The sequence below is a fragment of the Ptychodera flava genome, chromosome 8 (genome assembly GCF_041260155.1).
Source record: "Ptychodera flava strain L36383 chromosome 8, AS_Pfla_20210202, whole genome shotgun sequence".
Taxonomy (NCBI): Eukaryota; Metazoa; Hemichordata; class Enteropneusta; family Ptychoderidae; genus Ptychodera; species Ptychodera flava.
In genome coordinates, this window is record NC_091935.1 from 25,528,646 (window position 1) to 25,650,541 (window position 121,896).

At 39.5% G+C, this 121,896-nt stretch overlaps 6 protein-coding genes and 1 pseudogene across 7 annotated transcripts; 4 read left to right on the top strand and 3 right to left on the bottom strand.

Annotated features, from left to right (window-relative positions):
* The first annotated feature begins 2,578 nt into the window (after positions 1-2,578).
* On the top strand, positions 2,579-3,208 carry LOC139138038 (dynein light chain Tctex-type 5 pseudogene; annotated as a pseudogene).
* A 22,366-nt stretch (positions 3,209-25,574) lies between these two features.
* Positions 25,575-26,297, top strand: LOC139138039 (dynein light chain Tctex-type 5-like). Its single transcript, XM_070706260.1, has one exon. The coding sequence runs from the start codon at positions 25,575-25,577 to the stop codon at positions 26,295-26,297; it is 723 nt and encodes a 240-aa protein (XP_070562361.1).
* A 10,778-nt stretch (positions 26,298-37,075) lies between these two features.
* LOC139138040 (beta-4C adrenergic receptor-like) lies at positions 37,076-38,053 on the top strand. The gene has a single exon (XM_070706261.1). The coding sequence runs from the start codon at positions 37,076-37,078 to the stop codon at positions 38,051-38,053; it is 978 nt and encodes a 325-aa protein (XP_070562362.1).
* A 1,634-nt stretch (positions 38,054-39,687) lies between these two features.
* Positions 39,688-52,348, bottom strand: LOC139138876 (uncharacterized). Its single transcript, XM_070707451.1, has 6 exons — positions 51,550-52,348; positions 46,199-47,867; positions 43,425-43,722; positions 42,811-42,904; positions 42,306-42,398; positions 39,688-41,724 (listed from the first exon to the last, which is right to left on the bottom strand). Exons 1-6 carry the CDS (start codon positions 52,208-52,210, stop codon positions 41,606-41,608), a joined length of 2,934 nt encoding a protein of 977 aa, XP_070563552.1. The 5' UTR covers positions 52,211-52,348; the 3' UTR covers positions 39,688-41,605.
* A 2,250-nt stretch (positions 52,349-54,598) lies between these two features.
* On the top strand, positions 54,599-62,307 carry LOC139138878 (plasminogen receptor (KT)-like). Of its 2 annotated transcripts, none has more exons than XM_070707452.1 (5): positions 54,599-54,723; positions 57,726-57,868; positions 59,240-59,370; positions 59,671-59,780; positions 60,192-62,307. In XM_070707452.1, exons 2-5 carry the CDS (start codon positions 57,788-57,790, stop codon positions 60,299-60,301), a joined length of 432 nt encoding a protein of 143 aa, XP_070563553.1. In that variant the 5' UTR covers positions 54,599-54,723; positions 57,726-57,787; the 3' UTR covers positions 60,302-62,307. The 2 variants fall into 2 exon arrangements, with proteins under 2 accessions (XP_070563553.1, XP_070563554.1); XM_070707453.1 differs by having other exon boundaries at positions 54,637-54,723; positions 57,735-57,868.
* An 821-nt stretch (positions 62,308-63,128) lies between these two features.
* LOC139138879 (uncharacterized) lies at positions 63,129-94,511 on the bottom strand. Its single transcript, XM_070707454.1, has 5 exons — positions 94,441-94,511; positions 88,838-88,945; positions 86,258-86,393; positions 66,985-67,284; positions 63,129-64,829 (listed from the first exon to the last, which is right to left on the bottom strand). The coding sequence occupies exons 2-5, from the start codon at positions 88,872-88,874 to the stop codon at positions 64,598-64,600; spliced, it is 705 nt and encodes a 234-aa protein (XP_070563555.1). The 5' UTR covers positions 88,875-88,945; positions 94,441-94,511; the 3' UTR covers positions 63,129-64,597.
* Positions 94,512-106,596: 12,085 nt separating this feature from the next.
* On the bottom strand, positions 106,597-117,649 carry LOC139138880 (uncharacterized). Its single transcript, XM_070707456.1, has 7 exons — positions 117,520-117,649; positions 115,640-115,745; positions 113,037-113,214; positions 110,800-111,132; positions 109,818-110,413; positions 108,483-109,039; positions 106,597-107,154 (listed from the first exon to the last, which is right to left on the bottom strand). Exons 2-5 carry the CDS (start codon positions 115,674-115,676, stop codon positions 110,188-110,190), a joined length of 774 nt encoding a protein of 257 aa, XP_070563557.1. The 5' UTR covers positions 115,677-115,745; positions 117,520-117,649; the 3' UTR covers positions 106,597-107,154; positions 108,483-109,039; positions 109,818-110,187.
* Between the last annotated feature and the right edge of the window lie 4,247 nt (positions 117,650-121,896).

Below are 121,896 nucleotides of genomic sequence, written 5' to 3' on the forward strand. Positions count from 1 at the left end.
TCCAGCACAGGTTTCTTCTCGCTATTGTTTATTTTATTACGTTTCACTATGACATGTATGGACAATAAAGATTTATATTGCCAACCTTTGGTGTCTTGGTCTCATTCCAGCACTGGTTTTGCAAAGATTTCTTTTTCTCCTCTACTGTGTCATATATTTGTCCTTTAACAGTCTTACGCGAAGCTTTGTCACTGTGTTGCGTCTATTATCTGATGCGTTTGATTGCCTAATGCGCCAAAGCAAGCAAGGGTTAGTTACTAATCTGTGGACGCTGTAGATTATCACCGGATCATTAACTTTGACGAAGTCAACAACGAAAGGAGAAGCAAGGGTATCCTGTGTTATACCCTTGCTGGTGCGTTCGTTGTTGTCAAAATATGACAAATATGTATAGCAGAGCAATTGATGAGGCTATACCCGCGTGTGTGATCACCTTGCTGCAAAATGATCCTCAGAGACAGTACGATCATTCTCAAGCAAAGTGATTACATTCTTTGATTTGAAGTCTCATACAGTTCTTCAAATTCAATCTGGGTCATTCAGTGGTGTCAGTTATTTGTCTCAATTAATTTTGATCATTAATACCGAAAGTGATGTTTTCTACCCCAAATATGTACCCATTACATAATCCTTTAGATTCTCTGCTTTTAGAAACCGTTTATTTCACAAAATTTGACCCAGCCAGATCAGAGTGAAGTTATTTTTTAAATGTTGAACACGGGAGATAAAAGAAGCCAGGAAATCGGACGATTTGCATAAATTTACATAAATTCACACTTCTTTTACACCGACTGCTTGTCATAGTGCATGTCATGCTAGAAGATGAGCTCAACCAATATTTCAATCTCGGGGGAACAAATTCGTTAAAAATTAATGAATTTTTGCCAAAAAGGGAGTTTGAGCAAAGACGCTGTGTTATGTGCAATGCCGCCTTAACATGTCTTAAACAATATTCAAACTGCATATTTTAAAGATTATGTGAACTAAATTCACTTATTCTCTCTTTATCTATTTGATGCACATCTGCCTTACCTGATGTCTGTCTGTCTGTACTTATCCGTGTGCGTGCGCTTATTTTCAAACGAAATTTGTAGATTTTTATGTTCTCATTTTGTATTTCTATCGTTGTCATGTGACTATACAACGACACAAAGGAAATTGTGTTATTAATTTTCATTAATTCGACGCCAGTAAAATTGGTCAAGATATGTTTTTCTGAACTTAGTGACGTAATGAAATGGGGTAGATAAAACATACACCGGAGGCACTCTCATAAATTTCTTCACTCGTTCAGTAAAGAAACCCAATACTTGAGATTTGTTAAGACGGGGTATGATGCTACTTCAGGGATACCTTAAGCTAGCTTTACACGTAAAAAAATCGGGTTGCTACGTGCTGAACGACAAGCACGAGAGAGACACTTCAACGTACTAGGGCAATGAATTATTATCGTACTTAATGCGGGTGTGTTTTGAATAGAAAACTGTACACAATGAGAATCATCGGGTGGCTATGGTCTCTTTGAGTAGAGCTTTTCGAAGGTCAGAGATTACTTCGCCCCCGTTAGGTGACAACCAAAGGATCTCCTTTAACTACAATTTGCCGAATACCTTCTTTTGAAGTCGCACTACAGGGCGATTTTTCGGTGGTTGCTGTTATGAACAAACAAACGCCGCGTTTCACACTCTACCTGCAGAGGGACCCTTAGCCTGGCGGGTAAAAATAACTTTAAGTTTTGGCGCACGAGCGCTGAGAAACAGCGTGATGCGGTTTCTCGACACACGGCTGGACGGCGACTTGCATGTTGACTGCGGAGTATATGAGCCGCTCATATAGAAACACAGATTTTCCTTTTTGGAAGTGCATCGCTTTGTCGACTGGTAGTGTTTTGACAACACATAATACAAAGACGAAAGACTTTACAGCAGCAACCAAGCCGCAAGAAATTATCTAATTACAAAATAATGACCGCCTTATGACAGGTTAATCAGCCGAATCGCAACAACAGCATAGCATGTACATATTGTTCTACGCAGGTATGTCAAAAATTATGGCCATCTGAAGTTTTCAAAATGACAGGTTTTATCAACGTCTTGGAAACAGAGTTCAGAGATCACTCAAGCTATTTTTGCGCCCGACGTTTGTAGATATAAACAAATTGTTGTCGACTTAGGGGGTCTATAATAAAAATAGAAGCTCGATAACGTGTAAGCGATGTGGTTTTGTTCATATACCATTGCACTGTCGTGTAATTACAAGCCTACTTAGTACTTCACGCCAATCTGTTAGGTGTACAGACTCAACGGGATATTTACCGTCGCTGCAGAGAATCGACGCGACGCGTACGACATACAAGCACTTGGGCTGATTTTGTGACCGCGAGCGACTTTCGTTGTAGGCCGTTGAGTGTTTCGCTGTTGTGATGTGTTAGCCGGTGTCGGCAGGTACGCACTTTTGTCATCTCCACGCATGTAACGAGACGCTTAGGATACGTAACAGAAACACACGCGAAGTCAACCAGACTGCCTTAACAATCGGACACTGCAGTGACTTGTTTTCGGGAAAATTTCCGAAAAACATGGATTCGAAAGACCACTCTGTTACTGAAAGCCAACCGCCTGCCCGAAGAACTTCTATTTCGACGCACTCGAGCGGAGAAGTGATGGGCGGGGCTGCAGAAGGGCTCTCGACCAGCGGACCAAGTCGGCGGATTTCTCGACTTCAACGACGGCAGTCGTCAATCATGGCCCCCGGTATCGGTCCCCGCTACTCCCTGGTACCGGGAGCTTTCCGATCGCACGCGATGGCCCTGGCCATCCTCCGGGAGAGACACGCGCAGAAGGACCAGAAGAGAGCCAACACCTACAAGCTAGACCCGGACAACGATCAGCGCTTCCAACAACACACGGTACAACAGGTGATCAAAGAAGTACTCGACACGCACTGCGAGGACGAGCGCTACGAAGCGTCCTCGGCCGGAATGTTGACAAGGACTCTGACAGACATCATCAAGTCACGAGTAAAGGATCTCAACTACAGCAGGCACAAGATTATAGTCCATGTTGTACTAGGATCTATCAATTCCCAGGGGTTCGAAATGGCCAGCCGATGCCTGTGGAACACACAGCACGACACATTTGCCTCGGCCACCTACCAGAACAATTCACTGTTTGCCATAGCAACGGTATATGGATGCTACTTTGAATGAACACGTAGAGTTTTTATGTCGATTTTTGACTCGTTTTCTGTCAGCATACTGTTCATATTCATTGACTTTTCAGACATTACTTATTTAACTAAATATTATTTCTTTTTTTTTACCGTGAGAGATCGACAATTATCTCACAGCACATTACGGCACCTTATGGTTGAAATATCCAAATAGTGATAAGTCTTCTCATACAGGCATTTTATTATAAGAGAAAAGAGCTAGCGTTTCCTAATACCGAACATCGTACTGGTTCAGCGGAAGCAGGAAATCAGTCGGTGCTTCGGTGTTTCCAAGGTTACCGGACAATATTGTGGACCAAAATATTCCAACGCTTCAGCCATTTAGGTTAATTAAAGATCTTATATTATATATTTATGAATCAAGTATTTTTGGTGTTACCATGACAAACGTCGCCTCAAACGACGGGCAGCGAAAGTCTTGTAATTGACGGGTCTTGAAGTAACGGTGATTTTGATCTAGAAGTAGTACCAATAGTTTGGTGAAATTTTGGGATTAAAATAGCACAGAGAATAAAATATTACCGTCTACCCACCGATCTCACAAAACAGTACTTATTTGTCTATAGAACTTTACTTTGCAATTTTCCACAAAAGACCGCAGTTAGCTAGCAGGACAACTTCTGTAACTATGATAACAGCTCAAAAGACGTGTATATTTTCTTGTTGCCCTCGTCAACACATCAATTCTGTGCAACAGGCAATTGTTGAAGTATGAACTCTAAGTCAAGGCCATTTACATGTAATATTCAGTAGTCAACAATAGCGCCGGGCATTCCACACATCGGCAATGGTGACAGGCTGAATATTAGGTATTCAGTCATCACGTCGGGATTAGGACAAGAAACTATTTTAAAGGGATACAGTCGTCAGAACTGCGCTCAAAGGTCGCATGGGACTCATACGACCAATGCAAACACTGTATCCAAGGTACGATGGTGATTGATGAAAGTTAAAACATGTCTGTCATAATCTACATCATATCATTTTAAAAAATTGCAGCTATGATGATGAGGTGCATCTAGATATCGTGCACGCAATACATTGTTTGTAAAAAAGAAACTCGCACAGGTGCAGTTCCGACGACCGTTTCCCTTTAAAGACTGAACGAAAATGCTGGAAAATGCATCACAAATTGAAACTGATGGGTTTAATGTTACGGGTACGTTTGCACGTATTATGAAGACTACACCTGTGTGTCGCACGTCGACTATAAAGCTCATGAAATCTTCCTACAGGTATTCGACACAGTATAGAAGTGAAACAGCTAAGACATGCCATTCCACGCGTTTCAAGTATATTTTAAATCCCCGTAATTCGCCTTTGTCAACAGCCTACAGCAAAGGTTTGACCTCGTCCTGACCTCTTCGACGAGAATTCAAGGCATTTTGCCGACTCGCACTACGGCAACGCAACAGTTTGTCAACAATACTCAGATATTGGCGGCATTCATTCGTGCCAACTAGATTTGTCCGGATTTCTATGAAGCTCTTGAAATACCATGATCATGAATGTGTGGGTTTAACAAATAATAGACTTGACCCAGCCTCTGGTCTTATACCGCTTATATGTCCATTCACGCGTGAAAAGTTTTATAGTTTAAATGCTAACTTTAGATCCAATGTTCGCTAATTGTGTAGATTGTAAGTCGTTGGATGGTTGTCATGGCGGTAGCGTCGTGTCGGGGCAGCGGTCGCTGAGCCAGCTCCATCGTCGCCACATGATACTGTAAGCGCGTAGAAGCCCCCATTTTTGGCTTATTTACGGCTCTACTCTGAGCTAATACAACAACAAACCACTCTTGGGTCCATAAATTAACAAGCACTTCATTTACTATGTTTTCCGCTCACATAGTATTATCACTTAATGTAACCATTTCAAATATTTGTGAGTGATAACATCGCAGCCTAGGCGACAAATGTGAGGTCATGCACAGGTGGAGCACGCTGTCCTGAAAGGGGTACCGAAGAAGACTACAGGTTTGCGGTTGGATTGTAAGCGGGATGTTTTCCTGGAGTCCCAGAGAAAACGGTGACTTTAGTCAATATTCGATCCCCAATACAACTTTCGGTAAACAGGGAAGTTTTACTGTCGCTGAAATCGGGAAAATGCCCATTTGAGCCCATATAGAGATGAGACCAGGGTGTAGGGTGTAGGGTGTGCGCACAAACACAGCACGTACTAATACTAAATCAGTAATACCAGGTGACGAATGTACAATAAACACACTGTGTAAGATCTGTACACGGTTGGCTCGATGCCGCACGCGGTTGGGTACACAAGAAGCGCCTATCCCAACCAGTTTTTCTCTGAACAATGTCGCTTTGTTGCGGAGCCTGTGACTTCTGCCGCAAAAGGTGGACTAATGAAGTAGCTTTTAACTATCATGAATAGCTTTTAACTATCATGAATCAGAACAGAATGATAAAGGTCATCGCGAGCAGAAACAGGCATATTTCTGTCCGGTACCAAGCTCTCGTACGGTAAAGCTACAGTAACTTCGGAACGAGGGTCATAGATACCAGACTATGAAGTCACTTTGCAAGTATGGCGATTAGCCAAGTGGCAATGAGAACGGATTATATTCTTGTGCAATAAAAACAGTGTATCATTGAGAGGCAGAGAGAGAGAGAGAGAGAGAGAGAGAGAGAGAGAGAGAGAGAGAGAGAGAGAGAGAGAGAGAGAGAGAGAGAGCAGACAAACTACAGAAAAGGAAAGAAAATGGAAAGGACTGTGAGAAAAAAAAATAGAAAAATATTGAAATGGCTAGGAAAAGCTCGTTTGGTCGTCAAGGATGTCGATATGTTACCCTCAGTAAGAGGAAAACGTTGGTCCAAAATGCGTTGAAGTCTTTATGAAGACTTTATGCAATTCCTGAAAAGACTTTGCAGACGCTGTGCAAAAGACATTGCGCGGTCAATGTATTATGAAAAAAAACCTGGAAAAAGAGAGATTAGTAGGACATGGCTCTGTCCACACTGAGAGAAAACGAGGCAAGGAAGCAGACACAATAATGGCGACACAAGATGGGCCGTTTCGTTCACATGCACGCTGTAGCGCATTTGCTTCTTGACACCTTAATATTTTGAGCTGTCGTTATGGTGTGCGGAGTGATGAAGTAATGAAGTGGTAATTGTATTTGCGTTCTTGATTAAACTCAGACAGCCTTTAATTTGGATATTCCTGTGTTCACACACGATTTCATTGCATTGCGGGTACAGGCAACGAAAATATTCTTGACACGCCATTGATTTCTTCAACGGAAGGGCAAGTTGTCACCGTATCGCCCGGCAGGGTGTTTTTTTTCAACGGGAGCAACTTTGGAAGAATCCCGGAGGGCAGAATCTCGTAGGCGCGAAGATCGGATCGCAGAGGAAAATAGCATGCAGTTTTTACAACACTCCTCAGAATTTTATTTTGAAAATATACTTAACATGGATAGTGTACTTGTTAAAAGGTTATCTTTATTTCAATTGCTTGACATTTTCTAGTTTTCGACCCTAAAATCTGCCAAAGGGCACGTATCGAAGGGGAACTCTATTTTTACGGATATACCGCGGCGGTCTGGTAATATTAGTAATAAAGCGTTACGCACGTCATAAATTATGAATCATGTGACACGGATAGGTACCACACTCACGGGTATCAGAGAAGACGTGACAACGCCAAAGTATTCCACTAACGCCGTCAAGTAATGAAACGGACCCTCGAGGATTTCCGCCATGGTAATTACTGTGTTACCGCATCAAGAGCTTGTCAACTCTCGAAGACCCCGTGATATTTAGAGCTTTCTCGCGTGTCGTTAATAACAACATGTAGTCGTGAGTATTGTGTTCATGACTAGGAGACGAATAATTCATAGTCATTTGGAAACCTCAATACAAATATAATAGATCCAGTAAGCTATCTAACGTATCCAGGTGATGGGAAAATCGAACAATGCGGCAAACAGAGAAATGCGCCATCACTACAAACAATGCTTGCGAGCCACCCTGTCTGTATTATTAACAAGGTGCGCCGAAGAATCTTCACAACACGTCAGGGGGGTAGGTTTGCCTTGGTCCGATTGTCCCAAGTACGGCGTGAGTCATGGGGGCGTTGCTGAAAGAGAAAAATTACCAGCTTCTGACAAACATTATTTGACAAACGCTAGAACTCAGCTACTGTATTTTTACACGTAATTCCACCACAATTTCCATTAGTTCCCGTCCACAGAGCTAGCACAGGGATGACGACCATTTTGAATTTTAAAAGTTGGTAAAGACCAGTTATTCATTTTTGTGGAACCAAATTTTGCCCAGTGACCCCAGATTTTTATTCTTATTTCGAAAGCGAATAAGTTTCCATGCGGTAAGTTTGAGCAAAGGTCAAAGTCGGTCTCCATACAGACTCAATACTAGTTTTAACTGTTTGAAAATATATTCATTATTTTTATTCCAAGAAAGTAATTTTCTCATTGAATTTCTTCTGTCCAACTTATGATGAAATAGAAAGTTTTAGCCTTGCCAACACATAACAAATTTGTGTCAAGTTACAATATTAAATTTAGTCCGGACTTAAATTCAGCTGTCCACATAGTAGATTTTACACACATACAGGCTTTTTTGAAGAGTTTCAAAGCACAGTCATTTCGGCAAAAGGCATATGGATATAACTTTGTAGTAAAACATGAAAGTGTACTCTTCAAACAAAACCAAAAAAGTGATGGAAATACACAGAAATAATAACTTGTGCATTTGAGGTAAACCTTTCAGATTTACACAGCGGATATAGGGGAGAGCCTAGCAGTCTGGCGATATATTATTTCTCCACGCGAAACACTGAAAAGCGGTGAGCAAATCTGCTGGTTCTAGCTGAGCAATCATATAAAGCTTCAACTGTTGAGGCGGAAATAATCGCCGAAATTTACATCGACATCCACTGTGATGAATACTGGCGAAGTCAATCAATAAATGTGACTTCACAAAGTACATGATTGTGTCTACGATGATGTGCGGGTGTTGTTGGCAGCCCGCCCTTCTGGTGTCTCCACCCATGCGGCTACTGTTGTTGTTTTGACAGCAATATGACAATAGAACGACGGTAAAGTGTCGGGGCGAGTCTCTAAAGAGGTCAGCAGTTGTTGATATAACTGCATTGTACGTTCAACAATTCACTGCTCCGTTGCTTTGCTGTTTGGGGTGACCATGTAACGGATATTAACAGAGCACGTTATGCTGTCACCAGCACGAACAGGCTGGTCTTTGAAACTTACCGTCTCAGCTTCGGTGATCCTGAAATGAACATGTAAATAAAGATTTCAATTTGTGAACAAGGAAAAGCATTCTTTGCCCGTAGACTTGGATATTTTTGGGCAAAAGTCGCCACTGTTGACACAAAAGTGCCATAATCTGATCCACTTTTCTTCAAAAAGATATAAAAATCACTTACAGCTCGTGCTATTGGTAACGTCGCGTGGGTCGCCCTACAAAAAGTATACGTAGCACGTGTTTGTTGTGACGACGGCAGATTTATCGTTGTATATTGTATATTCATTTCTGTAATATTTGCAATATCCAGCAGCACACATGTGTGTTCAACTATATAGTACTTAACTTAATCATATCGCCCTGTGTACGCTCTGTACATTGAGGCGCAGAAATAAATTAATAAGCAGTCACGCTGAAGATTGTACCTTTTAAGGATAGACCATTAGATCTGGGATGAGGATAATAAAAAGGGGGATTTGCAGGGTAAAATTCCCCTTCCATATTTCAAGCACGCTTAATTTTGAAAAAAAATAAATTGACATGAGGGCCACTATAACACAGTGTGAACGGTTAACTTTGAAAAAGTGTAAGCATGCTGCGAATTCGATAAATCATAGTTTTGGAAATTCTGAAACAGGGACAAAACTAAGTCGAAATCCTGACCACCCCCTTTCACCACCATGGTTTATCCCAAATCCATTGTTTTCTATGGTAAAGTTGGACCTGTATACAGGGAACTGGGGGTGAAAGGGTTAATGGTCCATCTCTTAACATGTCCTCTATGGGGAGCTGGCTAGACACGAATATTTGTAAAATTTGAAAGGTACTAGTCTAATGTAAATCTGTAATTATGAAAAAAATCTAGAAGTACAGGCAACCAACTACTTTAAATTTCAGATCTTCAGCACAGATCGACCCATATATGTATATACATACATACATACATACATACATGCATGCATGCATGCATACATACATACATGCATGCATGCATGCATGCATGCATGCATGCATGCATGCATGCATGCATACATACATACATACATACATACATACATACATGCATACATGCATGCATGCATGCATGCATGCATACATACATACATACATACATACATACATACATGCATGCATGCATGCATGCATGCATGCATGCATGCATGCATGCATGCATACATACATACATACATACATACATACATACATACATACATACATATACATACATACATACATACATACATACATACATACATACATACATACATACACACATACATACATACATACATACATACATACATACATACATACATACATACATACATACATACATACATACATACATACATACATACATACATACATACATACATACACGAATGTGCGTAACAAGTAAGGCCTCACTTGCAATGCGCTATGAAACGCACATTCCAGTTCGACGGGCTCCCGGTAGATGTAAAGTTTATCGTTCAATATGAAGTGGTTGTAACAATCGGAGTAACTGGAAAAGTCTGTTTGGGTGCCAAGTCAAACTACAGGGTCAAGTACTTAATAAAGATAGATAAGGTTGCTAAGCAGACAGTATAATACAATGACGCTGCCTCCTTTGTACGCATAGTTGTACTTGAACATTTTTTACCTGCGTTCGAAGACTGAAATGAGATTGCTAGCAACTAATTGCGATAAGGATGTTGAAACAGGTTCAATAATGAAATTAAGGCGATTTACGGTGATAAAATTAACGGGTCTACGACAAGATAATGTTTACTATGTAAACGATCATTCTCAGCCACTAATAGAACGAGTGGATGGCACTCTCACAATCTTGAATTTATGACCGTTCATGCAGCGCAAGCTATAAACCAATCATGATTATGACACCTAAAAATAAAGTAAATAGATAAACACGAACTCTGTCGGCAAGTGACTTGCATTACATAGTGTATAAAATGTCAAAGAATCTCTTAGGCCATCTGTCTAGCATATTAGTATCCCGTCCGAGCTGTTAGTTGAAATCCAGTGCATTTATAAGGAACGTACTCGCTCGTTTTTATATGTCGAGAAAAATGAAATATCCGGACCTTTATAAAAGTAACCGTAGACTCAATTAATGTAGATTCGTGATGTGGGTGGACCGTATGATTGTAGGGGTAGGGGTAGGTGAGGGGGGGGGTTGTTAGAAAGATTGATTAGGTGGACAGGTTTTTTTGTAGCTGATCCGCTTTGCATTATTTTTTTTCCAACATTTTAAATGCTGGCAACTCAATTTTTCAGCGCTTCTTCTTTTAGGATTTTGTTCCGAAGCCAAATTATGAAATCCTTGATGCACGAACGTCTCGCGCTAAATAATAAGTTAAGACAGAAATCCTGTACATTATATTTGTATAATATTTATGTCTCAGAAACTGAATGTTATGCAAATGATTGAAATATACGAACATTACATACATTAAGATGCCATATCTGTATCCAAGATAAATATATTTATTGAAAATGTTACATCGACAACGTTAAAGGTGATTTACATTACCCATCCAACAATACCATAAAATCCTCTTCGAAAGATATCCTTGACCTTCTGTCCAGGTGGACTAATTACAATATACATTAAAATTAAACGTAGTGTTAACAATCAGAATCACAACAGAGTAGTTGAAGTCTTTGCATTATTTTTGGTTGCAGCATGGAGGTAGTTATACCATTACTACTGCCATGTTTTCAGTGTCATGTTTATTCCTTAGATTTATTTGCGCAATATATAATCTTACAATATATATATAATATTATATATATATATATATATATATAATATATATATAATAGAGAGAGAGAGAGAGAGAGAGAGAGAGAGAGAGAGAGAGAGAGAGAGAGAGAGAGAGAGAGAGAGAGAGAGAGAGAGAGAGAGAGAGAGAGAGAATGTATTCAAGATAATGACGATAAAAGATGGGGTGTTTAAATTTCGTTCACATGGGCGCTGTGGTGCCTTGCATCAAGACAACTTGTACTGAAAACTCTTCCTTTGAGCTGTCATTACGGTTTGCGGAGCGATAAAGTAATGAAATGTGGTAATTGTATTTGCGTTCTTGATTAAACTCAGACAGCCTTTAATTTGGATATTCCTGTGTTTACACACGATTTCATTGCATTGCAGGCACGGCCAACGAAGCTGTTCTTGAAACGTCACATGTTTCGATTTCTTCAACGTAAGGGCAAGTTGTCAACGATCGACGGGCAGGGCAGGGCAGGGCAGGTTTTTTTTAATGCAAGCAACTTTGAAAAAATGCCAAGTGCGCCAAGCGGGCAGTCAGTACATATATATTGGGAATGTTATAATATTAGAATATTAGAAAATGATATTAGAAAGAAATGATTTGATATTTGCGACGATGTAATTACAAATATATTTACTTGTTCACGGCTCAGTGTTGTGGTCAGATGGTGAAGAAGATATCATAAGGTATGCACCATATCAAGGGCGGCGCAGTGAGGGTTCAGATTTTACTATGCCCTCCAAATTTCTTTTTTTTTTTAATATACGCAACTTTTTACAGTATATTTACTGGTAAAACATCTTATCTTTATTTCTTTCCTTGTCGGCCCTAAAATTGGTCTAACAAGGGCCCATATGGAAGGGAAACTTAATTCTTACGCCGATAGCATGTGCTGATATCTCAGTAATAAACCACGACCAGTGACGGGTACACAACGAGATTTTGACCAGTTGATGGCATATATACACGGGCGATAGCAAGTGTATATATATGGAGTGAACCGGTCAAAATCGAGTGATATACCTGTTGCTGGGGTGGTTTATAGCTATCATATCGTAAAAGAATATTGACATTTTGGCGTAAGAAAAGATCTTTTTTCTCTGACTTACAGCTAGTGAGTGTTCCGAATGCGCTATATTATGAACATAGCTTCGTTAGTTTCACGTCTGTATCAATCAGATCTCTGTATTTGCGCAACCAATATTAGTTATACAAAGTTAAGAAGGTCAAAAATCGTAAATTATGTGGCACGCCCGGGTACCACAATCACAGGTAACAAAGACGATCAGGAGTTATGACTGACGTATCCAGGTGGTGAAAAAATTGAACAATGCGACAAACAGATAAATGTGCCATCAGTGCAAACAATGCTTGCGATCCACCTTGGCTTTAGTATTAATAAGGGTTCACCAAAAACTTGTCACCACACGCGTACATGAACCAGAGGCTTTAGTCATTGTATCCAGTCGGAGGTGAGTCATGGGGAGGCGTTGCCGAATGCGAATAATTACCAGCTTCTGACAAACACGCACAATGTTATTCTGCCGTTCTATAGCTTTCCTAGAAGTTGTACATGTAACTAGTTGTGTGAACCAGAACGAAACGAAGTGTTGATCCGTGATGTCTGCACTGCACTAAGAAAATGGCGATTTGTAGAATTCAGCTAGATTAAACTGTATTCGTGTAATTCCACCACAAGTTCCACTTGTTTTAACAACAGCGACTAATCCTAATTATCATTTCAGTAGACTTACAACGATGTTGCCGTTTCTTGGACACAAATAAATTCTTTAAAAAACTAACAACAATCAAATGGTTTTGTTGGCAGAATTCTTGTATTTTTATTATCTTTTTTTTTAAATACACGCATGGTCAAGTCGAACAGGTGTTCTGTTGAACGGAGGACACAAAATGTTTTTCTAATCTACCACATGTGGGGGTTCATTTTAAAGCTCCTGGTGTAAGAAAAACTGTTTAACGTCTTAGGTTTTCGAAATTCGAAAATTTTATTTTGCACGATGACCCCCCCCCCCCCCCCCCCCAGTTTGAGCAAAAGTTTAAGTCTTTCACTTTCGACTCGGAGGCGCATACTACCTTAACAAGCAGGCTATGATGACGTGAACACTGAAGCGCTTGGAGAAAATAGACTAGTTCTAGCGATGCAATCATATTATAGCTGCAACTATTGTGACGTTGAGAATCAATAAATCTGACATGGCCATCCAATGTAATGAATACGGGCGAAGTGAATAACGTGATTGTAAATTAAATGATTGTATCTACGATTATGTGATGTTGGCAGCTCGCCCTATTTGCTTCTCCACTCAGCTACCCTGACTGTTCTTGTCAGGGTGAGTCTCTAAAGAGGTCAGCAATTACTGGTGACTGCATAGTACGTTCAACAATTCACAATCTGACCCTCTCGTGAGATCTGCTTTGTTCTTTTGTTGTTTGGGGTGAATAAGTAACGGATATTCACGGCTCACACGTTATGTTGTCACCGGCTAGGACAGGCTATAGTCTTGAAACTCGCGCAGCTTCGAAATCCTGAATCACGCATGTATAGCATAGATTGTAATTGGCAGATAAGGAAAAGCATTCTCACTCTCAAAGTTGCATATTCATGTGCACAAGTCGCCACTGTTGACACAAAGTGCTGTAATTACACCACTTGACCTGCGTAAGACCCGACCCACTTTTGTTGAACAAGATTCACTCGCAGCTCAATTCATGTAAGTTATGCGCAACATTGCACGGGTCGCTCTACAAAGAGTATACCTACTGGTTCGGTCTAGAGACGGCAGTTTTTTCGTTCTATGGTTCATTTTCGTAACATAAGCGATATCCAGCAGCACACATTTGGGTTCAAATAACCAAATCACCCGATAATGTTATCGTCCCCCGTACGACTTGTACATTTATATACGCACTTAACTTAATTAAATTAGCTGTCACACTGTGAAAAAAAAACGCCTTTGGAGCTCCTATTTTGACAAATTGAATATGGTGTTTTAGGGATAGCCTGGTAGATCTTGAATAGGATGATGGGGGGGGGGGGGGTTAGGGCAAACATGCCTGCCCAAAAATATCTTAGCAAGACTGTTTTTTTTACTTTACATCCAGACAAACCACTTTACGTTGTACGAAAAACTGTACATATGTGTAAAATTTGGAAAAAATGGTATATACACGCATCGCAAGCACGGAGAAAATTTTGCAATTTTGCATTGCAGAATCCTGACCACCCACCCTTGTCAAATAATCCATCCCTCTGTATGTCCTTTGGAGAAGCTGGCTCGACAAGCATATATGTAATATAATAGGGTCAAGCAAATATCTGAAATATAGGTATCGAACGTCTGTAGACGCGGATCTACAACACGTCTAGACGCATACACGAGAGTGCGTCACAAGCAGCGTCCTCATTCGCGAAACGCAGTGGACCGCGTATTCCGGAAGGCGTCGGTTCAATCGCGATGGGTTCCCGGTAAACACAGTACTGCAGTTTATCGCACAACGCAAAGTGGTCTGTTTGGATGTAAAGTCAAACTACGAGAACGTAGATAAGGTTGCCGGGCACAGAAGATGCTGCAATTATGCTTCTCCATTTTCGCGTTGTCGTAGTTGAACATGTCTATGCGTTTACCATTGTATAGGCTGAAACGGCATTATCAACGTGGATGGCAACAAACTGCGATTACGATGTTGAAACAAATTCAAAGATCTAATTTACGGCGATTTACAACAATAAAATTATCGAGTCCATGAGGGGATAATATTTACAAAGCAAACAAAAGATCATTCTTCGCCATGGACGGTATTCACTATCCGTAATTTGTATGCGACCATCCAGTAAAGCACGCTATAAATCCATCATGATTATGACAAATTAAACTGTCAAAAGATTTCCACTGATGGATTCCATAAATGAAATAAACAGTTAATCGTTAATCTCTAGCCCTGTTCATAAAAGCTTGAAATTCTGTTGGCACGTATCTTTCACTATATGCCTGCACATGATGCATAGGATGTCAAAAGAATCTCTCAGGGCGTTTTTCTAGCCATATTCATGCACCGTCCTAGCGTATTCATATACCGTCCGAGCTGTTATGTGATATCCAACGAAGTCGCTGTTTTTGGTGTATGTGTCGAGAATAAAAAGAGATACCCAATTGCCTTTTTAAAAGCAGCCATAGACTCAAACCATGTAGATTTGTGATATTAAAATTGTTTTAATCTCTTTTTTTTATCCGATCTTAGTCTGAAAGCAGAGCTGAAGGTGTTTCTTGTCAGCCCTCAGCCATGTTCAAAGATGCCCGATCTGGGTAAACAGCCGCGACTGACTGTCCAAAACGATACAAAAATTACAAAAATAATGACCGAAGACAGAGACTGTGTCTTTTAACAGTTCATTCAACAATGTTAATATATTAATGGAACAGCCATGTAGCAACTACGCATCGCTTGATTAGATTCAAACACACTTAACGGTATCCATGGCAACCAGGATTTTATAAGTACCAGCATCGTTTAGATGTTATTTTCATGTGAAAAATTATATTCTCATGCTGGCTTTTCCCATTACCTGAACAATTCACGTCACAGGCACTAAAATTTGAAAGCCGTTAAACTTATTACGTATAGAATTTCATCTCACATACGCCCGAGTTCATCCTTTGGCATTTAAATGAACGGGACGCCTGTAAAAACGCACGAAATATTATTTTCATGAAACAATGTGTTACCCAAATGACCCAGTGTACATTTTTCATATATGACATCATCAGTCCATTTTTGTCGGTTTTTTATCGATGTGATATCGATTTTGTAGGCGACCGTAAACACTCATTATCTCTTCTACTTTCATCTAAGCTCAAGCGACTGCCGAACGTCGTGTGAGATTTATGGTACTAAAATGTGAATCACGGTCGATGCAGCTACGACGCCCTCTGTAGGTGAACATTCAGTTTCCCTACGTCTAGCTACATGGAGAATATCTGACACAAACCGTCCAGATCTGACTGGTATAGTCGAAGAGCGTCTTGGCCTAAGTGCTACTGCTTAAGGAAATGAAACACTGCTCCCCGTTTGTTTGGGTTTTCCTCTACAAGGAATCCGCCGTTCTGAGCTGAACCAGAAATATAAGTATGCGCCTCGAAAGTGAAAGTCTTAAACTTTTGCTCATACTTTCCTCAAGAAATCTTTCAGCCATTCTCTTTCAAATCAAGAATAAAAGTTTGGGGGCCACCGCGCAAATTTTAGTAATAGAGAACAAATTACCCAAGATTCATCTGACATCTATATTTGAAATTCAAAATGGCCGTCATTCCTTTGTTAGCTCTATGGAGATAACAAGATTTCGATTTTCGAAAAACTAAGCCTTACACCAGGAGCTTTAAAATGATCCCCCACAAGTGGTATATCAGAAAAGAATTGTAAAAGTTTGAGCGTCAGTGTCAGCAGTCTTTGTTCTTGCACTTTTTCATTCATTCAGTTGTCCATGTTCGCTGTGTGCAGACTGCCGTAAATCCCGCCTGTACCCCTTTCTCTGCCTATCTCTCCTTACCTCTTCTCTCAGGCAGGGGCCTTGGACTCCATCCTGAACCCCATTACTCGGGAATTCTGCTAGTTCCCGCACTTTCGGCCGCGCAGGATGCATTCTCTGACCCAACCTTGCACGATTATTGCGCGATATCGTGAAATTTGCTAAGTTTAAGGATAATTTAGTTTGGATGTCATTCGTTTTCTCGCGCGCGTGCACTATTGTGTTCCGGGATTATTTTCGACCAAAGAGTGGGTTACCGCCAAATTTGGTGGTTTTTGGTCAGACAAGTGCGTTTTATCAGATACTCGCCATACATACCTCAGTTTTCTCAACTTTGTAGGATGACGTTACAGATGTTTTTGTCCAAGAGAACGTGTTTCTGCACATTGATTTACACAAACGCAGAGGATTTTTAAAACCCATCCTTTAGCAGTAATTACGCACACCACACAGAGATGTCAAAATTTAGCTTAAAGTCGTATTCACCTCATCAAATCGAATAAAGAAACCCACTTTTTCAAAAAATTAAAACATTAACCAGGTCACAACAGACGGCCCACAACAGCGCCCTCTACACGTATATCATGTCAACCAATGAAATACGCTATTGCAACAAGATCCGATGAGATGATTTTCATGACCTTTTGGCTTTCGCGATTGGTTTATCCAGGTATCAGATGAAACGATTCCTGGAAAGTAACTGCACGGTATATGTAGATCTCCATTCGTTGAGTACATCATCTCCTCGTTATTCACCGACAATATCAAATTTTAAGCCAGATACTCACATGAAGATTTGAACCAGAATGTTTAACTTCGAGTCGGAGACGTACATTTTTCCGATGAATGCAGACGTGGACTTGTGCTCGCTCGGGAGTTCGCGCCAAATTTGTGAAACGACACACATCAAGCCTAGAGAGATGCATCAGTTCGATGCTTCAAATAACTTTTCTGGTTCCAGCCGGATAAATGTCCAAGCCCCGGCCGCTTTCGTCTCTAGATCTAATAAACATTGCTTGAATTCAAAACGTCTTTACTGCCATCGATTTCTTTAATTTCTGCATTTAAAATCGAATAAAAAGTATTGCTTTTATTGTTCAACAATCAACAGTATGTGACGATAAGATCGAATTCCCAAACGAATTCTAAAGTTCATTGACCGATAATCGATGGAGTCGGCCTTACCATGACAACATCTCGAGGACGCTGGCCTATACAGAAGCTTTTGACAATAATCGTGTTGTAGTCAGATCACGTTTTAAAGCATACACTAGCAACCAAAGACAACGTCAATGTCAAATGGCACATTGCAAAGAATCTGATGCAAATTACAAAGCTTTAGATACATGTACACTTGAATTCTGAATATGACGATCAACGTATGGAATTCTGGGAGCGGGTCCTGGGCAGACAAAACAATCAAGTTACACGGATTAAATTTGATCTGAATTTGGTTTGCTTTCTCTTTCGAGCTTCATCAATTCTCAGTTTTGAATGCATTCTCAAGTAAATTTATGTCGTGCTAGTAAAGAACGGTTTCATGTTTTACTCAAATAATCACGTTGAAAAGCTTATACAGCCTGTCGTATAAACCTGTGTGTTGAATGTCATTGTTGAAAACTGAATTTCAATTCGGCGTATAATTCATTCGTAAATCGGACAGTAACGTTGCAACGTTGTAAATGTGTTGTAACGGCAAGGCTAATACTTCATATTTCAACACACTTTATAGGGGAAAATGAAGCATAATCTTGCGTTATATAAAAATACGACAACGTGATTTCAAACGTGGGAGCTAATATCCCTGCTTGGTAACCAGTCTCATACAGTCAACGATTCATGCAATTACATCGCAGATTATCTGCCAGTTTTCATTTAACTTTACAATATTTTAACATTTTGCATTATTTTGCATTATTTTGCATATGTCTCTGCCCGTTTGACTGATTCATACTACCACCATGCAATAAAAGATCTTGCCATGTGTAATATATGTAAATAACATTGCTTAGTGTATGCAGTTCTCAAGGCAGTCTGTCGTTCATCACCGTTGGCGGCGCGTCTACTCAGGGGCAAAGAACGTCGGAATTTAAAAATTAAAGCACTTTTATGTAAGGCCAAATAAAAACCTATGTATGTTTCCGGTAACATGACTCCGAAAATTTTAGAAGGTCGATTTTTTTTTCTTTTTGCTTTGCTGAGACCCATAAAAACGGTAAAATTTAGAGGATTCACTCTATTTTTTTTTTACAAAATGCGAAAAAAACTGCCAAGGGTTACCGGAAATATTTTTCATGGGACCCAATTGGCAACAATATGAAGGTTTTGTCACTAAGCAGTCGTTCTAACGTCCAACGAGGGCAGATAAAGACGTTTGTAACACGGCACTGACATTATTGTACATTCGGTTTGACGAACCGGGCCCGCCTCCCGCTCATGGGGGAAATACGTCATCTTCGAGCCCGTTCATAATTTTCTACGGCGCTATTTGATGACACGCATAGAACAATACTGAAGCCGTTGCCACGAATGAAGGATTCGCTGTAAAATATCAATGTCCCCATAGAAAGAAACATTATTGCTATGTATCGACTATTTTTGAATGAGAAATTGTTATGTTGATGGACATCGATCAATTGAGAAGAATGAATCACGCTCATCAAATCTCGTTTTGAAAGAACGAGAACGTGGAACTGTCATCATATAATGCCTTCTGGCCATTGCAGACGCTATCGTAAAAGCCCAAGTTATCGGTTGTCTGCTGCCTTTGATGATTTTGGTGTAGTACTGCGCGTATATAACGAGTTGCTCTACTCTCACTGTAGATGGGCATCTATTTGTTACCTGTTTATGGATAAATTTTAGTTCCTCGCCAATATATGGAAGTGTAGATCAGGTACTGTAAGATAAGATAAATATAAATCGCTGCATAGAAACATGTCCACGGTACGCCTGGACATGCGCAATGAAGTGAAATTCCACGTAAGAGCATTGTGATAGCACGACCCTTCTGTGTTTACAAACAGATGCTTCCGTAAAAGTTTGTCATCCTGCGAAACTCGTACATTACAACTTGATGGAATTGCGATGGCGGTATTTTGAAAATGGCAGTGAAATACTTTGATTTGATGGTACTTTGTGGCATTGATTATGGGAAGAATGGGGGAATGTATCAGTTTCAAACGTATTTTACTAATTGTGTAATTCACAAGAAGTGGTCTAGAGGTAAAATTTCACTAAATTTTGAGAAAATGCGAAAAAAGTTGCTCTTAACGCTCAGAGCAAAGTAACGTTTTCCGTCTGACGTCACAAAGAAAGGCGAACAGAAGACAAAAGAAGCCGAGTTTTCTGGTGATATATTCGCGATTATCTGACAAATCTTATATTTGAAAAATCTAGGTGTGGATATACGTAAGTTGAAAGTTTTTTCACGTTTTTAACAATCCGGTGAATGTTTGAAACGAAGTAGCTTTGACAGCAGTGATAAAACTTTGACGACCCTGATTCAGTGTGGCATAAATGTGAATTGTAAAAATGAGAAATTGGAAACGTTATCGCGGTTTCAAACGATAGTGTGACGAGTATGTAGTTGCCTTAAATGAAAGACGAAAAGTCGAAGTTTGTCAGTTCACATGAAAAGTACATAAGTACAATCCTATAAATGTGGATCACTTTTGAACCGATTCAAAAAATTCGTTCCCATCTCGCAATGCGCCTTGTACGTCTTAACGAACCCGTGACGTCATACCTTTCAGACGTACAGGGCGCTCTTTTGATAACCAGCATTTCAAAAAGTTGACACAGTTAGATAAAATAGCGTAGGCCCTCAATACGACATAGGTACGGTGAATCTGTGGTTTTCGTCAGTTGATCTGAACTCAAATAAAAAAGAATAAACAAATCAAACAAACAAACAAACAAACAAACAAACAAACAAAACCGACGGCGTGATTTCAAATTTACTGTAATTTTAGCAAGTCAACTTATGAAGACAGGGATGTTAGAAGACAGCAATTGTAAGAATATTTCAATGCGTCTAACTTTGTAAAAATCTTTTGTCAGTTATACAGTAGCAACCATAATCTGTTAATCATGTAAAACAACAGACGTGATTTCATCTTATCGATTTTCGTATCAAAGGACTTGACTCTTTCTCCGCTGGGTCAAATCGATATTTTTCTCCGTTGAAGAATTTAGCACGTACGGCTCGGCATTGAGCCAGCTCTACACTGTATCACAGTCTGTGACTGTATGCGTATTTGTCAGTTCTCGAACATCGCGAAACTAAGTTGAACATTGTCTTCGGTTTGTCTTTCGGCCTTCTAGCATTAATTTTCAACAGAAAAAAGGAGAGAAATGGAATATTCTTGAGAACTTAAGTAAAAAGTTGTCGCAGAAATCCGTCAGAAGGCTCAAGGCGGCGGATTTGGTTCGGCGCGGCATTTTCGAGTCTTTTTTTTTGCTGTCGCGGGATGCTTTTTGTCTGTGGATTAAGCAAGGCCGCAAGACTCATACCACTTCTGCGTTGTTAGGTTGGAGATTCTCTACTATAGTCAGGTGGCTTAGCAACAAAAAACAGCAAGATCGTTACACGGATGACAAAAGTGCCAAATTTGCTACAGAGGTTCACATATATGTGTAGATCAAAATTAGCTATTGCTCCAAAAATTTGAGTCACCGGAAAGGCTCGATGACGTCATAAATTCAAAATGGCCGCCATTATATTGCTTAAAATGGTAAAATACTGCTAATTCAGGCAGTTTTCAATATTTTTTTGCATTAACTGACACAAACATTCTCATTTATAAGTAAAACATAAAATTGACGCAAAGCAATTATTATGATGACGTCATAAAGCCAAAATGGCCGACCAAATTCAAAATGTCTGCCGTAACATTGTCTAAAATGTTAAAGCACTGTTAATTAAGCCTGTTTCAGCATTTTATCGCCTGAACTGAAATTAACATCCCAAATTACAGACAAAACATATAATGATGCAAATTATTTATTGTGATGACGTCATAAAACCAAAATGGCAACCGAAAATTACAAAATGGCCTGTTATGAAGTTCATTTTGCTTGATACAATAGCCCATTTGCGTGACAAAATGATAGTTTCAAGGTAATGTACAATTTGTATTAATATTCCATAAACTCAAAATAAAAAATAAATGTACCAAACCTTTGCCAATAAGTTCAACACAAATAACAAACCCTTATGAGATTATTTATTACTAAACAATAATCTGTGTTTGAAAAATCGAATCGATAGAAAAGGAAATGAAGACAACTTCACACACTGGTTAACCTTGTTTATGATAGTGAGTAGATCAATGTGGTTTCGTGCTAGGGAAACATGGTGAGAAACCAGTGAATCGATAGTGTTTTGACCCTCATAATGTGACCTTGGTCCCAGAAAAAAGGTTTTATGTTGGTGATTCCTCCTAGCGGCATTTCCGGCCAAAATGAGGTCCCTTCTTTAGTCACTTGAATGGTCTTGTATTCCAACATACTTAGTTTGATGGCAGCCATCAAAGAGAGATGCTAAGATCATTATGTTGTGGTCTGATTGTTGCGTGAATTGTTGCTCAGACCGTTCATTTGTACTCTCCTTTTGTTTGAATTTTGCTCGAAGGAGGATGTCTTGTATGTTTTTCTTTCTTTTATACGTTATTATAGGTTTTCTGGAAAACCATGGCCAGCGTATAATCGTCCTTCATTATTTTCCAGTTTCTTATCAAATAGTTTGATTGGGCTGGTTATGATGAGGTTGTGCTGACAAGGTTTTTGTTACATCATTACTCTTAGTTTTGTTGATGGAGGATGGCTGACGTTTTGTTACATTAACTTCTTTTTGATACAAGCTATGTCTTTCTTTTTGTTATCTCGTTGTTGAAGTTTTTGCGTTGAGAAATTGACCTTTTTATGAAGTCCGTATTGTTGTTGCATGTGCGAACATAGCTGAGTGATTCACCTTCAATGAAGCATTTGAAGGTTGGTGGCAGATAAATATTGTCAGATGGTTTTGTGTGGGTTTTACAATCGAGCTATCTCTCTCGATTGCGTGTCTGACATTTGAAGACCACAAGGTCTAGGTGTTAGATTTTGTCGATGAAATGTTCAATTATGAATTCCAAAGTTGAACGTAGGGTACAGGGTGTTGCACTCCCCGACAAATGTTCTGAATGTTATGAGTTTATGTTCTGTTCCTGAGTAAATCATGAAAATGTTACCTTTTAAACGTTGAGGGGATTTTTGTATCGTATCAGTTGGCTGGTAATGTTTCAGAGTCCAACGCTACGATCGCTGCATTTATGGCTTCATTTTTGGCATGTTTTTCTACATTGATAACACTTCTAATGTTACAAGAATAGAGTTTGCTTGTATTTTTATTGATTCTAACCAGTTAATGAAGTTTTTGTGTCCCTAACATATGTAAGTCGTCTTTGCATGATTTGTTTTATGACAAAGTCTAGAAATTCCGAGATTTGGTTTATTGGGCTCGAGCAGCCATTTCTATTGAGACGTTGGATGATGATTGTTCCTTCTGCTTGGGTTTTGTGTATTTTTGGCAGGAGATACCATCGTGTTGTACAAATTATTCTACTTATGGGAATGGGGAAACTGTAAATCACCTCGTCAATGATCTTCTTGTCGCAGATAAACGATATCATATACAATTTCCACCGTATATGTCGCCAAGTGTTGCCTTAATGTACAGTAATAGTGTACATTTCGCAGCTGTCTATAACTTTCTTTAATGTCAGTTGTCTTATTCACAATTGCTATGTCTCTTACTTTATTGATGGGTTTTATTGTGATTTATTTGTTTTTAAACAGATAGTTCAGAGCAGTCTTTTCTGTTAGAGTTTTGTTCTTTCTGATTTAGGTTGCGAATGGAATTTCCTCTATCGAACTAAGTTGCTTCGAGACAGTTTTACAATTTTGGGTTTTCCGCCGTTAGTAGTGTCGACATTGGATTTATCTTATAACAGATGTCTGATTGATGAATTGATCGTTTATTTCTCATGATATTGCACACTCTTATGATACGAATAGATTTGATGATATCTGATAGGACAATTTTTCTGTATAGGCAATTCGGAATGGGAATAAATTTCAAGCTTTTGCTTGATGCTTTGATTTGCAAGATTTTTGATGAATCTGAGAATCTTTCTGAGTTCTTGCTTTTGTTTAATCTTCGATTTTCTGTTTATAATATGTTCTTCCTGGCGTTTTTTACGTTTTATGTTTCCAAACAGCAAAACGATACCAAAAACGAAAGGCAAAGATGCTTTCTAAAAATCACGAAAGCTGCGAAAAAAGCAAGGTAACCTAGCTTCAAAAGTCAAAAAAGTCTTCTCTTTGTTCATAAAACCCTGAGGAAACGGTCTTTTTTAGCCAGCACATCCTCCAAAAAGAGAACTACTGTAGCACAAAACTATGTGTTTGTCATCACACATCGAGACATGAAAAAAACAGAAAATTCAACAAACGAAAAAGGCTTCTCAAACAAAGGAAGCAAAAGACCAAAATCACAAACATAAAACCTCTTTCGGGGGCCAAGGTCACATGACCAGGGTCAAGGCATGATTTATTCACCGGTTTCTCGCCATGTTTTTCGTTATCATGAAATCACGCTACTATTGATCTACTCACTATATAGTAATACTTTCAAACGTAGAACCGATATGTAAAGTTGCCCTCATTTCCTTTACAATGATTCACTTTTTCAGACAGAGACCATTGTTAAATACTCAATAATTTCATAATAGTTTGCAACTTGTGTTGAGCTTATTGGCTAAGTTTTGGTACATGTATCATTTATTTTGAGTTTACAGATCATCAAGAAAAATTGTACATTACCTTGAAACTATTATTTCGTCACATAAATGGGCTATTGTACTAAGCAGAGTAAACTTCATAATAGGCCATTTTGTAATTTCTGGTTGCCATTTTGTTTTTATGACGTCATCACAATAATTAATTTGCATCAATTATATGTTTTGTCTGTAATTTGGGGTGTTAATTTCAGTTCAGGCACTAAAATGCTGGACACAGGCTTCATCAACAGTAATTGAACATTATCACACGGTATTATGGGGGATATTTTGAATTTGGTCGGCCATTTTGGCTTTATGACGTCATCACAATAATTTATTTGCATAAATTTTATGTTGTATTTGTAATTTGGGATGTTTGTGTCAGTTTATTCAAAATAATATTGAAAACTGCCCGAATTAGCAGTATTTTACCATTTTAAGCAATATAACGGCGGCCATTTTGAATTTATGACGTCATCGAGCCTTTCCGGTGACCCAAATTTTTGGAGCAATAGCTAATTTTGATCTACACATGTATGCGAACCTCTGTAGCAAATTTGGCACTTTTGTCATCCGTGTAACGATATTTTTGTTAAGCCACCTGACTACTACTAAACTTGGAGACGCAACCCTGTGCGCAATTAGTTATAGCGCAAATTTACTGGTTCAGAATACAACAAAAGGTCGTAAAGGAGAGTGGTTTATTACATCTCCAAGGAAACAACCCTGTTGCGCAAGACGCTGTGCGCGACTAGATGTCACTTTCTCGAGATCAACTAGCGAAAGCTCCGGGGAAAATTTCATTGCTTTCAGAGTGAAACAATTTAAACGCCGACAAGAGGATTTTTCTCGCAGACAGTGGGGTTCTTGTGGGAAAACGTGTACCACACGCTCCGTCAACGTTCGTAACCCATAGTAGTTCGAGACGTTTACTTGTTAGTTATACGGTGGCACCATGATGGTTATGGCGGTTCCGAGAATGGAGAAGTCGGCCTCTGTCAGAGAAAGAGGCATCTCCCCGAACAAATCTCACCTGCCGAAGAGGAAGCCAATCAACCCGAACATGATCATGCAAATCTCAAAGCCCAGTAGGCGTGGATCTTCAACGGCCAGCAACGAGTCCTTGCAAAGTACCAGCGCCCAGCTTCCCAGGATTGGAATCGTGCCCTTCGCCCGAAAACTCTCGAACCTTTCCATCGGGTCGTCGGACAGCGCGGCGTCCATGCTGAGCTCGGCGGCCCGTAAACTCGCACGAAAAGGCTCGGTGTGGAGCAGAGCAGCGGGCGGACACAAGGCGAAAAGAATTCCCCCGAAGAAGTTCTTCCAGAACACGTACAAGATCGAGCCGGACGATGGTACCCTGTTCAACCCGACGAAGGTTCGCCAAATGCTTGAAAGCACGCTGGAGCACTACCTGCACGACAAGACTTACGAACACCAAACGTCCAAGGTACTGTCTTCAAAAATCAGCGAAGTTATAAGACATCGTGTGAAAAGCATGGAATTTAGGCGCTATAAAATCGTGGTGAATGTAGTCATCGGGGAACTGAGAAACCAGGGGTTGAAAATGGTCAGTCGGTGCGTTTGGAATTCGTCAACGGATAACTTTGCCAGCGCCACCTACAAAAATTCTTCTTTATTCGCGATTACCACAGTGTTTGCCGTGTACTTTGAGTAAAATTGTGATTCTACTTTTCTTGAAAGACCTGGCTACGCTCGTTACACGAATATTCAGACTTTCTATGTTTGGTTTATTTTTCACGGTCGTTTAATTTAGATCTACAGAGAGAAAGTTTGAAAGAGGTTTTACATTGTGCTGACGAGCTGACCAAGGTGTAGTCAAATTTTCTTGCAGTGTAAATCCTCGACATTTTCGTTCGCTCAATTGAAGCTGAACTCAGCCTCTCGGCATCCAAACAGGGTAATGAAATGACGTTCGCTTAGCTTTACGGACATGCGCAGAGTGGCCTAGCAACACCATTGGAAAATATGGATGTTTTCTTTTTGGGTTCTACTGAATAACAGAGCGTCTAATTTAATTTGTCATGCAGGCAGAGAGGCACTGCCGTCCATTTTGTGAGTTTGGACGTGAAGAGCTTCCGATGACATTTGTTTTGTTTCCATAACAGCGACGCCATCGACCATTTGCAACCACAAGCACTGGTCTGTTTTGTTTTGTTTTCGTTGGACCTCAAGTAAGATTTTTCTCGCTTTCGTTTATCGCTCGGAATGTCTACGCGAACCATGGCATGGACTAGTAGCTATCGACTGGACAAACACGGACTCAAATGAAGGTATGGACAAATTTTGTCCAACAAAAACAATTCAGGGCAAAGGTCTTGTGTTCACTTGCTGTGAAAAGAAATCTCGCACTCACTCACATGAACAGATCATGGGTTGATGGGCCGGGATCGATTCTTATCGGGTTCATAATTGTTCTAAATCATGAATCGTCAAGTTGTGTGAATCAATGGGTGAGCGCCAGACACTTCAGCCTTTCAATTGTTTTCATGTGTATAGGTGAACGCCACAGGGCTCGGCACCCATTTTGAAAAACGCAATTTAAATGACTGAGTACTCGTGATATATGATCGTGACGTAAAAAGCTGCGTTAAAGCGTTTTCTTATTGTCAGTCGTGTGTATATTTTTCGTTTTTATTTCTTTCTTCTTAACTTCTTCTAGGATTGATTCAAGCATAGACAGTGGAGGGGGGAAGACCCTCCACTGTCTATGATTCAAGCGAGTCTTCTCGATCAAAACTAAAATGGTGAAATTTTCAATACATTTCCAGAACTGTTTGTTTTGTTTGTAAATACAGTTATTTGTGCTTCGAAATACGTAGTGTAGGCAACTCTTCCACACAGTCTGTAAGTATGCCATGTCTAATGGTATTGTAGGCAACTGCATTTTAGTCCCGAGCAGAATTCTTTTCTCAAGAGTTACATATTACGTTGCATATTGTCCACATTTTTGGCAACAAAAATACTAGGTATTTCGACATAGGTAGGGTGACGTATGAACTTGCTCTAAAGATCAACTTTATTGTCCGAGGTGCACTGCATTCTGGGTCACCGCCGCGCATGACAAGTTGAACCTAAACGATTGACCCGTCGGAGAATTTCACAACCGACCGGTTTTAGCGCCTCGAAAATGAAAGACTTCAACTTTGCTCAATTTTCTCAAGAAAACTTTCAACCATTTCCTTTCAAAATTAAGATTAAAAATCTGCGGTCAACGTATAAATTTCAGTATTAGAGAAACAAATTACCCAAGATTTACCCGATATTTGAAATTCAAAATGGCCGCCAAAATAATATTATCGATTTTTCGATTTTCAAACTTTATTTACTATATTAGCTACTTCAAAATGAGCAAACCAAGCGGTAGGCCAAACGAATATTGTAAAAGTTTGAGGGTCCAAATATCTGTTCCCGGGGCGAATTCTACCTTAATACAATACTCGAGGATTTGTGGCCACATAGTGCATTGTCTGCTGTGTTTTGTGCACCGCAAGTTAAGTTTGAAGTTTGCAAAGCGCTAAGACTACTCGTTTTTCACTGCCACTCTAGATATTTTCATAGTCATTCACTGTTTTTTCAGATAGATTTTTTCATAAGTTTTGCTGGCCTCGTTTTAAGACCGTACTAAGAAAATCAGAGAAAGGCCATATTGGTCATAATTAAGTTGAACTTGACAAAATGATGTAATGCTCTTAAGAGGCGAAAATGCTGTGCCGATGACATTTTGGCGGGAAATGTTTTTGGATTCAACACGGTGTAAGGAGACCTTTTGCTCACTGATTCTGTCGGTACCATTTGTCTTGTCATTGTTAGTTGTTTTGAAAGCAATGTGTTCAGATGTATTGCACACCAAAGATCATATAACTTGGCTTTGTAAGCGTTTAATGGGTTGCGTTACAAGAAGTATTTTAGAAGTCACTGGTTTAATAAAATATTAAAGAGATTATAGTATTGTACTATTCGTCCATTTCAGCATGTGGAATGCTGCACGTACGATTCAAGGTCGGCCATCGCATGTGCACCTGTTTGAGTTCAAATCATGTGATGTTGAACTTCACTCGTTAAAATAGTGTGACCATGGGGATTGCGCGTTGTATACAACAGACCCTGGAGCGATCGTGTATAACACGATTGAAACTAATTTGTAATAATTGGATAGTGTAATAATATTTAATCTTCATATGTAAGCTCATCTGCTTTTCTTTTTTTAAAGATATACTTGTTTTATAGGTAATTTTATATTGCAACTTTCAGCTATAAGGCACCCAACATTTTTGATAACTTTTGAACAATTAAAAATCCGATTCTCCCAGATTATTTCCAATCGTGTTCCGCACCCCTTGACCATGACAATAGTGGAGTTCTAGCCAATAGACGGCATTTTAATTCCATTCATTGGCGATCGGGGTAGAATTTCGCGACCGGAGAAAAAATGTATTGTAGGATATGCACAGTAACCACAATGTTAGGGTTTAAGGCTGATTTGAATATTGTATATCAGTTGTCGAAATTATGTACTAACAGTGAGTTGGACATAGACATCTGAGTAGATCATATCAAATTAGAAATGTTACGCGTGTCGCTGTAAGCCTTGCTTTTTTAGGTTGTAGAACTAATTTGAATTTGATACGAAGAATACCTGAAAACATGTCAAAGGTCACAGCTGCTTTTAGGCCGAAGGCGCAATGGAAAATCTTTACACCTCTCAAAACGACATCTTCGCTAACAGTGCGTTGAACTTTAAGTTTACAAACCGGTATCATTCATGGTGCCTGTTCTATAAAGAGTGATGCAATTCTATGAGTGACCGTGACGTATGTTTCAGAAAAGAGCTGTCTTGATCTTGTGGCAGTAAGCGCCATCTTTGAAGGGAGGCAGTTATCGGAATTCTGCTCAAAGGTTGCCAGGGACCACTACGACCGATGTAAACACTGTATCTAGGGTACGTTGGCGATAGATGAAAGTTAAAATATGTTTCTTAACAATGAATATCGTAAGATTTAAATATTGCAGCTATGTTTTCTTGATGCATCCAGATATCATGCATGAAATACGTTGTTTGTAAACAAGGAAGTCGCACACGCGCAGTTCCGACGACTGCTTCCCTTTAAAGACGGTATTCGTTGTTACCCAATAAAGATTCATGGCTAAAGATTTCAATAAAATCATGAGTATCAGGCTGCGAAGCACTTAACTGTGTCAATTATATGCGGAGGCTGTATAGGTACTATCCACAAAACACAGACAAATATAGACACAGACTGGCAACGCGGCATGCCTTTTGTTCCATGGTCGTCTCGGTAGACTATTGCCTTTTCATATTAAAATGAGCTTCAAAGGTGTTAAAATTTTTGGAGACTTTGTTTGTGGTTGATAATTGCACGAGATTATGCGAAAAATACAACGAGATGGCATCGTACTGCCAGTCGCGTAGCAACCATAGTTACTTTGTGAGCTCTCAGGGCAGAAACACTGCTTCACGCCAATCAAAACATAACACGCCAGCAGTTTCATAAACATGTCCTTCCTTGACGAACGTGTAAAAGGGATATGACTGACTGTAAACCATTGAGTAAAACCAGACAGTATAAAGACTTTCAAATTTGGTTCAAACACACTCGTTATATATTCATAAAAATATGAGAGGAATTTTTAAAACGGTAAAACTCACTTTCCTGAAGCTCAAAACACTCCCGTTTTTGCCAGCACGTCAATTGCGCTCAGCACCACACGACAACAACAACACAAACTTTGCCGAACATACTTTCGATTAACAATTGGCGAAAATCCGAAAATTACCGAAGGATGCATGGTCGGTACTCTTCGGAAAAGAGAGGCGAGAGCAACCTGAGGCGAGGCGAACATGGATGGGTTACGTAACTGCTTCACGCTGCGAGTCTGTGTCTATATTTGTCTGTGACAAAAATTAAGACAACAACGATAAATGTAACAATAAAACAAATATGCGCGAAATTCTAGAATTTTCGTCTGCTTGTATACGTACCGAGTCAGTGACGATGACACCTACAGTTTCATGCATATGTACGAAATCTTTTAATTGTACGAAATATTTTAACATTGCAATAATACGTAACACCATTGTTGAACAGAATCACTTTTGTCGGTCATGTATTTGCCCCTACTGCATGAACGCCCTCTAACTTAAATAGGGGGCACTGCCGCGTCACAGTATTGAAGCTTGAATAAGGAAACCTCAGACCTAGCATTATAAATTATTATAACTGGCATTGCATAGTGATTATGATGTCGAGCCCCTATAGTAACATAAAACTTTATCAACAAGATTTCGGTGTTTTCTCGACAAGCCTATCGACTACGTGATAGGAAGTAGAAAAAAAAGCGGACGTGAAAAGAAACTTGAAAACACTGGCAAAGAGAAGGAAATGACGTCACGAAGTTGATCTGTTCCTTTGATGTCACTGTATGCAGTGATCACTCTAGCAAACATCGGAAAAAAATCTTTCTCCCACACATCGGGGGATTTTTACTGGAACTTATATTCTTTCTGTATTCACAAAAGTAGAAACTAAAGCCGCTCTTTTTATGTCTGAACGTACGGAAATTAACTTTGTTGGCAGAGGTTATAACGTTCACTTTTTTTATTTGTTGAATATTTTTCTAGAGTACTCCTTTGTAGCCGGTCTGTGTTGTTACATCCAGCGGGCTTTCCATTTCGGTCGACTCCAAATCTTCATATGGCTGTTCTCTGCTTATGTTTCAGCTCAGACGCAGGATACTAAGCTTACTCAGTCGACCTTCTATCTCCGTAACATCACAATGTCACAGTGACCCAAAAGCCTGATACGTCACAATGTCACTGTGACCCAGCGGCCTGAGGCAGGTTGTTCTCTTAAAACACATATTATGTCATCTGAAGATCAGCTTAGCTTTGCTCTATGCAGGTAATTTTTCATTTTGATGAATGGTAGACTTGAAAATCCAGCCATGTGCGGGCGCTCCGTGACCCCCGACTGAATCTGTTCGTCTAGGTAAACGGCAGCGTGCATGCAATCACTATGGATTTTGTACGTAATTTCTTGCCTTGTTCGTTTGCAGCTAAGTCATAAAATTTACTTGGCCAGCAAAATATTTAAATATGACAGATGTCACAAAACTGATATCAGATTGACACGCATAAAGCATTATCAGATCATGTGTGATCGCAACGACAATAATAATTACGTCTTCGATCGGCATTCTTTTTATTTTGCGAACAACAACCTGACATTCCAGCTCGGTAATTTTGATTATGACGGTACAATTTTTATGTCTTCAGAAAAATCAGCATTGACGGGGAAAATTTCACCAACTCTCTCAATATAAACGTCGTTCCAAAACGGTCTTCGGAGACTTCCCCATAAACATGCTCCTTCCATGAAGAAAAAATAATGCCAAGTTAGTATGGTATGCACTTCAGCATCGACTATATTCTTCCCGTACTCGGCTTTCCACGTCGTTCCGAGAAACGGTCCTCCATCCAACTATTACATCGGTGTTCAAAAACAGGCAAGGTATAATGGCCAAAAAAAGCGGTGGATCCATCATGTATAGGGACAAACAGGCAGATCTGAAACTGATCGGATCGCTGGAGGGATAAATATTGCCTAAAGGTGGCGCTCACACTTCGGTTGTACATGTATCAAAAAACCTCACCTAGTTCTAACCTTCGAAACTGGATTTTTCTGCAAGGCAGTTAAACGTTCGTGTTGAATACGCTCTGTATTTCAATGCACACAAAACTCACGACGCAGTCCAAGAAAAGCCTTGCGACATAGAAAGGCATTTAAACAGGGAAAGCTCTTTGAACACTATACACGCTCTGTTCGGTAATCGTCACTTCTGGCGGTATTTTTCCACTCTCTATTTTCTACTCCCTTCTCTATCTTTGAAACCATCAGTAGTACATGAGCATATACATTCTCACTCGCACTGTCTACCACTAGACAATCTATTCAAAGTCTCTCATTAAAAATCACCACTGCTGTAATAACATACTGTATTAAAAGAAGCACATTTTGCCCGTCGGCTCATCGGAGGAGTTCGTATTAACACCTATGAGTTGGATATCCTATTTTATTGTTTGTGTCAGATCTAAACCTTGGAAAATGGTGCACAAAGTAGTCACATGATTGGATATAGCTGCCCTTTGACCTTTTATTGATGATTTTGATACATTGAATCTTTCAAAGATCAATAAAAATTGTTTCTGATTAGTAACCGATGTTCCCAATTAAAAGTCTTCAAACCCTGACTTTTTTCGCGTTTTTTAAAAATCACGCACGACTCTGCTAAATTTTCCTGTATTTTGATAGGTCGCACACAGAAAAAGATGAAAGCCTAAATGAAATTCAGAACCAATCTATCCCTTTCCTGAAGGCGCGTTACGGATTTTGGACAAAATCCAAGTGCAAATACTCGGGCTACAGTATGGACAGTCTTCTAACTCTCGGCTTGTGAGATACATTTGAATTACATGATGACGTAATTTTCGGGACGTACGGAAAATTACGTCACTACTGCCATGCCTCTTTGTCAATCCCTACATCTAAGGCGCGATAACTCTCAGACGACAGAAACATCCAAACGGATTCCTGCAAAGATAAAAATAACTAAGTTTCTCAAAATGTCGACGGCAAATGCAAAAGAACGCCAAGGAAACAAGTCAGAGTAGAAATATTTTCTAAATTATTAAACTGTAAACGACAGGGTCTGACTGACACATGAACAAAAGACGACACCTCGAAGAATACTCGAAAAAAGAAAACAAACATATCGATGACGTTAACGCAAATACAATCATGTACTTTTTAAATTACAAGAACTAAATTTAAAAATGTCAATTTACTTGCTTCATTACTCGGTTACATCCTAAGACAATGCTGTAGTCGACTCGCGCTGGTTTTTACTCCCAGCGAAGAACAGAGATCTATTATTCCGTGACTGTAAAGGGAACACTACCAGCAACCGAAAAAGTATTTTCTGGACTTAGTAGATAATACGCGGCAACAAGCTTTTCTCAATTATAAACATATGAAAAAGAAGTTGCGACTCGACTGCGTTCCCATTGAAGCACAAGATCTCACAAAGAATCACTGTAATTCGCTCTGTAGATGCGATCCTCCTTGGAAAGTCCAACACAAAGACGAATATTCTCCTGCAGATCGCCGATCCTTTTGGAAAGAACCAGCAACTACTAGTCTCCATATGTCACGTATTTCGGGATTAAGGGAAAAACAGCCACATTTATGAAACACCCGACCCCAAAACAAACATTTTCTCCTCCCCGACTTTCACCTCAGCTTGCGGAGGGCGTTTCAAGGAACGTGTTATAGAGTACAGCGGTCGACTACGGCCAATTTCAATTTGCTGTGAATGGCGAATACCGACTGGGCACCTCGATATCTCCTGGTAATATGTCTGCCTGCCAGGGAACATACAAACTGTAACCATTATCACAGGGAATTCACACTGACAATTATTTTTTTTATAAAATTATGAAATGATCATTATTAATTTTAATAAAAATATGAAAACTATCATCACCATCATCATCTGACATCATCGTCATCATCGTCATCATCGTCATCATCGTCGTCGTCGTCGTCGTCGTCGTCCTCCGTGTATACACACTCTGTGCTATAAGGAAGAGTGTGTATACACGGAGGAGTACTTTACGTAAGGGTTGGCGAACCTTTATTTGAATTTTTGCTGCATGATGATGATGATGATGATGAGGGTCCCATTCAGGGCCAATGAGGAGAGCTGTAAAAATGTTGTATGCAGCATCAATGACAATTAAACAATTCGATCTTTGAAGTTAAAGTAACACTTGAAAAACACTTTGAAAAGTACAGCAAATGAAGCTGAACTTTGACCAGTATGGTCTGAAATGTCTAATTCTACGTCGTACTTCTTTTGATTTTGTCCTCCGGCGGGATGCAGACCAATTGTTCCGTACTCCTGCTCTTGTATTCTCCGTAAACGTAAAATTGTCACACGAGTTTAACTTACAGAAATGTCAGCCTATTTCATGAAGTATCGATCATATCAGGAGAACATACGGCAGAAAGGGGCCTATCAGTTTAATTCCACTGACCATTCTGTTGAAGTTACATGAGTAGCATCAATTTTCTAGCTAAGCTCATTACTTGCTACATCCTGCCAGCTTCACGACTGTACCGTATGTAATCTCGCGCAGTGGATTACAGAAAGCGATAGCACCAAGCCGACTTTTTTCCTTATTATTACTAGCCACAAGTGCAACAAGACTCCCGCCGGCGATTGCAATTACAATAATCGTGACGTCATCAACCGGCATCATCTGTGCACGGCAACTCTCATTATTTCAGCGGTTGGTTCAAATCAAGACGGTACAGTGCGCACATCTTCAAGCCAATTTTGTGTTGACAGGGAGTCACTGAATACCTCATATAGAATAAACTGAACACTTTCAACATAGTTTTGAGTATTGTCTCGTCATTGTTCGCGTCCGCACCTGGCTGGTAGGTTTATTATCAACAGTCATGTGAATAGCACGGTGATATTTCTATGACTCGAGTTCCTTAAATCTTAAACGGTCTTTGCAGTATTATCGGTAATAGATTAGTTACAGATCGCTTATTTTGGTGAATTCTGTACAGTGAAGCTAGCTTCCTCTTAAATCCATTGTGCAAAATACGGGAATGCAACTCGCCTATTCTGTTAAGTATGGTATACTTTGAACGCTGATACAAATCCGCGTCTGGGGGCCAATGTGAAACTCGGCGCCCAAAGTGCCGGTAAAATGCGTGAATCGCAATATGAAACATCGTTAACGAGCCGCTCAGTTCTAGTGCACGAGTTGATGAGGGAAATTGTGCGCTATTACACACTCAATGGACTCTTCCGTGTATTTTAGGAAGATTTGGCTTATTCCACTGCCCATACACCGTATAACGGGTTCCGTAATCGAAGGATGGAAATTAGCAGGGGCAGAATTCGAGAGGTAATTGAAATTTAAGAAAAGATGAAAACGCTTCCATTCATTACGTATTTTGTCCTCTGATTCTTTTCGGATATCAAAATCAATATATAATGGACCAGGTGTAAGAGTATAAAGTAGCTAGAGAAACCTACATGTATATCTTCTAAAATTAACGAAGTCTGATTATAAACTGCGCACAATTCTCCCTCAGCAGATTTATTTTTCAATTGTTACTACCCCCTCTAAGGATCTCTAACGGTTACCAATTCCAACGTACATAAAAGAGAGAAATTATGAACTGAGGTCGAAAATATCGTGTTTTTATTTTCAATTTTAAAACAGACATACTTTTTAACATGTGACGTGGGGACTGTAAAAAAGAGCTATCTTGATATCGCTGAGTTTGTAAATTAGCCATAAATTCGGTAAATATGTTTATCATTCTTTACACAAAAAAGTTGAGTATGTATTCGAGAAATGAAATTGCCCGGGGGACGTGCTTCCCAGTTTCTCTTTGGTATGTCAATGGTCTACTCGCTTATATCTTTCTGCCTTGGTCAGTGTGTGTGCGTTGTGCGTGTTTAAGTCTGTCACAAGATTTCTCTCTCGGGTATGCTTGCCTGCCTCTGTTTATCATTTTCACAGCCCCTCTTTCGAATCAGTCTGCCCCGTTGGCTTGGATGTAAAATCACGAAGTCGCCGGTAACAACTGAAGGCTAAGAAAAAAGAAGATTGCGTGTGCTACTAGTGGTGCCATTTTCTTTGTCTTTCTTTTGGTTTTCTGACCACTTAACTTTGGTATGAGATTTCAAAACAGTATAATTAAACTGTTTTATTTTTTGCTAGATTACAAAATACTTTCTCTTGTCAACACTTCATTCGTTACGAAACGGAGACAGCTCCACACACAGTGATGTCAAAATATACATAATTCTGAATCGTTCACATTGTGCGATGGACGTTTGTTTTGAATATTATAGTGAATTATTTTGTTGTATATACCTGAGAAGGAAAACAAGAAATGACGCACAGGTCTCATAGAGATGTTGATGATGACCAGAGAAAAACTTTTCTCGGGCTAAAATCATGTATTGAGAAAGTAGACGACTCCGGCTATGACCAAATTGCGTCACCATCGTTGCCTTAACAACGGCCACTCACCAACATCTCAGCTACTGGTTTTCGTGTTCTCGTACTGTAATATCTGTCACATGTTTACCAGTTCAGAAGAAAAGATTTCGCGCAGCCAACGGCTCCCGGCCTCTGAAAGGCGTGGTATAATCAAAGGACGATACGGAATTTAGGCAGACGTGCGTAACGACCATGCAAAACAAAATACTTCAACTTTTGCAAACGTCGATCTTTTTATTTTGTTGCGACGATTCAAAACACTGCACGAAGGGCTCTAGATGAGCGGGAATTCAAGCTTGGACGGATTCACCGCCACCGAGATGGCGGGTATCGGCGCCATCACAACAACGGTGTCAATCCTGATAGTCGTCTTAAATACACTGGTTTTAGCATCGTTCGTTCTGTTCGGCTCTCTACGGGAGAAGGCCGCCGATTATCTGATTCTCAATCTCTCCATCACCGACCTGTTGCTTGGTTTGTTGGTCCTCCCGTTCAGCATCGTCCACAAGCTAAGTGGCAGCTGGTACTTCGGTCCCCTAGCGTGCAAGTTCTGGCAGAGCTTCGACATCTGCCTGTGCGTGCAGTCGGTGTGGGCCGCAATGCTGCTCAGTATTGATAAGTACCTTTATGTTGCCTATCCCCTTCGTTACATTTCGATGGTCACGACGCAAAGACTGTGCATCGGCGTTCTCATCTCTTGGTGCGTCGCATTCGCTTTCGCCTTCCTGCCAAACATGACCAACGCGTCGGTGGACGTTGAGATACAGAGCTCGCTGCCGCCAGAACTGTGCGTTTACGTCCTCAACACAGCGTACGCTCTCGCTGCGTTTTTCGTGAACTTCTTCTGTCCCTTTCTGGTGATTCTGTTCACCAACTACCGCATCTACAGGGCCGTCAAACACCAAACAAGGCGCATCAGGCAGTTGCAGGTGTTGGAACGAACCAGTGCGAGCGGTAATTCGGGCACGCAGCCGGACGCTCCATTTCTGTCGAAGTCCGAAATCAAGGCGATCAAGATAACGGGCGTTCTCATCGGCAGTCTGGTGATCATGTGGTTGCCGCTGTTCGTCACCCTCGTCATCGACACAATCTGTCACTGCGTCGACCCCGTAATCTTCGAAACGGTCAACTGGCTTGGCTATTGTAACTCCATGTGTAACCCCTTGCTCTACGCGTGTAACACCAATTATCGCACCGCTTATAAAAGAATTCTGTGCTGTGACTTAAACTCACCTCGTCCAGAAGACAGCCAGAATGCCGGGGTCGTGCCACTGCCAAGGCAAAACCGACGTGACTGATGTGACTAAATTGGTTGCACAAAAAGCTCCCGTGGAATATCCGTCGACCACGTGAATCGCAGTTCAATATTTAAAGTTGTAATGTCACCGAAAATATTTTTAAAGTCCTACACGCATGCTATGAAGACATTTTCCTTTCATTTCTCGATCGAGTGAACTCATTATTTCTTGTGTTTTGGTATGTAATTGTATGTGGTAAGAAATATGTGAAGTGCATTGAGAAAAAAGTCTTTATATTTGCGTCGATAGCTGCATTCCGAAAGTTTTTCTCACTTCACGACGAAGAACATGAATTACAAGAACATTCTTTTGGGTAGGCTGTTGCCGTAAAGAGGACAGCAGTTCACGACTTTAATTGTCTGGTCGCTCGTTTTTTATATCGACGAGGTTCTTGTGCTTAGACGGTCAAGTTCGAGGTCATGTGCTAGAATACTGACTATGCTAACGAACATGAACTCCGCAACTCGTCAACCTTTGCAAATTGCACTGACTCCATCACTTGATGTTCGTAAGACTTGAAAGATCGCGATGATAAGACTTTCGGCGTCGTAGGATACTTGCGATATCCCAGCATGCATTACCAACGACAAATATGCTGGACATACAGACTTTCTGAATTGCGCTAATCAAAAACGTCTTACGTCATATCAATAGCTTTGCTGAAATCACAAATCGCAGTTGCTTGTTAGCTCTCACTGCTTGTAAGAGCATTTCTAAGGATGGAATTACGATTCCTATGTTGAAGGATTGTGAAAAGTGTTATTCAGTCAGTAAATTTGGAGCTCGAAAAAAAAGAGCCGTTGCACTACTTTCGTGAGGTAAGCTAGAGCGCGCTTTTACATTCTTTCGTTAGAGGCCTTACAGCATTAATAAGTGTGACTGCTGTGAAGGGGAAATGATTAAGGCATCGCCCTCTATGGGCAGACTCTTCACTCTGTCGAAACGCTAGCTACGTTTAGCATCCCTTACATTTTTGGCGTTTGTGCTGAAAAGCAACAACAAAGACCAGATCCTCGATATCGCTTCTCTGTGAACGCAGCACAGGATAATATCTCCGAGTACTTCTTCCATTGGGCTTGTCGCCTTCATTCCTTGTGGAAGAGTGGTTCCGTTTCGGTGCGTTTTCAGTGAACATTGTTCCATTTTGACGTCTGCACTTCGCTGCCAGTGCCGTGGCGCTCTTTTCACTCAATCTATACTAAACTTCGAGAAATGAGAAATTACTGATACGCAACAGAGATAATACGCGGTATTCGGTGGTCGTCACACCCCAGGAGCGCACTGCGTACATACCCTTGAGAAACTCACCACGTTTGTTACACAATTCGCCCCTTACAACGTATTTTCAAAAGGGAGCTGACTTACAAGAGCTATAAAATTGTATTACAAGATTCAGGGAAAAAAGCCGAAATAATGCTTGTTTTGACATTTTGTGGATTTTCGAACGAGACTGCAGATAAAAGAGCTACACACAATCATGTACATACGCATCCAACACCTGGCGACGCCGCCGTCAAGCGCAAATCAAGGGAATTCTCTTACAGAACGTATGCTAATCTTCGAAATGCATATAAAAATAATAATTACATGTACCATTAGCGAGGATCAGACAAATGAAGTGACTGTTGCATTAATGAGTGTCCACAAGTTTGATTTATTTCTTCGTGAGTCATCAAGCATTTCTAGGAAATCAATTCTATGCTTCTTTGGATTGCACATCTCATTTTAAAACGCATTTTGAATCTTTACATTATTACAAGTTACCTAGCCGTTGTCCATTTTTTCCATGACTAGATCGACCTTGATGGTTGTATTTTCCCGGGCTTCAAGAAATACGGGAAAGAATGATGGGCCGGTCTGCATAATTATATTAATATCGTGTTGAATTTCCTGCATAGTTTATTATTGTGACATGAGGTAAAATTACACTTACATGTATTTCAGATGAAATACTTAGTAACCTCCCAGCCCAATGCACTTATATGTCACTATGAAAATAATGATAACTGTCACGGGATGATTTTAGCTGGCAACCTTTTTGTGACGGTGTTGACGATATTACGACACTTTCGTCAAGTGGACACAAATGGGTCACACTTAGGCCATTTAAAGAAATTCTTTGTTTGCCATCCTTCGATTTTTGAAAAACCTACCAGCCAGCCAGCCAGAGAAAAAAACAAACACAGGCAAAAAAATCTCAAGTTTATTAAACATGAGCTCAATTTTTATTTGGTTTCTTTTCGAAAAATAATAGTTTTATTTGCAATAGTGTTCACATTAATGTTCTCTGAAAACCTACCAGCACGCGGATGGCAAACGAAGAATATAAAAATTAAAAAAGTTGCCGACCGACTTACCCTGTTTCCTGAAAACTTGTCACAACTCACAAACTGACAGTATCATTCTCTACGTCTGATGAACCTCTTACTGTGAAATTTTTGTATCGGCCCGGAAAAATCTACCGGTCAAAGTTTCCATGACTTCGCTATTGAAAACCTACATCTAATGATATCGATTACACGTATGGACTTTTACGCAAAGTTTATCAGCAAGCAATGTTCCAGTATGAAAATCGGCTCAAACGGACTCATAATCATTGAAAACTATGATCAATATTTGAAAGTCACTATAGGACTAAGCAATATTTGAAGGTAATAAACGACGATCCACTGTCTATCATCCCCAACTTTCTAACGCGTGCGCTGACGTACACTGTGCTATGGGTGGCGCCTTTTACCAGCTGATACACGTCTGTAGTAAAGCTGCCTTTTTGCCTGACACTTGAATAGTGGAGCATTGGCTGGTTTGTATGACGAATATCTTCGGAATAAACATCATTTAGAGTGTCAAATTCTAAATACTACTGATAAGCGACGAAGATGCCGTTCATGGGTTGACATGGGTCGAGTGGGCTTTAACGGTGCACCTGAACGTCGGTGTCAGATCAAACGATACAATTTAGAGGTGAGTTCGAGCATGTGATGAACATCTTTTCAACGAAGTCTGCCCTGTTGATTCAACTATTTGTCAACATTCATTTTGGGTGTCACACATTCGACGAAACTGTCACAGAATGCGGCTTCTGACACTCCAGGCTCTTGACAGTTAGGAACAACCACATAAAGACTTACATTTTATCTCGGCTCGAATTTTCGGATTCTTACATACTGCTTGCAAAATCCTTCCACTTTTTTCATACAACTTTGAACAGGAGTGACAGTGGACTAGAAATGCAACTTGGGATGTTTTCCAAACTAGAGTACTCCTAAGGCCTCGTATTTAAACAGCTCGCTAATATATCATACTTATCTATGTATTGTGTGCATTATTTACGAATTGTCTGTCGTCAACCTGTATCACAAACTAGGACGCGAGTTTAGACTAGTCGACATAACCCATGGACAGGAACGACGGCACTTTTCCTCCGAGTCCTCAAGATGTACCCCGGTACCTTCCTAGCGACTCCCTAAGCTACTGGTGATAAATGCAAAACACTCTGTCCAATTTCGTCCATTTGAATTACCATTTGATGACGGTCAAATCGGAGACAAATCAGTCCACTTCATCAGGTGTCGCTGCATGACCATAGTAGAAATGCACGAGAACTGCGGCAATTGCCACCGTTATCACCATACACGCAGCCATGTCTATGTATGTGGGTCCTTCGTAACCTATGAAAAGATTAAGGTAACATTTTATATATTAGGTGGTATAATCTCTCTCTCTCTCTCTCTCTCTCTCTCTCTCTCTCAATATAATAAGTTTATATTGCGCAAATAAATCTACGGAATAAACAGCATATTTTGTGTTTGATCAGTACATGTATACACACAATCATTCCTCTTATAATCGCTATTCATGCATAAATTAACTTCCTAAATGAACTGTCTCGGACTGTCTCTGGCTCCTAGGAAATTATATCTCTATGTATGAAGAATACCTGTTCATGCTTTTCTTTCAACATTCTTCTTCCGTAAGATATCAGTCACAAATATCTATCACCAAACGCGCTGTTCTCGAACTTTATTCACTCAAAGTACCACATTTCAACACATGTTGAATGTTTGCTCCCTAACGCCTTACGATCACACCTTTAGAAAGTTCCGTTGATTTAGCAATATGACAATATCTGAGGGCTGGAAATTACGCCAATAACGTCCCTGCCACACAGCCCTGGGTATATACTAATAATTTCTGGGGGCAGTGACAACGTAAATCATATATGTTGGATACCAATGCCTTATCTACCCACCAGTCATAGTGATGTCCCAATTACTGCTGGCCAGCAATGATTTGAGGTCTTGGTCATCTTGAATCAAGGCTCTTACGTCAAACATCGGCACTCCTGTCGAGTAAACGTGAGTAAGTGAATCGATAGTGGCGATTTTTTGCGATGTTCTACAAGATTTACCAAAAGCAATACCTACACGATATATATCGAGCAATTCATCCGCTACTGAATACAGTTAACGGCCAGCAACCATGCCATTCATACAACGCGATATCAATGATATCACCGTTAAAATGGGCACCGATTTAGGAAGATATTCTGAGAAAGTTTCCCACCCCCCACCCCCCCAATAGAATTAACCGCAATACTAGCGACTATGTGGAGAAGTTTGTATTATTGAAAAGCTTCTTTTCGAAGAATTCATAATGGTTTTTTGCTTACATTGTACATTGTGTCATGATCGTAAAGAAAATATCATTTGATAGCTAAAATGACGCATAATGAACAAGCCATTGACTATACATACCTTCCTCGTCATCGCTGGAAGAATCACTTTCATCGTCACCTTTGAATTCTCTTCTAGGTGCAGGTTGCCCTCTATTGTTTTCGTCTTCAGCGTCCTGGGCATAAAGATTGAATAATTTATTTGCGCAAAAGGACGACTGATGTACGGATAGATCTAGTACACAGATTGTATCCATAAATTCTAAGGCTTACATATGTTCATCATACATTAACCTAGACGTACACACATGCACACTGGACATACATACATACATACATACATACATACATACATACATACATACATACATACATACATACATACATACATACATGTATACATACATACATGTATACATACATACATACATACATGTATACATACATACATGTATACATACATACATACATACATACATACATACATACATACATACATACATACATACATACATACATACATACATACATACATACATACATACATACGTGACATACATAACATGCACACACACACAGCCATCCATACATACATCCATCCGTCAATACATACATACATACACACACATACAGGCATATCGACACATGCAAAGACTGTTGTAGATGGAGTTGAATCTGTAGATTTAAATTACTGACCTCAAATCTTCTCGTAAATCCCATGATTTCAGTTTGTGGATTTCCAAGAAGTAAACAGACACCTTTAAGTTGTTGTTTTATTGTCTTCCAGGCGGCACTGTGTGGTTTGCCAGATCTCCAAAGACGTTCTTCCATCTCGAGGGCTTCAACCAGATACCTTTTCGATTCGGCATACTGTTCAAGATCCATGTGAGCAATGGCTACAGTACATATACTTCTTGCTGTGTTGGGGTTGTCCCCGAGCAACTGTTTGCGTCCGTTCATAGCTAGAGTGGCGTACGTCGCTGCATCATCGTACCTGGAAAAATGCAATGGACGATTCCAGTACTAGTACTTCTGTCAAAATACTTTTCTATGCAATGTGAAAATAATCACGAGATATGATGGCTTCGAGGTAAAAGTGAAGAATAGTGGAAACACGTTGTGTGTGGTGTTTACCTCTAGCTACGTCAGGTATAGCGTGGTTGCATAGCTAGAGGTCCCCTAACACTTCGTACATTGAAGGCATGTGTCCACTTCTCTTCGCTCTAAGGGACCGTTCAGTTTTTACGGCCGGGGGGGCGGCAAAATCCAGGGGGGGGGTCATCGTAATTTTGGAATCCGCAAAGGGGGGGGGGGGGTCATCGCTTTTTCACTGGTAGGAAAGGGGGTCACCACATCTCAAAAACATAATACCAACAATAAAGTTCACTTTATGCCATGGCCATGATCGACCCTCTTTACCGGCGGGCCGCCTTCGGCGGCCCACTACAATAATATATATATTATTATCACATGCACAAGCCAAGTTTGTCGTCTCCGAACAAAAAATACGGGATTTATTCTCTGGTCGTTCTACGTCACGACAACCCGCGTCTATGTCATCAATTTTGGTGCGTCGGACCTTTTTTTTTGTCGATCTTCGGTGTGCTCGTAAATATGTAAACAAACAACATGGCGGCCGATGTTTCTCCCACGATCAAAAGTCATGTGATGAAATCGATATTTACACAGACTAAGACATTACTAATCCGAACAATGTAAACACAAGAGTGTACCGCCTGTATATTCCGAAGGAATTACGTGAATAATTTGCGGAAACAACGAACTCGAAGCTGGTCGCGTATACCGTGGGTTCCGTACGCATTGCAAACAGGGTCGGGCGCGACGTTTACAGTGTTCGCGCCGTCGAGATTCAGTCGATATTTGTTCCAGAAAAATAGCGTATCTTCGTCTGTGATAAATTTCTAGGACTATACTATCTTTGAAATAGAGTATGACTTTGCGGAAGGTAGCCTACGTGTAGACCGAAAGCTGTCATTTGCTCCACACATGAACGAACGTAAGCGCTAACGCACACGACGGACGACTGGAAATGATTGACAACTTGTGCACGGCGTTCTGATATTTATTCCTAAAGTAGTTCAAAAGTTTAAAGCGGAATCGTCATGGAAAACTTATTTTATTTGCAAAAAAGAACGAATTCTTGGCTTGTGCATGTGATAAGTATATTATTCCCTAATATTTTTCTTCGTTCAGCTCGGAAAATACTCGTGACGTAATGACCGTGTCACCACTCGTATTACGTCACTCGTATTTTCCTTCGCTGAACGAAGAAAAATATTAGGGAATAATATCTAATTATACACCTACTGCCGTAACCTATGGGAGTTTGACCGTCCAATAACTTTCGTATTTTGTATAGTACGCGGAGTCCCGAATACGGGAGACGCGCGACGCGCCTGTTTGACCTTTGACCTAGCGATTATCGGATATAAACAAACTATTTTACGGTGAGTTATAGACATAATAACAACTTCCACCAAAATGTATTCATAGTATGCTAAACACAAAACTGAGTCTAAATGCAATTGATTTTATTTAAAAAACTAATTAAATTGAAAACATTCAGCGAAGTTTGCTTGTACTGCACTGGAAATTAATTGGCTTCGTGCCAACGCAACAATCGCGCGCATTCCACTCATATCGCGCCTGCCGCATCCCTCAAAATTTACCATAGAATTAGTTTATACCGACGATTAATGGAGGGAGGTGTATAATAATAGGGTTATACACAAAAATACGGCCCACTACAATAAATTGACTTTATGTAATACCCCACGGCAATCTTACCGTAAAATTCCCAATTGAAGCCGCGGCTTGTATTAGAAACATTTTTGAGGGACCCCTGGGATCACGCACTGAATAATGGCAATGGCCGCGCGCCATTAGCGTCCCTGTCCAGTAAAGTCTACTTTATGCAATAGCCATGATCGACCCTCTTTACCGGCGGGCCACCTTTGGTGGCCCACTAGAATAAAGTTGACTTTACGTAATGGCCCATGACCCTCTTAACCGGAGGGCTGCCTTTGACGAACCACTCCAATAAAGTTTACTTTATACAATGTCCATGGACATGAGTTGTCTATGGAAATGAAGTTTAAAATTGCCTTACAGTCGTCCTAATTAACAGACGTTTGAATGGATGTGGCTGAGAAGTTTGTGCACTGGCATCTCAGCTACACGAATAAAGTGCGCTGCGTACCGGAGTTCAAATCCAAACCATGTGGGTAAATTTGACATATGGGTTTTGGTTATTTTTCAGGGGGGGTCATCATTTTTTTTCGTCTGACAAAGGGGGGGGGTCATCTTTTTTTCAAAAAAAATGCAGGGGGGTCTATATTTTTTTGAACACCGGCGACAAGATTTTGCCGGCCCCCCCCCCCCCAGGCCGTAAAAACTGAACGCTCCCTAATACCCTTTTCTATCAATGTAGAGGCGAAATTAAGTTATACCTGTCCATGGATCGATAAGTTGTTGCGATGTTCTTCATAATCGTGTGAGACTTCTGGGTATTTGTCATGTTCAAGTCATTGAGGATCTTCAGTGCGTATTTGTATAACGTCAGGGCCGTGTCGTAATTATTAAGATCATGATGATAGGCTGCCAAATTCTGTATTAAGGATGGCATTTCGTAGTGCAAGTCCGAGCCCGTAAGCTTTCTTCTCAAATCCACAGCTTGCTTGCCGTATTGCAGAGCTTTCTTGACAACTGACGGCTCGATTGTACGCTCTGAGGCTCCAGCGGTAATGGCAGTCTTGTGCGTTGCCAAGCTGATCGAAGTCAGCAAGTTCACTGTGAGGTCGCCCTCCTCTGGGAAACGTTCACTGATCTGTTTGGATCTATGCAACCATTTCAGGGCGTCTTTTGCCTTGCCCCTTTCATGGAAAATGTCCCCCATACAGTGGTAGCACCGTGCGAATGCAATCTGCACTTCTTTTCTTTCGCGCTGATTTGGAACACCTTCGAGGGATCTTAATGCCTCGTCCACCATTGGATAAAGTGCCTCGATAGAATGGCCCCTTTGCAGTAGCTGCGTGACTTCCCAGCACCTGTATTGTGAAAATTTGACTGCATTGCCGCGCCTCCTTTCGAAAAGACAGGCCTTGTGGTAATAATCATATCTCTCTTTGCTATTCAAGAAAAGATCAAGAAGTCCAGAAATATCCTGAATTTCCGGGACATCAATTTCTGTTTTTTCTGAAATAAGCTCGATGACACGATGAAAGTTGGTCGCATCCATTTCTTTCTCTCGCATGACCCTCCTGTGATCCGTGGAGACCAATTTATTCAGCTTCTTCATTTTCTTCGTATAATAGGCAGCGTACCTTTTAATTGCGTTGTCATGGTGTTTGCGGCAAGTGGGATCCTCCTCAATCAATATATCACAGACACATGTTCGTATCAGAAAGTGGATCGAATACCTGGTGGGATATTTCGCTGATGACGTCATCAACTCTCCCCTATCTGTTTCGCTGGCCCCGATCAGATTTATCTTTTGGAGAACTCGAATCTTCCCCTTTGTCAAAAAGCTGAAGTCTTTGTTTGCCTGTATGCCCAGTATAGAAGCTGCAGCCTCGATGGTAAATGTCCCTGGTATGACTGTGAGCATTACTAGATTTCTTCTCTGATCCTCGTTGAGGGTTCGCACCAATGCACGGAAGCCCACTTCGATCGTGTTGTCCGCCGTCAATCCACTTTCGCACAGGCCTCGCAATGTGTCCACGGGGTTCTTCTCCATGCATTTCACGAGCTCTTCTACAGTGACATTAGGGTCAGTCAAACATCCAACCATCATTTTCATGAGCAAGGGGCACATCCCGCACGCCCTACCAAGACTTCTACCTTCCTCACGACTCAGCTCTCTCTCAGTACTGTAGCCTTGTATATATTGAGCTGCCTCCTCCAAGTTCAAGACGTATTCGTCGGAGTCCAATCGGATGGTGAGGAATTCATTTCCGTACTTCTTATCGAGACCAAAACGGCTTGTTATTATTATTTTAATTTTGGGATTACAGGTATCAATGACACTGTCCAGGAATTTTACGAATTCTGATCTGAAGACGTCCCCGTCTGGTTCCAGTGGTTTATCAACATTGTCCAACCAAATTATCATACGTGAACCTAATGTCATGGCACATTTTATGAGAGAGAGAGAGAGAGAGAGAGAGAGAGAGAGAGAGAGAGAGAGAGAGAGAGAGAGAGAGAGAGAGAGAGAGAGAGAGAGAGAGAGATGCATTGTTAAGGAGCTCTCATTATTTACGGCCTTGGGGGGGGGGTAGTCGAAGGAATTTGATCGGAAACTCCGAAATTTCGAGTAACTCCCCTGCCAAACACGATGAATTTGATAAACCCCCTCTCTAACTCAGAAATTTTGACTGCCCCCCCCCCACTTAGAAAAGTTAACTACAAATACATGTATTTGTAAAAATACAAAAATACAGGAATAGTAAAAACCTTTGCAATTCTGATGTACATGTATCCTGCTAGATTATCATCGGTTATCTCATGACAGGTGGAAAACGTAAAACCAACAAAATGAAATTCAAAGTGACAACAAAATACAGATATAAAAGCTCACGCTATGACCATTATCCAACCATATTATTGTTTAATTCGGATGGGTATCATGACAGGGTTTTTTTCACTGGGATATCTGACAGGGCGGAATTTGAAAGTACATATGGGGGAGAACACGCAAGAGGCTGAGGGGAAAGTGTCAGACTGGGTGTCCCCTTTCTTGCGTGGAAAACTTTGAGAAATTGATGCGTGCAATGGTGCAGTCTGGTGCAATCTGAGAGGTATTTTAATTTGTCTTTTTACTAAGTAAAACTGTTAGAACATTCAAAGGGGGGGAGCACGAGACGGGGTCCCCCTCTCGCACCGAAAATTTTGAGAAAATGATGTGTGTAATGGTGCAGTCTGAGAGGTGCTTCAATTTATTTGCACTTAGTAAACCTGTTTGAAAATGACATTGAACACTGATATTTTTATTACAACACGAAGGAACTAATTTGGGATAATTGGATTTTCATATTTTTCAAATTTCTCAAAAGTGTTAGGTGCCGTACAGCTGAATGTTGCAATATTACGAATTACTCACAAAAACAAGTGTGTAAGGTATAAAGAAAAGCAGATGAGATTACATCTGTAGATGAAATTGACATCACTTCACCATCAAATTATCCCAAATTAGTTCCAATCATCATGTTTTACATTTTTGCATGATCAGTGTTTGAGTCACAATATTCAACAACCAAACAATGCAGGGCTCCCGCTACCTATTCGCCAATTCGCCAAATGCGAAAGAAAGTTAAAAATGGCTACAAAAAATCCTGTTTGGCGAATGTAGTGGCTATTGAATTCTTAGACCTCCTCAACAGAAAACTACACCTAACAATAAAATGTTGTAAGATGTTGAAACAGTTTACCCTCCTTCCTACAAAGTTGCAATGTATTGAAACAGTTTAATCTCCTTTCTACAAAGTTACAAATTTCCTGGTACGTAAAACAAACACTGTTGCTGTTCGATACTACAAAACATCATGAACGTAAGGTCCATGAATACACTGAGGCCTGCTTTGCTTCTGTGAGTCCCTGGGTCGTCCTTGAGTCTATCAAAAGTTTTACCTTCTTTGCTGTATCAAAATTTGGCCTGCAACTACTCAGTTTGATAGTAAAAACCATAATTTCAAAGGAAACTTTCACAAACGGAGCCACAATACAAAGGAAAAGGAGAAAATTTGAGGTTTTCTGAAAGGTCAAGTCTAGGTCATCTCATCATATGATGTCATGCATGAAGACCCCCTAATTACACAATTATGGTTCACAAGAAACCACCTAGGGTGGTCCAATAGGGGAAAGGTAATTTTGCTGCCTTCCAATTTAAATGGCATTCAGCTTGACTGACTCCCATTCGGCCTACTTTCAAACTGCTATAACTTATACAAGAAATTATGTGATTCTGAATGATTTTAATATTTTTGTAGATTCCATCAGTTTAATGATCTAGAAGTGAACATCATCAGACATTTCTTGATGATATCAAAATATCAAATGGAAATATATCTGGGCTAAAATGTTATCATAATCATTAAAACAATGAATGCCCTCAAACAGTGAGTAATTTAAATGAACATGTATCGTTGTGTCTTGTTTTACAAGAGTTCTGTTTGGCCCAGCCCTTTTTGTCTCAAGAAAAGTACTTATACTCAAGATGCTATTTCAGCCTGCTTGATCACATCTATGACATACAAGTAAAACCGGGGCCTTAAATACCACAATAATCGTATCTACACTGCCATTGTGCTATACCATAAATGCTGTCTTCTGCATGGAAAATTGTTTTACTTGTGTGGCTCAAACATTTAGGTTATGGAAGACTGCATAAATTTGCCACAAGAGAAGCCTGTAACTTATGACAAGCTATCATACTGTGAATACTAACTGAATGTGGCAGAAATATTCAATCTGTACCTCTCAGCCTCTTGTAATATACACTGAACATTGCTACCAGATTTTTAGAATTCAATTGTTACCTAATTTTATTTCTGGTGTTTAAAGTTTACCACCAAAAAAGGATTTCTATCCCTGAAAAGTCATAAAAACACAAATTATAAATGCAAAAACTAAACACATATTTCTTTAATGTAAAAACCATCATGAACATCATACAAAACATCTTGATTTGTAAAATTAGGGATCCTGAATGACGAGAAAGCTGTTGCCACACTTGAGATCATAAACTGGCTAAAAGTTACTCAAAATGGCTAAAAGATTTTTGATTTGGCTAATGAGTTGGCTAATCATTTTGGTGACTTAGGGGGAGCCCTGCAATGATAATGTATTTTGTTAAAAAACAGTTCTGTTTGTCTTCTTTGAAGACCAAAGAATATGCAGGAATGAAAATCTGCGACCTTCTTGCTTCTTGCGTCATTTCTCCAGCTGCCAGCTTCTAATGAAAAGCCTGAATAGGGTATGGTTAAATGTCAAAATGGTTATATTGAACTGAAGTCAATTAATAAATATGTTTCTTTGATCATAAAGAATGAATTCACAACTGTTCAGTTTTGTCCTAGATCCTGTGAAAAAAATTGAGAAATTGATGTGTGCAATGGTGCAGTCTGGTGCAATCTGAGAGGTGTTATCAATTTATTTTTTACTAGTAGGCCTAAAACTGTTAAAACGCCCCAAGGGGGAGAGCACGAGAGGGGTCGTCCCCCCTCTCGCATCGAAAATTTTTAGAAACTGATGTGTGCAATGGCGCAATCTGAGAGGCGTTTCAATTTATTTCGCACCAAAGATTGAGTAACTCCCCTTATTCCTCTCCACGTGTTTAATAACCTCTTTGAAACCCCCCCCTCACATTCCTCCGACCCCCAGGCCATAAATAATGACAGCTCCCTTGGTCGGGCCGCTGTATTCGCTGATGGACCACTCTTTTCTATTAAATCCTATTTTTTATGCGTAAAGCAACGTTATTTTCGTATTTCTTCGTATTTTGGATACACTGCATTCTAACATTATTTAAATACTATAAGGAGTGGTCTTGGAAAGTAAAAAAAAATAAATAGATGAGTGTTGAAGAGGAATTACTTAAAAACTGCATTCGCCCAGTAAATCGTTGAACCCAACGGACTTAAGTAAACTTGTAGATGAGTTGTTATTTTTTGACCGATGCATTTTCACTCACACGGGCTCCCAATTATTGTCGACGATAAAACTAGGATCCGAATTCTTTATCTGCCATTGCAGAGTCGACACAATTTACTCACGCCTACACATATGTTCTGACAAATAGGTCTACCTTTCTTGTGAGACTTAATATGCCGAATGAGCTTGTCTGTGTTCTCTTCCGGGTTGTATCTGTCAGTTTCTATTCCCATGGAGATCATGATTGCCGGGACGATGCTGTCTATGGTGTCTTTCCCCTTAAGATCTACGGGGCACACCTTCCACGCATCTCCCATGGCCTTAACACATGCCTCCCTAGCAAGGCGCGTTTTGCCCATACCCGGCAGCCCAGATATACAGACACCGCCCATTCTCACAGTGCGTCTGTGGAGCCATTCTTCAATGTCTTCCATTGCTCTGTCCCTGCCAACAAACGGTTCGTATTTACTTGAGCACGTCGTACGTGCCTCGCCAAGGCGTTCTATCTCTGCCGCGCGAAATTTCTCGAATTCCGCAAGATCTTCCAACAGCCTCGGGTGGATTTCTTTTAAGAGGTAATGGAGCAGCTCCGTGTCATCCATGCTGATCAGCTTTTCCCTTGACAGAATCAAAAACAGGCGGTCGTGGCTTTCGATATTGTCTAGCTTTTCAGCCAAATCGGGCACGTCGGTTTTGTATAGCGTGTACAGTAGTTGCTTGATGTTACGGACGTCTTCGTCTGTAAAGTGTTTGGCAAAGTCGTGCAAGAGAGATGACCACCGTAGATTGCTGTCGACTGCCATGGTTTCATTCATTCCTTGTCTGGTTCAATATTTTCTTCAATGACAAGCTTGACGAACTTCATGCGGACATTGTAAGGCCATGGTGATACGATAAGGTGGTAGTAGGCATACTACTGAGTTGCATACTCGTATATGTGAAATGTGTAAAAACTTCCGGGTGGTTTCGTTACCCACAATGCACCAGCTCAAGGCAATGGCGACTGACGTTTGGGTACAATGAATGAAAAACTAGACGTATGCAAGTACTTCATCACCATGATTGAGTTATGAGCGGTCACGTTGAACATGACATTAATTGGTAAAGGCCCACATTTAAGTAGGCTGCAACTTTTTGACGCATCGTCTAATATTTTTGCACAGTGTTCGAATGCAATGTGTCCGACACCGGCCGGGCGTCAGCAGGGCTTGTGTGAATAAAAGAGAAATTGTGCTTCTTGACGGCTGAAATCAAAATTGAAGGGGAAGCGGAAGCCGTTTGCAACTGAATCGCCTATATAAATATCTCCTCCAAATCACTACCTTTTCTCGCTCCCCTACTTCAAGCTTGAAAACTTCTGGTTCCTTTCCGGGGAGCACCAAGTCCCGACTTTGGCACAGGACAGTTCACTTTTTACAAAGCAAAACTCTACAATTTTACACTTCATCAACATTTCTTCGGTAAAAAGCGATGTACGTATACCCTTAAATGACAGTGCCCCCCACGGCTCCCTTTCCGAGTCATACAATGTACACTGCAACAATGCAATTGATCTCACTGCGCATCACGAATTTCTATGTCGTAATCGTCAAATCGCATCAAATATCGATTCCTGCAAAGTTGTATACGTATGCCATTCTTTAGTGATCGATCAAAACAGTCTGTAGCCACTGTCTACTATTAAAGACCCTGTAGCTGTAACTCTTGAAAAAGACTTTCTATTTTCTCTGGTTTTCTTTAAATTCTATAAAAATTTAAAGGATATAGTCTTTTACTACTGAAAAATTGGACAAGTAAATTTAAATTTTAACCATTATTTTGATTTCCCGCCATTTTTAAAAACTGGTAATATTACTAAGAAAACAAAGCATGTGATGTCCCTGTGGAAAACATTCAGTACTATGCATTATATTGGACTACTCTGTTGTTTCTATGAAGATTCCAATGCATATATGCACGACGTACAGTGTTTTTGCTTTATTTGCAAGAGGGCGCCATTTTACGTTTGGGCAAACGTTTATTTTTTATCTTGCTCAAAATTGCACATGCAGTCTCAGTGGACAGTTTATTATACTTGTATAAACATCCCTCAATGATTAAATTCCCACGAACTTGTTTTTGTTTGGAAATAATTACAAAAATAATGCTAAAAGATAGAGCAATTGGGCCTTTAATATAGTAATAAAGTTGTCATGAAGGTGTTGGCGGTATTGCGTCATCCGGTTCTGCGCAATACTCACAGGAACAGTCCATCCACACATAGGGGACAGTAAGCAAAACAATGAATTAAGCTTAAATTTCTCTGCCAGTCTATAATCAAGAAATCCCCACCCGCTGTGAACAGGTGAAACCGCATGCGAATACCTTTTTACGTCGCCAATTAACCGCCAAGCAGTGACTGTCAAGAACTTTACAACACCGTCCCTCCGTGGGTGGAGGATCGGCGTTTACAACTAGGAATGGCAATGGTGTGTACTCACTTTCAAAAGATATGCGCCGCTCTAGCTGACTTTTGGTCCATACCCGTGCTTGTGGTCTTGTGACGGGTTTTACTTTGACTTCCATCTACAGATTTTCGCTCCGGAAAAGGCGGAAAACCTGTCACGAAACAACCAGCACAGTTATGTATAGGTGCAACCAACTGGTACATTCACTCAAAATTACACATTCCTTACAGAACATGTTTGTTTTACACCTGATATACTGAATTTACAAATTTTTCACATTGACCTTAAAATTTGGAGGGGAAAGTGAAGCTGTTCGTCACTGCTCTACCACCAGTTTTTGTGAAAAAATGCCCTCTCACTGAATTATAATGCCCACTACCCAGCAATATTTATGCTCTTCCAACTCTCCACAGCAGTTCAAGCTTCTTACTGTCCTATCCTCACCAATGACAGTGACACCGCTAAATTTTCCTAAAATTTCTATCAACCACAGCATGCCATGCCCCTCCATCTGGGCTTTCCTATTTTCCGTACTCACTGGCAGGAATTTTCTCCTCACTCACTATAAAAACTGAAATTTCTTCCCTTCTCACAGTAAATATTGACTTTACTTCCTGCCAGCTATATTTGCTTTTAATTTGCCCGTCCGCTATAAAACCGCATATGAATACCTTTTTGCACGAATAGCTGCGTTGGCTGTACCTGTATGTAGGACGGGGTCGTGTCGTGTCGTTCTCAAAAAAATACTGAGGGCGCTGTACGATATAGGTTAAAGGTTAACTCTGAGGCCAAAGGTGAATAAAACTCCAGTCAAGAAAAGGACCCTCGGTAACAGGCCAGTGACAGTGTACATCTCTCTAGACGGTTCTGGTTATAACAAGGTAAGTTATTTCATGAACGTTAGGATTAATTGAAAACAACCCCACGCTCAACTTAGTTTTTCACAGTGAAACCCGTTTTCTTTCCAGACAAATTACTGAGTACGCGTGTTCGCCCTTGCAACATTTTTGATGGTGTTGTTGGACTGAGAGCTCAGCTGCAGCCAGCCCTGCGTACGATACTAGTAGTATGCCGTGTTCCTCCTTGCTGCGGATCCGTAGCCCTACCACTCCCTTTGCTGGTTGTGTTGGGGGAGTGGGGCCAACACAACCAGCAAAGGGAGTGGTAGGGCTACGGATCCGCAGCAATGTTCCTCCCAGCGTGTCCCACCAACGCTGGTAACACGCAGCATATCGTACGCAGGGCTGGAGCTTAGCCCTACGAGTATGGCGAGAGTGTCCGGCTTTGGTGGGAGGCGGCGTATCCAAAGCCGGACACTCTCGCTATACTCTTAGGGCTAGGAGGCGGCGTATCCAAAGCCGGACACTCTCGCCATACTCGTAGGGCTAGGCTAGAGCTAAGCTATTCTAGCTGCAGTACAGTAGCTCGAGGTTTTGCCTGGGTATTTGGGTCGGACGGCAAAAACCGTCCGACCCAAATACCCAGGCAAAACCTCGAGCTACTGTACTGCAGCTAAGCTAGCCCTGCTACAGGTCTTGTGTTCCCGGCGTTATACGACCTCTTTGGCGGAGGCAGTATAACGCCGGGAACACACAGACCTGTACGCAGGGCTAGAGCTAAGCCAGATTAATCATTTTATGGGTCGTATGGCGGTGACGAAGCGCACGTTAATTGAAGTAAATAATCTATTTAGGAATACTATGCAATGCCCTGAGGAATAGTTCCGTCTCCTCGCAACACTGATACGACACTTTGACCATGGAGGTAGAAGCGAGATTATGTGACCAATGCTTTTCTATGACCTTGGTCACTCTGACCAAATATCACAGAAACGAAATGTACGCCGGGGTGCAGCCAAGTCGTTTTGTACTGGTAGTACTCGCCTTGGCTTGGCTGACGTAGGTCGCGTGAGGGCTCTGACGTATCCGAGCTAACTCAAAGATTGAAAGAGCAGGACAGTGAATGGAGAACATATTAAATGTAAACATAATAATTACGTTGTTGCTTTTTTCTTGTTTTTTGGTTATTGTTTTTTCTGTTTATTCTTCCATTTTCCTAATCCTCCTGATCAAAATTAGGATAATAGAATGCTAAATCAAAAGTCATCAACCACTAAAGCGGTCCTTTCAAAATGCACATTGGAATACAGACAGGTAGATTAAATTGTCTGACACTGTAAACAATTACGTAATAATTACGTCACTGAGCATGAAATCCAATCACTAATAGCCTCTTCGCCTTGTATGGAGTGACTGTCAATCGGGGAAGCACACTCATATACTGGCAAATCTCGACCTCCCTCTCTTCAAACTGCAAAATTTCTCATTCTTTGATAAGTTTTGGGCATAAATGCACATATACTGCACAGCTGAATAATGATAAACATGAATTCTCATGTAACCACATGCCAGACTTTTCAGTCTACTCAGTACTCTCAATCATCACTTCAGTACAGAACAGAGGTAAATTTTCCAAAGCACACGTTGGCAATCATGCAATCTTTCAATATTCGTGGCGGCATATGTCAAGTCATGTTGACATGCCAACTTGACAAAATAAAAGTTTCACAGAAGTTTTATATATGAAGTAAGGTCAATTACCTCGATGGATCAAATTAGTGATGATGCCATAAGCGTCCTTTTGTAACTTTGCTGTCAATCTTGCCGTCAGAATCACTGTTATATCACATGGTATCATTGTCAAAACAGCAATGATATATACGTATGACAACAGCTCGGTCGTCGAATGCTACAATTTTTGGTTGTGTACCAGTTTTGCCATACTGCATCCTGATTGACCTCCGTAGTTTTGTCTCCCAGGTAAATTATTAGCCATATCTGTGCCCTGAGATGACCTTATGTCCCAGTTTTTTTCATTGGCGTGAATCCACAAGGTCGATTTAGCACTCTTTAACCTACAGCCACATTCTCTGAACTCTTTTCAAGCTAAAATTTGCACTTTTCACACAGCAAAATTTTAAATTTTGAAACTGCATACCATCAAAATTCTACTAGGTCGTGTACAGGTCATGAAAAGTTTGGAACCATGCAGTCAGAGCCCACATATTGACTAAACACATCCTACATTTTGCTTACCATACATACATATATGGATATAGATTTGTATGGGCTGACCACCTTCTCATAAAATAGCCTGATTTCATGTTCTTGTGTGCTTCATAGATGAGTAGGATACATACATGCATACACATATCAGTGTTTTTGCTAATGTTTGGGTAATATATAGGTAAATGGGTTGGAAGCCCTGATAACATTTATGCTGTCCCCTGAAAAGATTGCATTGATATTTCCGAGGAGAACTCCGGTAATATAACCTTGTATTGTCCTTGACAAAAACACTTCATATGCACACAAACAAAATTGTCCAGATCAGTGAATTGTCAGTGAGAAGTTATATGACATTATTACAACTTACAAGTGTTTATTTTCTACCAATTCTAGCACATCTACTAGTAACAATTTCCAGTAATTTTTTTACCAGAGTATCATAACATGGTGCAGAAGTCCATGAAAATGAGATCAGTTAATGTCATTTATGTGATACAAATTGTCTCTAAAGCCAGTATGTGATTGAAAATATATTTCACAGCAACAGTAGTGGCATTAGAATGAGAGGACTTGCTTGACATTTTATCCCATGACATCCTCTGCAGTTTATCCTTGATAAATCATTGCAACATGTACATAAGCAATGACACATAAGTTACAGAAAGTGTGCAAAAGCTGAGCAAGTGGATTGAAAATATATCATAAAAATATAATGGACTATAAAATCATGTCTAACAATCTAAAGATATTTTTTCATGATCAATTTTGACTGTCCATACTTTTGTTTCCTTTGTTTCCTAATTATGGTAACATAGACCTGAGAGGAGAAAATTAAGCTGTTCAAGTTCTTGTACTACAACTCTGTCTGCAAAGCACCATGGGTAACCCAATGACAAAGGTGATGGATGAGAACATGGTAAAGAGCCAAGAGTTCATGTTGAAGACCCAGAGAATGACGGTGAGTAACCTTTTATTGACCTTTGCCCTACCAGTATGTCAAAACATGCACATGTGATATGTCCTGTAAAGAACCCAGCCAGTGAAAGCAGTGTTTTAACTTCAGAAATATTTGTAAAGAAAAAGTCAGTGTAAAGTCAGGGAGAGCTCTGCTATATTAACCCTTTCACCACCATGGTTTGTTCCAAATCCATTGTTTTCTATGGTAAAGTTGGACCTGTATACAGGAAACTCGGGGTGAAAGGGTTAAAGCCCCTGTAGCTGTAACTCTTGAAATTTGTCGACCTGATGAAGGCTTTCTTTTTTCTCTGGTTTCCTTTAAATTCTACAGATTTAAAGGATATACATGTAGTCTTTTACCACTGAAAAATTGGACAGCTAAATTTAAATTTTAACTGTTATTTTGATTTCCCACCATTTTTAAAAAATTGGTAATATTACAAAGAAAACATAGCATATGGTGTCCCAGTGGAAAACATTCAGCACTATGCATTATATTGGACTACTCTGTTGTTTCTGTGAAGATTCCAATGCATCTATGCACTGCGTACTGTGTTTTTGCTTTATTTGCATGAGGGCACCATTTTATGTTTGGGCAAACATTTATTATTTATCTTGCTCAAAATTGCACATGTAGTCCCAGTGGACAGTCTATTCTACCTGTAAACACCCCTCAATGAGTACATTCCAATGAACTTGTTTTAGTTTGGAAGTAAAATCACAAAAATAATGCGAAAAAGATACAGCTATAGGGCCTTTAATCTTCTCATAGCAAAAATGATATTTACACACTGAAATGCCTGAAACTTCAAAACTTGACCAAAGAGAGCTTATATGGTAAATGGGGGGGGGGGGGCAATTTTCCCCGCTGAGGTAGGTTGTATCACTAATTTTGACATACCAGGTCGCATGGTGTTGTATGTGTGTGTGTCCATTGCAACAGCTGCCAACCATCACAAAAAAAGGCCTTGGTATTTGATGGACTATGCATCAAAGTGTATTCAAATGCACTTGCCTGACATTATGATTATTACAAGCTAAGGCCCATAGAAACTATTAAATATTGTATGCACAACTCACTTAGGCCTAGCTGCCACATCTAGCCAAATGTGAGCAAAGTGTCGTTGATGCTATTGTTTACTCGTATATAGTGATTGAATGGTGTTTATGACTGGATGCATGGGCAAATATGTACTAGCTGGATTGTATTCATGAAAAAAAAAGCAATCAAGAAAAATAACTTGATTATAGAAAAATTCTTTTTAACTAAAATATACTATCAGGAGGGTCAGTCATGCACAGCGCCCTCACATGGTATCAGCATCTCCATGACTCGGTTTGTGAAAATCTTTGTATCCATAATTGCTAACAGATGGAGAGGCAACTCATGATGCAGAATGTCATGCGAGAACGACAAATGGCGATGCAGATTGCCAGAGCTAGAGATCTATTTTACTGGTGGGGAAGTTTCTATGGTGTCTGCTTATTAGGTATGACTGCTGGGTAAGTGGAAAGTGGTGGCCAGAGGCCAATAGGGACACTGCTTTTTTTTGCTCTTTATCTGTTCATTTGGTTTCTCTTTATAGTTGTATCTCCACTGTAATGCTAGGTTGTGCATCTAGCATTCAATCAAAACAGACTGGATATTATTTCATCCAAAATACATGTGAGCCAAATTTTGTGAATTTAAAAAAATTCATCAAATTCAATGGAGACAATTGTAAGGTGCACATTAGATTGAATTATATGTCTTCACAAACAGAAAAATCATCAATAACTATAAGTCTCTCTCTCTCTCTCCAGGGCTTTGAAAGGTAAAAATCCAAGGCTGTTGGCACCATTAGTTCCACTAACTTTTATTCTTGGCTATCAGTATGATTTGTCATATGGAACCAAGATAGCCAGAATGAAAGGTAAGACCATCATTGTGTGTGTGTGTGTGGTAAACATTCTTAATGTCATGGTGATTTTGCCATTTTTGTAACTTTACATGACTGTACATTGTGGTCTGTAACCTAATCCACAGTGCAACTGAAAATGTAATGCCATTGGTCAGGATTCATGCATCCTGTACAGCCAGATACTCATGGAAAGAGAACTGTTTTCCTAGTACCGGGAAAACTGAGATTTTGCAAAAATAAAGGAAAATAGCTTGAAGAATGTCCATGTTGACTAATATTTTGTGAGTTCAATCACTAGAATAGAAACATGATTCATTAAGTTCATAAAAAATCACTGTCAGTTTTGTTTCTGCACATCTGCGGCTGCAATTAATGGCCAGGCAGAAGAGATGAATAATGTGGTTTTGTCATTCTGTATTGCAGATGAAGCAGAGAGTATCCTGAAGGACGAGTTGTCACTACTTGATCTTCCAGATGGTATACCAACAGTAGAAGCGATAGATAAGGCCAGAGAAGCTTTAAAATCCAAATAGAATGAGTGTGATTGTATGCCCGAACCTGCGAGCAATACAAATACGGGTGTAGAATTGCTTGTATGCAGTGACTGGGATATCCTGGTGATGCATGTGTTTAATGTTCAAATTTCATCTCTAGGTTTGTTGTACATGTTTCTAATGATGAAAATTTATCTTTGATATGTTTTGTGTTTGTGTAGGCTTTACAAGTTGTAGAATACCTCAAAGTGAAATGCTGACGAGCAGCTGCTTTTTGAATCAATTGTAACGTTCAGTGTATAAGCATCAGACTTTGTTGTCTTGTACGTTGTCTTGATGATATGTTGTACCACTGCACTGTCTGCCATGTGTACAACTTCCAAACTTCCAAATTGTCAGTTTCCAAGTGAATTGTACAGTATTAGATCGGACGTGACATTATACCATGTTGATGACCACTTTCATCAACATATCAACACAGAACATTTATCGTCAAATAGACTTGCCTGAAGGTACAGCAGTTTCCTTGTAATAATGCGGGCTAACCCACAATTTAACGGAAAATGTAATACCACAGGGTGTAGGGTTTATGCACCTGTCAAAGATATCACAGATTGGTCTGACAAATAAACAGCCAAATGCACCAATCACGGAAAACCTAACGGGTACCCCTATTGAAATCTAGCATATTAATACATGGGGACAAATTATTGAGATCCCATTTAATGCAGCAGTTGCTCTTAATACAACGTATTCTCTTCTGTATTGTAACAAACATTTGATTGATAAACTATATATTTTTATACTTGTTAATAACAGTGACCTTGCTAGAGTACCGATGTTGCATGTGTGTTGACATCGATTTTCAGTCACTACATATAAGCAATTTCATAATTCCAACCCTCAACAGCCGTATTCTGTCTATAGTATTGAAATATACCAGTAACACCAACTCTAAATAACTCAGGTTAGAATGGATATGCTAAAATTTGACTTCTTTTCCAATGCAAGTCAAGAATGGCTATAAATTACTGTCAAAACTGGTAAAATTCAAAGATTTATGAACAAAACAGCAGCAGAGACCGAGTGACACAAAATTCAAAAGTATCAATGCAATGAATTGTGTAATGACATTACATAAAGGCAACTTTGAATCACAATTCAATGAAGAAAGTATGCTTCAAATTATTACCAGTATTTTACAATCACATCATTGTTCAAAAATCTTCTATTTCGTGCCATTTTATAGTTTGTACTGAATCATTTTGAAAAACAAAGTGTTTGCTGTAAGGCCAAAAAAATAAATTGTACTATTACGATAACATGGTTTTCATAAATAGAATAGGTAGGTCAACGGGGATTTTTTTTCCCAAAATATTTCTATTTTCAAATATGCATTTTTCAGGGGTTCAGTGTGGTCACACACTGGCCACATCATTTCCAGAAAAATGTATCATACATATAAAAGGAATACAAACATAAAAGACATCCTCGTTCAAGCAAAAATCAAATGCCAAGACTTATGGCACCATGTGGAGGTCTACAGCCAAACTGAGTGCAAAGGGTTGAGGTAGAAAATGGTAGCCATTTTGAATGACAAATATCGCTTCATGTACAGTACTTTCCAAATATGAAAAATTTGCTAAACTTTCATCTCAAGCATCCCTTCATTTAATAGTCTGCCCTACTATGACCTCATTGGTTTGAATGGTTTGGCTTGATTTAAATATGTATTAGAAAAAGTGGAAAAAGCTCCAAGACTCAAGGCTACAGAATTTATTTGCATGGGGAAAATTTTACCGATATGTAGCATATAGCAAAGACAAAAATAATCATACAATGGATTTTCTGGGATTGAATGAATTTTAGTATTGTAAATTCCATGATAACTTTATGATTGTAAAGTTTTGGATTCTAGTGTTTACACCACAGGGTAAACAAGAATGCCCCATGTGTGTACACCTGTTGTCAGCATTTTGTCATCTTCAAGAATTCCTTTGTTTCCTATTGAAATAAATTTTGATGACAATCTTACAAATTTGAAATTGTGGTAGAAATCAGTTCTTGTGACTGGCTCATGCTTTAGCTTGAGAATCCAATTCTTTGCTGTGAAATCAGCGATGGAGTACGGTGTAACTGCAATAAAGTGAACCGCAAGTACGTCAGAAGCAAGGAGTTAAGAAACAGAAGAATTTTTCTGTCCAGAAGCAGCTACATTTGTTGTCCTTGGTAAAACCTCATGAGCTGATGCCTCCCTGACAACCTAGAGGGATTGGAGAGGTCAACCATGTTGTTACCCAACACTGGAGGTGTATGATACGTCACCCATCCAGGTTTGTGGTGGAAGATGTAGGACACAACAGGGAACTTAGTAATCTGGTTGTTGTTGCAGGTCATAATATAAGTTCTCCTAGCTATAGTTGCAATTGTAGTTGCGTTACATGTTGTGACATGTTAATGTGCATTACATTCCTTCCTATGTATACAGTGTATCATGTGTATGCAGTTTGATGGTCAGCCCAGTGCTCTATGTCAGTATCTCCCTACGTTTTCAATTATTTGCAATGATATATGGTTTAAACAACAGCAACCACTACCTGGTAGATGTTGTCCTTTTTTCAATTATATGAACAAACAACAAACAAATTACCACGTTCCCTGTGACAGGATACCATACATCCAGGCGGTAGTGCTAAAGAGGGGTCATCCTGGCAATTCACCTACACAAGGTCACACATCCTTGTAACATTGCTACATGGATCCTGGCAATTCACCTACACAAGGTCACACATCCTTGTAACATAGCTACATGGGGTCACACATCCTGGGTACATCGCTTGATAATTAAAAACATTATAGCCATCAGTTTCTGAGTAAACTCTCCTATACTAGATCTGATTTTAATTCAGAACAGACTTTGAAGGTGCTACAATACAAGAAAATAATCAGAAAAGTTGAAAAGTAACAATTTCTTTATTCCAGTCACCAGGATAATATCTATAAAACAGACAAGGGAAAACATGAAAATATAGTTTTCCATTTTTCTTGCGTTTTTTTTTGAGAGGTTGATTGGAACATTTTCCTTACTCGAACAGTAATAAAATCATTTAACATAAAATCATTTTAACATAATAACTTTGCATATCTAATGTTATTGCATATTTTTTGTGAGATCGAGAAAATCTTATCATTGAGAAATTAAATTGTAAACTTGCACCATGTTTATACTTTTGACAATGGTATTAGAATGATAATGCTTGCTGTATTTTTCAGAAAGCCAACATAAGATTTAGTGGTTAACAGCATAGATAGATTGACTTGCCATGACGGTGGCAGCAAAGGTTTATTGCCCGTTGGCCTGAGAGTCACTCTAACACAGTCTGTCTGTTTCACAAAGCCATAGGCCATGGGAACAGACTGTTTTTGGCAACTCTCAGGACAGACAAAAACAAATGGTATGCTGTTACCCAAATATAGCCGGTCAATATGTGCTTTGTATTAAACACACCACATCAAATTTTCTCGACCAAAAATCCAGAAGTTCCTCAACCTGGGTTCCTCTGCTATCATCACTTGTGTCTGTCGCAGAATATACAGTAATCTTCTTTACATGTTCTAGAATGTGGCCATGCATTGGTGGTACTTTCAAACTTCTCCAATCAAGTTGTTCAGAACTGATAACCGGTAACATGCTCTTTGCATGTTTCAGCACCAAAAGAATGCCTACCACATGACCGTATATCCAAGTGACAAAAGACTGTTTAGACAATATGTGTTATAAAACATTTTGCTGCTAAGCTGCAGGAAAGTAAGTTACTTCTAAACTGCCCGACTTACTGGTTGAACATTAAACATTGTGAATGAGAGGTTATCATAAAATAGGGAAAAAATCTGCAGAAAAAACTAAACAATTGTAGCCATGTTGATTTCTCAAAATAGTTAACACTAATGTCAGCTGAAAAGTATATATTAGAAATATTTGGAAAGATACACATGTCATGAAAATCAGGGAAAATAGCCATGTATTTGAACTGAAAAAACCATTGTGGGGCGATATTCTAGAAAAGCGAGGGGGTCGCTCGTTCTGAGACTGTGCGTATGTTTTGGTTCTATGGGTCTGCTGCTGTGCACAACATATCGACAGTTTAAAATCGCCTCTGTGCTGAAACTAGTGATCGCAGTCAAAGCTGCTTCATGTGAAAGAAGGAACGCAACTAAAGTTTTTGGCAAAGCAGTGATTTAATTGGACAAATTCAAAACTTGTGAACTATATGCTTGACATTCATAGGAGATCGCACAGGCACAGACGGGATGACCCCTTCCTTTAACATATAACTACATGTATCGCCACAAGGTCAAAGATGCGGCACACAGCACCGAGATCACTTGATTTGTTTGGCGCCAAGCCTTCAGGATATCGTCTGCAGCTGACACCCCACCTTCGCAGTAGAAGTTGGCATCCCGAGCTTGGTCCAGAACATCTTCCCAAGTGTTGTCTTCGACAGGAATATCAGGGCAGAATTCCTTCGTAGTGTCAACCTCACATCTAGAAGCGTCGTTTAATACCCTACGAAAGAAGAATGGTGACAAAGATATCACGGTTACTGATCGACATCTGACCATTAAAAGTATACTGTCACCTGTTCCAATTTTGCCACAGTTACCATGGAAAGAGAAAATCTAACCAATCACAGATTTTAAGCTGGTGGCTGCTTTTTAAAAACATTACCCTCACATGAGCATTTTGAATACCAAGGAACACCCCTTTGACCATATATGGGCATATTTAGATGACAAGTGACTGTATACCTTTAACAGTTCGAGTTCTCAAATAGTCTGAAGATGGATGGTGGAGAAACATTACGAAGATTGAAGAAATAAGGCCATATGAAAATATGCTTGTTTCCGATATCCAAACCAAGTCAAAACCTACCTTTAACTCTTCAAACATTATCTTTTGTCTTGCATTTTGCAAAGTAGTGCATGATTTTGCAGATTTTTATTTGGTTGCACCCTTTTTTGAATAAAAATGTAAACAAATCAATTACATAGGAAGTTGTTGCAAAAAACACATCCTCCTGACTCATTCACTGTCTACCGTCCATAGACATTGACTGTCGGAGATGAGCGCCGTGCCGTTTCCTACCCACCCGGCTTCTGGTGACATTGTAGTTTGAGTAGAGTGACATGAGTGGCTGAATTTGGCGGTAATTTTTTCACTGACAATAGAGAGCCTTCTGCGACTTGTTGTAATTTTCCCGACTATGTTCGTGTGTGAAGTTGCTGCTGTTGTATCTTCCGGGGCTATCTTCTGTACACATTGTCTGAGATGGCATGTGGTACACACCAGTCCACATGGACGAGGAATTGTAAATGTACATTATTGTCTCATTGAACGAGATTGGTACATGCTAGTCTCGTTGAATACATCTATCATTGCATGTGATATAATATTTAGGCTGGTCTCATTGAACAAGAATTGGCATATATGTACTGGTCTCCTTGAATGAAATGTTGTATATGTGCTCACAGTAGTCTAATTGAATGAGATGGTACATGTATTTTCAACTTTACAGCTTTCAGAGCTTTAGCCAACAAAAGTGTGAAAAACTTAAACTTTTCATTATTAGATGTAATAAGATATTTACTATAGTATCCACATTTCATTCTTTCAATATGTCATGCACACAATGGGTATTTACACACAGTCTCCATGTAACATGACTGCTGTAAATAAGGCTGCATTCACAAACACCTCTGGAGTTGGGGTGGGACTTCAGGGAGGGGGACTTGAAAAAATTTACAACATGCCGGGGATCTGAAAAAAATTGGCATTGCAAAATTTATTGAATCTCAAATTCCTTTCCGAATACTTTCTGGCACTTTCATTTCCTGCCATTTCCATTTTCAGCATGCCCTTTGGGTGCAAGTTTTCGGGTATATTAAACAATTTATTGATGATCCAAGCAGCCACCTCGCGGCAAAAGATTTAGGTTGTCATGATTTCTACTAACCCAACCCCTCAGTTGCGCAAAACTGTCTTCTATAATGACTAAAAGTTTCAACTTAACCTTTCAATAAAAATTTTGGAGATAACATATTTGATAAGTACACAAATTCATCTCTGATAAACCTAAAGCACATAGCTTTCAAGATGTGTACTTTTAATATCAGATTTTGCACAACAACATGAACAAAGTAAAGCAGAAAAGCCGATTAAAAATTATGGACAATCGTCATATAAATTATTACTGATACTGAAGCAATCAATATGACAAGCTGAGATTTCTGCACTCTGGCAAATATACTTATCTTTGTCAATGTCAATTGTTGGTTCAGCGTAGCATAAAGGGATTAAAGGTATACTGTCACCTGTTCCAATTTTGCCACAGTTACCATGGAAAGAGAAAATCTAACCAATCACAGATTTTAAGCGAGTGGCCGCTTTATAAACACAGCGCTCTCACACGGACATTTTGAATACAAAGGAACGCCCCATTGACCATATATGGGCATATTTAGATTACAGGTGACTGTATACCTTTAACTGCAATAGAGGAATACTAAAGTAGAAAACCTCTGCAAATGCTGTATTATGCAGGGATGCAGAAATTTAGCCAAAAGACTCCCTGGGCCACTTGTAATGTAGATTTTTGTCAGATAATCGCCTCACAATGTGCACTTGCGACTATTAGACTTTGTAATTTCCTACACATACTTACTCGCACAGACTGGTATCCAGTGGATCAGCTCGGAAAATTCTTTCAAGGTTTTCGGAACACTTCGTCACTTCGGCAACATAGCCATCTCTGCACACAGATATGTCTGCGTCCGACACGCTGCTGAAATCAGGCATTGTAGTATAATTTGCAAAGCAAAAGACGGGAAGGTAACCAAATAAGATTCCAAGTGCGTACGCCCCAAGGACTGTCGACATTGTATCTTCAACATTGGTTGCTTGATTGTCACTGCACGTTTCTCCAGCGTTGAGAACACATACCTTTGCACTTACCAGGTCATTCCTAAAATAAATAAGTCAAAAATGAGAAAAGACAGACTAAGGGGCTGTCGATAATAAAAGCTGACGCACAATAAACGTAATTCTTTCATTTAGGGGGGGGGGGGGATAAAAGCTCATTCGTTGTGTGTGCGTCAAAATCGCATAAGGATTTTCCTCTTGTTTTTTGAAGTGCGACTTTGCGGCGAGAACACAATACTACCTTCGCGTTCATCGAGAACAGAATGACCACAAAATACGGAGACAAAAGAGACAACGAAAAGACATAAATGTTAAATAAAAACTTGTATGCTTTTTCAAAGTGAAACAAGTACGTGAAACGTTTCTCTACGTACGAAATACATTGAAATATTCTGTCTCAAAGAGTGAAACGCGTAAAGTGAAGGTTTATTAATTAGGCCAAAGTAATGAAATTCTTTGTTTTGCGTCCCCGCCCGCTTAGGTTTTTTAAGTTTTCATGAAAAACACACACAGTGTATTTGAATAGGAAATTTAGGACATACCCGCTTAGCTTTTCTGAACTAAAAAGTTTGTTACAATTTTTTTACTTGCTGCAATCAAATTACATTGTGTTAATTTTCTTGTGTGTGTTTTTCAGCCGCTTAGGCGCGTACCTTTTCCCATTTTGAGTGGACACAAAACAAAGAATTTAATTACTTTGGCCTTAATGTGCACTTCCGGTATTTTTTCATTGGCGTGCAGTTCGGAGAGGGAGAGATACTTGTGGGTTTGTCAGAATCGGCATCATAATACGAAATTGATTTCGCATAAGAACTTTCGTTTTGAGGGGGGGAGGGGGTTTCAAGTAAAACGAAGGAATTACTTTCCTTGTGCGTCAGCTTTTATTATCGACGGCCCCTAAAGAAGAGACACATTAGAAACAACAACACAAAGGAGAAAAATGTATAGATCAAATGGATACTGTATTACATGATGAGGTCAGTGGGTAAGTAGAGAGATTATTTTAGTTTTATATCTGTAGCTACTGTAGACTATAGTCTATAGAAGCTATTGGGATGGGTATCCGTCCGGCGTCCGTCGTCAGTCTGTATGTATGTATGTATGTATGTATGTATGTATGTATGTATGTCCGTTTGTGAGGCGTCCGTCCACTCAAATATCTTGAGAACCGCAGTACTTACTGATTTGATATTTGTTGTGTAGATGAAAAATATGATTTTGAGAAACTGTTTTTTTTATTTTTTGATATTGTTGAAAATAGGCAAATTAATGCCAAAAAAGGTGTTTTTTGTAAAAAATCTTCTTCTTCATAACCGCTGGTCAGACAGCTTTGTTATTTGGTATACAGGTCCCTAAGGATAACCCAACTTAGATTTGTTCAAATTGTGATGAAATATGCAAATGTGTATTGTTAAGGAATTTTTGTCATTTTTGGTTAACGTTTGACTTACATTGTTTGTAATTCTTGTACTGTATAAACCCTATCAATTCACCCAGAAAAAAATAATTAATATGTTTTTAAATAATTGAATTAATTAGGAAATCCTCAAAGCCAAAATAATTTTAGTGTGGAATTATCAGAAAGTTCAACTTTTTTGACAGTTCATAGTGAATTGAGGATTAAACATATAAAGGCAACTTTCCTGAATCCCAACTTTGATATATTCTGAACCACCATTTATGTTATCTAAAAGAAATTGTTCATAATAGTTTGTCATGATAGGGTGGTCAAATAAATAGAGATAGAGAAAGTTCTAATTTCCATTTATGGTTGACTTGGTAAGGATAAAATAAGATTACTTTTTGAGGAAAAAAATAGAGTGGTCAATTAAAAGAGTGGTCAAAGTGATAGGGTTTTATGGTAAAGCTGGGCTGTACGATTCCTCATGTGCTATTTATAGCAATTATGCAATCTGTGAAAACGTGCAATGAAAGTGTAACATGATTCCTTATGATGCTTTTGATGACCTTGAACAGCTTAAGTTTCAAACATTTGTCTTTTCAGTGTGCTTTCTCTGAGTACCTACAGTCTCAACTTATTCAACAGAACTTACAATGTTAATTTGAAAGTTAAAATGTGCTTGGTTTAATAATAGAATGAAAATACTGATATTAAAGATAACCAGCTCAAGATTCTTTATAACCTGACAGATATGCTGTTTTTTTATGACGTAAATCTTGATTTAAGCAAGTCTTGTTTACTTTAATTAGAATGTAATTAACTCTCGTTTATTTGCTATTATAGACTAATATACCGGTAGTCTGTTGAAATATGCAAATCTGTATTTTTACGGAATTTTTTCCATTTTTGGTCAGGTCATCCTGAAATGAGCTATCAAAGATATCCACCTTCTTCATCAATACATGTGTCACAAAAGGTTATTCTCTACATAACACAGCAGAGCTCTGTCAACTGTTGAGTCGCTTGTTTTTTCAAAACCGCTGGTTAGACCGCTTTAATATTTGGTTTACATGTCCCTAGGATGACCTTAGTGAGATAATTTCATAGAGTCAGGAAATACTTAATTTTGTATCCATGTCTATAGTAGCTTCAGGGACTTTGGCCCTATGTTTTATATCTGTACGGGCTTTCCTTGCAAATTGTACAAGGTTCCTGATTTTGTACATTTCCAATTTTTGGTGTGTCTTGGCTTCACATTACAAGTGCTTGCACAAGCAACCACTGCCTAACTGTATGGCCATGGAGATAGCTCTTTCTACCTCCATGGTATGACTGGTATTCTCATACTTTGCCAGTTTGAGCTCAAGTGCCGAGACAATTTCGTTTTAATAGTACTACGTAGTTTGCATTTCAGCTAATGTATAATTTGCATATTTAATGAGCTTCACGATTTTGCATAAAACCTTGAAGGACTTCACCAAAACCAACCGATAACGTGAAGATGCAACAATATAACAGTATTGGAAGAAATTTATCATTATCATTTCGTCTAATTTCATCCCTGCTCCTGTAGTTCGCGTACTCAAAAAATTCAATTGATATGTGAAGAATAGCGCAGCACTGAGACCAAAATTTGTGATGAGTACCTCTTCTTGAATTGAATTTGCCCGATTTGGTTTATTCTACCGTGTAATTTACATTTCCTCGAACACACCCACTGCACCACTATCGATACATGCACAATTTATCTTTGTACAATATACGTACGTGCAGTTGTCCTTACTCATCCGCAGTGACCGGATAGCCTCTCTCATACAGTCGCCGAACACTTTGGCCGACCAGGGTGCCACCGCTTCCACTGAGTCTGGGCACCCATTACCCATACAAGGAATGGAGGCAGAAGCTGTTGAGGAAACATTCAAGACTCTTCAGTCACCATTTTCGATAAAGATTGTTTCCATCGTACTTGTCTGCTAAAACTTGAGTTTGCAGAACAGCAGTGATGGCTTTCTGCCTGCTTATTTCTTTCCTAAAGTTCATATATTTTATAATTGTTTATTTTTTTTGCAACTTCTAGTTGTCAGCATTGCATATTGTATGATTTTGAAAGAAATAAAAACTAATTTAATTTGATATGTTGCATACACACTGCACACTCAAAGCAATGGCGTATACCAATGCCGAAGCATCATTTCTCTTTGAGAAACTTTCATGGTTGATGAAAATAAGGCTCACACATGATGAACGTGGTCCAAATTTGTAACAAAATTATGATATATGCTAATCTACTCTTTGCAATATTCTGTGAATTTTGCCACAAGCATATTTATCATACATATTAAATTATCAAACCCTCACTAGCTATAAGTCATCCTTCTCTCAGTGTAACGAAACAGTCTCTGTGGTGAATCACCAAATTGAGCAAGCGCACGACAGCTAGTAGCTGAGGTACTAGCTCTATCTACACAATGCCACCCTGCTTGGAGTGCCAAGACACCTTGCTTTGACACCCTCTTTGTACCTGCCGTTCAGTTCACTCTATCTGAAACAGGAATATAAAGAAGTTTTCGTGTACGCAGTTCTATCATTAAAATAGGATTGTCTTTTTCACTAATAATTAACAGTTCCTGGTCACTTACCAACCAAAAAAATGATGAGAAATACTTTAATGGCCATTTTTCAGTGCTGTAAAGTGTAATGCAGCTCCTGTCAGTGTGTCCAACAGTCAAGGTAAGTCCTTCCTGCAAATATATACGATAAATTGAGCCATGGATGGAAATGTTGATTTTTATTGTGTAGTTGCAATGAAACTGGGTACCGGCCTTAACAAAACACTGCACAACATATAGTCACATCTTTTACCAAACTACATGTATTACACTAATTTCGCTAAACTAATTCCATTCGTGCTATCGACAGTGCACATGCCATGCACATCAATACAAGGTTAATAGTTTCTCAGCATTTTCTGGATATACTTTGATCAATTTCACTTCTACATGATTAATCTGTCATTAACAGTCAACGACAACGGTACATAACTGCAATAGTCAAAATTTTCCCCTTCATGGGGACTATGTCATTTGCAATGACTGGTTTCGTATAAGACGACTCTTCGCAAAAATAAACTTACAATGTACATCGTTTCCATGCATGGCTGAACATATACATTGCAACAAAAAATTGGACCTCCTGCAAGCTATTGTTAAGAAATCTTAATTGACTGTGCCTTTCAGAAGGAAAGTAACTTTTTTATTACACTACAACAATGTTTAGTTGTCATAGGAAAGCATATCATAAAAGAAAAAATCCATTTTGTCGAGAGATCACAAACAAAATTATCTGTTTGCATTCAGCAAATGGGAAAATTTGACCATTGCAGTTATGTACTGCCGTCATTGTAGTGACTTAATGCAAGTATTCCATGGTTTCTTGATATCACCGTAAGGTCACAAGAGAGCAACTTTGTCCCTTTTATTGTTTCATAATATATAGTTGCATGAGAGCTACAGATATATCTGACGCACACGATTATCAAAATGAGCATAAATTTATGGCATAAATTTGAGAGCTGTTTGTTTACTTTTTACATGTATCTCTTTCTTCCTTACACAATACATACAAAAGTATGTTTTTTTTATGTCAGGTCTCTTTATGTCTTCAAGTTTAAACAAATCTTAATAAGCTAAACACCCTAAATTAAGCCGCCTGCTGGAAAAGCAGGCAAAATTACCTCAGCCTTTGACACATATGACTGCGCTATCGATCATTTTATCCACAAATCCACTCCCTAAGAGATCTGTATGTGGCTCCTGTCTTGGCCATAGGCGCACGGCAAATTTTAAAATCACCTGTCTGTAATTTTAAAGGTATACTGTCACCTGTTCCAATTTTGCCACAGTTACCATGGAAAGAGAAAAGCTAACAATCACAAATTTTAAGTGGGTGGCTGCTTTTTAAAAAACAGCGCCCTCACATGGGCATTTTGAATACAAAGGAATGCCCCTTTGACCATACATGGGTATATTTAGATTACAGGTGACTGTATACCTTTAATGCTGAAACATTAATTTTATTGATACACACATTACACCCGGTGTACAAGATAGCCAAGCAGCGGCCACTGCCGTGCACTGGGCACTAATACTGTATGTCTCAAAAGCTGCCAGCGATTTCCGTTTGAACAGTTATTAATAGCATCCATGTTTCAACATTAAAATTAGAGACCAGTGATTTTAAAGGGGCACAGTCGTCGGAACTGCACTCACAGGTCGTATTGACTCATACGACCAATGTAAACACTGTATCCAAGGTACAATGGCGATTGATATAAGTTAAAACATGTCTGTCATAATCTACATCGTATAATTTAAATGCATGTTGCAGCTATGATGATGAGGTGCATCTAGATATCATGCACGAAATACATTGTTTGTAAACAAGAAAGTCGCACAGGCGCAGTTCCGATGACTGTTTCCCTTTAAAATTAGCCGAGTGTTGCAATTAAGGAACAGCAGTAGAGCTGAGCAGCCACAGCCATGCCGTGCACTGGGCGCTGTATGTCTCAAAAGCTGCCCGCACGATTTCCGTTTGCACAGTTATTAATAAAATGCATGTTTCAACATTAAAATTATAGACAAGTGATTTTAAAATTAGCCTTGCGCCTGTGGTCTCAACTATCCCTTTTCTCCAATCAACGAATTATGTAAATTTTGCTCTGTGGTCAGAGAAGTCTGCGTGCATCCAACGTGTAAACAACTCCTCACTTTGCCAGCAATGGAATTTTGAAAACAATATTTCCTACTGTCGAAATTATCAAATCAGTGACACCGTAACTTGGACATTAAATTTAACTCATGTGACATTGTTAGCGAAGTCATGTCATCTTGAACAAGAAACTTTCATAAAAGTGAACGTTTTCACTGTATTTTCAGGGCGTTGCCATATAGTCGTCTCGATTGATTTCTTGCGGCTTTTAGTCAATAGTACGCAACATTGCGCCAACGGACGTAATTTTGCTACGTGCCACGGCGCCAAACGGAGTTGGGTGATATTATGAATGATAGGGTTGGCAGCTTGGCAGTCCATCGCGATTTTTTAACGTACCACAGAAAACAACCTAATTACTTGTCAACTTGACAGAAAAAAGTGATGTAGGCTTAATGTGAAATAAGTTCAAATCATGAATAGAAATGAAGTTTATGAAATCGAATTTAGGACAATCGGTGTTTGGTGATGGTCTCCGTTTTCAAAGTGAACCATTCTTGGTCCGCCCTGCGTTCAGTGATAACCGAGATGCGAATTCGGACAATCTTACTCCTGTGCACCTGCACCTTTCAGTGACCTTTGGAGAGTAAATCCCTTACAAAGCAAAAGCTATCGCTCTAAACTAAATATATTGTTATCATTGTTCATTATACCACATAACGAGAACAAAAAAATAGGGCATGACGTCTGTGGTTTAATTTCAAACTTTAAACTTTAAACGCATGGAACGAACAGTAAAAAAAAATTGGTTGCAAAAACATCTTTGCGACAAAGTGATGGTAACAATGATACTGGGGGAAAGAATGTCGGTCATCGTTTTCATTACCAGCAATTAAAAGTCGCAATAATGTTACCGTGGTAACACAGCGTGTTGATAGACAAGTTGGCTGCACATGGGGACATATGGATACGCTATCCAATCATATTATCTCGAAGTCGGAAGCAATTCACACTCAAAGTCAAAGCCGAACAGACAAAGTAAAATATTATTGGCTGATAATTTTAGTTTTTCGCGCCAAGATGCAAGTCGACTATCGTGACAGCATCATTTTGAAGCTGATGTGCATGCCCCAATGTGCTACGTGTACAATGTTTCCCAGCGGGATCTCTTGATTCCGTTGGCGCAATGTTGCGTACTGCGCCATTGCTACAGACTGCACATATAGGCCCCGCCATTTTGCTGGAGTGTTCTTTTTCACCAAAACGAAAGTGGACAGCGTTAGATGATGACACTGGTCATTCGAAGTCCTAATTGAAGGTCAAAATTTATCGCCGTGATTTGGCTCAATGCACCACTTGACAAAAACTGTGGCGTCGATTTAAAAGACCACTGAAGTTTCTTTCTGACCGAAGGAAAAGTGGGCGTTTAGAAGCCTTACAAGCTGACATGTACGAAAGATATTCCTAGTATATTACTTTCAATATATACTACCGTAAGGTTTTATGTGTCACGCAATAGCACATTTTGTACTCACCTCTACTGCTGTGGTTGTTAACTAATCGCAAATTTGACGTTAACAGTGCTCTGTCGGTCAATTTTCTCTTACATCCCTTCGACAACTTTCTCCGTAACGATCGTCCCGAACACACATGCGCAAACAACCCACACATGGCTTCAAAGCGTTCAACGGGGGTTGAACTCCTATGCATAGGCATACAGATCGAACAAAACACTAGTTACAATATTAGACTAAAATTGACGATTACAAGCGTGGAATTGCAAAGAGTCGCGGTGATGTCATCACAGGGACATGAAAACATTATCACGAATTCAGTTCCCTTTCACTTTGGTGAACATGAACACAATGGCAACGACATGGCATTTTAAAAGTCCTTTCAAAGCAATTTGCGTCGCATTGGCCATGCTTAAAACACTGAATAAAGTATGCAAAATTATAAAAAAATAAGTCTGACAGTATGTATGTTCGGCTCCACTCTTTCTCGGTCAAATTTGTTGACATTTTCACATTACGTTCTTTAAATACTACGATTTTTTTTGGCAATAAAGCGCTTGCATAACAGGCATTTTAATTTTGCTTGTCATGATTTTAATAACTTGTTTGACTAACAGTATTTCAAATTTTAGAATGGGGATAGACAATGCAAAATAAAATAGTCTTTTTTTTCTACGTATACTCTTATTTCAAGTGAAATACTAAATTTTCGAAAGTAACATCAAGTTTTTGACTTAAATTAATTTTTATCATTAATGCCAAAACTTGAGGTTTTCTGCCTCAAATATACACCCGCTTCAACCTTCTAGTAAACTATTGCTACCATACTAATTACTAATCGATTCTCTGCTTTTTGAAAATATATAGTATGACTATGAGGGGGGGTTTACTCGTCATCTTTGATGAGAAATATTCCTTTGAAAACGATTGTGTTGGTGAGGTTGAGTACCACCTCAAAAGAGCAAATTTTCACATATCTTGAAAAGGCAAACTGTTTCCGTGTTTATATACACATTGTAATGTCACGGAGTAAATATATATAGGCGTTCAGCAAAATATGAAGCGAAAACATCAGGTGGAACGTTAGCAATATCCATAATTTGTAATGAAATAACACATGATGTCCCACAAACTGATACAACCCATTTCTAGGATAAAATTGTTGGAAGTTAGTCTAAGTGGACACCCCTTCAGTGGTTTTGCATAATTGTTCACAAGAAGTCAATCGAATGGATAGCATAGCAACGACCCGCAAATAAAGTGAAAGTGGTAAAATTGAGGGAATTTTCCAGGTGTAAGGTCATTTTTGTCTGCGAGCGATTGCATATTTTTTAAAGATTGCCTAGTTTTCTTTCATATTTCAGTTGTCACTGGTCTGATAATGTATGCAGAAGATGTCATGACGGACGGAGAGCAAAGCCGTTAACTTGTCGACCTTTGATCTTTCACGTGAGGTGGACAGTGTCGCGGTGTGAGAGGCCATAGAAGCGTCACAGTACAAAAAGTAACGCGGCCTCGAACTCCGCGCCTATGGAACTATGGCCTATGGGCTACCAAAGTGGGAGAGAGGGGCAGTTACTTTCTGAAAAGTTACTGGTCCGGAAAGAAACCAACTGGCCCGGAGGTGCACTAATCTACTGCAAAATATCTGCGAATAGTACCGAAGCAGAACTTTTGAATTCTTGTGATCCATAAATTTCAATATTTATCGATTACTGTCCGGGAGAAAAAATACAAACAAATCATGGAAAAAAAACACTGATACAACATATTCTGACAGCAAAAAGCGATAGCAGTAACATTAGAAGTACGTATACGTACATGTAGTGTCAAAATACTCCAATACATCACATCTGAACAAAGAGAACACACTCGGCATCATAAACAGACGCCAATACATCACATCTGAACATAGAGAACACACTCGGCTTTACAAAACAGACGCCAACCATCAACATATGCATAAACTAATGCCATCTTACAGCTGAGCTCAAAGACGGAACACTGATCAATTAGCAGTCCAAAATTAAGTCAAATGTTTTAAACAGAATCTATGCTACGCTAAAATTGCGTAAATCTGTGATTTTTGGTATTAAAAGGTATGAACTAGAGAGACTTATTTTTTGCATTTATGCAAAAAATAAGTCTCTCCAGTTCATACCTTAATAGAGTTTATTAAACTCTTTGTAAGGAATCCCTTATAATTCCCTTTCGAAATCAGTGATAAGACTATGGGATCATCGGGCAAATTTTTGTACTTAGACCAGAGAAACAACCCAATTTAGAGACATTTGAACTTCTAAACGGTCGCCAACCCTACATATGCTAACTATATTATGGGTATTTTTCAATTATCATAAAAATTGACCGGTTATTGTATTTATTCCGTGAACCTTTAAATGAACCCACATAAGTGATTGACCAAAAACATTAATTTATTGTTGAGAGCCCGAGGTTGGTTAGGAGTGCATCGGTAGCGAGAACGCAACGGAGATATGCGTTCAGTACGCGTAACGTTCTGCACATGCTCGGATTAAGACTTGACTGACCCCGCGCGCGTCGCTGGCTTTTATCGGCAGCAGTAACTGGCTGGCCGAGCGAGGCTTACATGTATGCCATCACGTTCACCTAACGATCTATGTAATAGCCGACCATCAACGCGACAGTCTGCTGAAGTTTACTCCTTAAATTTGCTCAGTTTTGATTTTATATGCCCATAGACTTGAAGCAAGTCTAGATTAAAGGAATACAGTCGTTGGAACTGCGCTCAAAGGTCGTATGGGACCCATACGACCAATGTAAACACTGTATCCAAGGTACGATGGTGATTGATGAAAGTTAAAACATGTCTGTCATAATCTACATCATATGATTTAAATGTTGCAGCTATGATGATGAGGTGCATCTAGATATCGTGCACGAAATAAATTGTTTATAAACAAGAAACTCGCACAAGCGCAGTTCCGACGACAGTTTCCGACGACTGTGTCGACTCACACACCCGACTCACACAGTTCATTGTCTAAAGATTTTGCTCTGATATCAGCTTAATAGAACACAGAGATAAAAGCTTGAAATACTAAAATTTTAATTTGACCATGCAAAGCCACTGAGGTAAAACAAATGGTATTCTATTACCATGACCCCGTCCGTCGCATTTTAATGGGTCGAACTGAACCACGTGACTGACCACAAATACACATTATATTACCATACCCTGCCCGTCACATTTTGATTGGTCGAGCTGAACCACGTGACTGACCACAAATACACAGTAATGGTTTGTTTACATGCCCGTGAATATGAATAATAAGATTAACAACTCAAAGTATCGTAACTTTACAGCTCAAACGTAAATCATAATCAATCACAAAATAAAATGGAGCACTTGTAGGTCAAGTTGAGATACTTTTTTCTGTAAACATCTCCGGAAATCAATGTACTGATTTGCACTCACATCGAGGCATGTAATTATAGTACATTTTTGTTGTTATGTTGCTTGAAACTCATTTTTAGTTGAACGGATTTGATTCGGGGCATAGTCCGTGTGTGTGGGGGGTGAGGGGGGGGGGACTGGTTAGGGCAAACCATTTTTGAACTGGGTCCACTGCATGCTGTATTGATGTAAATGCAGGCGGTTTTGAGTTGTTGAGACAAACCACAAGTGAATTGGAGTCCAATGCATATTGCTTGTATGAATGGGATTCTACTAGTATCTTATTTCATTTGACTTTGATTTTACTTCAAATTGACTGTGCCAGAATGTGGTTCACAGTTAACCAACCCATCATTAAAGTAACTAACTTTGTCCGGACAACATGAGACGTCACAACGCGTCATACTGACGTCATATGGTGTCATCAATATATTCAGGTGTTTTCTGTCATTGACCTGGGGGACCTAAAAAAATGTGATTCGGAATTGAGTGCCAAATTCCAGTTTTAAGGCACATGACGAGGCTAATCGTTCGAATTCAGGAACGCGATGAGCAACGCGTTAGTTCCAATGAAGCTCTTAGAATCCTGTTCTGTGCAATGGGTTACTGGTCCGTTCACACACAGATTGTTTCCAATCTGAACAGTATAATTCATGGACTGGAAAATTATTCCCGAAATAATGGAGTTGGCGACTTAGCAATAAGGTGCAAGAGTATGCTGCTTTTGTGGTTCGTCTCAACTCAAAAGTGCCTTCATTTCAATCGTATGCAGGTTGCAGTGGACCCAATTCAAAAATGGTTCGCCAAAACTCAAATGCGTTCAAATAAAAAATGAATTTATGAATTTCAAGCAAGACGAAGGTAGTGTAGTTCAAATGAATCGAGCTTGAAAACGAATCTAGGGAGTCAAATTCAAATGAGTCGCGGTTCAAAGCAAGTGCTCACTGATCGCGGCTCAAAGCGATTGTTTGGTCCCCTGCCTAATGGATTAGATATTTGGAAGATTTTTAAAATACAAACTGTCAGGAAATACGCAGGGTAAAGAGTGCCTTAAAAAGCAAAGCCATACTGACTTTTTCTTAAAAATAGCTCAAAGGTTGGCCGGAATCGAAAATTTTTGTTTCCCCACAGTTACCACAGGGATAGCGGTAGACTGTTAAAGGTATACAGTCACCTGTAATCTAAATATGCCCATATATGGTCAAAGGGGCGTTCCTTGGTATTCAAAATGCCCATGTGAGGGCGCTGTTTCTAAAGAGCGGCCACCCGCTTAAAATCTGTGATTGGTTAGATTTTCTCTTTCCATGGTAACTGTGGCAAAATTGGAACAGGTGACAGTATACCTTTAACAGTCCCTTGTGCCTTTTCTTTACTATTATTGATGAAGTCTCTCGCACATATTGGGGTGGGGAATGCCACAAGAATAACCGCGAGGCACTCGCGACTCGCGCCTTCGTCGCCACGCTTGGGATTTCTCCACCGTATCTGTAATAAACTACACCAATAAGAGACAGAAAAAGCACAAGGGACAGCGAACAGTCTAGGATGGCGGCCATTTTGAACTTTAAATATCGGTAAATGTTAGTTAATTTCTTTCTCTAATACCAAATTTTGCACGGTGACCCCTTGATTGACACATGAGAGAATGGTTGAAAGTTTTATTAAGGGAAGTCTGAGCAAAAGTTTAAAAGTATCCACTTTCGAAGCGCGTACAGCCCTTAGTGGTTTTAATCATCTCACTGCAGAAGACGCTAAAGTGAATTTCAAGTTACTACGAAGAAAATCGCAGTCGCATGTAAATGCATACAAATTAACGCATTGCATTGTATACAGTGCAGTGCCCAATGAGCAAAATCGATAGATCCAGAACTGGAAAGACCAGGTTGTGATATCAGACTATGTGAGGGCGTGGTTACCGAACCTCGACTGTCATGGTCATTACGCATAACGCGAAATTTTTTGACATGGTATGCCATAGTAGCTTTGACATGGTATACCATAGTAGCTTTACCTCCCGCTGAAAGAAGAAGGCAATAACTTTCCGTGCTATATTATCGCAAAGAAGTGCATCATCATCAACACTTTTACTCTCTCTGAGAAACACTCATTCCTTTTCTGTAAAAAACATCCTGTGGTATTTATTCTTCGGTTGGTGTCCTTAAAACAGACCTAAGTGAGAGCATTCGTAGGAGACGGGGTTCGTCTGAAACTTTCCTGGAAACGTTCCTCATTAACGGCATCAAAACAAGAATCTCAGGGTAGTGCTGCAATAACTGTACACATTTGTGTTTTTTAACTAATCCTTATATTTATTGTTATATGGAATATGAACAACAAATGCCTAATGTACTACATGTAATATAAAACGTAAGTGCACAAAGTAACACAAAATGGCTAAACAGAGGGGAAAATACACACAGATACTAAGGTGTCAAACTTAAAAACTACAAGTTTTCCTCTTATTTCAAACTGACTGGAAACGCCTTTAACCGTTATATCGCCATTCAGAGAAAAGGGTATTTCCACGCAAAAAAAAACCGGCCAGTTCCCGGAACCTTTCAACATTAACTGTTTGAGAGAAATATTACATTTTACAGATATTAAGACAGTTACGGACGCCTTGTGATATCCATTGTTCTTTAGCTGACCTGACTGGGGGATTGATTACAATTCATGTAGTGCCATGGCCAGGTGTTCGACGTGGAAAATGCAACTTGTAGACAAGGGTATACGTATCACAACGTCCTTAACAAAGCTGAATATCTTGCACTCGCTACTTTTTATACTATTTTACTTTCTTCTTGAACAAAATGTTTTGTTAGTAAAAAGACACAAGATTCGCACTTTTTTTTAAATTTTCAATGAGCATAAATGTCGTGAACACCAAAAATACCACTCTTTGTTGGGCGTCTTTGCAAGGAAGACATTTCTAAACCGAGATCCCTTTTTTGCAGATCGTTGCAAAACGGTTCGTCACTCATTCTGGTCGCATGAATTTTTGGCAAGGTTTTGATCATTTACTCCCAAGATTAATTCGCTCACAGTATATTGTTGTGGTTGAGTCAAGATGTAGAAATGTAGTGTTGAATGCTATCGTACAAACGCCTGTAATGTGAAACCTAACAGTAGTTGTGGTTGGAAATAAGTCGATTACAAGAACCAGCAATTCTGTCTGCTGTCATTTCAAATCTGTTGTTCTTCAGTTTTGGCGGCCTCATTGTCTAATAGCCGTGCCCTTCACATAACACTCCAGAAAGTTTTACTCCAAAAATTTCTTGACAATCTATCAATTTTTAGCGTCGCCAAAAATGATTGGTGTCTCTCGTTTACTGCGGCATGATGAAGTTATTGATTTATCAATTTCGCATCAGAGCTTTCGTTCTTAGGGGCGAGGGAGGGGGTCATAATTAAAAAGGAATTACGTTGATCATGCGTCAGCTGTTATCGTTGACAGCCCCCTTAGTGTTATTGGAATGCTGAAAGTAATTCTTGATGGTTTTACCGAAAGCTTCGGGAAGAATAAGTGGATTAGAGGATTTTGCTTGTCGCAGTAGTTCATGATGTTAACCGGGAGTAATATTCTGAAAATACTGCCTTCAAAAATACACAGAAGCTGAGCTAAGTGCCTTCTAAACCCGGGGAAGTGGATTAGATCTTTGAAAGAAAAAAGCGGAAACTGTCAGGAAATAAGCAGAGCAAAAATTGCCTAAAAATCAAGGCCATATACTGATTTTTTTAAATCGCTCACAGGTTAGCCAGAAAATATGGTTATAAAATGGTACGCATACCATGTAAAAAAAATAAGTGTCAAGAAATTTTGGAAAGCTAAAAAATGGTCGCTAATTCTGACCATTTTCTCCAAAAATCTAACCTATCTTTTACATGATTACATGCTTTGCAACACGATCAAAATGGCGGTACACAGCAGCAAGATCGACTGATCTCTCCTTTGCCAAGCCTTCAGGATGCCGTCGGCAGCTGACTCTGCGCCGTCGCAGTAGAAGTTAGCATCCCTAGACTGGTCCAGAATGTCTTCCCAGGCATCGTCGTCGATGGGGATATCAGGGCAGAATTCCTTCGTAGTGTCAACCTCACATCTGGAAGAGTCGTTTAATTCCCTGCGAGAGAGGAATAGTGACAAACAAACACTGTCATTTTACTGAACGACAAGCACGAACTTTTCGAATGCTTAAATGGTCCAAAGAAGGCCAGCGTGGATCAAGAATAACTATGCCTAACACACTTAAAACCCTCCGCACCTTAAATTTATTTGCATTTCTGAAGCTCACTGAACGACATCGTAAAACAGTCGAGCTCTCAAACAGTGTAAAGTGGGCTGGCGAAAATATTTACTGTCATTTAAGGGAGCGTTCAGTTTTTACGGCCCGGGGGGGGCGGCAAAATCTTGTCGCCGATGTTCAAAAAGATATAGACCCCCCTGCATTTTTTGTGAAAAAAAGATGACCCCCCTTTGTCAGACGAAAAAAATTGATGATCCCCCCCCCTGAAAAATAACCAAAACCAATATGTCAATTTACCCGCATGATTGGATTTGAACTCCGGTACGCGGCGCACTTTATATGTGTAGCAGAGATGCTAGTGCACAAACTTCTCAGCCACATCCATTGAAACGTCTGTTAATTAGGACGACTGTAAGGCAATTTTTAACTTCATTTCCATAGACAACTCATATGAGTTGTCCATGGACATTGTATAAAGTAAACTTTATTGGAGTGGTTCGCCAAAGGCAGCCCTCCGGTTAAGAGGGTCATGGGCCATTACGTAAAGTCAACTTTATTCTAGTGGGCCACCAAAGGTTGCCCGCCGGTAAAGAGGGTCGATCATGGCTATTGCATAAAGTAGACTTTACTGGACAGGGCCGCTGAAGGCGCGCGGCCATTACCATTATTCAGTGCGTGATCCCAGGGGTCCCTCAAAAATGTTTCTAATACAAGCCGCGGCTTCAATTGGGAATTTTACAGTAAGATTGCCGTGGGGTATTACATAAAGTCAATTTATTGTAGTGGGCCGCCGCAGGCGGCCCGCCGGTAAAGAGGGTCTGATCATGGCCATTGCATGAAGTAAACCTAATTGGAGTGGGCCGCCAAAGGCGTCTGCCCGTTAAGAGGGTCATGGGTAATACATAATGTATATTTATTGTAGTGGGCCGCCAAAGGCGGCCCGCCGGTAAAGAGGGTCGATCATGGCCATGGCATAAAGTGAACTTTATTGTTGGTATTATGTTTTAGAAAATGTGGTGACCCCCCCCCCCTTTCCTACCAGTGAAAAAGCGATGACCCCCCCTTTGCGGATTCCAAAATTACGATGACCCCCCCCCCCGGATTTTGCCGCCCCCCCCCGCCGTAAAAACTGAACGGTCCCTAAATACTCTTCGAATTACCCACACCTGTAAACTGCCTCATGATCGTGCTAACGCCGACATGCCAATATTCGCTGTAGGGAGCGAGTGTGTAAATTTTCACATCAAAGTTAAGATTTCGTCAGCCTGTTTTCAGCTGTCGGTTATGTTACTGTCTTTATTTGCTTCAACTTAAGGCTATTGATGATGCTCGCTTCATCGGTAAATTAGATCATTCAAATGGTGAAAGTAACATTTACAGTAGTTCTTTTGCATTTCAGCGATTTGTCCATCATTTTCTTCAGTTTCTAACTTCGTAGTTTTCATTGAAATATTCCATACTAGATATAAAAAATCCCTCATATACTCTTACACCGTTATATGTTAGGTAATATTTAACCAATTTCATTTGGCAAGAGATCACAAGTAGAAATACTACTTAAGATGTAACATCCAGAATTGGTCTCGCTGCCTATTTTTTGGTAGTCTATACTTATTTAATCAACTCTCTATCGCAATACAGAGCCCCCAGATATTCGAACAATATTCAATTCAGTTTATTCTCGATCGGATTCAAACTAACAACGTACAGCACTCAGTCACTTGGCGAAGATATTACAGTCAAACCCGCTCGTATAAATGCCTACTCTTAAATGGAGTGGTTAAATATCAGGCAAAACCAGTGGATTATAAAAGAGAGGTCTAACATGCGTCGGTAAAAATTTCTTGATCTTTCTGAGCAGTGATAATCGTTGAAACCATATTTTACTCAGTTTCTCAACATGTTTGACAGATTGCTATCAATATCAATACCAAGCAGTTTGTCATCTTCTACATGTTTAAGAAACATATTTTCAAACTTCGCTTGAAATTCCCAAATAATACGACGTCTTCTTTTTTAGATGTTTAACAAGCATGGCCCTAGTTTTTTTTTCTGTATTTACAATCATTTTGTTAATTTCACAGCAGGTTTCGTATGTACATGCTCTACTGATTTATGTGCATGATATGAAGTGGAATCATCAGCATACATGTGACGAGTATTACAGTGTGTGGTTGCCATGGGCGAATCATTTATGTCAATTATAAAGAAAAAGCGGTCCCAGAATTGATCTTTGAGGAACACCTACATTCACATTGTGTGATTCAGACATCGAATTTCAAATGCTAACTCTTCGGGGTCTATTTTTGAACTGTTTGTTACTGAGCCATCATATAGAACCATTTCCACAGCCGCTAGAGATCAACTAAAATCAAAGGCTTTCTACAGGTCCAGTAATAATACTGCCCCAACCAACATTCCACTATCGATCTCTTTTGCAAAAAGAATCAAGACTGTAATATCTATAAAATCGTGTTTTCCAAGTATGTATAAAGACATTTGTAATAGTGCGGCCTCTCAAGAATGTTAGAAACTGCTGGCAAAACAGAATAGGCGCATCTTTATAGATTGATTAATTGTGACGTCTTGTGACAAGTCAATGGTGGTGCCAAAACTATTCCAATTTTAATATATCTGGCACTAAGTCATCAATTCCGACTGATTTTTTTGGTATCAAGATTGAGAAGTTGTTTCAATACCAAATCAGGAGTAATTTGCATAAAATTAGTAAACCACTCGAATTTTTAAGCTTTGGTTAATCAACTTTTATTAAGGTTGCAGAGTTTGATATGTTATGTAGATTTGTTTGAGAACGCAAATTGATTGAAATTGTTAAAAAAGTTTTATTTACAAAAAATTGATTTACAAATATGATTGCTTGAATTTATTTTTAGATTTCTTTATATGTTTGTGTGCACGCTCGTGCACAGACGACCATCGCAGATAATGTTATATTACTTACTCGCACAGTCTGGTATCGAGTGGATTGGCTCGGAAGATGCTGTTAGCGTTTTCGGAACACTTCGTCACTTCGGCAACGTAGCCATCTCTGCAAAAAGTTACATCTGTGTCTGACACGCTGCTTAAGTCTGGTAGAGTAGTAAAATTTGCATCACAGAAGATGGGAAGGTAAACAGTTTCGATTATTAGTGCGTATGCGTCGATGATCGTCGATATCGTTAATTGGACCGCGCTGTCTTGTGAACGGCACGTTTCTCCAGCGTTGGTAACGCATGCCTTTGCACCTAACAGGTCATTCCTGTGAAAAATCGGTCAGACACAAAACTATACGTTGATAAACAGGAGGAGGAAGTAGGTCACATTGGTGGATAGATCTTAGGCAGACAGGTAAACAAACAATTAAAAAGACAGGTAAATAGCAGTTGATATCACTCATGAGATTTCCTGTCAGATTGCAACGGTACCAGGTTGATTCTTCGGTAAATAAGTTTTGTATTTTCTGAATCGTCCGTAAAATGAAAATTTATTTTATTTGACGTTGGCGATAACATAACACTCCCAACTCTGATCAATATGATATGTTGTGTTCACAGGCATTTACAAGAGAAAACACTACCCCATCCAGACTGATATTCTAATACTTTCCCCTTTCTGTGTATATTCTATGGCTTTATATCCTTTGTCCGGACTGTACTTTACCCACTACACCACTATCGATACGAGCACCATTTATATCTATATACATTTACACGTACGTGCAGTTGTCCTTACTCATCCTCAGTGATCGGATAGCCTCTCTCATACAGTCGCCGAACACTTTGGCCGACCAGGGTGGCACTGTAGTAGGTGACTCTGGGCACTCGCTTCCGAAACAAGAAGTGAAGACAGAAGCTACAGAGAAGAAATTTAAGGTTTGGTCAGTCACCACTTTTAATACAATTTGTTGCCGTTGAACTTGTCTCCTTAAATCTCTGAATGTGCAATTTGCAACAACAAAATTTCTTAACCAAGATTTGATATATGCTTAGCTAAGATATATTATTTTGAGTAAATCTGTGATTTGCAATTAAGGAGGCGAAGTAGAAAGACTTTTTTAGTCCGTGGGCTGGAGGGACCAACCGTGCACCCCAATTAACCTATTACATGGGTATTTTTTCGTTTTTTAGAACCTGTGTGAAGGACAGCATCTTCACAAGAGCGAAGTACAGTGTAAAATAGACTTTCCTGACAATGAAAGATCTATGCTGCAAAAAAGTACGAAATTGAAATGATTATTTTCGATCTCTTTTTCAAAGCTGGCCTCCGCAACCGATGTGCATTGCAATTTTGAAACAATACAACTCTCGTAAGTCTTGCATGAGTTGATGCAATACAGACTGCTAACTCACACGAGAATTCAAAATCAGCCAGTTCCTTGCCTCTTTTACAATATTCTGACCTAATCTAACCATATAATTTGCCCATTATAACTGACTTTTATCGGTTAACTTGAGTAGTTTCAAGTTAAAATACTAAAAATATATTGTTATTTTTTTTAAGTATTTGGCAGCCCTTCTCAATCTGCAGCACTTTGGCAATAATATGCAGAGAACATTGTAATTGGCATGCAATGAAACTGAATAGTAACCTCAATGTCAATACCTTTCGCTGCACTCACTCTTGGGTCAGGCCTGTCACATATTAATTAATTTGGGACAATATCACAATATTTACAAAAAGGATTTTCTGAAGTACTCTGTCTATTTATAACCACAGCCTGCAACATTAAAGCAACACTAGGGTGAAAAATAAAAACAGCATATTTTAATTAATTAATATCTGATCTTTTTTACAAATTTAATAATGTAAATAATGTAGGTAACTGTACATTCTTTTGTATTTTTTCAGAGGAACTTCAACAGAGATAGGGAACCAGAAAGGAAGGGTTTTGGCAATCTTACCAAGATTAGTTCCATCTATCTGGCAGAAAGTTGTCTTATGAATCAGTAAAAAATGAAGATGAAGAAGTTTATTCAATTTACAAATGATTTTATTGTTTTACAGTGACACTTCTTGTTTCCTTGTTCATTGTTAAACTGCTGTTATTCATGCTTTTTATTACAACTCTACATTTTTAAAGATTGGGGTAATAAAATGTAATTCCCTGTACATCCAAGTCTGGTGGCCAGTCTCTGAATTCACACACTGCAAACACAAACTCAGAAGCAATTCAACGCATTTAATTTACATTGTGTGCATTTGAGTTTAAACAAGTATGAGCTCATTCTGAAAGCCTTGAATGAGACTACAGAGAAATATTTCTATATCCTTGTTTCCGCACATTTATAATAAAAAAGAGCAACTTTGTGACACTTGTGTTCCATCACTGTCACATGCATTTCATAGCAGGAATGTAATAAACAAACTTCAGTAATGTTGCATAAAAGGTACACTCATGTAACATCAATGTCTTGGCAGGGCTGCAACATGAATGTTTGGGTTGTCATGGTACAGTGCTGCAACAATAATGCTCCATAAAAGGTACACTCATGTGACATCAATGTCCTGGCAGGGCTGCAACACACATACTGTGGCTGTCATGGTACACTGCTGTAACAGTAATTTTCACGTATGGTGCACTGTAGGTACATGAGTGCTACACGCATGCTGCACACATGTTCCAGCATGTCTGTAGCAGTACTGCAGGATCATCCATGCAACACGACTGACATAACTGCAATGTAACAGAAATACTGCACTGCAGTTACTAGCTAGACTTTTAGCTGTGTACATGCAAATGAAAAACGTCTTTTTCTTGTTCAGCAGGTTCTAAGAACAAAAAAATTCCATGTAGTATGTTTATGGGGGTGTACGGTGGGCCCCTCCAGCCCACGGACTATTATGTTTCCTCAAACTTTCCGCACGGAAAATTTAAACCCTTCCCCCCTCGAAATCAAGAGTGAAAATTAGGGCTCACCGTCAAGAATTTGGTACTAGATAAACAAATTGCCCTATATATACCAACACTTGACACTTCAAAATAGCCAGCAACCCTCTTTTATCTGTATTGGGGAAAAGCAATTTTCGACTTTTATGAAATCAAGTCGTTGAAGACTTTTTAACTTGATGAGCTTCAAAATGAACCCCCAAAAAACGGTAGACCGAAAAACGTATTCTATGGCACATGTATCACGCACATTGTGTCATCTTTCAGTCCGGACCCCCTGTTTGTATCCGCCGTTCAGTCATTTTTCAGACAACTTAGAATATAAAATTTCTCCCTTTTTGCAGATACAATCCTGACCATGTAATTTTCAAATATGGATGTCTTTTTGGTGTGGTAAATGGTCACTTACCGGCCAAGAGAACGAAGAGAAACACTTTAAAGGTCATCTTTTCTGTGCAGTTAGTGCGATGCAACTCTGTCAGTAGGTCCACAACTAGCTCAACGTACGAAGTCTTTCCTGCAAACAAAGATGATGTGTTTTTGTAAGGGTAGTTATTTAATGAGCGAGATCGTGTAATGGAGAAATGGCGAAACATCGAAATCAAGAAAAGGCAAATTAGATGAATAAAGGAAGTGAGAGGTGGGAGAATTAGACACTATTGTACCTTAATAGCGCTAGCGATCAAAAGAAATCTTAGGGCCACTTGTACCTCTTGCGCATGCGAAGTCTGAAAGTGTATTTCAAGGACGAGGTTAGCGTCAGACTCTGCTCCTGTTTCGGATTTATTTTTAATTCGAATTCGGGAGACCACAGGGAAAAGTACGAAATCTAGCTCTTTGATCATGTTGATGAAATTGGTGTTATTTTCTATCAAAGCCTTCTTCCCTCTCCGTTTATGTACTTAAAAGTGTAAATGCGACACCTGATCATTTGACCGCACGCTTCTGTTTGTCCACAAACACATGCCTAATGAGCTACCATGTTATTAAACCATCTTGAAATGGTTCATTAATGTTAATGCTATTCAGCCAACCAAAACGCTAAAAGTGCGACGCTACACATTGCCAGTATTTCATCGCTAACTAGAAATCCTTAGTTTCAATCTGCTCTAGGGACCTTCGTCACTTCTTGTGGCTGCGAGAACTATATCGCAAGCTCGGGCTGTCGTTCACAACACTAGCATTAAGGAAACCCCTCTGTTTCGATGTTTTTTAACGTAACGATTCAATCTTAAACTCAGAGCTGTCTTTTTCGAATGGCATGATACTGGACGTCGTAAACCTATTTTCATTTTTTTGTTGTAGGAGTTCATATTCCGGAATCAGTGGTCTAATTCTGGAATACACATACAATGACCTCAAATGTTAAAAAGAATACGTCCATGGTTGGACAGGTAAGCGGCACAGTTTCTATCGGTCAGTGTACTCTGTTTACTTGTCAGTCCTGTAGGTATAGCTAAATGATCGGATTCGAACTCACAACGTAATATATTACATCCATGTTTATGAAAATACGAGAATGGGGAATAATTTGAGGTAGTTTGTGATTGCTTTCAACATCATACCTGTTTCATTGTACGTAACACATTTCAAAGTAACTTGAAGGAATAAGCTTTTACGGTGTTTAAGCGAGGAAAATTCCCTTTCGCAGAACACATTAAATTGAGATGAAATATTGGGATATAAAATCACATGTGACTCTGTAACACAACGATATCAATCGTCCGAGCTTCAGCTTTATTTACTCAAAGATCGTTGGCTCTTGCCTCAGCCATTCTGATCTCGAGCCCGCGAATTATGCAAATAGCGCCCAGAGGTCAGCGAATCCTGCTCATACCAAAGTCCCTGGAGGGACTGTACTCATACCCATTACAATGGAAAGGTCAGGGCATTGTCAATATGTGATCAATTTGGGCTTGCTGTGGATAAAATGTCCTTCTGTTGAAGTTTTCAGACTAGTGACCTCAAAATCTGAAAATACTGGAGAAGTTAGATTAATATGATATTATCTTGGACAGGAAATGTTCATGAAATTGTGCACTTTCACTTTATTTTCAGTTCGTTGACAAGTGGTCGTCACGGATCTGTCCGACGTAAACAGTTCAACAAACCGACGGAAGGGTGGGTCGACTTCACTCACATAGGACAGTTCTTAATCCTAAAAGTGAGTCGTAGCGGCATCAGAGACAGGGACAGACAAATACTCTACTGAAACATATCATTTTGTACGGTCTACGTTTTCACTTTGCACCGGCTTGATATCTTCACTTTACTTTGTGACGTTTCATTTCACTTCGTAAAACTGCACAAGACATTGTTCTCTTCTAGGAATGGTCAAATTTCTCTCTTTGATTTGATGACCGTATTCCGCGAATCATGGACAATGTTTTCAGAAACGTTCCTCTTTTCTATTGAGGACGGCTCTCAGACAGTGGATGTTATTTTTTACAGTTTGACGACAAAAATTAACTGGAGCCTATTCTATATTACTCCACTTGTCTGCAAAGTTGTACAGAAGATACATTTTTCACAGATATTAATCATTGCGAGGGGAAGGGAAACGATCATATTTCTTACTTTATGACTTGTATAAATTCTTAGCGAACCATACAGCTGTCACTTCAATGATTGCTTCGATCACGCTCAATCGACGAGATTCAACAGCTTCAAAGCGTTCAAAAGGTTAGAGCTTCTCTCATTGTCACCCGCTTACAAAATAGCACCGTTGAAACACAAGAAGGCATGCGTTGTCAGGCAATGTCTAAATACATTCTGAACTCAATACAACAGTGAACTTTTCGAAAATCGTGTAGTAACTTGTGACTCCTTGAATTTTTTTATGCGAAATCGGCCGTCGTTTCCCTGCCATTTTGATTCAATTTAAATCAAGCTATAAAATGTCCGTCTTGAGAAAAATGTTGGATGAACGAGTAACTTTTGTAACAATTGTGAACAAGCTAGTACTTGGCTTATGATGAACAACGAAATAGATGCTTTGCGAAATCGCGAAATAACGAAATGACAACATTTCCACAACCCCCAAATTTTTTCTTCAATAAAATCTAGTATTTAAATAATGTCCGTGACCGCAGCAGTTGGTTTACTGGGTTTAATGAACGGATTAGGTATGTAATGGAATATTTTGAAGTGACTTCAATCACGGTCGAACTACAAAGTCACGAAAGTGATACATGGCGAAATCATGGGCCGCCATGAAAATATCAGTATGAACACGTACTCCCACAGTCACTACAGTACCTGTTTAGTCAGGGGAGTCGTGAAGCTTCACAAATCTCTCTCGAAATAAAGCCATACATGACGGGATGTTTGCATCTAAAAAACAGTGCACTTTTTGGGCTCTTTCTGCACTGATAATATGCAATCTAAAGTAGTTATATCAGATATAATCAGACATTACATAACGCTTAGTCAACAACTTCAGATACCAATAGCTTGCCGGTACTACTTTATGCCAAGGTATTGTACAGTTGAAGCGGCACAAACTCAGTCTCGTGTAAACCTTGACAACAGTATTATCATTTCAGGACATTGGAATTTGTTCCTACTTTTATGAATTTGAACTAACATATGGCTTGTAGTATATTTATAGGTCTTATTCTGTGAAATTAGGGTACAATGTTCAAAGAAGTTCAAGGCGAACTATTATCTGTATGAGTGAAGTGTGTAAGGCAGAGATGTCTTCCCTGTACACCCACTTAATCGCTATCTCTAATCACATATTGCAAACAGCTTCCGAGATGGCAAATAACTTTAATTAGGAGCTCCATACCCCTTGAAAGCCCTATTTCAAGGGGTGAATGTGCATTGAATATGCATTGTTTTTTAGATGGAAACGTCCCCTAATGAACATTTTGGAATTGAGGTTTTTAATCTTCAAACACTAGCTGTCGAAACGCAGCTATCTGTTGGCGGGTAGCGTGCGTAGCTATGCGGTGGCAGGGTTGACCTTTGATCCGCAAAGCTCTGCATGCATGGCAGGGCACAGGCGACCCAATAAGTATTACTGAGTTTTTCCACACTGTTTTCTCTATCATTTTCTCTTCTTTCTTCATGCTCTGAATGATCGGAATAAATAAATAAAATAAATGGTTTACATAACCTAACCTAGCCTCTGTGACTATTTACTTTACACTTCATTACAAGGACGTATATCTCTCATACACACATGCTGTAATTAATTATTCAACACAACTAATTATGCTTATCCGTGGACTTATCAGACGTTGGTCAACATCCGAAAGATAGGTTTTAGTATTCCATTCCTATCTTTCGCGATGTTGATCAACCCGTAAAATCCCTGATAAGTCCACGGATTAGCATAATTAGTTGTGTTGACTAATTAATTACAGCATGTGTGTATGAGAGATATACGTCCTTGTAATGGAGTGTAAAATAAATAAAGAGTCACAGAGGCTAGGTTAGGTTATATAAACCATTTATTTTATTTATTCCGATCATTCAGAGCATGAAGAAAGAAGAGAAAATGATAGAGAAAACAGTGTGGAAAAACTCAGTAATACTTATTGGGTCGCCTGTGCCCTGCCATGCATGCAGAGCTTTGCGGATCAAAGGTCAACCCTGCCACCCCATAGCTACGCACGCTACCCGCCAACAGATAGCTGCGTTTCGACAGCTAGTGTTTGAAGATTAAAAACCTCAATTCCAAAATGTTATGGCTTTATTTCGAGAGAGATTTGTGAAGCTTCACAACTCCCCTGACTAAACAGGTACTGTAGTGACTGTGGGAGTACGTGTTCATACTGATAATTTTCATGGCGATGGCGGCCCATGATTTCGCCATGTATCACTTTGTAGTTCGACCGTGATTGAAGTCACTTCAAAATATTCCATTACATACCTAATCCGTTCATTAAACCCAGTAAACCAACTGCTGCGGTCACGGACATTATTTAAATACTAGATTTTATTGAAGAAAAAATTTGGGGGTTGTGGAAATGTTGTCATTTCGTTATTTCGCGATTTCGCAAAGCATCTATTTCGTTGTTCATCATAAGCCGTGAACAGCTAGTACTTCGCTTGCTATGATACAAAAAATCGTTTTCACCCTCGAAATCCTCAGACCAGTGACATCAACATTATGAAAATACTGAAATATTGGGTCATATGATATTACTGGCGGGAAAAAATTCATCGTGGACAGGAAACTTTCATGAAATTGTGCACTTTCACTTTATTTTCAGTTCGTTGACATGCGGTCGTCACGGATCTGTCAAAGAATTCAACAAACCGATGGCAGGGTGAGTCCGCTTCACTCACATAGGACAGTTCGTCCATGGTTTAATCCTAAAAATAAGTCGTAGCGGTATCAAAGACAAGGACAGACATTCTTTACTGAAATATTCTATTTTGTACAGTCTATGTTTTCACTTTGTACAGGTTTAATATCTTCATTGCTTCGTGACATTTCATTTCACTGCGTATAAAGTACAAGAGAAGTTTTTCTATTCCAGGAATAATCATTTCTGCCTTCGATCTGGTGACCGTATTCCGCGAATCATGAACAATGTTTCCAGAAACGTTCCTCGCTTATTTTTTAGGAGGGCTGTTAGAGCCTGACAGTCGTCGTCTAACTGTTCTACGATATTTACAATTGTAATATGCCTTTGGACTGCTGATATCATTTTCTACAGTTTCACGACAAGGAGGTATAACCTGTTCCACCGTGCGGTACTACACTTGCCTGCAACGTTGTGCGAAATATACGCTTTTTTCTTGATAATAATCACTGCAAGGGGAAAGGCAACGGTCGCATTTCTTACACTTATGACTTGTAAATATTCTCAGACTACCATTCAGAATTTAATGTACTAAATCAATATACGTGTAACGTTTTAACATTTCAAATATCTCACCGAGGGCTCTCGCAGTAATAATACCAAAGCTCCGATTATAAAGTTGGGGCACAGTCAAATCTAAAGTAGGGATTCATTGAGACCAAGCTTCCTGTCACGCAGCAACAATCACACTCACCTTTGCAGCTCTTGATCTCCACTGATCGTACACTTCGTGTAAAATGTACCCTGTCTATCAACTTTTCTCTAATATTGTAACCCCTCTAAAAACGTTCATTTAACGATTGCTTCGTACATGCGCAATCGACTAGCCAATAACTTCAAAGTGTTCAAAAGGGCTTTTTGTCACTTCGCTGACAAAATAGCGCCATGGAAACACAAGAAAGCATTCGTTTTCAGGCAATGTCTCAATGGATTCAGAGCTCAATACACCTATCCGAAAATGGTATAGTCTGATTGAATGGTCTGATCATGAGTCCAAATGGTCATAAGCGGAAAGAAAAAACAAACGAAAAAGAAAAGAAATTCTATAAAATTTTGACTCCTTGCATTTTGGTCCGAAATCGGCCGTCGTCGCCCTGCCATTTTGATGCAGTTTAAATCAAGCTGTAAAGTGTCCGTCCCAGAGTTTTGGAAGGAACGATTAACTTCTGTAACGATGGTCAAGTACTGAGCACTTCGCTTGCTATGTAAAGAACTTGCCCAACGTCGAAATTTTCAGACCAGTGACATCAAAATAAAAAAATACTAAAATTTAAGGTCATATGCCATTGCTGGCGAAAAAACAATACATCTTGGACAGGAAACTTTCATGAAATTGTGCACTCTATCTCCATTTTCAGGGCGTTGAAATGTCGTCATCACGGATTTGAGTCGTGGACATTAAATTCAACAATTCCGACAAAAGGGTGGGTCCACAATTCTTCCATGGTTTAATTCTAGAAATGAGTTCTAGTGGTATTAGTGGTGTTAGAAGAGATCATTTACTGAAAATATTGGATATTACTAGCTTTCCGTATGTTTTCACTTTATACTTGTCAAGAGTCCACATCACCTCGTGACATTTCACTGTTTATAAACCGACAGTCAATCACAGTTTCTTAGCCGAGGAATGTTCAAATTTCTTCCTTTGATTTAGTGACCATTTTCCGCGAAATAATGCATGTTTCCAGAAACAGTCCTCATTATACATTGTATTTTGTAGAACTGTCAGATGCCATTAGGTCTGCTAGTCATCGTCAGACCCGACACTGATATTCTATCATTGTTGTACAACGACTCAGTTACAAATAATGTAGTTTGCCTTTGGACTGTTGATATCATATTTTACAGTTCACGGCAACGATTATGTGGAGTCTATTCCATGTTCCTGTACTTCTATGCAAAGTTATACAGAAGATACTTTTTCCTAGATATTAATCATTGCAAGGGGAAAGGTCGCATTTCTTACACTTATGACTTGACGAGTATAGATTCTTAGACTACCATTCAAAATTCTATGTACTAAATCCATGAACGTGTAACGTTTTAACATTTCAAATGTCACACTGTGGATTCTATACAGTATAATAGCTCTGCCATTTTGGTACAATTCAACCTAAAAAATGTCCATATTCTTGAAAACTTTTTGGAGGAACGAGCTATTTCAGTAACACTGGTCAGCAACCTAGCACTTAGCATCGCTTGCCATGAAAGAAACTTCTCAACCATCAAAATTATCAGACAAGTGACATCAAAATATAAAAATACTGAAATTTTTGGTCATATTAATGTTACCATGACGAAAAACAATTCATCGTGGTCAGGAAACTTTCATGAAATGGTGCACTTTCACTTTATTTTCAGTTTGTTGACATGTGGTCGTCACGGATCTGTCGGGTAAACAATACAACAAACCGATGGAAGGATGTGTCCACTCTGTTTACATAGGACAGTTCTTTAATGGTTTAATCCTAAAAATTAGTCGTAGTGGTATCAGATACAAGACAGAATACTTTACTGAAATATTTTATTTTGTACATAATGATATCATCTTGGACAGGAAATTTTCATGAAATTGTACACTTTCACTTTATTTTCAGTTCGTTGACATTTGATCCTCACGGATGTGTCTCGTTAACAATTTAACAAACTGACGGAAAGGTTTGTCCAATTCAGTATCTGTAACAAATTTTTAAGAGTCTAAAAATGAGTCTTAGTGGTATCAGAGACAAGAACAGAGTACTTTACTGAATTTGATCTTCTACTGTGTGTTTTCACTTAGCACTGGTTTAATATCACCTTTAATTTGTGACATTTTATTTCACTTCGTATGAACTACATGGGAGATTTTTTTCTATTCTAGGAACGGTCAAATTTTTCCCTTGTTTTGATGACCGTATTCTGCGAATCATACACAGTCTTCTCAGAAACATTCCTCACTACTTTTCTAGGAGGGCTCTCAGACACGGTTAGAGTCTGCTAGTCATCGTCTAACTCTTCCACGATATTCTATCATCGTTGCAAAACGACCCAGTTACAAATGTAATATGCCTTTGGACTGTTGATATCATTTTTACAGTTTCGAGACAAGCATTAGCTGGAGCCTATTCCATGTTCCTGTAATTGTATGCAAAGTTGTATACTGACAGGATATATATAAGCTTACACTTTTCCGGGGTATGAATCAGTGCAGGGGGATGGAGAAAGATCGCATTTCTTACACAGTCCGTGGTATTACATTTCGAAAAGGACCAAAAAGCACTTCATCAACATTGATAAACGTTTAAAAAATCACTATTAGCCTAATTCTATTTCCTGTTTGACTGAATAAATTAAAACGATAACTGGCGGCAATTTACCACGGATTTTACACTTATGACTTGCATGAATTATTTGAATACCATTCAAAATTCAATGTACTTAATCAATGTACGTTTGATGTTTTAACATTTCAAATATCGCACTGTGAATCTTTTGGCCCTGTCACACCTTGATGATTTAGCCAGCGTATGCCAACGTATTGAAAATTTGGCGAATACGCTGGGCGTACGTCGAATACGTTATTGGTAAGTTTTGTGAAGTTAGAGTAGAACAGAGGGACTGTGAGTAAGAGCATGCTGAAGCATGCTGGTATACGTCGTAGTACGACGAGGTCGTCGAAAGCTTTTGAGCATGCACAAAACTTTTCGACGTATGCCAGCGTATGGCTCAGACATCCCGCACACGCTGGTTACGCGCTCGTTGACACACGTTCACACGCGTTACTTGTAAAGTTACTCATAAGTCGAAATACGTCGAGATTGTCCAGCGTACACAAAACGTATTTTAAGCTATTGGCACGTTATGAATACGCAATGTATACACCCAAAATTGAAAAATACAACGTTAGTTCAACAAGTCAGCATTTAGAGAAATTTTGATTCGTCGACATACGCTGGCTAAATCTTCAAGGTGTGAAAGGGCCCTGCAGCAATTATACCAAAGTTTCGACTACAAAATTGAGGAATTGAGTCAAGTCTGAAGTAGGGATTCATTGAGACTGTGACGCAGCTAAAATCAGTATACTCACCTTTGCAGCTCTTGGTCTTCACTGGTCGTACACTTCGTATCAAATATGCCCTGCCTATCACCTTTCTCTAATATTGTAGTCCCTCAAACGACTTTCACTTTAACGTTTGCTTCGAGCATGCGCAATAGCACGCAGCTTACAAGAGCTCAAGAGAGTCTTCTCATAGTCACTTCAATGACAAAACAGCACCATAGAAACATAAGAGAGCATACTAGGCGAGCGGCCAATTCAAGAAAAGTGGCTTAGTTTTCGAGTTTAATGGACCCACCGTACCCAAAGCTATGCGATACCTCATTTTAAAGCTTATTTTGTCTACTTTCGAAAATGCCTGCTGTACTGTCAAAATCTGGCAGCGTTACCATGGAAACGGGCCTTAAACAAAGTGCATTAAATTCAACGTTTTTAACCATGTCTGCTATTCTTGATGGAATGGATTGGTTTGAGTTACCAATTCGCTTTTGTGTGTTATATTATCATCCAAACTGTAAAACAGAGTATTAATTATGAAAAATGTTTGCATAATTACTATGTCACGTGACCTTAAAACTGTTAAAATTGATATTAAACTCTAAATACGCGTGCGTGAGAGCGATATCGTCTTTAAATATGTTGAAACTGACCCATTCTACAGCTTGCAGTTGTAATTACATCTTTATAGTTCTATATTTAACTTCTCGACACCGCATCTCATAACTTTCTGTCACGTGACCATTCATGCACCCAAATATTTAGTGCGCGTTTGCTTTGAAGATGCGCGCGTGCTGAACAGCTGAATCACTAATCAAAGAAGAAGATGGTGATCTTGGCGATCTTTTAGTGGACTCTGGCGTTTATGCTGGTTCAACTGTAAATCTCATGCTTGCCGGGAAACAGTTCAAGCGGGCGGTTAGAGGGTTGTCTCTTGCATATGAGGCACTAAACCAGATTTTTTTCTCTGCCTTTTTTGAGTGGTGTGAGCGTGAACGGTATCTGCAAACTATCCCAAACGAAGTTTGACAACAGTTGGCTTGTGTACAAGTAACATTGACTGAAGGTGATCAAAATGACAGTCTTACTGCAGTCAAAACACTCGATGCTTCAGTACTGAAGTATATTGTGCCACTTCTAATTAAGTTAAAGAATTTGGCGGAGTACATTCTCCAACTTTCAAATACTGGGATATGTTTCTCGATGCCGCACACATCATGCTCTTAAACATAAGAGCAGAACGAGAAGGTAATTGGGTTTTACATTTGCACACAGTGGCAGCAATGTTACCTTATTTCTTCTGTACAAATAGGACAAATTATTCGCGTTGGATGCCAGCATACATTTTAGAAATGCTTGAAATACCAAAGACTATTCAGTCAGCATTTGAAGACGGGCAATTTAGTGTTCGAGAAATTGCTGGCCGATTTAATGGTATTTGGAGTGACATTGGGACCGAAAAAACAGTTATAAGAGATTCAAAAAGTGAAGGGGAATTGTGGGTTTGACACGCAAGAAATCAGCCTTGATGAGATGGTCCTTAACTCGCCATATTACGGCAAGATATTCGATAGCAATGAAATACAGGGCTGGAATGACAATTGTAGAGAACAATGAACATGGGCAGACACAACCAGCTGCTATGAAACAAGATGAAGATCACGTTCAAACGTTGTCAATCACTTGAAGGATAACATGACAAATCCTTTTGAGATTAGTGATGATGCATGCTCAGATATTCTGATTAATATATCCACGGGTATGCATGCCTCTGAGGATGTAAAAAATCCCTGCTCAATGCTACTGAAATGGGTAACCGCAGGATGGAGGTATTTATCAATGCTGCATTCTCTGAAAATGAAAATGGTAGTTTTATGCTCCAATAAGTCGGTCACAACTTAAAACATTTAGTGACATGTCAAAAAAAACAAAAATCAAGCAGCAAGGGCATATAAAGAATGCGAACATCAGTTCTGAACTAGTCTTTCGCCGTGCTCTAACAATTGCGAATTGTCGGGATGATGTTACTCTGGATAATATCCTAAGTCATCCTATTGGACCAGTTCCAGTCTCTCTTTTCCACGAAGATGGTACAATGAGAAAATGTACAAAAGCGGAACTTGGTCAGAAGCTCGAAGAGACTGTTATAAGTCAAGAAACGCTTCCAACTATAGAAAAATGTTCAACTATATACATTCGCGATGCAATGGCTATTATTCAAATGATTAAAGGTAATAATTTGGTAACATTTGACGACCTTGGCGCTGCCTATTTGAGGCAGTTAATCACTTGTTTTGATAGGGCTATAACAGTTGTTGATGTCTTTGATAGACACGATGTTCAGGACTCAGTCAAAAGTGGGGAGAGAGCACGCAGGACTTGTGGTGTTGAGGGTGCCAGGCAGTACAATGTAATTGGTGGACGTTCAATTCCCCCTTGGAATAAGTTTCTTGCTGTTCCTGAAAATAAACAATCTCTCACCAAATTCCTGTGTGGCTACTTAGTTAACCATGCCCCATTACAATTTAGTCTCCATCCAGAATGGAAACTTGTACTTGCTGGAGGTTTTGCAGATGGGAAAGAAACAAAATGTGTTACAGCAAATGGTGTTTATGAAATGCACGATATGTATAGCACTCAGGAAGAAGCCGATACACGTATGCTACTACATGCCATAAATACTATTTTCGTAAATGAGACAGGTAAAATGGTAGAGCGTGTCATAATCAAATCCCCCGATACAGATGTTTTAGTTTTAGCAGTACATTACTTTCCTGAAATCCAACATCTCAAAGAACTATGGATAGAAAAAGGTGTCACCACTTCTGTTCGAAATACACATAGATTCGTACCTGTTCACGAGATTTGTCAGACTGTGCCTGTTACCTTTTCTCAAATCCTGCCTGCAGTGCACTCACTAACAGGCTCTGACTCAACAACCTCTTTTCTGGGTATCGGGAAGAAGTCTGTTATATTAATGCCATGAAATCAAATGGCTTCAAAGATTTTCAAAACCTCCTTTCGCTACAAGAAAGCGATGTAGAGATTGCAGTAAAAGCGTCCCGCACCTTAATAGCTATTCTGTACGACCCAAAACAAAAAGAAAAGATGTCGCATGACACTTTAAACAAGTTGCGAGTGAAATTGGCGACAAAAAGGGAGGCTTCACTGTCAAAGTTGCCTCCGTGTGAAGCTAGCTTCAAACAGCACGTACTTAGAGCAATGTGGCAAACTAAAATTTGGACATCCGCACATGTAAGCATGCCTGATTTAGGAACACCAACTGATTATGGGTGGCAGAGAACTGACCTAAAATTGTCCCCGGTTTATTTGAAGGTCCAACGGCTTCTGAGATCACCAAAGACTTGATATGCTCATGCCACGGCAGGAACCGGTGCATAGCTGTGTGTGCATGCCACCAAAATAACCTACCTTGCACAGATTTGTGTACCTGCCAGGCTAATGTGAAACATGTGGCAATACTTTAACACATGAATTTGAGGTCAAAAGTGAAGATTAATATAAAATAAAAAACCTTAATATTTCACAATGTGTGATTACTGTGCATAATTTACCATTAAAAGTATGTAGATTCTGTCATAATACCTCTGAATTTATTTTTAACTACATAAATTTGTGTTTCTAAATCAGCGCAATAGTTATACTAGCTCAAGCCCATTCGGGCTTAATCGGCCCATTTGGTTTAATTAGCATATCATTTAATTAATTAATTTACATATTTTGCTGATTTATTTATTTAATATTTAGGTTCGGTATCTTTATATCTGAATGCAACCTATATAGTTACTTAAATGGTTGGTAATCCGGGGTTATCACCATTGCACGCACGGCCGAAAGACGAAGCCAATGTTGAATAATATTTTCAATCCTTTTGTTTACTATTTGTGTATTAAAGTCATGCTGTTTTCAATTTGTGCGTGCTTTTTATGTTTTAGGAGATGAATTTGAATTTCAAACTGTTAACTTGCAAATTGCTGTTTTTAATTGTAATAGTAAAGGGCTAATGAATCCAGACAATGACGGTTATCGAACGATGTTACTGTTTTTCGGCTGGAAAATGTTGCAAACGGTCACGTGACTTGTAGCTTACTGCAGAATGGCACAGTATACATGTAGATAGACTCAAGTCAGTTATTACTTTTAACTTTTAGACGGTGTTTAGGGCGTTATATCGGTCCCTGCCCATAAATCGTAATTATTAGGTGTACTTTGTTTGAAGCCGGTTACCATGGTTACGCTGCCAGATTTTGACAGTACAGCAGGCATTTTCGAAAGTAGACAAAACAAGCTTTCAAATGAGGTATGACATAGCTTTGGGTACGGTGGGTCTATTAAACCGATTTTTCAGCTGTCCTGGCCGCTCACCTATACGTTGTCAGGCAGTGTCTGAATGCATTCTGAGCTCAATACACCTATTCGAAAATGGTATAGTCGGGTTGAATGGTCGGATTGTGACTTCGAATGGTCATAATTGGAAAGAAAGTAAATAGAGAAATCCTATACCTGCTGACCCTTTCAACTCTTTTTGGTTCTAAAACAGCCGTCGTCGTTTGCATTTTGGTACGATAAAGTGTCAGTTCTTGAGTAAAATTTGGGGGAACGGGCAAATTCATTGTTTGGAATGGTCCAATACTTGTCCTGCAACGTTCATACTATTGAGCTCATTGGGCCCTAGAGAGGTCGTGATTCCATTATTTCTGAATTTGTGCATGGACAATAATTGGCGTTTTCGTAGAATTCCACTCCTAACATTGTCCTCCTTTGTCTCTCAAATAGTCATATCTTTGTTGCCAAAGACGCTTGCTGACATATTTACACATATATAAACACTACGCAGCCTGTTCTATGTGATCTCTGGACGTGCATAATCTTATGATATACGATACGACACTATATGTAGATACAGTGCTTTGAGGCACGTTCTATAAACGCTCTTTTGTTTTCAAGACCTACATTTGAACTTTCTGTAAAATCCAACGCCTCAATAATAATTCTCTTCTAAAGCTGCGAGACCCAAAACAAGTTAACCCCTCCTTCTGTTTTCTTTGTAACAGTTTTAGCAAATGTCCCATGACGAACATACAGTTAAGAACTTTACTCGGCTTGGCGTCAGGGAGTCAGGGTATTTCTTCAATCATTATGCAGGCCATTTTATGTTTATCACTCTCTCACCTTCATTGAGACAAAAAATAACAAAACTCCAACAGCGGCAACTTTTGATGTTTTTTCCATAAAGCAACTTAAAGAAAATTTTTTGTTTACCGTCCTTGGATTTTTGAAAAACCTACCAGCCAGCCTGGGAAAAAAAACAAACACAGATCAAAAACAAGTGTATTAACATAAGCTCAATTTTAATTTGGTTTCTTTTAGAAAAATAATATTTTATTTGTAATAGTGTTAACATTGTGTTTGTTTTCTTAATTTTCTCTGAAACCTATCAGCACGCGGATGGCAAACAAAGAAATTTATATAAAGCGCCTAATAGAACAGTGCCTCGTATGCACGGAAGATAATGTACTTTTTCTATGGAAGAAAAATTATGTAAAAATGTCATCAAAATTCACCTGTCTGCTATTCTCACGTTGAACGGGCGGTAGTCGCTACAGCCATTGACCCCATTAACTGAGGATTCTAGAGGTCAACTTGATTTCCAAGGGTTCATTTCTCGATGGCCTTCAAAATCCGTCTTTTGGTGCTTTCAGATATTTCTTCAGTTATTGCATAGTGTTTAAGGTAATATGCGCCTCGAAACTGAAAGACTTAAACTTGTGCTCAAACTTTCCTCAATGAAACTTTCGACCATTCTCTTACTAAAGCAAGAATAAAAATCGGGGGGTCACCGTGCAAACTTTGGTACAAGAGAGACAAATTACCAAAGATTTCCCGATAATTGAAATTCAAAATGGCCGCCATCCCTGTGTTAACCTTACAGTGAAAAATAAAATTTTTGAATTTCGAAAAATTAAGGCGGTAAAAACTTTTCATTCACCACGAGCTTTAAAATGAGCCCACACAAGTGGTAGGTCAGAAGAGAATGGATACAATTAGAAAGCTCGAATTTCTATCCCCGAGGCGCGTTCTACCTTAACACCATGGAAGCGTCTCGGGACATGTCACAATATGGCGGTTCATTTGAATTTATTCTTTCACTTTGTCCATGTACATATGTCGGCCGTGTGTCTCGATAGCATATTATTCCAGCGCCACCAGTGTGTATTCCCACAGTGTGAATGTACTGTCGCTCGAAACATGATAACGTGAAAGTTACTTTTGTTGTAACAGTGATATGTCGCTGTTGTTAAGGAGGTCATTTAATCCCCCTTGATTTCTCAATATCGTAAATGAAAGTTAGTACACAAAAGCGAGTGCAATGTTTGTTTGTTTTGTTTGTTTGTTTTTATATAAAACACCCTAATCGTGCAAGACAGACGTCCATATGGACGCTTACTGTGTTTCACGACCTTGTTTCGAGAATATATAATTTTTGACATGTACATTGTAGATCGAATGATTTTTTCAAGGGCCGTGTGCTGATGTCTATACGATTAAATCAATTATTTGATCTTTGATTCATATCTATTGCATGACAGATCGAAGCCACACTGTTTCGGTCATGTTTAAAATCCCGTGCTTTGGCAACATCGCCAGTGCTTCACCTGTACAGTATGTACAGCGTCTTTATGGGTGTCTGTCCTGTATGTAAATCGACTCGTGTTGTCACATTGCGATTATATCATACCAGTATATTAATGGCGCAAATACTGCGATCTGTATGATCGGTCCAGACGTGAAATTAACCTTGCTATATTAGCAATATAGCAAGGTTGGAACATCACGAGGTTATCGAATAATTACCTTTTTGATATTTCACTCTAGAATTTCAATTAATGTCATCATATAACGGCAGTAAACCACCTCAGCAACGGGTATACCACCAAATTTCAACCAGCTCATGCAATCGCTATCGCTCGTGCACATTAGTCGTGAAATGATCAAAATCTCGATGTATGCCGTCGCTTGGTGGGGTCTATTACTTAAATATAGCATTTGCTGTTGTTTCAGTGCCTGTTTGTGTATGAACTTTGATGTAAGATATTGACAAAAAGACAGAGGATTGAATTACCCTGTAACACTGTAGTTCTCCATATGAAATTGCCCGCCTATTATGATATTGTTCACTATCTTCAATCAGTTTTCACCGGTAAAGGTCCACCGATAGAACGGAATGGACTTTAATTTGGCCATGGAAATGATGCGGGGTAGTTTTCTATCAGGAAATATCTGAGTAAGGAAACCCGTCAGATATTAATACATGCTACATTGTCCTCAAAACTTGATTATTGTAATTCCCTGCTATACGGACTCCCCAGATCCGATATCGGACTGCTTCAACGAGCTCAAAATACGGCAGCCAGAATCGTCACCCATTCAAGAAGAACAGATCACATATCACCAGTACTTCGTAGTCTCCATTGGTTGCCAGTTCAGTATTACTACAAAATTCTACTGCTAACTTACAAAGCTGTCTGATGTCTGACCCCAGTCTACATTCAGGATCTGATCAAGCCATACAATCCCCGTCGTTCACCACGCTCAAACTCCAAGAACCTGCTGTGTGTACCCAACTACAGACTTAAAACGTATGGTGGACGTGCCTTCTCCGTCACTGTACCACAACTCTGGAATGCTCTACCTTCTGACAGTCGACACTGAGGCCTAAAGTGTTAGAATTTTTAAACAAAATGTGAAGACATATTTATTTGCCAAAGCGCATGAACGTACACTTATGTTAAAAATCAGTGCCTTTGAAAATAACTTGGTTATTGATCCTGGCGCTTTATAAATGTTTTTGATTGATTGTTTGACTGATTGATTGATTGATTGATTCTAGCATCAGAGTCCAATGAGTCAGTCATTGCTCCATTTGGGTACAGTTGTAAACTATTTTGAGAATTGTTAAATTACTGTGAATAAATTCATAGTTGAACATAGAAAACAAAATAAAATCTCGTAATTATGAGCTTTCAATTGTCGTAATTGCGAAAATTTGATTTTAGTAATTACGAGATTTTGAATCTCGTAAGTACCAGAACATAAAAGAAAACTTGTAATTATGAAAATTGAAAACTCGTAATTACGAAATATTTTGAATTCATTTTTTTTCTTTCAAATATCATGGCACGAATACCCTTCCGTAAAACGGGACCCTATGCTGACGCAAATTTTAAATTAACGATTGACAAACCGCATTGCGTTTGTACAGTACTCAACGATACCTGGGATCCGGGAAGGGAGGGGTCGCAGAAGCGCCCTCACCCGAGCTAACTCGATCGTTCAGTTGATACCGGGACCAAAAAGAGCATGAGGCTGTGATCATTCATTTCGACGATTTTTTTACGGTGGGATAGAGGGGCATTTCTTAATGAGAGATATTATTCTAAAATTCTAGCTCAGGATATTTACTCTTGGAGTAGAAAGTAGAATAACTTTACCTCCCTCTGAAAGGAGACGGCAATAGCTCTCCGTACTAAAATTATTATCACAAAGAAACAAATCGGTGACACCTGAAATTTGTCTCTGAAACATTCATTGTCCCCTTTCTGTAAATGCACCCTACAGCATATATGTAAAATTAAGTATGTTGGCATCAATCCTTCGTGACAGCATTCGTACAAGAATGATCATTCGAATTTTTTCTTGAAAATTCTCCTAAACGGGATAAAAAACGATTTTTCTCTTTGATTTACGATGTATTTGAGTTACAATTCAGAACAAGACCGAAAGAGAACTCGGTAATACTTTTTGCATTATTTGTTTATTTTTATATGAAATGTGAACAACAAATGGTTTTATACTACATACAATACAAAACGTAAATGTGAACAAAAAAAACTTACTAGACAGTGATGAAAATACGTACAGATACTCGGATATTAGACTTAAAGACGCCATCTTTTCCTCTCATATCAAACTGACTGGAAATGCATTCAGCCGTTATCATTTAGAGACAAAGTCTTTCCACACAAATTTACTGACACGTTCCCTAAGCATTTCTTCGTCAACTGATAGCGGCAAGTGTTACACCTCACAAAGCAATAAACACAGCAGCGATGGCTTTGTGATAGTCATTGGCATTCAGATGATGAAACGGCATTGATTACTGTACAAGTCATGTAGCGCCGCCAAGCGGTCGACGTGAAAAAAACATATCTTCGGAGACCGGGATTTATGTGTGTGTCTCGTAAGGTCCGTCACAAAACTAAATATCATGCACTTGCTTCTTTTATACAACTATAACTTCATATATAGTATTTCCTTTTTATCAAAAGTAGCATGAGTATAAAACACAACATTCTTACAGTACATTTACCAATGATTTTGACGATGAGATACAGCTGGATATTGATACACTACCTAATTAGGTTTGTCAGTTTGCTGGCGAATTTACCCTTTTAGTGGTCAACTTTTACAACTTTGCGCCAACATCAGACAGACTAAAACAGCAGGTGACGCAGCAGATGTCTGTAAACTAATTTACTATGTAGTATGTTTATATCTTTACAGCAGCTATCAGTTTCAATGGTGACCACACAGAGACTGGTTGCCAAGTTTTACAAGCAGTTCAAATTCACGGAGAGGTGGTAAAAGAACGAGGTTACTGCAAATTTAGACTCAGAGGACAGTGTTCTTTGTAGTTGAATATCAATAAAGTTCATGACTTCAAAAATAATAGAGTGATGTGTAAAATGAACAAAGTTTACTTTGGTTATCAACAAATGAATGACACCACATTTCTCAATGAGCTGACATCGGGGCTACTTCAGTACGAAGTGAACTTGGGGGTTTCAGGCTATTTCGTGAACGTCATTTGTTTTTCTATATTGACAAGATTGTAGCGACAAGCGATAAAAACATTGCAACATTGTAAGAGTGTTTATCATTTCTAGTTGATCCGACGTTTTTATTAAACACAAAAAAATAATAGACAGTGTTCTTTGTAGTTGAATATCAATAAGTTCATGACTTCAAACAAAATCTAAAACTAACAACACAAATCGATCTGAAAGAATCAGAACATTTGAGTAGCGATAGCAATGTCTGGAAGTCAGGGCTTTGAGTCAGCAACTTTCTAGTCTAATAAAACTCAGACAACGAGATGTTCTGGTATTGCCAGCCATGGTGGGGCTTTGTATACATACGCTGACACGTAATTAGCAGCTATCAGTTTCACTGGCGTAATGATCTGTACATTTGTACAAACAGACGTTGAACCAGACAAAAAACGCATCACATCACACATCACTCTATTATTTTTGAAGTCATGAACTTTATTGATATTCAACTACAAAGAACACTGTCCTCTGAGTCTAAATTTGCAGTAACCTCGTTCTTTTACCACCTCTCCGTGAATTTGAACTGCTTGTAAAACTTGGCAACCAGTCTCTGTGTGTGTCACCATTGAAACTGATAGCTGCTGTAAAGATATAAACATACTACATACTTAGTAAATTAGTTTACAGACATCTTGCTGCGTCACCTGCTGTTTTAGTCTGTCTGATGTTGGCACAAAGTTGTAAAAGTTGACCACTAAAAGGTAAATTCAAGAGCAAACTGACAAACCTAATTAGGTAGTGTATCAATATCCAGCTGTATCTCATCGTCAAAATCATTGGTAAATGTACTGTAATATATATTTTACTTTTAAGAAGCAAATATTACTTTCTAACGGGCATCTCTGCTGGAAAGACCTTTTAGATCTATATCCCTTGCCGATAACTGTAATATGATGCATCACGTTCTAGTGATTGAATTTCAGATCGCCTTGTCATCTACTCCCGACTTAATTTGATAACTGTTCGCACACAGTACAGAGATGCACTTAAGGTAGCATGCACCTCGAGGACAGATATTCGGACTCTCAAACTTTTACAATATTATTTTGGCTTACCACTTGTGGGGGCTCATTCTGAAGCTTATGGCTATTAAAATAAAGATTTTACTGGCTTAGTTTTGTGAAAATCGGGAATTGTATTTTCCCTAATAAACATAACACACGGATGACGACCATTTTGAACGTGAATGTCGGTAAACATTGAGTGAATTGTTTCTCCCGAACCAAAATTTGAACAGTGACCCTGCCCCGCGATTTTTATTCCTGATTTTGAAACAGAATGATTGAAAGTGTGCTTGTGGAAAGTGTGAGCAAAAGTTTAGTTTTTTTTCATTTTCGAGGCGCGAACTGAACTTAAGGTAAAGGCCGACGAATTCGGACGCGCACACACTTTAGAACGTTTCTGCGCAGATTTAACTCCAGGCTGTCGCAAATGGGTTACTTTGTAGCGCATGTATTTAACATCACCTGTCATTGTTGTAATTGCGCTTTTACCTAATTTTTTGACCCAGTCTCTTAGAAATACATGTGATCTATAACCTTGTCATATTTTGACCCCCTAGGAAGCTGGTTTTTATTCAATATGAGCGAAAAATTAACATTTCTCTCCCATTTACATGGCGCATATTACCCATTCACCTGGGGATATTGTAAAAAGTAGCGTGGTGACACCCTTTTATTAAAAGTGTAAACTAAATGGTATTATGTCAGGATTTTATTTGCCAAGTTTGGTCAAAATGACACCATTCAAAACGACAGGAAGAAAGTTCGAAAATTATGTAGTGATATAATTTCGATATCGTCATTTTGTAATCGATACTTATGTAAAAATTTCTGTAAAAACATCATGAAAACTATACATTCGATAGATATGGATCTTAAGTCTTGGTATTTATTAAAATTAACTCATTTGCTAAGCTTTTTATAATTGTTTGCTTTAGTTTAAGTGAATTATATCATTTTTATTTATTTCTAACGACGCCATTTTAACGTCCGTTTCCATGGAAACGAGCGTGGTGACCCCCATTTTTTATTTTATTTTTGCACTTGCACAACTTCCAAGAATATTTGTGCAAAGTTTCAAGAAAATGACACCACAACTTAATTTTGACGTAATTCGTAGTACTTCACCTTAAGTCAAGATGTGTAAATGATAACGTCGAATGTCATCGGGGATATGTCTGTAACATATAACCTTCCATTAGCTGTGATTGGAAAAGAGTCGATTACAAAAGGTCAGTAATTCTATCTACTGTTATATGCAAATCTGTTGTTTTCCAGTTTTGGCTTCCTCTTTGTCTAATATCTGATTCTCTTTACATGACGTCCCAAATAGTGATAAACGGCCTAAAATGCTTATGAAATTCTATACATTTTCAGCACTGTGAAGAAACGGTTAGTTTCTCTCTCGCTCGCTTGCTTGCAAAAATCGAAAATTAATCTCTATTGGAAATTAAGCTCTTTTGGAAACAGTCGATCTCACTTCAACACTTGCATTACATTATACGCATGATGAAGACAAAGCCTGTCAGCAAACATGCTGGCACAGAGAGCTTGATGAAGTCTGCAGAACTCTCGTCATCGCCGGTGACCGCCTCGCAGAAGAAATTTCCCGCCTGGTCTTCCGCTTCAGCCTCCTCTAAGAAGTCTTCGGAGACGAACGTGCGGTCGCAGCGGTCACGCAGCTTGCCTCGTTGACACTCATTCATCTCCTTACTTCTCCTTGAAACCAAAACAAACAAACAAAATTGGAATAATATTAATTTGATGGGGAGGGTAGGAAATGACAGGGTAGCCAATGTGAGCAATAGTGTATTTCACCAGTACTTTAGAGGGAATCAAAGACTTGGTTCAAGTCGGCGATTAAAAAAACAAAATCTTTTAGATCAGTTTCTACTGTGTCTGCTTTGTTTCATACAAGTCTATTTGACTTTGGAAGCTCAGGATAGGTTTTCCTGGCGATAGAACGCGTTACCTTTGAGCATGCGCAGTAGTGAGTTAGCGTCTCTGTCGGTCTGTGCGTTTGTCTGTCTGCACGTTTGTCCGTTTGTCTGTTTGTTTCTCTAAAATTGAGGTCAGTTTGGGTTCCATGCAATTGATGGACATACTCGCACAATCCTTCGGCAAATGGGTCAGCTTTAAAAGCGGTCTCGAAATCGGATGAACATCGGTCCAGTTCGTCGACGTAGCCCGCTTGACATCCCGGCAGGCTGTCATTCCGTTTGTTGAACATAGGCAACATGGTGAAGTTCCCGTCGCAGAAGCTTGGAATGAATTCATCAACGCTCATGTTGCGGTGTTGCTCCATCATTTCTCGATCACCGTCCATCATGCCCGGCCTGCCCCTTCTGCGTCTCATTGGTCGGTCACCGTCATGATTTGGCGGTCTGCAACGATCGGCGTCTCCGTTCGCACAGCGTTTCACGTCATTCATCACCTCTCTGTTGAAGCAAAGCGACAGGTAGACAGTCAATTAACCATATGCAGACAAAAAGGATGAGGCACACAAGGAGGGTGGACACATAAACAACAGAAAGGCAAATGGAGGAAGATAACGAAAACAAACGAAACGATTTTATTTTGGAGATAGATAGAAAGATAGATAGATAGATAGATAGATAGATAGATAGATAGATACATAGATAGATACATAGATAGATACATAGATACATAGATAGATACATAGATAGATAGATACATAGATAGGTAGGTAGGTAGGTAGGTAGGTAGGTAGGTAGGTAGGTAGGTAGGTAGGTATAGAGATAGAGAGACGTACCTTCACCCCCTGCGTACTTACATACATACATACATACATACATACATACATACATACATACATACATACATACATGCATGCATGCATGCATGCATGCATGCATGCATGCATGCATGCATGCATACATACATACATACATACATACATACATACATACATACAGGTAAATAGGTTACTGTTTACTGTACTTGATAGGCGTGATTACAACACGCCACATGCTCATTCCGTGTCGCCATTCGCCAGAATACGTCACATGACGAGAAAATAGATACGTCTAGTCCCCACCGGATCGACTAAAGTGACGTCAGAGGGTATTTTTTGAAAAGCTATTTCCCTAGGGAAATAGTTCTGACCAAATTTGGAAAAGTGCCCGGTCACGTGACCGTAGTGTCGTCTGCAGCTTTGGAACAATGGCGGGTGACTAGAACGTGAAGTGCGTCCGGAATAGGTGACGACACATTCTCTAAAACAGATTTTCCAACATTTTCCAACATTCCAACAGCGTAGGAACTTGAATAGCTCATCGACGGAAAAGATTAAGGTGTAACTAAGGATGTAGCTAGGTATGCTTAGAATATTTTTTGAAAGAAAGTGGTACCACGTACAACTGAAAGCGCTGTGGAAACATCGCCCAGTAAACTTGTCACAATGGATTGTTGCGGTGCAAAATATCAAAACACATTAAAAACTATATAACAATACAACATGAGCACGTGGTGTGTTATAAAACACCTATAGCCTGGTCTTTATTCGGGCTATAGCGCTCGTCTATTACCCCTCGTGGCCGTGTGTTACCAGAAACACATCGCTATACCCCTCGGCCTACGGCCTCGGGGAATAGCGATGTGTTTCTGGTAACACACGGCCCCTCGGGGTAATAGACGGTCGCTATAGCCCTCATGACCAGGCAATAGGTGTTTACTATACTTAGACTGGTGGATGTTCGGATGCAGACAATAATTTATCGGTTAATAAACAATAAATTCAAAGTTATCACTATGGAGGTGTGTTACCTCCATAGCTATCATCTATCCGTTGCCATCTCTTTCCTAAAAATTGCTTTTTCTTTGATTACCTTTTCCTTCATTTAGTTTTGCACACTCTGGTAATGGACTCCACCGATATGCAAAGCAAATACTCCCGCTAGCTACTGCCCCCAGTTTTCACGTTGTTACCCTGACTTCCAGCTCATTAATGTCCCTTCTTTCACTTGCAGTTGTTGTTGCCTTAACCCCCTACAATTCCCCAACACTTAACGTGCAGTTGTTCCGTCCCACTTTTAGTAAACCCTAAGGTTGTATGCTCCTCCAAAGTGAAAGACTTAAACTTTTGCTCAAACTTTCCTCAAGGAATCTTTCAACCATTCTCTATGCAAATCCAGAGTAAAAATCGCGGGTCACCAAAAACCAAAGACGGTGAGAATTTTTGTCCCTCCATGGGTGAATATGAGCCCCCAGAAATGGTATATCAGAAAAGAATTGTGAAAGTTTTAGAGCCCGAATATCTGTCCCCAGGGCGCATTCCACCGAAAGTCCTCATTCTGTTCAATTATACTTTGCAAACACTCACCTGCAGTTATCACGGTTCTCTCTCAAAACCCTGATGGCGTGTCTCATGCACCTGGCAAACGATCTGCGGAACCAGAGTGTGGTTTCGTCTTGGCGCTCAAACGTTGGACATTCTTCTTCGTCGTCGTCCGGGCGGTCACGGTCACCATCCCTGTCCCGACAAAGGACAAGGCCGAGCACTGAGGAGGAATGGACAATCCATGTATTACGGAAAGAGTGTCATAAAGATATTTGATTTCGTGATCTGAATGAAGTCCCATTTGTTATACTACAGAAATTATCGCAGCGTACTGTTCAGGCGGCTTGGACGTGTTTAGACCGAAAGATCCGTCGCTCAAGGGCGCTCTCAACGCTCCCCCTCCCTCCTCGGGTGGGGGGGGGGCGTAGACAGCGCCCTCGATGATCTTTCAGTCTAGGGCGTAGTGAAATTACCTGAAACTGTACAAACGTTAAACGAAACTGTAACAATGACTGTAATTATGTAATCGATGACTTTCACAGCCTTGCAGAGATTAGCAGCCACCGCGAAAGTGCCCTCTAGGTTCATAAGGCTCACCATGTGCTTTAGGTCCAATGTGGTTTATATGGTGTGGCACTTTTTGAATTTGCGCTCCATCTGTTAGCTTTATCGTGATTTGGAAGTGTTTACAATTAATATGCAGTGCTTGTCACGCCAGTTAAGTTTATTGTGTGACAGCTGTCAGTCTCAAACATGCTGGAATTGACGGCTGCCAATCTTGGGCATTCTGGAAGTGATAACTGTCGTTATTTCAGGTAAACTTTAATCAATTTCAAATAAAATTTTAAAGTCAATTTTTTCTGAATAGTGAGCAACGATAATTTCGTTAGTAGTTTTAGCCCTGCAAGAATATGTTTTTGTTTGTTTTGGTTTCTTTTCTTTTTTTATGAAAATGTCCCGCAAAAGCAGCATTCAGACTCTAATAAGGTCAAGCCGGTAAAGACAGCATAAAAATCATAGTGTAGTACGCGGGGCAGCGGGGAGTTTGCTGAAGTCGTGACTGGTGTCATCTGTTGCGTTCCTTAAAAAGTGTGGCAAAACAAGACAGTAAAAATAATCCCGTCTATGTAGGGTTCAAAGATATTCAAACAGTCAGTCTGTCAAACGAGAGCTTCGCGTAAATGCCGGTCAACCATTGATGTTGGGTGCAAGATATGGTCGGGCTAGATATGACCAACTTTGCAGCGAGAATGAGCTCATAGATCTTAGATATATTCGTTTCTGAAAAGTGCATTAAAGGTAGAACGCGCCTCGGGGACAGACATTCGGACTCTCAAACTTTTTCAATTCTCTTCTGATATACCACTTGTAGTGTAATACTTCGACATAAAGAACCCGAGATATTTGGCATTAAGATCACCGTGTTACAAAGCATTATAAATTGTTGCGCTACCCATGCTCTCTGATTTTGGAAACGACGCTGTAAAGCAATCTGCCATCCACCGTAACAGTTTAAGTTCTCTCGTACTTCGAAAAAAACGGGCGAACGAATGACGTGCTGTTCATTCTACACAAGGTCGTGTTGATCCTCGAAAAACAACTAAGCCGAAGGAATCTTCAATAATGACCTTCGAAATGTTTTTTTCCCGAACAGAATAGATGTCTTTACAAAATGACGTTCTTGTATATAACATATGTTTTGTCCTGGACCTAAAATTATTTGTTTCAAAGTGTTTGTTTTGTAATTTTTGTACTTGTTTGTCAGTAGGTGCAGGACAGCGTATGACTTATATTAAGGTAATTCGCGCCTTAAAAATAAAAGGCTAGAACTTTTGCCCAAAATTTTCTAAAAAAACTTCAAACTTTCAAAATCAAGAATAAAAATCAAGAATAAAAATTGGGGCCATTGTTTAAATGTTGGTACTGGAGAAAGAAATTACCCAATATACACTGATATTTGAAATTCAAAATGGCCGCCATCCCTGTGTTATATCCATGGTGCAACATGACATTCTAAATTTCCATAAAAGCTGAAGAATACTGTTAGAGTTTGAGAGTCCGAATATCTATCTCCGGGGCGCATTCTACCTTAATACACTACCACATCAGTTTATGGTAGTTGTCTATGATGGATGAACAACGCCACTTTACAGATCATAAAGCGGTTACATGTTCAATTCTTTTCAGTTCGCAGTATTGAAGACATTGCAGACGAGCATCAAACATGCTACAACGCAATACAACTACATTCATAGCAATGTTACGGAGGTCGAGCAGAGTTATAACTTTAGAAATAATTTTTAACACCATTTGATGTGATACAGCAGGGGCTGCGTACAGTCATTCAAACACAGCATTTCTTAATTCGGCGAACTGAAATGTGTTAAAAAATCTGTTGATCAACAAAATTCCACACCATCATATGTCATAGGCCTCGTTCTATATTTGTGCTCAGGTATATACATGCAAATTAACGAATCGGAACATCGGTACTTATAAAAGAAGATAACTTAGCAACGTTTTGCTTTGAACTGTGACATTTACACATGTCCAAACGGTCACGAGGCTCCACGGTGGTTCCCCATTGGACGTCAGGTTCTTTTGTTCAATCTAATATCCTTTGCAGGGAAAAAAGATTCACTTACGTGTCAAAAAGAGAAAGAAAAGTAATTTACGATCCATGGATGCAGTCACGGTGTTTCAGTCCACTGAATAGTCCAACAGCTTTCTTTCAAACAGCTTTTGTTGTACCTGGAATAATGGAATGAGACGTGTGTGTATATATATATATATATATATATATATATATATATATAGTGTGTGTGTGTGTGTGTGTGTGCATCACGCCCATTTATGTGTGAGAAGAATAATATTGAGCAAGTCTCCCAGACGTATATTGTCTCTCACACAGCGTGCGTGAAATAATGTTCCTCTCTCTCTCTCTCTCTCTCTCTCTCTCTCTCTCTCTCTCTCTCTCTCTCTCTCTCATGGTTTCAACAAAATGCTTTGAATAAGACGCCCCGAAGTAATGTCAAACTACCCACGAAATTTGTCAGAGTCCTTAAGGCGCACCGAATCCTTTTCAATTCAGCATATACGCATGCGATAGAAAATCGACTGGCGAATTGAATGGGCGCTCTGAGCATTCTGATGTCGTATGTGTCAATAACGACTGCCTTCGACCTCGCTTATTTGTTGTTCGTCGCCATGGGTATGTCCATTTATTCGACCTAATATTCTCACGCTGTGATACAATATGAATTTTGACTTGTCCGACCGAAGATTTCCTTTTGTGCTTCTATTCGTCTCGATACCTTTGAAATAGTGCTGCTTTATGCTAACAAAGGTGTTCCTCTGCATGGGTACCTCGTACAGGTCACGGTGTACGTCACAAATAATGGCAAGAATAAATAGAATTGTCTCTGAGCAAAGCTTAAGGTTTTACACCATCTAACTGCCCACGGCAAGGTACACGCAGAAATCGCATTCAGGGACTACTCAAAACCATTTCATTTCAAAGGCCTCATGCTATACGGCTGAAATAGACAACTGCCTTAGTCGTCCTAGCTCCTTCTTGCGCCGTCTCGTATTACCTTTTTGTTCTTTTCCGCGAGTAAAATGGAGACATATTTGCCGTTTTTAAAACGCACCGCGACATCTACCCTCTTTGTCTGTTGGAATTTCAGCAAATGCCATATTTGAATGATAACGTTAACATATTTTTACACGTATTTTTTTTATTGTCACAGAAATCAGTGAGCACGTTGATAACCATGACATAGCGGTCTGTTTTAGAAAGGATCGGGATCGAACTGTTTGAAATCGATGATTGAGGTTCTGAGTGTGCAAAAGAGACAACAACCAGGTGCGATGCTGTCTACTTTCCGACAAGTTGTATAATTTCAGCTCAAGTATTCTTCTCCTCACTTTTTTTTCACATAAGCTCTCGCATTAACATGCAGGGGGTTACCCTAATCCCAATTCCCACGGACTGTAAAGTAGTACATGTGAACAACCAAAGGTCGCGTACCCGGGTCAGCTTTTTGTCAACTGCGTGCTTGGTACCGGGGAGCTCGTTTGTTCAGACACGCTGTACTGACCATTCAAAGGCGTTTCGTCTTTGAAGAAAGACCGTGTGAAGCGCAGCGTTCGTTCAACAGTTCGAACCATCAATACAAAAACATCAATATTTGTATCGTTACCCTAACGACCTCGGTAGCCTTGCTCTGTTCAATATGTCATATGAGAACGATTGATCCCCTGTCTTAAAATTCATATGATAATCGATCGTGCCGTAAATTTGCCGTTTACATCATCTGATACTGGAGAATCGAAACGCGCACGGATCAAATTTCAGAACAACCCTCCGATTATCAAAGAATATTTCATTCAATTCGCCCACATTGCACCTTACGCAGTGTAACCTGTGAATTTCAATATCCCGACGATCTTCATAGGATTTGCTTTCGCTTAAACTTCAATTATTTGAGCTCATGACAAAAAGGATGGCGATCATAATACTCACCCACTTCTGGCTTGTTGCCGTCTGTCTGACTACCTGGCGAGAAGTAGTTTTCATTCACTGAAGCACAGCGATATATAATTTGCTCCGGCCAATAAGCGCGCATTTCTAATTTGAGGCAAATTGAGCGCTTGCGCAGAAATGTACACGCCCAAGATTATGAATTGCGATTTTTTTGGTATTATGATTCCAATCACACCGACCGATCTGTCAGTACCTACCGATGTCTTGTAGAGGGGAAAATTACACAAAAAACTTTGATGAGGTTCCCTGCACTGTAAATTTGACTGGAGTATGTGGGCGATGCTTTGCTGTAAATTTGGTCTTTACTGGTCGGTTTGGATAGAACATCTCTTGATATGTCTTTCTTTAACTTCCAGTAGTTTTCTTCACATGCACGCTGCTTATTTACTATTTCTGACTTTAGTTACAAGAAAAGTTTATCAAATAGCAGTCAAGTGAATGACAAATATATAACTTGACTGTTTTCTATTTCCACATCAATCGACGATACCAACAAGACAAACATTATATAAGGATATGCAGACAGATGAAATACGTATGAGCTAGTGTGTTTAATAACCTGACCGGAACCATGCACCAAAGGAGCCGTCATTATATTTGGCCTGGGGGTCGGAGGAATGTAAGGGGGGTCACTCAAAAACTTTAAGACTTCAAGGGGGTTGCTCAAAAGAAGGGGGTATTCAATTTTTGGTGCGAAATAAATTGAAACGCCTCTCACATTGCACCATAGCACACATCAATTTCTCAAAACTTTCGATGCGAGAGGCTACACCCCTCTTGTGCTGTCCCCCGTAGGGCGTTCTAACAGTTCTACTAGTAAAAGACAAATTGAAAATGCCTCTCAGATTGCACAAGACTGCACCATTGCACACGTCAATTTCTCAAAATTTTCACAGGATGTAGGACAAAATTGAAATGTTGTGAATTCATCCTTTAATAACACAGAAACATATATTTTCATTGACTTCAGCTGAATTACCATTTTGACATAACCATACCATATCCAGGCTTTTCATTAGAAGCTGGCAGCTGGAGAAATGGCAAAAGAAGGTCACAGCTTTTTCATTCCTGCATATTCTTTGGTCTTCAATCTCTGGCAAACTGTGAACTGTTGTTACAACATGTATTGTCATGGTTTGATTGTTGAATATTGTGATTCAAACACTGTATGCATGTACAAAATGTAATAAAAATATCAGTGTTCAATGTCATTTTCAAACAGTTTTAACGAGTGCAAAATAAATTGAAATACCTCTAAGATTGCACCATTACAAACATCAATTTCTAAAAATTTTCGATACGAGATGGGAACCCCTCTCCTGCTCTCATCCGTGGGGCATTCTAGCAGTTTTTGTCCCCTGTACTTTCAAATTCTGCTCTGTCAGATATCCTAGTGAAAACCATGTTATGATGCCTATCCAAATTAAACGATATACTACATTGTTGGGTACTGGTTGTAGCGTGAGCTTTTATATCTGTTCTTTGTTGTGAATTTGAATTTCATTTTGATGGTTTTACCTTCTTCAACCGTCATGAGATAACTGATGACAATCTAGCTGGGTACGTCAGGATTTGAAAGGTCTTTACTGTTGTTGTATTTTGTACATTTTACAAAGTATTACATGTATTGGTATTTAACTTTTCTAAGTTGGTGGGTCAGAGTTAGAGAGGGGGGTTACTCAAATTCATCATGGTTGAGAGAGGTTACTCGAAATTTCGGAGTTCCCGATGAAATTCCTCCCAGTCCCCCAGGCCGTAAATAATGGCGGCTCCCTAATGAATTTGAAAAAATCCGAGATTTGCAAGATTTGTCAAAGCGTTCCACGTTTCTTTTGGTCTTAAAAGTTTGTCAAGTACTTTTCAGTAAGTTTCTGTTTAAATTTATAACGCGATGAATTCTTCACTGCAGACTTTTAATCAGACACTTATGGCTATCCAAAGCTGTTCTTCTCAGTTAAACCGAGAACTTCAATGTATCCAGCCCGTGTCAAGGACAAACACCATTCAAGACCGTTGAGCTCTCTATTGTTCGATTCACCTGTATTTTACAGCCAAAGATGCTATACCCTTTGTGTACACGAGTTTGTATGTGTATCTGTTTATCGTATGTATTTGTATTTATTTCTTTTCTCCGATGTACTGAGATTGTAGGGCCTACCAAATCGCCACTGCAAAACCCTAAAAATGCCTTGCCATGACACTCATAAAAAAAGCTCACGTCCTAGCTTCCATGGCCCAGATTCGTAAACTTTCGAATCAGTCGCCATACAATAAGTACTGGAGCGTTCCCATCCCTATTCATACTTCAATGGAAATGAAATAAAAGAAACGGGGTGCGTATTTGATGTGGAGGCTTTTTAAAATCGAGCAGGAGAAAATGACTCAGCGATTCAACAATGACCTTAAGTGCAAACGTTTATTAAAGGACGACAAGTGAATAGTGCGCTGGCTGAAAGACCAAAGCGATCTACAGACAAAGATTGGCAAGTTGGCTATACTTTGTGCCATCATAGATGATTGGGGATTTTATATCTAAAATCTCCATCCTAGATGCTGTCAGGAGAGAGAGAGAGAGAGAGAGAGAGAGAGAGAGAGAGAGAGAGAGAGAGAGAGAGAGAGAGAGAGAGAGAGAGAGAGAGAGAGAGAGAGAGAGAGAGAGAGAGAGAGAGAGAGAGAGAGAGAGAGAGAGAGACAGACAGACAGACAGACAGACAGACAGACAGACAGACAGACACACGGACAGTGACACATACCACAGACAAGGAATCTGTGCACAGACAGACATGGGCAGCGTGACAGATTCTGACATAGACAGCTAGAGAACCAGACAGACGGGAAAGATGAAGAGAAGAGTAAGGAAGCAGAAGCAAACCAAGGTTAATGGGTGAGGAGATAAGCCTACGGCTGACATTGACAAAGATGGAAAACAATGAAATTTAGCTCTCAATAAAACAGAAAGTGTTAGACTAATGCACAGAAAAGAAACGGTTTGGGCGAGTAAAGAGAGGAGAGAACAGGAATGAAAGACATGGAAAGGCAACCGATTTGTATGAAATTTCATGTCATTAACGTATTATGTCATGTATATTGTTTACAGCGAGGACAACGTCCACTTAGTTCTTTGCAACTTAAATACCACCTCAGGGCATGAGAAGACAATAAACTTTTATGAAAACGGAATCGATCGTATATGTACAGTGCGAGTACGGCCTACAACGCACAAGGCCGCATTATAAAATATAGAGGTCGGTCGACTCTCTATCTTCTTCTGTCTCTCATGCTCTCAATGCAAGTTCTATGTATGTATGTATGTATGTATGTATGTATGTATGTATGTATGTATGTATGTATGTATGTATGTATGTATGTATGTATGTATGTATGTATGTATGCATGCATGCATGCATGCATGCATGCATGCATGTATGTATGTATGTATGTATGTATGTATGTATGTATGTAATGTAATGTAATGTATGTATATACCTATGTACTGCAGCCAGGACGCGCCCTTGCGGCAATGTCCCAAAAACGGAGCCCGTTGTCCCGCATGTTCGCGTAATGCGGGTCACCTCGACCTCGTGCGCACTCATGAGTCAACTGTGTTGGGTGCAGTCTGAAAGTAATATCTGTTACTGACGATTACCTTTGTTTTGCAATAGTGTTTTAGGCTTATAGTTACGTACTTTCGGAGCTATGATTCAAAGTAATTAGAAAACTGCACTTTATATCATAACTTGCTTGTAGTCTATCTGAATCTGATTGGTGGCAGATATGGTATACTTGCTGGTCTGGTTCCCTGTCCCCTTTCTACCGATATATATATACTTGCCTGAAATTCAAGCATACCGACGCGGTCTCTATACCTTTACTTTTTTGTGTGAAATTAATTTGTTACAAAATAATATACAATTTGACTGACAATTGCCGCATCTTGTCCCCAAAATGTGCAAAATGTTTTAATTTAATCTCTTATAAAACGCCCTCTGCGTCAGTTCTGTGCTGAGTTGTGCTTACGTGTTGCTAGGAAATATGAGAGAGTAAGAGTTAGGAGGTTTAAATTCAGAGTTCTACCAGATCGAGAATTAAAGTGACAGACAGAATGGTTTTTAGTATTAAGTGCCCCAGTGATTCAGATGCATTGTTCTTTGCTGTTCTCGCTGTCTGAATAATTTTCGTTGAGGCGACTATTAGCCAACGAGAACAGCCGACTATCAGCCAATGAGAGCAGCCGACTATCAGCCAACGAGAGCAGCTGACCATCAGCCAATGAGAACAAACGACTTTCAGCCAACGAGAACAGCCCACTATCAGCCAACGAGAACAGCCGACTCTCAGCCAACGATCGCGAGAACA

What these genes read in the sequence shown, in the direction of transcription:
- LOC139138039 (XM_070706260.1), top strand. Translation starts at nt 25,575, where the DNA reads ATGATGGTTATGGCGGTTCCGAGAATGGAGAAGTCGGCCTCTGTCAGA.
- LOC139138040 (XM_070706261.1), top strand. Translation starts at nt 37,076, where the DNA reads ATGGCGGGTATCGGCGCCATCACAACAACGGTGTCAATCCTGATAGTC.
- LOC139138876 (XM_070707451.1), bottom strand. Translation starts at nt 52,210, where the DNA reads ATGAATGAAACCATGGCAGTCGACAGCAATCTACGGTGGTCATCTCTC. An exon ending in TTCCAGCGATGACGAGGAAG is followed by an intron (nt 42,399 to 42,810) that starts GTATGTATAGTC and finishes TTTACTCGACAG; the next exon opens with GAGTGCCGATGTTTGACGTA. An exon ending in TTGGGACATCACTATGACTG is followed by an intron (nt 41,725 to 42,305) that starts GTGGGTAGATAA and finishes ATCTTTTCATAG; the next exon opens with GTTACGAAGGACCCACATAC.
- LOC139138878 (XM_070707452.1), top strand. Translation starts at nt 57,788, where the DNA reads ATGGGTAACCCAATGACAAAGGTGATGGATGAGAACATGGTAAAGAGC. An exon ending in TGAAGACCCAGAGAATGACG is followed by an intron (nt 57,869 to 59,239) that starts GTGAGTAACCTT and finishes AATTGCTAACAG; the next exon opens with ATGGAGAGGCAACTCATGAT. An exon ending in TTATTAGGTATGACTGCTGG is followed by an intron (nt 59,371 to 59,670) that starts GTAAGTGGAAAG and finishes CTCTCTCTCCAG; the next exon opens with GGCTTTGAAAGGTAAAAATC.
- LOC139138879 (XM_070707454.1), bottom strand. Translation starts at nt 88,874, where the DNA reads ATGACCTTTAAAGTGTTTCTCTTCGTTCTCTTGGCCG. An exon ending in TCTCTTCGTTCTCTTGGCCG is followed by an intron (nt 86,394 to 88,837) that starts GTAAGTGACCAT and finishes TCTTCTCTGTAG; the next exon opens with CTTCTGTCTTCACTTCTTGT. An exon ending in ATGAGTAAGGACAACTGCAC is followed by an intron (nt 67,285 to 86,257) that starts GTACGTGTAAAT and finishes TATTTATTTTAG; the next exon opens with GAATGACCTGGTAAGTGCAA.
- LOC139138880 (XM_070707456.1), bottom strand. Translation starts at nt 115,676, where the DNA reads ATGGATCGTAAATTACTTTTCTTTCTCTTTTTGACAC. An exon ending in GAGAACCGTGATAACTGCAG is followed by an intron (nt 111,133 to 113,036) that starts GTGAGTGTTTGC and finishes TTGCTTCAACAG; the next exon opens with AGAGGTGATGAATGACGTGA. An exon ending in TTTGCCGAAGGATTGTGCGA is followed by an intron (nt 110,414 to 110,799) that starts GTATGTCCATCA and finishes TTTGGTTTCAAG; the next exon opens with GAGAAGTAAGGAGATGAATG.